The sequence below is a fragment of the Lathyrus oleraceus genome, chromosome 7, assembly GCF_024323335.1.
Source record: "Lathyrus oleraceus cultivar Zhongwan6 chromosome 7, CAAS_Psat_ZW6_1.0, whole genome shotgun sequence".
NCBI lineage: Eukaryota > Viridiplantae > Streptophyta > Magnoliopsida > Fabales > Fabaceae > Lathyrus > Lathyrus oleraceus.
The window spans coordinates 139,967,569-140,111,747 of NC_066585.1; positions in this window are offsets into that span (position 1 = coordinate 139,967,569).

A 144,179-nucleotide genomic window follows, 5' to 3' on the forward strand; every position below is an offset into this window, starting at 1 on the left:
CGATGTCATCATATCGTAGAGTGCATTCATTCTTTAACATGCTTAAAGTATCAATTCAATGTGTCTATGCATATATAAGTATCTCATAGATGTCAGTATTGCACTTGATAATTGTTGGTATCTTAGCTCTATAAGAGATTGGTTTGGATTGACCAAAATACATCTTAAAAACTCATTTTGACCATTTTAAATCTTTGAGTCGACTCATGCTTTGGAGTGGTCAACCCATTTAAGCGTGTCATTTTCTTTATAACTCACGGGTCTGATCAGGTCGACTCATATGTCGACTTATTTTTGGAAAAACAAGATGAGTCGACTCATCACCCTGTTACGGTCAACTCATAACCTGTTTTATTTGAATTGTGTTGCTACGGGTCTGAACAGGTCCAGTCCACAGTGTGAACAAGTCGAGTGGTCGCTGATTTCACTCATTTTTCTGCTGTGTATTTTTGCTAAGAGTCCTGTTGTGTTTTTCACTTGGCCCATACATCATATATATATATATATATATATATATATATATATATATATATATATATATATATATATATATATATATATATATTCTTGAGTCTCATTTTCATCTTTTTAACAAGAAAAGTGAAAGATATACACTAAAGTTCCACATCATCTTCATTTTTCATTGCATGTTTCAACAACTAGACATAACAATTTTTGTTGATCATAGTGCATTGTTATGGTGATAACTTCCAAATAGGATTGTGTATCTTGGTTTGGGTAGAGGTTTTTAGTGGGTTTTTCTTGAATAAAATCTTAGGGTTTTGTCCTCCAAGTTTTGGGTTTTTTGCATAAATCTCTGCTTCATAGATTCAGTCGAGTGAAAGGTTTGAAGAACGGTGGGTTCATTAGAACGAGTAACGGTAAATGGAGGATTATGAGTAAATGTTTGGGTTCAAGCGTGTCGCGATCGAAATCAGCTGAGCTAGAATTTTGGAGAACTTGGTTTTCTTGCAATAATGTAGCTATAATCGAAGGTTTGTTCGGAACGTTTAAAGCACTTGGTTCAACTCGAACCAAGGGGAGAGAAGTGAATAGGATCTACAACAACACTTAGGTTTTCTTGGTGGTGATTATTTATTCTCTTGTATAAACTTTGCAATTGATAATAAATATCTCAATTCTAGTTTTAGAATTGGGGGTATACATACCCGAAGAGGACGAAAGGGGAACTGCCTAAACAAATTTGGTGTTATTCTCTCTTTCTCCAACTCTTTAATTTTTGCATAAATTGAATCTTGTGTGAGACTAATTGGTCACTTCATCTCGCTTAATTGTTGTGCATTAAAGATGTTTGATAAATTATTGCAATCACTTTGGTTGTAACTAAGGAAAATTTTGCACAATCAATTCTTGTGAAATTAAGACTTGGTGTAGTGTGCACACCAAGTGTTTGCTAAAATTAATTTCACACAAGTTTATCAATTTTTTGCTTGTTTTCTCATTGTTTTAATTCATCATTGGTGGTATCTATATCAAGGATTTATGTATTTGATCGATTGATTAAGATTGCTGTTGATTAGCTTTATGTTAGTCATTCCATTAGGTTTCTCACATATCCGATCTTTCCAATAATTGATCGTTTAGACGACCGTGGTCTAGGGAGATTTCTCAACCTTTAAAAACAATTTTAAAAAGCGCCAAATTTTTAAATACTGATCTATTCAACCCCCCATTCTAGATCGGTACTATCGTCTAACAAGTTGTATCAAGAGCACTGGTTCATCTAGTGTTTCACATATAACTTTTTAGAAAATGGATAACGATCCTAAAGAGGCATACAATAGAGCGCCTACTTTCACTGGTGAAAACTACAATTATTGGAAATATTGTATTCATATTCATATCAACTTTGTTGATAGGAAGGTATGGAAACTCATCCAAGATGATCCTATGGAAATAACTGTGACCAATGTGGACGTCGTTGTTATACCTAAACCTGAAGCACAGTGGAATGAAGAGGATGATAAAAAGTACATCTATGATTGGAAAGCCAGGAATATGATCATTACTATCTTAGGTGTTGATGAGTATTATAGAGTTTCCCATTGTATTAGTGCTAAAGCTATGTGGGACTCATTGCAAATTCCCCATGAGGGAACCAATGATGTCAAACTAGCTATGAACACTTTGACTCAAGAATTTGACCTTTTTAATATGAAGGATGGTGAAACCATTTCTGATATGAAAAATCGATTTTCTCATCTGATCAATCAGTTAAATGATCTTGATAAAACTACCTTTAATGATGTTGGTATTAACAAACTCTTAAAACGTCTTAACAGGGAATGGCAACCAAAGGTCACAACGATTAAGGAAGCCAATGATGTAAGAACATTGGATATGACAACATTGTTTGGTAAGCTTTAAGAGCATGAGAAAGATATCATGAACCTTGAGAAACATGAAAAGAGTCAAAAGAAGGAAAAGAAGGAGAAAGCCAAGGACACTGAAAAAAAGTCTATCGCTTTAGAGGCTTCAAGTTCTAAGTCATCCACCTATGATACATGTGAGAGTGAATCAAGTGATGATGATAAAGATTCGAATGAAGTCATGGGGTTGTTTGTGTAGCGGGGTATTCGTTACCTTATGGTTTATTGACTAAACCAAAAGTAAACATACAATTCGAGTCGCCACCGCACTTTTATTTGTCCAAAGGAAAGGCTAAAAAGCGAACAAAAGCCAAGTAAGAAGTTTTATCAAATCAAAAACTAATAAAACTTTCAGAGATCTAGGTCAGGGGGTTGGTTATGAAATGAGAAGGTTTTACGCACTCAAAACATCCTAAGTACTCTAAGGGAACCTCTTTTTGCAAACATATGTTGTAGGTTGGTATTTGTGAAAATATGTGCAAAAGATTGGGGGGATGAGAAAAGAATAGATTATATTTACAAATTTGTTGTTTGAATGGATGAACCCATTCCCTACGTACCATCACAAAGGTAGTATCAAAACCTCGTAGTTCGGGGTAAAAATCTCAAAGATTGGTGAATTGATTTGATCAAAAGCCTTAAGGTCTTTTGTTATCAAAGGGAGAAAACTGAACCTAAACCAACAATCAACCATGTGAGGAGAGCTTCAACATACTAGTGAGGGGTTAACCCTATAATAAGTATGGAAGACTTAATCCAATCACTAAGGATGAGGTGAGATTTACATCAACCACTATGATAACTCAAACCTATGACTAATGTTTATGAAAAGGTTTTAATAAAGGGTGGCCATTGGAACCACAAAAACAACTTGAAGTGAGTTGTATTTACAAGTTAGATTTATTTACAAAATGAAGTCAAAGTTGGATTAAGATTTATTCACAATGAGTATTGATGAAAAGATTTTGAAAAGTCAAAGGCATAATGCCTAGGTTTCTAGTTTGAAAATAATATCAAAGTTAGAAAAGGTTTTGGTTTGGGTTAGAGTGAGGAGAAGAAGAGAAGGGATAGTCCTAAAGCATACAAAGATAAGAGAAAGAGATAAAACCCTTGGAGTTTCTTTTCTTGAAATCATAGAGATGATTCAAGATGCTCCTTTCCTTTGGACTTAGAAAACACAATCAAGCAATCAAATAATTCAGATTCAAGCTCCTAGGATCTCCATTTGGCTTGTCTCTCTTAACTTGGCTACTCATGACAATGGTACTAATTACTATCTCAAGATGGGATGCCTATCACACAAGAGCAAATATCAAAAAGTTCACAACACAATAAGGGGAATGGAAAAAGAAAGAGTTTTGGAAAGGAAGTCCTTTGAAGTCAACTTTGAGATTTAGCATTCTAAAGACATGAGGCCTAATTGCTCTTCAACAGGTTCAACATTCTAAAGACATGAGGCCTAGTTGCTCTTGAACTCCTTTTAGCATAGGTATGTCCTAAGTCTAAGTCCTTTTTCCTTTTTGTATTGGATTCACACAAACAAAGACAAAACAAACACAAGGCCACAATATATTTATATACAATAATGAGCTCAAATGAGCAAAAGGAAAATGGCATAAACATAAAATATATGCTCAAGTGAGCAAAACAAAAAGCAATATGAATAAATGAGCAAGAAGTAAATTACAATAAAGTAAATTGTAAGAAATTAAATGCTCAAATTAAAGTTAGTAATTAGTATGGTTATGCTAGTTTGTCATAAGACAATTTAGCGTTATGTTAAGCAATCATAAGTGGACTAATGTAGTAGTCACACCTATCTGAGGCCGGTCAATAAAACTATAGGCAAATAAACACAAGTTAGAGATCATGACTAGTAAGCCAAGCTCCAAAAAACTTGCCATGCCAAAAGAAAAGAGGAAAGCCTTGTATGGACTTTAGGTTTTTTGCTTGACCAAGAAGAAACCTATCTTGGACACAAAGCAACTCACTTGATCTTGGATCAAGTTGAGTTTGATTTGCATCAAAGAAGGTTAAACCTCTCATTTGTCAAGACCAACCATAAGACATTAACTCATTGGCCAAAAAGAAAAAAAGAAAGAGATGAAGATGAAATGAATGGAAAGAGAATTCAAGTATCAAACACCATTGGTCAAAAGTGAATCAAATCATCATCAACCAATGCTAAACAAAAGAGAAATGAAGATCACAAGTTAACAAGTTAAACATATTTTTTTGGTATTTTTGGAATTAAAATAAATGCAAAAATAAAATGGACAAAATATGGTCAAACTTCAAATTTAATTCAAATCAACTTGAACAAGTCCAATTAAATTCTCATAGGTCTAACATGGTCAAACAAGCTTTGACAAATTTTTTCAATAATTTTTGAAATCAGAAACTATTTTAAACTATTAAAAACAATGAAAAATAACACAAATGAATTAAAATCTTCAAATAAATCTCAAAACAATTAAGAAATTGATGAGACTATTTTTCATTGACTTATCATGATCCATATGTGTTAAGAATTTTTTTTTTGGATTTTTCAAATATCAAAAAGTAATTAAAATGAATTAAAAACTATTAAAAACCAAATAATTCACAAAAAATATTAAATGAAGCCACACAATTAATTAAAAATCAAAATATGAAACTAGATTTTTCAAGAATTTTTTTGGCATTGGTCTCATATATTTGTGACTTCAAATAAAATATTTATGAATTTTTGAAAATAAAAGGAATTATCTGAAAATAAAAGAAAATAAGGAAAATATAAAAAATGCGCAGCCACAGAATTGTCTCATTAATTGACATGGCATTGATCTGAGGGTTCAGAGGCACGGTCACACGAAAGACCAAAGTCAAGCGCGTTACATCTGGATTTAAAATAAGTCAATGCAAGCAAGGGCCAGGATTATAACGTTTCAGCATCATCCAATGGTTCCAAGGCTCCTACGTGGGGATGGTGGTGGAAACCACCATCTTCTCCGGCCAGACAACCAATTCGGGCCACCACGCGCAAGAAATCAAACCTTAATGAAAATGAAAAAGGAAGGTATCAAAATGAAGTTGTGGAGATGTACATCACCCCTGTAACCATGGATCATTCTCAAAGTTCCTATTTAAAGAGAAACATGAGCTTGAAGATCATGGTGCTTGATCTGAAATGGCACGATTTGGAAAATTAAGACCACCACTGGCCTGCCTCATGCATGAGGGCTGCAGAAAACAACACAAACCAAAGGAATTCACATTATATTTCAAGATCTGAATCAAAAAAGTTTGGTGATATACCTCTGAAATGGAGCTTCAAACAACACGAATTGTCCAAGCTCTTGATCCAATTTTGATTTGGAAGTGTGATAGTTGTCGCAACCTGAAAAATACAGTGTGCGAAAAAAACAACCGGCGAACGAGAATGACAGAAGAGTCGCCACCGTGCGTTATTCATCCCAAAGGAGGGAAAGGAAACGCTCGAAGTAAGCCTGAAAAAGGAAAGGACAAGACGGGGTCTCGCAACCAAATCTTGGGTTCGGGAGTCGGTTATGCGAAGGGAAGGTATTAGCACCCCTACGCATCCGTAGTACTCTACGGGATCCACTTTTGTAGTTCTTGTCTAAAGGGTGTGGGTTTACCTAATGCTGTTTGCCAAAAAAAAAGGGTTAAATGAAAATGACTCGCGCGGATGTCGCATCCACTGCATACGTATCTCATCTGAATATGAGAATCAGAGTCTTCGTAGCTCGGCTGACCTATGGGTTGGGGGTAATTGTGCTCGCTAAGACATCGCGTCTTATGCCTACGTATCTCATCTGGAATGAGAATCAGAGCAAGCCGTAGTTCGGCTAACTACAGGGTTATGGATTGGGTTTTGGACGAACAACGTTACTACGCAATCTACCGGATGCTCGACCTTTGGAGACTTACTCGCCTGTAGTAGAAGGAGTAAACGTGTTGCTTTGGGTTTTAGGGTTTGGGATGCTCGAGGGCAAAAAGGCAGTCCTTGACGAAGGAACCGCGCTACCTGCAGGGATATGAATACAAAACACAAAACATGTATCTCAAAGTAAAATGCCACCAAGGGGCTCAAACATTGCCTCCTATCGAGGTCTTCCAGCTAAGAAAGCGATAAAGTATGAGAAAGGGAAAAAATTACCACACGGATAAAGATCCGAAGCTATAGCAGTTAAAGGGGCAAGAAACCCTGAAATATCTCCAGCTGGACCGTCAAAGGAAATCAGTCAACACGAATAATCAGAATAAAACTCCAGGGGGTATCCCACAAATAAAGTGGGAAACCACGCGAGTGTCTCTGCGAAAGCCATGTGAGCCCTCACAAAACTCGACAAAGGGTTAGAGTAGTAGGATGAAATCAAGAGAAAACAATGCCATGGAAACACAAGACAGGTTAGAATAAACAAAATAGGGTAACCCAGAGTTGCCCCTAAATCAAAATGTAACCACATGAATAATTCCATCAAAATTCACAAAAGGCTCACAAAAAGGTATCAAATTCACCCATAATACCTCATACATTTAAAGCATTCAAATAAAAGGCATAAAGATGATGGATATAGGGCAAACCTGATTGGAGAGCTTGATTGAGTTGCGCCCGTGAGGTTTACAAGTTGAGTTCCTTTCAGGGTTTGGAGGTTGCTCTGAACTCTGTTGGCTTTTCTCTCACTATCTTTTCCTCAGGGTTTTGCTTCTCTTCCTTCTTTCTCCAGTGAATCTCCCAGTGTAACTCCAAGTGTCTTTTCCTCTACTGAAACTTCAGTATTTATAGACTGATTTTCGTGGGTAATGGGCTCAAATGAGGGAGACCCAAGTCCAAAATAATTTGTTATATTTTATTTATTTATTTTATTTATTTATTTAATTAATTAATTAATTAATTTTTTTTTTTCGTTTTTTTTTCGTTTTTTTTTTTTTTTTTCGTTTTTTTTTCAGGAAAAATGAAGGGTAAATTTTGGGGTATTACAGCTGCCCCTATTCAATCAACTGGAGACCCGGAAAGAAAATGGCAGTTGCTTTCGTACTTTCGAGGTATCAAGGGATTGAATACAATAAAAGCCCAAAAATTTGCACTGAAGTGAAGTGAAGTAACAATGTCTGTCAGAATCAGCAAAGAGGTGGTCTTGAAAGAAGAATTCGTCTGGTACGGTGAGAGTCAGTTTGAATATCGAAAAAGAATGTTAAACTGGATACCAAAATAAATGGTAACACAGAAATAACCATGGCTTGAATCCCGCTCATCAGTCTGAATACTGGAAAGGATTTCGATCTGAACATCGGAAAATGGGCCTGAATGCCACAAGTCGCATCGACCTGAACGTCGGAACCTTCTTCAATCTGAACATCGGAAAATTGGCCTGAATGCCACTTCGATCTGAATATCGGAAAAACTGGCCTGAATGCCACTTCGATCTGAATATCGGAACACTAGCCTGAATGCCACTTCGATCTGAACATCGGAACACTGGCCTGAATGCCACTTCGGTATGGATACCGGAAAACTGGCTTGAATGCCACTTCGGTCTGGATACCGGAAAACTGGCTTGAATGCCACTTCGGTCTGGATACCGGAAAACTGGCCTGAATGCCATTTCGGTCTGGATACCGGAAAACTGGCTTGAATGCCACTTCGGTCTGGATACCGGAAAACTGGCCTGAATGCCACTTCGGTCTGGATACCGGAAAACTGGCCTAAATGCCACTTCGGTCTGGATACCGGAAAACTGGCCTGAATGCCACTTCGGTCTGGATACCGGAAAACTGGCCTGAATGCCACTTCGGTCTGGATACCGGAAAACTGGCCTGAATGCCACTTTGGTATGGATACCGGGAAACTTCATGTCTGTCAGCATTGGTAGAAATAGGGAATGATAATAGAGGCGGCGCATGGGCCAATGACACTTGCTGGGGATAACAAAGGTAAGTCATGAACAATCTTCAGTCTGAGTACTGGAAACAACTTCTAGCTTATCACTTGGGATACCGAGAATGTTTTATGCTTACATGCGTATGTTTGAATTTTTCAATGGCGTAATGCTCCAGGAAAATAGAAATGCTACGCGATTTGGAAGGATGCAATGCAATATGATTCTACATGCAGGGATGCGAAATGCTGGGTAGAATGCCAAGCCGAGGCAAGGGGATCTGCTGGGGAAATGATTATCATCCTCTGGGCTCTGGCCAGGCTGCTGGAGATACACACCATAATGAACTCTGTGGGGAGATGACTAGCCATGCGGTGTTCTGGCCATACCGAGACTCTGATCGGGGAAAGAATGGCATTGGAAGCCTGCTGCTGAGGAAAGCTACAATGATTCTAGCAACCACGGTTTACGAGAGATGACTCAGCAGGGGGAGCAAACACTGATACGGTACCGAGGTTCTGCTTCAAGGAAAGAAACCATGGATCTGGCATTGGGATTATCGATCTGGCATCGAACTCTAAGGAGCAGCCACTTCTGCTGGGAAGATACAGTCTGGCACTGTCAACTCCGCTGGGGATATATAGTCTGACACTGTCAACTCTACTGGGGAGTGTATGTCTTGAAACAACCGCTTGGGGAAGTACGGTGGTGAGAAACTGCTGGGGATTGAAGAATCCAACACTCTGATCAGCTCTGCAGGGTCAAGACACTGAATTCGTCTGTTGGCGACTTCACTGGGGAAGATATTCACGACCATTTGCAGGAGATTTTAAGGAAATGCCCCGAGGGTATCTGTTCTGAATAGACGATCCAAAGCACTTAAAATTTACAGCAATTTTAAATGTTTATTAAGCATGTACCTGTAAATCCCTTATGTGTCATGATGCAATGTTTATCAAAAATTCGGACGTCATTTTTGCAAACAAAACAGTAAAATGAAAATGAAAACAGAGATATACTGAATAACATGATTTTATTGATTGAATGGCCTCTGAATAGGCATTTACATTAAGAAGCAATCCCTGGAAAGAGGTAATCGCACAATAGATAAAAACAGAAATTAATCTAATGGCAATGTGAAATGGATTTCTATTGGGTTCCAATTCTGCTATGACTTGCTCGTCTTCAAGATCCTCCAGATAATCAGCCTTCTGAAAGAGTGATTGGACTGTTTCCTATCCTTCAAAAATTTCTAGTCATTGGCACGAGATGAGATTTAGAACTACTCAGAACGCAGTCATTCGCTTAATCCCTAACTTTTGCCTGGATCGCCCTTTTCGGGTTTTCAATCCACCGGGATACCCATTTTTGCCTAAGTTGCCTTTTCAGGTTTTCAACTTACCGGGTGTACGATCTTTTCATTTTTAATCCCTAATTTTTGCCCGAACCTTTTCATTTTCTTGGTTCGTCGGGATGCCCATTTTTGCCTGGACTACTCTTTTTACTGTCCAGCGGGTCTATTTTATGCGAAGTATTTTTTAACTGCGTCTGAGTTCACAGGGGAAGTGAAGTTTTCACCATCCATAGTTGCAAGCATTAAAGCCCCACCATCAAAAACCTTGGTGACAATATACGGTCCATCATAGTTAGGAGTCCACTTTCCCCTGTGATCTGTCTGAGGAGGAAGGATCCTTTTCAACACTAAATCTCCGACTTGGAAATAACGAGGATGCACTTTCTGATCAAAGGCTCTCTTCATCCGACTCTGATACAACTGCCCATGACAAATGGCTGCCATTCGCTTCTCTTCGATAAGACTCAACTCATTGAACCTTGTCCGAATCCATTCAGCTTCGTCTAGCTTGATATCCAACAAGACTCTTAGAGAAGGGATCTCCACTTCAACAGGTAGGACTGCTTCCATACCATACACAAGGGAGTAGGGGGTTGCCCCGGTCGATGTACGTACTGAAGTACGGTACCCATGCAAGGCGAAGGGTAGCATCTCATGCCAATCTCTGTACGTGACGACCATCTTCTGCACAATCTTCTTTATGTTCTTATTTGCCGCCTCAACAACGTCGTTCATCTTAGGGCGGTAAGGGGAAGAATTGTGATGCTGAATGTTGAAGTTCTGACACAACTCCTTCATCATTTTGTTGTTGAGACTAGAACCATTATCAGTAATGATTCTTTCGGGAATCCCATAGCGACAAATGATTTCTTTCTTGATGAAACGGGCAACCACATGTCTGGTGACATTCGCGAACGACGCTGCCTCAACCCACTTGGTGAAATAGTCGATGGCAACAAGGATGAAGCGATGCCCATTGGAAGCAGTCGGCTCAATCTTTCCAATCATGTCAATGCCCCACATGGCAAACGGCCACGGCGAAGACATCACATTCAGAGGATTCGGCGGTACATGCACCTTATCAGCATAAATCTGGCACTTATGACACTTCCGAGCATACTTGAAACAATCTGATTCCATGGTCATCCAATAATAACCCGCTCTCAACAATTTCTTAGCCATTGCATGTCCGCCGGCATGAGTACCGAAGGAACCTTCATGAACTTCCTGCATTAACATGTCCGCCTCGTGTCTGTCCACGCATCTGAGCAAAACCATGTCGAAGTTCCTCTTATACAGCACATCGTCTTTGTTCAAGAAGAAACTGCCTGCCAATCTTCTCAAAGTCTTTCTGTCATTGTTGGATGCCCCTGCAGGGTACTCTTGATTCTTCAGAAAGCACTTGATATCGTGATACCAGGGCTTGTCATCGACTACCAGTTCAGCAGCAAACACATACGCGACCCTGTCAAGGCGCATCACATCGATCCTGGGAGCATGGTTCCAACGAATTACCTTGATCATGGAGGATAGAGTAGCAAGTGCGTCTGCCATCTGGTTCTCATCACGAGGTATATGATACAATTTTACCGTTGTGAAGAAAGTCAAAAGTCTTCTCGTGTAATCTCTGTAGGGGACCAGAGTGGGCTGGAGAGTATTCCAATCACCATTCACTTGATTGATCACCAGAGCTGAATCTCCGAAGATGTCCAGAGTCTTGATTCTCAGATCAATGGCTTGCTCAATACCCAAGATACAGGCCTCGTACTCGGCTTCATTATTTGTGCACTCAAAAGTCAAACGAGCGGTGAAAGGCATGTGGGCACCCTTCGGAGTAGTAATGACAACACCAATTCCACTTCCTCTAGCGTTGACAGCCCCATCAAACAACAAAGTCCACTTTTCATTTGGATCAGGTCCCTCCTCAACAACTGGCTCTTCACAGTCTTTCATCTTGAGGAACATGATGTCTTCATCAGGGAATTCAAACTTCATTGGCTCATAATCATCAATCGGTTGCTCGGCAAGGTAGTCTGATAGAATACTCCCTTTGATGGCCTTCTGTGACGTGTACTGAATATCATACTCTGTTAAAATCATTTGCCAACGAGCGACCCTTCCGGTGAGAGCTGGCTTCTCGAATATGTATTTCACTGGATCCATCTTAGAAATCAACAAGGTAGTATGGTTCAACATATACTGTCTCAGTCGGCGAGCAGCCCAGGCCAAAGCACAGCAAGTTTTCTCAGGCTGCGAATATTTGATTTCACAGTCGGTAAACTTTTTGCTAAGGTAGTATATGGCATGCTCTTTTCGACCAGACTCGTCATGCTGTCCCAATACACACCCCATCGAGTTCTCGGTCACTGATAGGTACATTATCAGAGGTCTCCCAGGAACTGGAGGTATAAGGATCGGAGGTTTCTGTAGATACTCTTTTATCTTCTCGAAAGCCCTTTGACAATCTTCATTCCACCTGATAGCCTGATCCTTCCTCAGCAATTTGAAAATTGGCTCACACGTGGTTGTTAGGTGAGAGATGAACCTTGCAATGTAGTTCAACCTCCCTAAGAAACTACGGACTTGCTTCTCTGTTCTTGGCTCAGACATTTCCTGTATTGCTTTTACTTTGTCAAGATCCACCTCAATCCCTTTTCCGCTAACAATAAAACCCAGCAATTTTCCCGATCTCACCCCGAAAGTGCACTTATTCGGATTAAGTCTCAGTTTGAATTTCCTCAAACGCTCAAACAGTTTCTGCAAATTCAACAAATGTTCTTCTTCTGTCTGAGATTTGGCAATCATATCGTCCACATAAACCTCGATTTCATGATGAATCATATCATGGAACAGAGTCACCATTGCTCGCTGATATGTTGCTCCGGCATTTTTCAGACCAAACGGCATCACCTTGTAGCAGAAGGTGCCCCATGGGGTTATGAAAGTTGTCTTTTCCATGTCTTCTGGTGCCATCTTGATTTGGTTATAGCCAGAAAAGCCATCCATGAAGGAGAATACCGAGAACTGAGCTGTATTATCCACCAAAACGTCGATGTGAGGTAATGGGAAATCATCTTTAGGGCTAGCTCTGTTCAGATCCCGGTAGTCGACACACATCCGTACCTTTCCGTCCTTCTTAGGTACTGGGACGATGTTTGCAACCCATGGCGGATAATTGGTGACTGCTAGAAACCCTGCATCCAACTGCTTTTGCACTTCTTCCTTTATCTTGACAGCCATCTCTGGTCTTGTTCTTCTGAGCTTCTGCTTGACCGAAGGACAACCTTCTTTGAGAGGCAAGCGGTGCACCACGATGTCTGTGTCCAGCCCAGGCATGTCCTGATAAGACCAGGCGAAGATGTCAACGTATTCTTGCAGCAATTCAATCAGCCCTTTCTTCACATTGTCTTCTAAAGTAGCCCCTATCTTGATTTCTCTCTTGGTGTCCTCGGTGCCGAGATTAATCACTTCAACAGACTCTTGATGCGGTTGAATGACCATTTCTTCCTGTTTTAATAACCTGGTAAGTTCTTTAGGGAGTTCACAGTCTTCATCACCCTCTTCTTCAGCTTGAAAGATTGGATTTTCAAAGTCGAAGCGAGCCATAGCAGAACCGTTATCAATAGGATCCGGTGTTGTGCATCTGCATGAGTGATGGTATGTGCTTATGAGTGTGAACAAGAAGTGAAAACTAAACAAAACATTGCCATTTTTATTTATTTTGAAAAACTGCAAAAATAGAAAGACAGGGAACGAAATATTTGAATGCAAAAAGACGTCCTTTATTTATGATAAAAAATGCAAGTGTCACATAGGTGGGCCCTACAATGAGTCATTACGCCCTGGGCGGAACGTAAGACTTGGATATGCATGAATAAACAAAGAAAATTACTCTTCAAGAAGAGTGACTTGGATAATCTCTTCAGAAGACCAATTGTTGATGACTTCACCCGGGATCTTCGGACGCACCCAATTGTCAATGTCACAATCACTATCCCCCTCTTCTTCGTTGACTGCAGAGACTTGACCATACTGAATGATGCCAGCACTGGAGAAAGTGATCGGCCCCTGATGAGTCTGAAGTGTTGAAGTTGTAGAAGTTAGAGTTGGCTGATACCCAATCCCGAACTTATCTTCTTTCACTGGTAATTCCAACAGACGCCCCCAACCGGGAGCAACACCTGAATCCACCACGGCCCGTGCCTGCTTAAAGGATGAGATAGAGGCACCCGCTTTAACCTCTTCCACAGACTCTTGGACAGACAAATCTTCAACCTGGAGGATACCTTTGTCGAGCAAGGCCTGGATACCCTGCTGTAGCTTCAAACAACCTCCGCCCTGAGTAGCACAATCCAAACAACCCTTCCCACAACGGGGAAGACATCGGCCTTCAGCAAGCATCCTTTGATATCCAACAATGGAGTCTTCAACTTCAACACATCCTTAATGGACTTGGCTTCTCCCTCTACCAAATTAACGTTCGCACCACCATGCTGGGGCATGGGATTGTTGACGACATTCGGAGCTGGTGCAAGGTCGATGGCCTTTGAATCTATGAGGTCCTGAACTACGTGCTTAAAAGCTTTGCAGTTCTCAATGTCATGGCCAGGTGCCCCAGAGTGGAAGCTACACCTAGCGTTGGCGTCGTAACCCACCGGAAGTCTACCAACAGGAGGAGCCAGAGTGCGCAGTTGCACAAGCTGTAGTTGTTGAAGACTAGAAAGCATCTGAGCGTACGACATTGGAAGGGTGTCGAAACGCCGGTCCATCATCCTTTGCCTCTGTTGATAAGCGGGTCTGTTACCCGGTTGCTGTTGTTGATACTGAGCTGGTTGACATTGTGATTGTTGTTGTTGTAGTGGTGCTGCAGCTGGAATGGTCACCCCTGCGGCAGTACCTGTTATGCAAGACATGCTAATGAATATGCAAATGCAATGACATGTTTATCAATTCCAAAGGTATTCTACCTCCTTGATTCCAGTCTCATATTTGATAAACAGTGTAAGAAAAGACTAAGCCGTTGATGAGAACCAAGAAAATTCCAACTAGAATCAAGTGGAAGATATAAACCTCCTTGAAAAGGATAAACATGTGTTAAATGATATGAATGCAAATGGTGTGATGATGTGAATGCAATGCAATGGCATGCCAATCAGGATTGCTGTATCTGCTTGAACATCTGTCAGGTTGCACTGTCTGGAGAGAAATTAAGAGCACACCAAACAAAGGTCATGGGATGGATCATGTTATCCTTAATATCAACCACCCATTTTGGCGGATTATGGTTTACACCTTATCAACACCCGAGTTTCATTGATATTAAGGATACCTGGTCGGATCAACCATGAATCAAGGGTTTGTCGCAAGTCACGAGCATGGAGTTTAGGTTAAGAACCACCCAAAAGGAGTGTACTAAGGTTTAAACCTGCCAAACATGTTCTACAAAAAGGTTCCCATAGTCATAATCCCATCTTTCGGATATTATTAGAGGAACGACTACTCGTATTCCAACAATATTCTCAAGAGAGACTCTTATGAGTGTAGTATCGCGTAACAATCGTATCAAATCTTACATTTGAACGACTTTCGCACTACGTCCTACGAATAGGCCAAGATGGGTTAGGTAAACTAAGGTCCTTGGCTTCTTAGGTCTATATTGGAACAAGTAATGTCTAACCACAACTTACTTATGTGACATTATTGATCTCAACATGACCTCCACCAAGTGAATGGGCTTGCAAGTCAACTCGCTAAGGAATACTCCACACAAGTTGACAGGACTATGCCATTCTCCTATCTTAAGTGCACTCGAGTTCGGGTATAGAACTCATCTCACAAAGATCACCAAGCAGCCAGCCAACAGAAACAGATACAACAATGATATGTACACAATGTAATAAGGTAAAGCAGGTAAATAAATAACTGTACAAAAGCATGAACACCCAATAAACAAACAAACTACAAAAGCTAGGAGGGACTCGCTTAGGGAAGATGGACCAGCAAGAGGTCAACTTCTTAAAGTCCCCAGCAGAGTCGCCAGCTGTCGCAACCTGAAAAATACAGTGTGCGAAAAAAACAACCGGCGAAAGAGAATGACAGAAGAGTCGCCACCGTGCGTTATTCATCCCAAAGGAGGGAAAGGAAACGCTCGAAGTAAACCTGAAAAAGGAAAGGACAAGACGGGGTCTCGCAACCAAATCTTGGGTTCGGGAGTCGGTTATGCGAAGGGAAGGTATTAGCACCCCTACGCATCCGTAGTACTCTACGGGATCCACTTTTGTAGTTCTTGTCTAAAGGGTGTGGGTTTACCTAATGCTGTTTGCCAAAAAAAAAGGGTTAAATGAAAATGACTCGCGCGGATGTCGCATCCACTACATACGTATCTCATCTGAATATGAGAATCAGAGTCTTCGTAGCTCGGCTGACCTATGGGTTGGGGGTAATTGTGCTCGCTAAGACATCGCGTCTTATGCCTACGTATCTCATCTGGAATGAGAATCAGAGCAAGCCGTAGTTCGGCTAACTACGGGGTTATGGATTGGGTTTTGGACGAACAACATTAATACGCAATCTACCGGATGCTCGACCTTTGGAGACTTACTCGCCTGTAGTAGAAGGAGTAAACGTGTTGCTTTGGGTTTTAGGGTTTGGGATGCTCGAGGGCAAAAAGGCAGTCCTTGACGAAGGAACCGCGCTACCTGCAGGGATATGAATACAAAACACAAAACATGTATCTCAAAGTAAAATGCCACCAAGGGGCTCAAACATTGCCTCCTATCGAGGTCTTCCAGCTAAGAAAGCGATAAAGTATGAGAAAGGGAAAAAATTACCACACGGATAAAGATCCGAAGCTATAGCAGTTAAAGGGGCAAGAAACCCTGAAATATCTCCAGCTGGACCGTCAAAGGAAATCAGTCAACACGAATAATCAGAATAAAACTCCAGGGGGTATCCCACAAATAAAGTGGGAAACCACGCGAGTGTCTCTGCGAAAGCCATGTGAGCCCTCACAAAACTCGACAAAGGGTTAGAGTAGTAGGATGAAATCAAGAGAAAACAATGCCATGGAAACACAAGACAGGTTAGAATAAACAAAATAGGGTAACCCAGAGTTGCCCCTAAATCAAAATGTAACCACATGAATAATTCCATCAAAATTCACAAAAGGCTCACAAAAAGGTATCAAATTCACCCATAATACCTCATACATTTAAAGCATTCAAATAAAAGGCATAAAGATGATGGATATAGGGCAAACCTGATTGGAGAGCTTGATTGAGTTGCGCCCGTGAGGTTTACAAGTTGAGTTCCTTTCAGGGTTTGGAGGTTGCTCTGAACTCTGTTGGCTTTTCTCTCACTATCTTTTCCTCAGGGTTTTGCTTCTCTTCCTTCTTTCTCCAGTGAATCTCCCAGTGTAACTCCAAGTGTAACTCCAAGTGTAACTCCAAGTGTCTTTTCCTCTACTGAAACTTCAGTATTTATAAACTGATTTTCGTGGGTAATGGGCTCAAATGAGGGAGACCCAAGTCCAAAATAATTTGTTATATTTTATTTTTTTATTTTATTTTATTTAATTAATTAATTAATTAATTAAATTATTTATTTATTTTTTTCAGGAAAAATGAAGGGTAAATTTTGGGGTATTACAATAGTGATGCAAGGTCAAGGAATTATGCTTTGAAATTCAAGTAATGATGTTGAAATTCAAGCTCAAAAATGAAATAGAAAAACTGAAATTCCTTTAGGTTAGGGTTTGATTTTCAATTCAGCAGCGTTTCAGATCTCCTTGTGGTTGAAGAAGGAAGCTCAAGTCACAGTCAAAGCATAGATGAATTAGGGTTTCCTTGGGAAACCATCCCCAAGCCCTTTGGGTTATCTTGATCAAATTGGCAAATTGAGATACTTGGGAGACATATATGATGATTAACAACTTTGTGGACCATTGTCATGTTTTTTCTTATCTTCATCTAGCCATCTTCATCTAGCCACACATGCTATGATCCTTGAGGCAATGCAATGAGAAATGATATGATGCCATGAGGGATCTTAGGGTCAAAATTAGGGTCTTACAGATGCCCCTTGTCGCATTACGCGAAAAACCGGCGGGAAAAGAAGAACAACAGAGCCGCCACCATGCGTTATTTATCCCAAAAGAGGGAAAGGAAACGCTCGAAGTAAACCTAGGAAAGAACATGGTCTCGCGACCAAAGAGGATGGGTTCGGGAGTCGGTTATGCGAAGGGAAGGTATTAGCACCCCTACGCATCCGTCGTACTCGACGGGATCCACGCACAAAAGGAAGGAAAAATGGTTGCTAAAAAAACACCGCTCACACACACACAAACTGGCTGAAAGAGACACAAGAAACTGACTGAAACTGACTCGGCAGGATGTCGCATCCTAGGCCTACTTAGTCTATCAGGCATAGACATCAGAGTCGAAGTAGTTCGGACTGGGGAAACGACACATGCTCGCTAGGATATCGCATCCTATGCATACGTATCTTCTCGGACGAGAGAAGAATCAGAGCATTCGTAGCTCGGCTGACACGCACACAAACAAACAAAGGCAAAGGCAAACGTGGAGCCTGAATGCCAATCACTGGACTTACATCAGCATCCGAACCAAAACACACACAAAGAGGCAAACGTGGAGCCCAAACGCCAATCACTGGACTTACATCAGCATCCGAACCAAACACACGCACACTGGAACCTAACTGCCACTCGATGGACTTACATCAGCTTCCAAGCACACAACAACACAACAAGTTAATAGGGAGTCGGGGACTCGAGCCTATAACTGTCAAGCACACACTCAAACAAACAGACAACAAATTGCTAAGGAGTCAGGCACTCGAGCCTAGCAACTGTCAAACAACACACACAAAAAGAAAAAGGGCGCCCGGAGAGATCAGCTCAATCTCCTGCCTACGTACTTCATCTGGTATGAAGATCAGGGCGACGTAGTTCCCCTACGCAGGGATACAGGACTAGCCTAACCAGATAACAGAGGGAGACACAACTAGGGAGACTACGACTCGAGCCTAGATGTTATCATGCAAATCATCCCTAAGTTAAGGTTTCTAGCTAACTGGCACAGGGAGCCAGCCTATCCTAGTCATGACTTGCACAGGAAGCAAGCCACACACACACTTAACTTGCACGGGAAGCAAGCCAAGCAAAACCTAACTTGCACAGGAAGTAAGCCTAAACTAACCCTAACTTGCACAGGAAGCAAGTCAAACAAACATACAAGCACAGATAGCACACACTATACACAAGCAAGTGGCTCAAACAAGGGTTAGGTTTTAGTCGAGGGGTCATATCAACCTCAACAAACAAACCTCTGGAACGGGGTAAATGTGCTTTTAACCTTACCATTGAGGGGCTAAGGTGAAGCAGATGAAAGGTGAGTGAATATAAGACTTCACAGCTCTTATCCCTGGCCTGGGAGAGCTTAAGACAAGAATGTGTGGGTTCAGAAAGTGGGAACCCTTCTACACATTTGATACTGACTCAACTGTGCAATTGCACAAGATCTTGGGTGTTTATCTGTAATGCATCAACACAATGGTGTGAGCAAAACAGATGACACACTGAATAGCAGGGGATAGGTTGCATATCCCTTGGGTTCTGCCAATTGCCTCTTCACTTAGGAGGTCTTTGACTCTATGCAAGGACAAAATTAAACATCCACAAACATTGCCTCTTAAGGAGGACTTCAGACAGTTGCCTGGCCAAGTAACAGGCCAGGTCTTCCAGACTACATGAAGATAGAAAGGTATACCTCAATGCAAATTGCTTATCAAGCAAAGCAAAGCAAAGTTCACAAGGAACTAAAAGCAACTACAGTACCTGAAATCAGTCAAGCACATGTTAGTATGCAACTTCAAAACAAAGCAAAAGAAACAGACATCAACAGTCAGTCAGAAGCAAATGAATGTGCAAGGCACAAGGCTTAAGGCATGTGAGCCAAGCCACCTACAAAACAAACAAGTTAGACATGATATTTAAGCAAGCTCAATCAAAAAGAATTGGTCTCATTGGTCATTTGTTGGTCAACCTGAAAACATGAGCTCAAAGGTGAGTAACAGGACCACTAGGACAAGCCTAGGGTCAAAAGGAATAAAAAAGTCAAAACAGCAAAGGGCAAGCATCCAAAATCATGTTCAAACAATCAAGAAACAAAACCAATTGGGTTCACATTCATATCAATCATCATCATCATTTCATGAACAATTTAGGTCAAAGTATAGCAAACAGAAGCTCATAGGAGTCAACAGAAAGACTTGCATCAAAAGCAATCTTAAACATTTCCAAAAATCACCAAATAAATCATGACCAATCAAAACCCACAGCATGGTAAGCATGTCAAATTTCATCTCATTTGGACAAGTGGAAGGCAGTCAATGAAAATCAGAAAGTCAAAGCAATTTTGAACATGCTCAAAGAAGTCAACCAAACAAGCATCAACTTAGAAAAATCATAAATCAGAGATGGTGTATGATAAATGAATGGGACTAAAACCATGGCAAAGATGAGGGTGTCTAGTTATCTCATGTCAAATTTCATGTCCATCCAATAAAGTATGAGAATTTCACAAATGAAATGGGAACATGTGTCACCAAAAGTCAACATTTGACTAGGCAGGGAAGAAAATCTCAAACAATTAGGAAATGCCACAAATAATTCCAAGAAAATTCACATGTAAACTAGACATACAAGAGTAGGTTCATGAAAAAAATCAGATCAATTGGAGGTCAAGAAGCATGGTAATGAAAATCATGAAGTTGGACATCAATGGTGTGACACAAATTGTCACACCCTAATTCAAAAATCATAACTCACAAACCAGCAATGATAAATTCACAAACTCTACACCAAAATCACCATGAAGGTGTCTAGTTTAAGCACAAAAAATTTGGGAGCCATTGGATACATCCTCATCATTTCACAAAGGTTTTGGCAAAGTGTACAAAATTGGGCACATGAACAAAACCCTAATGCCATTTAAAATTCACTCATCCAAAAATCAGCAAAAATCATGATAAAAAACTAGGGATTATGATGATCATGATGCAAAAAATCCCATGAAATTTGGATTAAAATTGGATGAATTATGATTTTTCAAAGTTTGAGTAATTAAATGAAATAAATATTGAAATGAAAAATGAATTAATTTAGATTTTAAAGGACCGGATGGCAAAAGTGTAATATTGGACTTCATTAAACGGGACGACGTCGTTTAGGGCACGGGAATGAAATGTTCCTATTGGTTGTTGGCGTTACTGGCCATGCACGCGTGAAACAAAACCAGAAAAATTTGGAAATAATTAGGGTTTGGTTACAGCAACAGTACCTTCATCTCCTTCAAATCGTGTTCAACCATTTTTTTCCAGAAATCTCAATTGAGCACACATAAATGATCATCAAGGCATGGCAAACACGAATCCATCATCACTTTTCATTAAAACATCACACAACTCAAGAATCGAGCACAAACAAGTTTCATCACCAAACTTCAAACCAACACATCTTTCAGTAAACTTAATCATTTTCAAAACTAAAACCATCAATGAACTCAACATCAAGAGACCTATCTAAAGCATGCATCTATTTCAAAAAACAAAGAGGTCGAAATTTTACCAAAGTTAATGGACAGTTGTGATTCTGATGTTGTTTGGTCTCCAATGGCTGAAACAGGTGCTCTTTATGCTTCTACAAAGTGGATGGAGGAGTAATCGTGGCTTGAAACAAACTAGTTTAGCTCTGAATCAAATCTGCCATTAAAGGAGTTCTTCCAAAACAGTCCATGAACATGGCTTTACAACTGCAGAATGATGGTTGAAACAGGTTCACAATGTTGTATGGATGTTGTTTTAGGCAAGGCAATGCTCAGTTCTTTGAGAGTTTTTTGACAGATTTTGGAAAAATGCCAAAATGAAGTTTTTGAGAGTGAGTGAAGTTCTGTTGTGTTATGGCTGCTAGTTGGGTTCTCAATTGACAGAAAATGATCATAAAATCTGCTGTTTGATAGTACCAAGCATGGTCCATGAAATGGTGGGATAAATTTGGTGAGAAATGTCCTTTTTTTTCAAGTTTCAAGCAAGTTGGCATGGGTGTATGTACTTGCACGAATTTGACTTTGAACATGCTGCAAATAACATTCCAAGCAAGTTCCAATTGGCCAAAATGATGGAAAAGGTTTATTTTGAAAAGTCAAAATTTCACTTCACTTGAAATTAATTAAGGCAAGTTCAAAAATGCCACTTTGCATGGTGATGTTTTGGTGAATGAAAGTTACATTTTTGGAAAGAGGGGATCAAATGTGACTTGTAGGAAAAAACCCCACCAAAATTGGCCAAATGGTTTGGGAGATATGGCCTTTTGAAGTTCAAGATTTTCTGAAAATGATTCGATCATAACTTGCCAACCATACATGGGAATTGAGTGTTCTTGGACTTTTTGGAAATGGGAGAACAAGATCTTCAACTTTCATGTTGGGAAAAAATTCATTTGAGGCTTGTATCATGATGTAAGTTTGAGGATCAAGACTTTCCATTTTGGGCAGGTTTCAATTACAGGTCCAGTTTCCATTTTTGGAAATTTCTGATCTGGCTTCAAATTCTTCCATGATGGTGTTTGACATGATATATGAGGCCTATTGGGACATGAATAAGCTCTCTCAAACCAAATCCCATCATCAAATCACTGATTAAATGGACAGTTGACCAACAGTTGACTTTTAGGGTTTTTGACTGATTGTGCATTGACTGATGACTTCTGAACATCCAATCCTTGACCTAAACACTTCAAATGGATCCCCAAGTCATGTAAACATGTTGGACCAACCCTAGGGCCTTGGCTCCTTGAGAAATGCACTTGCTTGCTTGACTGACTGATCTCTTGACCAATTTGACCTAATTCTCTTGATTGGCTTGCACTTGAGGCAAATAGGACAATGCAATGTTATGCAGTGGACCATGTTATGCTATGACCTAATATGAGAATGTATGTACAATGATAGGTGCAAATTTGAGGTGTTACAGCTGCCCCTATTCAATCAGCTGGGAACCCGAATGGATGAGAGCAACGGTTGTCAGACTTTCAGGGTAAACAGGGATTGAATACCAAGAACCGTAGAAATTTGCACAATACAGGGATCCACCAATGGAAACGTCCACTGGGATTTGATATTTATTACTGGGTATATATTTTTTTGGTTTTGTTTTCAAAGGGTACGGCCACATCCAGACATCGCAACGACGATGAATGGGAACAACAATCACAACTAGATGCCAACGGACAACGAGGAAAAACTCAACGTTTATCGGGACCAACGGAGAGGTAACCAGACATTAATGAATGACTGGAAGAACTCGACCAGACATCGACGGATGAATGGGAGAAAACTCGACGTTTACGGACATCGAAAGATGATGTTTACAGACACCAAAAAAGACCGACCAGACATTTACTGATGGATGGGAGAAAACTCGACGTTTACAGACATCGAAAGATGATGTTTACAGACACCAAAAAAGATCGACCAGACATTTACAGATGAATGACTAGGAAAAACTCAACGTTTATCGACACCAACGGAGAGGAGGAATGGAGATAATGAACACAACCAAATCATCAACGGATGATCGGGAAAAAACTCAACGTTTATCGACACCAACGGAGAGGAGTAATCTTCACTAGGGAAGGGATAACGATGTTACGAACATCGAAAGATGATGTTTACAGACATCAAAGAAAACCAGACACTTACGCACGACTGGGAATCACCGAAAGATGGTGTTACCGACACCAAGGAAAACAAACACACGCGGGTGCTGACGGGATACTGACATCCACAAGATGACCGGGCAAGGCTGAACACTTGCAGGGGGGTCTCACTGGGGAGAAGCAGGCTTTCCTTTCACCAACGAATGAGGAAATAAACCTCTGTGGGGATATCAATCCTGAGTACTGTCAGGAGCAACTGTAGCAAATGTGCTGTACAGGTTGAACAAAAATCCGCCTCTGCAAGGGATACGGTCTGATTGGGTTAACACACGAATGCATATGTTTGAATTTTTCTATGGCGTAATGCTCCATATTGAATGGGAATGCTACGCAATTTGAGGATGCAATGATCACTAAAATGCAAAAATGCAAAAATGATGAAAAACTCCGGCTGGGGGGCCAAAACTGATCGGGTACTCCAACTCTGCGGGGAGACACTGTAGGGAGAGCAACGACTTCTCACTCATGTTGAAGAATAGCACTGCTGCTGGGGAAAGGTAAACTCCGCTGGGGATATCCTTCAGTCCTCGGATGGGATAAATGCTGGAGATAAATTTCAATGAACCTGCCTCACTCGGGAGGACATCGGCAAGTACAGGCCTGCTGGGGATAGGCAATCTTTAGATCCGTTGGGGAATAGAAGGCACTATCCACAGACGTCTTCGCAGGGGAACATAGCTCTGATAGCTTCCAAACTTGCTTGGGGAAAATATCTGCTGAGGAAGCGTCCTCACAGACGCCAACCTGAAAAACAGCACAACAAAATGCCCCCAGGGGATACATGGACAAGATACGCTCAAGTGTCCTCAATATTCAAAATGATTTTCAAATGTTTCATCTTTCTGCACATTATTGTGTGGCCCTCATGTTCTTATATGCAATGCTTATCAAAAATTCGGACATTTTTGCAAACAAAACAGTAAAAATAAAAACAAAAAGAGCCATTTATCTGAATAACGACTTTTATTGATTGAAAATGTGCCTGAAAAGGCAAATACATGGGGAAGCAATTCCTAGAAAGAGGTAATTGCGCACAAAAGGAAAAATCTATCCTAATGGCAACGTGAACACGGCATCCACTATTTCCCAATTCTGTTATAACTCACAGATCATCAGTTTTCCTCCCAACTCCTTGCTTTCTGAGAAGAATGACTGGACGGATCACATCTTTCGAGATGGCAGACGACAAAGCTTGATGAAGTACAGACAACTCAGACTGTAGTCTTCGCTTTAATCCCTCTTTTGGCTGGATCGCCCTTTCGGGTTTTCAATCCACCGGGATACCCATTTTTGCCTAAGCCGCCCTTGCGGGTTTTCGACTTACCGGGTGTACAAATTCTTTTCATTTTATCCCTAATTTTTGCCCGAACCTTTTCTTTCTGTTTTTTGGTTCGCCGGGATGCCCCTTTTTTGCCTGGACTCTTTTTCTTTTTTTCCAGCGGGTCAATTTATGCGAAGTATTTTTTGACTACATCTGAGTTAACAGGAGACGGAAAATCTTCACCATCCATAGTTGTAAGCATCAAGGCTCCACCGGAGAATACCTTTTTCACAACATATGGACCTTCATAATTAGGAGTCCACTTGCCCCTGTTATCTGCACCGGGAGGGAGGATCCTCTTCAAAACTAGATCACCGATCTGATAGCTTCGAGGACGCACTTTCTGATCAAAGGCTCGCTTCATCCTTCGCTGATACAACTGTCCATGGCATACAGCTGCTAGCCGTCTCTCTCGATAAGGCTCAACTCGTTAAACCTTGTTCGAATCCACTCGGCTTCGTCCAGCTTGACATCCAATAAAACTCTCAGAGAAGGAATCTCCACTTCAACAGGTAGGACAGCTTCCATACCATACACAAGGGAGTAAGGGGTTGCCCCGGTCGACGTACGTACTGAGGTACGGTACCCATGCAAAGCGAAAGGCAGCATCTCATGCCAATCCTTGTACGTAACGACCATCTTCTGCACAATCTTCTTGATATTCTTGTTCGCCGCTTCTACAGCACCATTCATCTTCGGTCTGTAAGGAGAAGAATTGTGATGTTCAATCTTGAAATCTTTACAAAGCTCTTTCATCATCTTGTTATTGAGATTCGAACCATTGTCAGTGATGATTCTCTCAGGAACTCCATAACGACATATGATTTCTTTCTTGATGAACCGGGTAACCACTTGTTTGGTAACGTTAGCATAGGAAGCTGCTTCCACCCATTTGGTGAAATAGTCAATCGCAACCAAGATGAAGCGATGTCCATTCGAAGCAGTAGGCTCAATCTTCCCAATCATATCAATGCCCCACATGGCAAACGGCCAAGGCGAATTCATGACATTCAGAGGGCTTGGTGGTACATGCACCTTATCAGCATAAATTTGACACTTATGGCACTTCCGAGCATACTTGAAACAATCGGATTCCATAGTCATCCAGTAATAACCCGCTCTCAACAATTTCTTAGCCATTGCATGTCCGCCGGCATGAGTACCGAAGGAACCTTCATGAACTTCCTGCATTAACATGTCTGCCTCGGGTCTGTCCACGCATCTGAGCAAGACCATGTCAAAGTTTCTCTTATACAGCACATCATCCTGATTCAAATAGAAGCTTCCAGCTAGCCTTCTCAGGGTTTTCTTGTCATTCTTCGACGCACCTTCAGGATACTCCTGAGTCTTGAGGAAGTTCTTGATGTCATAATACCACGGCTTCTCATCAATCACAACAGACTCGGCTGCAAACACATACGCAGGCCTCTCGAGTCGATTCACCGCAACATGTGGCACATGATTCCACCAATGAACTTTGATCATAGACGACAAAGTTGCCAAAGCATCAGCCATTTGATTCTCATCCCGGGGGACATGATACAACTTCACCTTCTTGAAGAACGTCAGTATTCTTCTGGTGTAATCTCTATACGGAATCAAATGCGGCTGATTCGTATTCCAATCTCCATTGACTTGATTGACCACTAGAGCGGAATCTCCAAATATATCAAGAGTTTTGATCCTCAGATCAATGGCTTCTTCTATCCCCATGATACAAGCCTCATACTCAGCTTCGTTGTTGGTGACGTCAAACGTCAATCTGGCAGAAAAAGGTATATGAGCACCTTTAGGATTGATCAATACTGCCCCAACACCGTTACCATTCATATTCACAGCCCCATCAAACATCAGTGTCCATTTGTCATCCGGATCCGGTCCTTCCTCGACAAGAGGCTCTTCGCAATCTTTCATCTTAAGATACATGATGTCTTCATCAGGGAATTCAAACATCATAGGCTGATAATCTTCAATCGGTTGCTCGGCGAGGTAGTCTGACAGAATACTACCTTTGATGGCCTTTTGTGACGTGTACTGAATATCATATTCTGTTAGAATCATCTGCCAACGAGCAACGCGTCCGGTGAGAGCCGGTTTCTCAAAGATGTACTTCACTGGATCCATCTTAGAAATCAATAAGGTAGTATGGTTCAACATATACTGCCTCAGTCGGCGAGCAGCCCAGGCCAAAGCACAGCAAGTTTTCTCGAGCAGTGAATATCTTGTTTCACAGTCGGTAAACTTTTTGCTAAGGTAGTATATGGCATGCTCTTTTCGACCAGACTCGTCATGCTGTCCCAATACACACCCCATCGAGTTCTCAGTCACTGACAGGTACATTATCAGAGGTCTCCCTGGAACTGGAGGTATAAGGATTGGAGGTTTCTGTAAATACTCCTTTATCTTGTCAAAAGCTTTCTGACAGTCATCATTCCACTTGATCGCCTGATTCTTTCTAAGCAGTTTGAAAATTGGTTCGCACGTGGCTGTTAGATGAGATATGAACCTTGCAATGTAGTTCAATCTCCCTAAAAACCCACGGACTTGCTTCTCCGTTTTCGGTTCAGGCATCTCTTGAATAGCTTTGACTTTTGCTGGATCAACCTCAATCCCTTTCTCACTGACAATGAAGCCTAAAAGCTTCCCTGATCTCACCCCAAACGTACACTTGTTCGGATTCAACCTCAGCTTGAACTTTCTCAACCGGTCAAACAGCTTCTGCAAATTAACCAGGTGCTCCTCTTCTGTCTGCGACTTCGCAATCATATCATCTACGTACACTTCAATTTCTTTGTGCATCATGTCATGAAAAAGAGTCGTCATTGCCCTCTGATAGGTAGCACCAGCATTCTTTAGCCCAAATGGCATCACCTTATAGCAGAACGTGCCCCAAGGTGTAATGAATGTCGTCTTTTCCATGTCCTCTGGCGCCATCTTGATCTGATTATATCCGGAGAAACCATCCATGAAAGAGAATACCGAGGATTGAGCCGTATTATCAACCAATACATCAATGTGAGGTAATGGGAAATCATCTTTCGGACTCGCTCTATTCAAATCCCGGTAATCGACACACATTCTGACTTTACCATCCTTCTTCGGCACAGGAACGATGTTGGCCACCCATGGGGGATAACTTGTAACAGCCAAAAAACCCGCATCCCACTGCTTCTGAACCTCTTCCTTGATCTTAGTTGCCATGTCAGGACTCGTTCTACGAAGCTTCTGCTTGACCGAAGGACATCCTTCTCTAAGAGGTAATCGATGCACCACAATGTCTGTATCTAACCCAGGCATATCTTGATATGACCAGGCGAATATCTCCACATATTCTCTCAGCATCTCAATCAGCCTCCTCTTGACAGAGTCCTCTAAAGCAGCCCCAATCTTGATTTCTCTTTTGGCGTCCTCAGTACCCAAATTAACAACCTCCAACTCCTCCTGATGAGGTTGGATGACCCTTTCCTCCTGCTTCAGCAATCTGACCAATTCTGCAGGGAGTTCACAGTCTTCCTCACTCTCCTCTTCAGCTTGGTAGATGGGATTGTCGAAATCATACTGAGCCATAACAGAACTGTTCATAGTGAATGCCATAAGATCGCTTCTGCATGTTTAATGCTTTGTTTTAGAAAAAGAGTTCAATAAAGTCACAAAAACAAAAACATTGCCATTTTTATTGTTTTTGAAAAAAGATGAAAACAAAAAATAGAAAGACAGGGATCACAAAGTTTGATTTCAAAAAATGTCCTTCATTAATGATAATCATTAAAACATGATGAGGCCCTACAATGAATCACTACGCCTTGGGCAGATCGTAGGATTTTCATGCAAAATGACAAAACAACAGAAAATTACTCTGTCAGAAGAGTAACTTGAACCACTTCTTCAGCCGTCCAGTTGTTGATAGACCCCCCTGGTGCACACGGGCGAACCCAGTTGTCCAGATCACAATCACTGTCACAGTCTTCACTACCGGTTGCAGAGACGTCGCCATGATTCATCAGCCCAGCGCTGGTAAAAGTACTCGGACCCGCTTGACCATTCTGCTCTGCTTGGAGAGGCTCGTAACCAACGCCAAATTTGTCTTCTTTGACAGGCAAATCCACCATCTTGCCCCAGCCTTCAGCTTTGCCAGAATCAACAACCTCCTTAGCCTGCTTGTAAGAAGTAATTGAAGCACCTGGCTTCCTCTGCTCAGCGTACGCCACTTTCTCAAGAGCCACAGTCTCAAACGCCTGGCATAAGGTTTCGTGGATCTCGCCATCCACCTCAACATACTTGAACGAGGATAGATGACTCACCAGAATCTCTTCTTCACCGCACACGGTCACAATCTGACCGTTCCAGACATACTTGAGTTTTTGATGGAGAGTCGACGAGACTGCCCCTGCTGCATGAATCCATGGACGCCCCAATAAACAACTATAGGCGGGCTGGATGTCCATAACATAGAAGATGATATCGAATACCTCAGGACCTATCTTCACAGGCAAGGTAACTTCCCCACACACAGAACGTTTGGAGCCGTCGAAAGCACGAACGATCAGGTCACTGGGAGTAAGCACAAACCCTTCCACATCAATCTTCTTCAGAATCTGCTTAGGCAACACATTCAGCGACGACCCGGTGTCTACCAATACGTGAGACAACACTGCCCCCTTGCACTCCATGGTGATGTGCAAGGCTTTGTTATGGTTCCGCCCTTCAGGCGTTAAGTCCAGGTTGGTGAATCCTACACCATGCCTGGTGCTCACATTGGCCATCACACCCTCCAGTTGATTGACAGAAATCTCCTGAGGCACGTAAGCCAGATTCAACATCTTCAGCAAGGCATTACGGTGTGCCTCAGAGCACAACAACAGTGAAAGTATAGAAATCTTGGACGGAGTTTGATTCAACTGATCTACAATCTTGTAGTCACTCTTCTTGATTATTTTCATAAACTCCTCCACGTCCTTCTCAAATGACCCCTCGGGCGCTTCCTTCTGGACAGGTTCTTCCTCAACCACAGCTTGCTTACCCTTTGCTTTGGCGAGAGCCTCAGCATTATTGTCCCTCAAAGGCTGCGGTGCGAACAGACGACCGCTTCTGGTAAAACCTCCTGGACCCCCTACATTATCCACAGCCGGACCAACAGTTGCAGGAACTCTATTCGGTAAACCAATTGTCACTGGAGCTTGATTCACTGGTCTCGTCTGACTTTCAGCCCTTCTGTTACTGCGGTAAGCATTATCATACTTCCACGGCACGGCTCTACTATTCTCAACAGCCCTTCTTCCAGACGCAACGATAGTAGTTGGAGCACTGATGGTTACAAGCACGGAAATGGTAACTGGGGTACCATTTGTTGCAGGTGCACTAACGACCCTTTGTCCACGTCCTTCAGTTGGTTTAAAGTAAATGGTGATAGTTGACACTGTTCCACGATCTTTTACAGCCCTACTGAATTGCAAACAACCCTCATCCATCATACCCTGGATACCGGCCCTTAACTGGTCGCAACCATTCTCAGATTCTGCACAGCCCAAACAATCCTCATCACAGCCCGAGTAGATACCCCCATTCAGCAGACGGCCCTTCACAACTAGCAGAGAAGTCTGAACATCATCAACATTAACAACCAGATCTTCAGCTTCTTTCCCCTCAATATTGTTCACTCTATGCCCACCATGCTGAGGCATAGGGTTGTTTACGACGTTAGGCACTGGAGCGAAGTTGATCGCCTTGGCATCGATCAAATCTTGGACCTTGTGCTGGAGAGCCCGACACTTCTCAGTATGATGCCCTGGTGCCCCAGAGTGAAAGTCACAACGGACGTTGGCGTCGTACCCAGGAGGCAATACTGTAGGCGGAGCCATTGTACGCAATTCAACCATCCCCAACCTGAGTAGTTCGGGCAGCAGTTCGGCGTACGACATGGGTAGCGAATCAAAACGTCGATCAGGCATCCTCTGTCTGGGCTGATACGGACGCTGCTGTTGTTGTTGTTGTTGTTGCGGTTGTTGAACTCTTTGTTGTTGTTGTTGACGAGGTTGAGGTGCCGGAATGGTTACTGCAGCAACTTGACGGTATTCAATTCTGTTCTGATCTCTGCGGTGTTGAACAACATTAGTTTCACCCTCTCTTCGACGAGGTGCCCCAGCAAACGGCTTCTTAGAAGAAGAGGAACCAACATCTTGGATCTTCCCAGTTTTAATCAAGCTCTCAGTCCTCTCTCCACAAATGACAACATCAGAAAAACTACCGAATGGGCAGCTCCCCATCCGGTCCATAAACACACCCTGAAGAGTACCGATAAACATATCTGTCAACTCCCTCTCCAGCATAGGGGGTTGAACTCTAGCAGCCAGTTCACGCCACCTCTGAGCGTACTCCTTGAAGCTCTCATTGGATTTCTGACAAAGACTCTGCAGCTGAGTCCGGCTCGGTGCCATGTCCATGTTGTGTTTGTATTGCCTCAAAAAGGCCTCACCCAGATCCCTCCAGCATCGGATAGAATCTCTCTTCAATTCCATGTACCAGTCCAAAGAAGCCCCAGATAGACTATCTTGGAAAAAATACATCCACATCTTTTCATCATCGGTATACGCAGAGATTTTTCGATAATAAGCCTGCACATGGGTGCGAGGGCAAGAAGTACCGTTGTATTTATCGAAGGACGGTGCTTTGAACTTGTGGGATTCTCAAACCTTCAACCAATCCCATATTAGTAACATCAAAACCGAGGGAGTTTTGACATTCCATAGCACGGATCTTCTCAGCAAGAGCCTCAACTTTGCGATCTCTCTCATTAACCCTTCCCAGAACGTCTTCGTCTTCACTGAGCAGAGAAAACATATCCTCTTGTCTGTCAACAATCGGAACAGGATTACGGGCCGGGGCACGGACTGCTCTGGCATTAGCGGCATCTGGAACAATAGGTTGACCGTTGATTCGAATACCCCCCAACTCATCACCTGTAGCATAGTTGTTGATGGGTACAGCAGCAGCGACATTGTTATCATTGACCGGGCCTCCCTCTGGCGGAGCATGGTTGACCGGTGGAATTGCAGCCTCTTGTCTCTGAACCATGGCTCGAAGTTCTTCTTGACCTTGTGCAACCCCTTGCATCATATTCATAAACTGGGCCATGTTAGCCTTCATCTCAGCCAACTCTGCTTGAACTTGATCCATACCTCTCTGTTGATTCAGTCTTGTTGAGTAGCGGTGCGGACGTTGATCAGCTATCCTGCCTGAACAGGAACCAAGAGTGAGAAGTCACGACCAAGAACACCTGTTATGCAAAATGATATGAGTATGGTGCTAATGATGCGTATGATGCACATGATATGTTCATTTCTCAGGCATTCAAAGAGCCTGAGTCATCCTCAAAAGATGGCAACCTGCAGCAAGGACAACACAGAAGCACAGAAACAACATATACAAGAGTGATGAGTACAAGGTGAAACCAACAACCCCATATATATGAGTAACAGGATCATACAACAAAGTCGACAAAGAAAATCCAAACAATCGGAGTACAACAATGAATCCCATCCAACAAGCCTGGAGGTGATTCTCAACATACACATCAAAGATACAAGCTAAGACAAACGGCCTCCCGGAATGAGAGTCTTCAAGTACTGACACTGGTCTATCAACAGGTCACATTCTGAACATTCTGGCAAAAGAGTGATCTTCTCCTTCAGTTGTCGTCTAAGCTCTACCACTTCTCCTCCAAGGTGGTACTCTGATGCCTGTCTCAAGCCTACTTCCTTCTTCAACTGGATGTCTTTATCTCTGAGTTGCTTCTCCAAGTCTCTGATCTTCTTCTGATAGCTGGCCTCAACTCTCTGCAGCCTCAAGCATTCCCGATGTTCTGCATCTAACATGCTCTCCATCTCCTCGTAGGATCTCTTCTTGCTTCTCAGTCTGCTAGCATCTTCTTCTCGCACTCCTCTGAGTTGATGAGCCAAGTTCAACTTATCAGCTTTGGCTTTGTACAGCTCCATCTGGGTATCTTGCTCCTTCCTTCTCAAACGGCGATTCTCCATCAAGGCTTGCTTGTAGTGCTCCGCAGGCACACTCTCAGCAAGGATCAAAGGTGGTTGCTCCTACAACGGCTCCATCCTATCGTAGGGTAACAACAAAGTTTCTACTCTCTCCTTGACCCAATCAGTGTAATCGGGCATAGCAATGGCAAACTTCTTCCCTAAGACAAATCCATCCTTCACACCAATAGACTTCCAAGCTCTCCCTATCTGCTCCAATCTGGCCGGGTCACTCTGCTTCTCAAAATACACACTTTCAGCTACCTCAGCCTCAAGTGGTCTTCCCTTCATCACAAACCCCAACTGGCGGAGAGAAAGAACCGGGTTGTAATTGATGCAACCCCTGGTCCCTACAAGTGGCACATTACGGAATCCTCCACAGCTCATAATGACGTTACGCACATCCATCCGGTAAGATTGCCATCTGATATCATAGGAGGTAAGAGACATAACCCTCTGAGTCCACTTATGCGTGCTCTGAGCATCCACAAAAGGTCCACTGACTGGCAGGAGAGACAAGAACCATCTGAGCAAAAGCGGGAGACAACACCTGATAGCCCCACCCTTACCATGCCTACTGTGAATAGCATAGTAAGTGTCAGCTAATAGAGTAGGAACTGGATTTCCTCCAATGAAAATACTGACTGCAGCATAGTCAACAAAATTGGGCATACTCGGAAACAGGACGATCCCATAGATCATGACGGCTAACTGAGCATGAAAGGCTTCCCAACTTCCCTTCTCTACTTCTTCTCTAGCTACCCTCAACAGAAACTTCAAAGGCAATCCTACAACATCCCCACTGGACTTCCAACTATCACTGACTTCCTTGATTCCCAAATGGAGAGCTCTGGCAACAACTCTGAAATCAACCTCCTTGGGCACATCCAAGAAAGGAACCTGATACCGGACCGGGACACTCAGCAGAATGGAGTACTCCTCAAGAGTAGACGCTAACTGATAATCTTGAAAGGTGAAACAATGAAGCTCTGGGTCGTAGAACTGTAGAAGAGTCTGCAACGGCACCGGATCGACTACCATCTTCAACAGGGTCAGAATATCTCCATACTGGTCAACAAACCCCTTCTGGTTACCACTGGTCATAAGGTTGCTCAACTCAATCAGAGACGTCAAAGGTTCACGGTGAAAGCTGTAGGAACAAGTCTTCCGCTTCAACTCTGGGACTGTTGCCATCTCTATCAGTGAACAAGCTCTGGAATGTACCTGAGAAATGATATGCATGCAGGGATTAGTTTTTTTTCTTTTCTTTTCTTTTCTTTTTTTTTTTCTCTTTTTTTTTATTGCGTATTTTTTTTGAAAAATAAATATGCTATGATGCAAATGATGCAGACTGGACTGGTTGGCTGTGTCTCTCAGAACACAGGATCAAAGCTTCGGCTTGAACTCGGAACCACAAATTCATCTGAAACCCAAAGTCATCTGAGACCCCAAACTTCTGAACCAATAGTCACCAACAGGATCACAAGTCACCAACAAGTCACCAACAAGTCACCAACTGTACCTGTAATAATGATCATTCCCTCCCCACTCACGGGTGTCGTCTAGGCCAGGGTAAGGTCGAGAGAAACACAGCATAAATAACCTTTCGCAGAACATCATCATATACACACCCGAAGTATGTAACGATAATGCCCCACCAGGGTCTGAACTGCTCGTGATATCAATGTTCCGCTAAGTGGCGCAATACCACCCGCTTCCCATGAATCACTCTATTCCTAAGTATCCTAGATTTCACTCATGGCCTGGGTATTGGGCCTTTTACCTCATGTAACTCCCACCCCAACAGAGAGAAACAGACAACCAGCCAGCCAGGTGAATAGAGGAATATGAATGCAAACATTAATGCAAACAATAAATGCAAACAATAAATAAATGAATGCAATAAATAACAGCAAAAGCAACCAAACCCTATCCTAGAGAGCGCTAGGAGAGACTCACTTAGGGAAGATGGACCAGCACAGGTCAACTTCTCTAGTCCCCAGCAGAGTCGCCAGCTGTCGCATTACGCGAAAAACCGGCGGGAAAAGAAGAACAACAGAGCCGCCACCGTGCGTTATTTATCCCAAAAGAGGGAAAGGAAACGCTCGAAGTAAACCTAGGAAAGAACATGGTCTCGCGACCAAAGAGGATGGGTTCGGGAGTCGGTTATGCGAAGGGAAGGTATTAGCACCCCTACGCATCCGTCGTACTCGACGGGATCCACGCACAAAAGGAAGGAAAAATGGTTGCTAAAAAAAACACCGCTCACACACACACAAACTGGCTGAAAGAGACACAAGAAACTGACTGAAACTGACTCGGCAGGATGTCGCATCCTGGGCCTACTTAGTCTATCAGGCATAGACATCAGAGTCGAAGTAGTTCGGACTGGGGAAACGACACATGCTCGCTAGGATATCGCATCCTATGCATACGTATCTTCTCGGACGAGAGAAGAATCAGAGCATTCGTAGCTCGGCTGACACGCACACAAACAAACAAAGGCAAAGGCAAACGTGGAGCCTGAATGCCAATCACTGGACTTACATCAGCATCCGAACCAAAACACACACAAAGAGGCAAACGTGGAGCCCAAACGCCAATCACTGGACTTACATCAGCATCCGAACCAAACACACGCACACTGGAACCTAACTGCCACTCGATGGACTTACATCAGCTTCCAAGCACACAACAACACAACAAGTTAATAGGGAGTCGGGGACTCGAGCCTATAACTGTCAAGCACACACTCAAACAAACAGACAACAAATTGCTAAGGAGTCAGGCACTCGAGCCTAGCAACTGTCAAACAACACACAAAAAGAAAAAGGGCGCCCGGAGAGATCAGCTCAATCTCCTGCCTACGTACTTCATCTGGTATGAAGATCAGGGCGACGTAGTTCCCCTACGCAGGGATACAGGACTAGCCTAACCAGATAACAGAGGGAGACACAACTAGGGAGACTACGACTCGAGCCTAGATGTTATCATGCAAATCATCCCTAAGTTAAGGTTTCTAGCTAACTGGCACAGGGAGCCAGCCTATCCTAGTCATGACTTGCACAGGAAGCAAGCCACACACACACTTAACTTGCACGGGAAGCAAGCCAAGCAAAACCTAACTTGCACAGGAAGCAAGCCTAAACTAACCCTAACTTGCACAGGAAGCAAGTCAAACAAACATACAAGCACAGATAGCACACACTATACACAAGCAAGTGGCTCAAACAAGGGTTAGGTTTTAGTCGAGGGGTCATATCAACCTCAACAAACAAACCTCTGGAACGGGGTAAATGTGCTTTTAACCTTACCATTGAGGGGCTAAGGTGAAGCAGATGAAAGGTGAGTGAAGATAAGACTTCACAGCTCTTATCCCTGGCCTGGGAGAGCTTAAGACAAGAATGTGTGGGTTCAGAAAGTGGGAACCCTTCTACACATTTGATACTGACTCAACTGTGCAATTGCACAAGATCTTGGGTGTTTATCTGTAATGCATCAACACAATGGTGTGAGCAAAACAGATGACACACTGAATAGCAGGGGATAGGTTGCATATCCCTTGGGTTCTGCCAATTGCCTCTTCACTTAGGAGGTCTTTGACTCTATGCAAGGACAAAATTAAACATCCACAAACATTGCCTCTTAAGGAGGACTTCAGACAGTTGCCTGGCCAAGTAACAGGCCAGGTCTTCCAGACTACATGAAGATAGAAAGGTATACCTCAATGCAAATTGCTTATCAAGCAAAGCAAAGCAAAGTTCACAAGGAACTAAAAGCAACTACAGTACCTGAAATCAGTCAAGCACATGTTAGTATGCAACTTCAAAACAAAGCAAAAAGAAACAGACATCAACAGTCAGTCAAAAGCAAATGAATGTGCAAGGCACAAGGCTTAAGGCATGTGAGCCAAGCCACCTACAAAACAAACAAGTTAGACATGATATTTAAGCAAGCTCAATCAAAAAGAATTGGTCTCATTGGTCATTTGTTGGTCAACCTGAAAACATGAGCTCAAAGGTGAGTAACAGGACCACTAGGACAAGCCTAGGGTCAAAAGGAATTAAAAAAGTCAAAACAGCAAAGGGCAAGCATCCAAAATCATGTTCAAACAATCAAGAAACAAAACCAATTGGGTTCACATTCATATCAATCATCATCATCATTTCATGAACAATTTAGGTCAAAGTATAGCAAACAGAAGCTCATAGGAGTCAACAGAAAGACTTGCATCAAAAGCAATCTTAAACATTTCCAAAAATCACCAAATAAATCATGACCAATCAAAACCCACAGCATGGTAAGCATGTCAAATTTCATCTCATTTGGACAAGTGGAAGGCAGTCAATGAAAATCAGAAAGTCAAAGCAATTTTGAACATGCTCAAAGAAGTCAACCAAACAAGCATCAACTTAGAAAAATCATAAATCAGAGATGGTGTATGATAAATGAATGGGACTAAAACCATGGCAAAGATGAGGGTGTCTAGTTATCTCATGTCAAATTTCATGTCCATCCAATAAAGTATGAGAATTTCACAAATGAAATGGGAACATGTGTCACCAAAAGTCAACATTTGACTAGGCAGGGAAGAAAATCTCAAACAATTAGGAAATGCCACAAATAATTCCAAGAAAATTCACATGTAAACTAGACATACAAGAGTAGGTTCATGAAAAAAATCAGATCAATTGGAGGTCAAGAAGCATGGTAATGAAAATCATGAAGTTGGACATCAATGGTGTGACACAAATTGTCACACCCTAATTCAAAAAATCATAACTCACAAACCAGCAATGATAAATTCACAAACTCTACACCAAAATCACCATGAAGGTGTCTAGTTTAAGCACAAAAAATTTGGGAGCCATTGGATACATCCTCATCATTTCACAAAGGTTTTGGCAAAGTGTACAAAAATTGGGCACATGAACAAAACCCTAATGCCATTTAAAATTCACTCATCCAAAAAATCAGCAAAAATCATGATAAAAAACTAGGGATTATGATGATCATGATGCAAAAAATCCCATGAAATTTGGATTAAAATTGGATGAATTATGATTTTTCAAAGTTTGAGTAATTAAATGAAATAAATATTGAAATGAAAAATGAATTAATTTAGATTTTAAAGGACCGGATGGCAAAAGTGTAATATTGGACTTCATTAAACGGGACGACGTCGTTTAGGGCACGGGAATGAAATGTTCCTATTGGTTGTTGGCGTTACTGGCCATGCACGCGTGAAACAAAACCAGAAAAATTTGGAAATAAATTAGGGTTTGGTTACAGCAACAGTACCTTCATCTCCTTCAAATCGTGTTCAACCATTTTTTTCCAGAAATCTCAATTGAGCACACATAAATGATCATCAAGGCATGGCAAACACGAATCCATCATCACTTTTCATTAAAACATCACACAACTCAAGAATCGAGCACAAACAAGTTTCATCACCAAACTTCAAACCAACACATCTTTCAGTAAACTTAATCATTTTCAAAACTAAAACCATCAATGAACTCAGCATCAAGAGACCTATCTAAAGCATGCATCTATTTCAAAAAACAAAGAGGTCGAAATTTTACCAAAGTTAATGGACAGTTGTGATTCTGATGTTGTTTGGTCTCCAATGGCTGAAACAGGTGCTCTTTATGCTTCTACAAAGTGGATGGAGGAGTAATCGTGGCTTGAAACAAACTAGTTTAGCTCTGAATCAAATCTGCCATTAAAGGAGTTCTTCCAAAACAGTCCATGAACATGGCTTTACAGCTGCAGAATGATGGTTGAAACAGGTTCACAATGTTGTATGGATGTTGTTTTAGGCAAGGCAATGTTCAGTTCTTTGAGAGTTTTTTGACAGATTTTGGAAAAATGCCAAAATGAAGTTTTTGAGAGTGAGTGAAGTTCTGTTGTGTTATGGCTGCTAGTTGGGTTCTCAATTGACAGAAAATGATCATAAAATCTGCTGTTTGATAGTACCAAGCATGGTCCATGAAATGGTGGGATAGATTTGGTGAGAAATGTCCTTTTTTTTCAAGTTTCAAGCAAGTTGGCATGGGTGTATGTACTTGCACGAATTTGACTTTGAACATGCTGCAAATAACATTCCAAGCAAGTTCCAATTGGCCAAAATGATGGAAAAGGTTTATTTTGAAAAGTCAAAATTTCACTTCACTTGAAATTAATTAAGGCAAGTTCAAAAATGCCACTTTGCATGGTGATGTTTTGGTGAATGAAAGTTACATTTTTGGAAAGAGGGGATCAAATGTGACTTGTAGGAAAAAACCCCACCAAAATTGGCCAAATGGTTTGGGAGATATGGCCTTTTGAAGTTCAAGATTTTCTGAAAATGATTCGATCATAACTTGCCAACCATACATGGGAATTGAGTGTTCTTGGACTTTTTGGAAATGGGAGAACAAGATCTTCAACTTTCATGTTGGGAAAAAATTCATTTGAGGCTTGTATCATGATGTAAGTTTGAGGATCAAGACTTTCCATTTTGGGCAGGTTTCAATTACAGGTCCAGTTTCCATTTTTGGAAATTTCTGATCTGGCTTCAAATTCTTCCATGATGGTGTTTGACATGATATATGAGGCCTATTGGGACATGAATAAGCTCTCTCAAACCAAATCCCATCATCAAATCACTGATTAAATGGACAGTTGACCAACAGTTGACTTTTAGGGTTTCTGACTGATTGTGCATTGACTGATGACTTCTGAACATCCAATCCTTGACCTAAACACTTCAAATGGATCCCTAAGTCATGTAAACATGTTGGACCAACCCTAGGGCCTTGGCTCCTTGAGAAATGCACTTGCTTGCTTGACTGACTGATCTCCTGACCAGTTTGACCTAATTCTCTTGATTGGCTTGCACTTGAGGCAAATAGGACAATGCAATGTTATGCAGTGGACCATGTTATGCTATGACCTAATATGAGAATGTATGTACAATGATAGGTGCAAATTTGAGGTGTTACACCCCTATTTAAGGTCATTCTAACCAGAGATATGAAGGTTAAAATCTTCGTCTCGACGATGTAGAATGGGCTTAAATAATAACAAAGAGACGAATTTTGGTCCCTAAGAGACCTCATGATGCAAATGTATGCATGCAAAATAAAATCTTCATGGTGAATAATTGCCATAAAGGAACAGAAATCAGGAGAAACTGAAAAATCCATAGGAGTAATACACTCACCAGGTAGATAGAGACTCTGGGGGAGATAAGGTAGAAATGCGTGAGCAAGTCACGACATGAAAACTTGCTGGGAAACACGAAGGGATTCCACGAAAATAAATCGATGGAAAGACTCGAGCTGACACAAAGATGCATGTATTGGGGAATATGCCAATACAACAAAACTATCCACAAAGGATACATCGGATAAAAATCCGGACTCAGACGTGGATGTCCACAAAGGACTCAACTGAGAAAGAAACAACGAGATATTATCGGTTACTGGGTAATAAACTCAAAGAGAGACATGTCATCAAAACACCAGTTACTGGGTGAGAAAACAACACGCTCAAGGATAAAGGATATCTAAGACCGGTATAAGGGTGAGAGATATCAATCATCCGAAATACTGAGGAGGATCTAAAAGGCACATCTCAACTAAAGAAATCTGACTCCAGAGGGGAAAAAAAGTCATAATAGGGAGCAGAAGGAAGGAACACCAGGGATACCGGTTACTGGGCATATAATAGGTGACCAACCAGGCGTGAATTGGGAACATATCCAAGACACTCATCATCCGACAGGAGGGCTGAGAAAGCAAACTTGACTTACATGATGGACATTCCATCCCACAAGGAAATACGAATCTCACTCAACTGAGGAAGAAACAGACTTCGACTGAAGAGCGCATGAGATACATTATTTATTACCGTTATAACATAGATAACATACTCGCATGGAAGATTATCCACAACCGGTTACTGGGTTAATGAAGGATAAATCGACCGAAAAGAAAGGACGTCGGGATACCGGTTACTGGGTATAAAATGATGACCAATCAGAGGGAGAAACAATCATTACCAAACAAAGGGTAAATGAAAGATGACTTGCAGGGGATAAATTTCCTGACAAAAGCAATTATCCAAGAGATATATCACCGATTACTAAGTGGTATACTCAAAAACGAAGGAATATCAATACCAGTTACTAGGTAAAGATAACCAACAAAGAGGGGATTACATCTACCGGTTACTGGGTAAAAAACCACGGAAAAAGGACTTACAACTACCGGTTACTGGGTAGAAGGCCCCCGGAAAAAATACTTACAACTACCGATTAATGGGTAGAAGGCCACGAAGTTTGCTGGGGAAAAGGATGAACAATTACTAGTTACTGAGCAATTGAACAACTAAAGCACAGGGAACTGCAGGGTGTAGCGGGGTATTCGTTACCTTATGGTTTATTGACTAAACCAAAAGTAAACATACAATTCGAGTCGCCACCACACTTTTATTTGTCCAAAGGAAAGGCTAAAAAGCGAACAAAAGCCAAGTAAGAAGTTTTATCAAATAAAAAACTAATAAAAATGTCAGAGATCTGGGTAAGGGGGTTGGTTATGAAATGGGAAGGTTTTACGCACCCAAAATATCCTTAGTACTCAAAGGGAACCGTTTTTGCAAATATGTGTTATAGGTTGGTATTTGTGAAAATATGTGCAAAAGATTGGGGGGACGAGAAGAGAATAGATTATATTTACAATTTTGTTGTTTGAATGGATGAACCCATTGCCTACGTACCACCACAAAGGTAGGATCAAAACCTCGTAGTTCGGGGTAGAAATAAAAAAGATTGGTGAATTGATTTGATCAAAAGCCTTAAAGTCTTTTACTATCAAAGGGAGAAAACTCAACCTAAACCAACAATCCACCATGTGAGGAGAGCTTTAACATACTAGTGAGGGGTTAACCCTATAATAAGTATGGAAGACTTATAATCCAATCACTAAGGATAAGGTGAGATTTACATCAACCACTATGATAACTCAAACCTATGGCTAATGTTTATGAAAGGTTTTAACAAAGGTGGCCATTGGAACCACAAAAGCAACTTGAAGTGAGTGGTATTTTCAAGTTAGATTTATTTACAAAATGATGTCAAAGTTGGATTAAGATTCATTCACAATGAGTATTAATGAAAATATTTTGAAAAGTCAAAGGCATAAGGCCTAGGTTTCTAATTTGAAACAAAGTCAAAGTTTGCACAAAAAGAGTTTGGCTTGGGTTAGAGTGAGGAGAAGAAGAGAAGGGCTAGTCCTAAAGCATACAAAGATAAGAGAAAGAGATAAAACCCTTGGAGTTCCTTTTCTTGGAATCATAGAGATGATTCAAGATGCTCCTTTCCTTTGGACTTAGCACACAACAAGCAATCACACAATATTTGGATTCAAGCTCCTAGGATCTCAATTTGGCTTGTCTTTCTTAACTTGGCTACTCATGACAATGGTCCTTCTTACTATCTAAAATTGGCATCCCTATCACACAAGAACAAACATCAAAAAGTTTAACACAATAAAAGGAATGGACAAAGAATGAGTTTTGGAAAGGAAGTCATTTGAAGTCAACTTTGAAATTTAGCATTCTAAAGGCATGAGGCCTAGTTGCTCTTCAACAAATTTAGCATTCTAAAGGCATGAGACCTAGTTTCTCTTGAACTCCTTTAAGCATAGGTAAGTCCTAATTCTAAGTCCTTTCTCCTTTTTGCATTGGGTTCACACAAAACAATAGCAAAACCAACACAAGATAACAATATATTTATATACAATAGTAAGCTCAAATGAGCAAAAGGAAAATGGCATAATCATAAAATATGTGCTCAAGTGAGCAAAGGGAAAAGCAATATGAATAAATAAGTAAGAAGTAAATTGCAAGAAATTAAATGCTCAAATTAAAGTTAGTAATTAGTGAAGTTATGTTACTTTGTCATAAGACAATTTAGCGCTATGTTAAGCAATCGTAAGTGGACTAATGTAGTATTCACACCTATCTGAGGCTGGTCAATAAAATTATGGGCAAATAAACACAAGTTAGAGATCATGACTAGTAAGCCAAGCTCCTACAACTTGCCATGCCAAAAAAAAAGAGGAAAGGCCTTGTATGGACTTTAGGTTTTTTGCTTGACCAAGAAGCATCCTATCTTGGACACAAAGCAACTCACTTGATCTTGGATCAAGTTGAGTTTGATTTGGATCAAAGAAGGTTAAACCTCTCATATGTCAAGACCAACCATAAGACATTAACTCTTTGGCAAAAAATAAAAAGAAAGAGATGAAGATGAAATGAATGGAATGAGAATTCAAAGCTCAAACACATTGGTGAAAAGTGAATCAAATCCTCATCAACCAATTCTAAACAGAATAGAAATGAAGATTACAAGTCAACAAGTCAAACATATTTTTTTGGTATTTTTGAATTAAAATTAAATGCAAAAATAAAATGAACAAAATATGGTCAAACCTTAAATTCAATTCAAATCAACTTCAACAAGTCCAATTAAATTCTCATAGGTCTAACATGGTCAAACAAGTTTTGACAAAAAATTTCAATAATTTTTGAAACCAGAAACTATTTTAAAAAAATTAAAAACAATGAAAAATAACACAAATGAATTAAAATCTCAAATAAATCTCAAATCAATTAAGAAATTGATGAGACTATTTTTCATTGACTTATCATGATCTATATGTGTTAAGAAAATATTTTGGGATTTTTCAGATATCAAAAAATATTTAAAATGAATTAAAAACTATTAAAAACCAAATAATTCACAAAAAATATTAAATTAGGTCACAAAAATAATTAAAAATTAAAATATGAAACTAGATTTTTCAAGGAAAAGTTTGGCATTGGTATCATATTTTTGTGATTTAAAATAAAATATTAATTAATTTTTGAAAATAAAGTACATTAAATGAAATTAAAACAGAAATAAGAAAAAGAGAAAAAACCAGCACGCTTGGATCCTTTCATTAAATGACGTGGCCATGATCTGAGGGTTCAGAGGCGCGGTCATATGGTGGTCCTTGGTCAAGCGCGCAACATTTGGAATTAAAATAAGTCAAAACAATGAAAGGCTGAGATTATAACGTTTAATCAAGATCCAATGGCCTGGAAGCTCCCGCGTGGGGATGGTGGTGGAAACCACCATCTTCTCCGGCCAAACAACCAACTCCGGCCACCACGCGCAGGGATTCAAACTTTAATGAAAATGAACAAGCAAGGTATCAAAATGAAGCTGAGGTGATGTACATCACCCCTGTAACCATGGATCTCCTCAATGTTCCTATTTAAAGAGAAACATGAGCTTGAAGATCATGGTGTTTAATCTGAAATGGCATGATTTATGAAATTAAGACCACCACTGGCCTGCCTCATGCTTGAGGACTTCAAAAAACAGTTCAAACCAAAGCAATTCACATTGTATAGCAAGATCCAGATCAAGAAAGTTTGGTGATATACCTCTGAAATGGAGCTTCAAACAACATAAATTGCCCAAGCTCTTGATCCAAATTTGATCTGGAAATGTAATGATGATGCAAGGCTAAGGAATTAAGACTTGAAGATCAACTAATGATGTTGAAATTCAAGCTTGAAATTGAAAATGAAAACTGAAATTCCTTTAGGTGAGGGTTTGATTTTCAATTCAGCAGTGTTTCAGATCTCCTCCAGGTTGATTTTTGAATGAGCATGAGCATCTATTTATAACTGAACTTGATGCAATGCTTGCTTTCCCTCGTGTGCATGAATTTTGGATCCTCCATGAATGGGCCTGTACAGGCGCATGTGAGGCCCAAAAGTGAATGGAAATGCATGCTGAGATCAAATGCAAGTGAATTGGACGTGTAATTGGAGCTGCATTGGCTTGCACACGAAGTTATGATGTGAATTGCAAAAATGAGCTTAAACATTAAGCTCTTCGAAAACTCCCACATGGGAAATCCAAAAATGGTAATGTGAGTAATGGTTGGAAAGCTCTTGGAATAAGGAACAAAATTTATGTTGGGCAAAAATCCATTTGGAGTTTGGGTAACTGGGTACAAAACATGTCTAGGTTCCCTTTGAATTTTTTTGCCAAAAGCAAGCAACTTCAAGCCCTTCTGTTTCAATGAGGCAAGCCTCAAATGTAAAAACCTCCAACATCAAAGTTGTATATCGTTTCAAGATGATCAATTTAGACTCAAATTTTTCATCATTTAGATTTTTAAGGAGAAAGGTATGGGCACTTTAAGTTGGGCATTTTTCAAATTCACTGACTTGGGTCCAAAGGGACCTATAATGTTTTGTATTATCACATGTGTTTATTTTAGGATTATGAAATTTTGTCCAACTTAACATTTTAAGTAGAAATATTTATTAAGCTTTCCAATGCAATTGGTATCACCTCAAAATCATAAAAATAAGGGAGTTAGGTCTTTGGGAAGTTGACCCAAAATTAGGGTTTCAGTCAAAATGACCTATAATGTTTTGAAATGAACGATGACCTTCCATGTTTCAAATGGATTTTTTATGAACATAAAAGTTGTTCATATGGTTCTTAAGAATATTATTTCTCTTGGGGTCATATTCATTTGACAAACACATCAAAAGTTGTATCTCAGTGATCCTCAGTTTAGTCACATGACTTGACTGGTCAACTTCTCAAGGACCAACTTCAAATCTTGATGAACGAATGATTGAGGATCCTCACATAAGCTCATATATGCATAAAATAATGAATTAAAGAACTTACCTTGATTGTATTTGATCATAGGTTGAGGTTGTTTCATGAGCAAGGCACAGTCAATGCATAGTTGAATTAGGGTTTCCTTGGGAAACAATCCTCAAGACCTTTGGGTTATCTTGATCAAATTGGAAAATTGAGATACTTGGGATACATATATGATGATTAAGAGCTTTGTGGAAATTGTCATGCTTTTTCTCATCTTCATCTAGCCACTTCATTGAGCTTAGGAGCCTCCTAGGGGCATGGGAGCACATGATCACTTGAGCTTCAAAACAAAAGAGTTAGTGACATATTTTTGTGATTTTGGTTAGTAAACAAATAAAAAAAGAAATAGTATACAATACAAGCATGCTTGGTGGTCTCAAACCCCTCACACAAGTCCTAACCCTAGGGTAAAAGAGCCACACATGCTATGATCCTTGAGACAATGCAATGAGATAATGATATGATGCAATGAGGGATCTTAGGGTTAAAATTAGGGTCTTACAGATGCCCCTATTTAAGGTCATTCTAGCCGGAGATATGAAGGTTAAACTCTTCGTCTCGACGAGGTAGAATGGGCTTAAATAATAACAAAGAGAAGAATTTTGGTCCCTAAGAGACCTCATGATGCAAATGTATGTATGCAGAAATAAAATTTTCATGGTGAATAATTGCCACAAAGGAAACGAAATCAGGAGAAACTGAAAAATCCATAGGAGGAACACACTCACTAGGGAGACAGGGACTCTGGGGGAAATAGAGTAAAAACGCATGAGCAGGTCACGATTGAAAACTTTCTGTGAGACACAAAGGGATTCCACGAAAAATAAATCGATGGAAAGACTCGAGATGACGCAAAGATGCATGTATTGAGGAATATGCCAATATAGCAAAACTATCCACAAAGGATACTTCGGATAAAAATCTGGACTCAGACGGGGACGTCCACAAAGGACTCAGTTGAGGAAGAAAACAACGAGATATTACCGGTTACTGGATAATAAACTCAAAGAAGATACATGTTGTCCAATCACCGATTACTGGGTGAGAAAACAACACGCTCAGGGAGAAAGAATATCTAAGACCGGTATAAGGGTGAGAGATATCAATCATCCGAAACGTCTAAGGAGGACCTCAAAGGCACATCTCAACTCAGGAAAATCTGACTCCACAGGGGACAAGAAGTCATAATAGGGAGCAAAAGGAAGGCACACCCGGGATACCGGTTACTGGGAATATATTAGGTGACCAACCAAGCGTGAATTGGGAACAAATCCAAGACACTTATCATCTGAAAGGAGGGATGAAAAAGCAAACTCGACTTACAGGATGGGCAATCGATTCCACAGGGAAATATGAATCTTACTCAACTGGGGAAGAAAAAGACTTCGACTGAAGAGCGCATGAGATATATTATCTATTACCGTCATAACGTAGATAACATACTTGCATGGAAGATTATCCACAACCGATTACTGGGTTATTGAAGGATAAATCGACCGAAAAGAAAGGACATCGGGATACCGACTACTAGGTATAAAATGATGACCAATCAGAAGGAGAAACAATCATTTCCAAACAAAGGGTAAATGAAAGATGAGTCGCAGGGGATAAATTGCCTGACAAAAGCAATTACCCAAGAGATATATCACCGGTTACTGGGCGGTATATCCAAAAATGAAGGAATATCAATACCGAATATTGGATAAAGATAACCAACAAAGAGGGGATTACATCTACCGGTTACTGGGTAGAAAACCACAGAAATAGGACTTACAACTACTGGTTACTGGGTAGAAGGCCACAAAAATCCACTGGAAAAAGATGAACAATCACTGCTTACTGAGCAAATGAACCACTAAACCATAGGGAAACTGCAAGGAATAACAAGAAAGGAGTCAATCTAGGAACAAACTAGAAAGACTAAGTCAAACGAGACTCAACCCAATGAGGATATAACTCAGGGGAGTAATTCCATCGCGATACATAGTTGGGGAGGAAACTGAAGCAAAAATCATCCACGAGGACATAACTCAGTGGGGAATAAAGAAGTAAAGATAGACACTTTCTGCTTACGAGGCTGACTCTAAATGGAGAGATCAGACGCAAACATTTGCTTGGGGAAGAGTGTTTCACCAATAGCAGGAGATAATAAGCAAGGATATATGATAGACATGTCTAACACAAACAGGTTCCAGAGCCACGAACGGACATCCGGTATAACACCTCAAAAGAGAAAGATAAGGCCCCCAAGAGAAATCAATTCTAGTGGGGATGAACTAATACCAGGAGACACAGATCACCGCTGGGGATATGCAAAATCTCAGCTGGGGAACATGCAGAGTCACTGCCTGCGACTGTCGGGGATTTTCCAACAATCTTCAGGAACAGGTGACGGGATATCAATAAGATCTGCCATAGAAGAAACTCTACTGGGGATCTTATCAAGAAATGATGTGAAATTCTGTGGGGAACAACCACCAAACAGATAGACATCAATCAAAACAATCCCTTCTAACTGCTGGAGAGACATCTCTGCTAAGGGGAAGAAGAACAATTTGCTCCGCTGGGGAAGGAAATAACACATCTTCCTCATCATCGTCCAATACTAGAAGAAATCTTCAGACTCGGAGGGGATACAAATTATCATGCTCGGATTAGGCAACTCCACTAGGGATGGACTGTAAGCGACCATATTGGGGATAAACTGCCGACAACCCTGCTGGGGATAAACTGCAAGCATTCCCGAAGGAACTGTCTTGGCCGAGGGAATCGAAAGCGAATCCTTTGTCAACATGCGCCATGCTGGGGATGAAAAGGGAAATAAGCCCTTCACCAACTGCTCTAGACAACTTCCTGCTGAGGAAACAATTTAACTGGAAAGGCAGCTATGCAGGGAACATATGCTTACTCCGCTGGAGACTTCTATTCATACTGGGGAAAGACAAACTTCCTCGTGAATAGATAGCATATAAACTTTTATCAATCTATAAGGGATTTTAGGTCAGTCCACACAAGAGATGACAACCATATAATTGATAAAACATAAATGCTAGTGTCAGACTCTTTGGGGAGTTGGGAAAATATTACTCTTCTCTGCGCTTACTGAGGAGACAACTTGAAAGCTGATGAAGAAGATATAAGAATGCCAGAAATATGAATAAATGTCTTACCTTTTGGAGATCGTACTATCCATGGGAGAGCATTGAAGACATTCCATTTATCCTTTTAGTCATTGTGAATGTTCACTTTGTTTAAAACAGTTTTATAAAAACTTTATCCGTTTAAAACAATGATATTTATCAATTAAAACATGCAAACATTTGTTAAACAGAAACAAATAAGAGTGCCAAGAATGGGATAAAGGGTCAAATTTATTTGATAGAATGGTAGTCTACAAATGGCGAGACTCCATGGATCTTTACAAATTTGAAATTGGTGATATATATTGGAAAAGGGCTAAATTGAACATAATGACCATTTCTCCATCAACTCCGAATCCAATGTATTTGAAGCTTCAGTTGACGATGATTGAGCGAGAATCTTTGACAGAAGACAGCTATAGAACAAAGTCTTGTCGGGATGTAGTTACTTGCCAAATTCCTAATTTTTTCCTAGATTGCCCCAGGGTGAGATACTCAATCTAGCGGGATATATATATATATATATATATATATATATATATATATATATATATATATATATATATATATGTCTCTAACTTTTGCCTAGACCGCCCTTTCGGGTTTTCAATCCATCGAGACACTCATTTTTCCTAAGCCGCCCTTTCGGGTTTTCAACTTAGCGAGCTATTTTGTTTTTATCTTAGGTGAAGTATTTCTTGACTTCATCTGAATTCACAGGACGAGTGAAATCCTCCCCATCCATAGTTGTAAGTAACAAAGCACCGCCTGAAAAGGCTCTCTTGACAACATATGGACCTTCATAGTTTAGAGTCCACTTGCCCCTGGAATCGGGCGTGAAAGACAAGACTTTCTTGAGCATGAGGTCACCTTCTCGGAACACACGAGGTTTGACCTTCTTATCAAAGGCTTTCTTCATCCTTTGTTGATATAACTGATCGTGGCACATGACAGTTAATCTCTTCTGTTCAATCAAATTCAGTTGGTCATAACGACTCTGAACCCATTCAGCCTCAGTCAACTTGGCTTCTATCAAGACTCTCATCGATGGGATCTCAACCTCTACGGGGAGCACAACCTCCATGATATACACAAGAGAGAAATGGGTTGCCCCTGTTGAAGTGAGGACAGATGTACGATAACCATGTAAAGAAAATGGCAACATCTCATGCCAATCTTTGTACGTAACAACCATCTTCTGAATAATCTTCTTGATGTTCTTGTTAGCAGCTTCAACGGCCCCATTCATCTTGGGTCTGTAGGGAGAAGAATTATGGTGCGCAATCTTGAACTCGCTACACTGCTCTTTCATCATCTTGGTTTTTAGGTTAGATCCATTATAAGTAATGATCTTATCTAGCACACCATATCGGCATATGAGTTGATTCTTGATAAACTTCACAACCACCTGCCTGGTCACGTTTGCATACGATGCCTCTTCAACCCATTTAGTGAAGTAATCAATAGCTACAAGAATAAAACGATGTCCGTTCGACGCCTTTGGCTCAATCATACAAATCATGTCAATTCCCCACATGGAGAAAGGCTATGGTGAGGAAATAACATTCAGAAGTGTCGGGGGAATATGAATCTTATCCGCATAGGTTTGACACTTGTGGCATTTCTTCACATATTTGCAGCAGTCAGACTCCATTGTCAGCCAATAGTAGCCTGCTCTCAACATCTTCTTTGCCATAGCGTGTCCATTGGACTGAGTACTAAATGAACCCTCATGGACTTCAGTCATCAACAAGTCTGCTTCGTGTCTATCCATGCATATGAGCAAAACCATGTCAAAATTTCTCTTATAAAGCACATCACCATTAAGGTAGAAACTGCCAGATAATCTCCTCAAAGTCTTCCTGTCTTTAACAGATGCCCCTGGCGGGTAAATTTGACTCTGAAGAAAACATTTGATAACATAATACCATGGCTTATCATCTTTCACTTCTTCAACTACGAACGCATGAGCTGGTCTATCCAAGCGCATCACAGTAATATTGGGGACTTCATTCCAATATTTCACCACAATCATTGAAGCAAGCGTAGCAAGAGCATTTGCCATCCGATTCTCATCTCGAGGAATATGATGGAAGTCAACCTTAGTAAAGAAATTTGAAATCCTCCTCGCATAATCTCTGTATGGGATGAGGCCAGGCTGATTCGTCTCCCATTCACCTTTAATCTGATTAACAACAAGGGCTGAATCACCATAAACATCCAGATGCTTGATCCTAAGATCAATACACTCTTCTAAACCCATAATGCATGCCTCATACTCCATCATATTATTCATGCATTTGAAAGTTAGTCTTGCTGTAAATGGAAAATGTGTGCCCTGAGGAGTAATAATCACTGCCGCAATACCATTTCCATACTGATTAACAACACCATCGAACACCATAACCCATCGGGAACCAGGCTCTGGCCCTTCATCTTCAAATACAGAATCTCCTCATCTGGGAAGTCGTACTGAACAGACTGATAATCTTCAATTGGTTGATGTGCTAAGTGGTCAGCCAAGATACTACCTTTAATAGGTTTTTGAGCTCGATACTCAATATCATACTCAGATAACAACATCTGCCAACAGGAAATCCTCTTAGTTAAAGCAGGCTTCTCAAAGATAAACTTGATTGAATCCATTTTGGATATCAACCAAGTAGTATGATTCAGTATACTGGTGTAAGCGTTTAGCAGCCCAAGCCAAAGCACAACATGTCTTCTCAAGCATTGAATACCGAGACTCACAATCAGTGAACTTCTTACTCAAGTAGTATATTGCGTATTCTTTCTTCCCTGATTCATCTTGCTGACCAAGGACACTGTAGCGGGGTATTCGTTACCTTTAGATTTATTGACTAAATCAAAAGTAAATCATACAATTCGAGTCGCCACCACACTTCTATTTATCCAAAGGAAAGGTTAGAAATCGAACAAAAACCGAGAAGTTTTATCAAATAAAAAACTAATAAAAATGTCAGAGATCTGGGAAAGGGGGTTGGTTATGCAATGGGAAGGTTTTAAGCACCCAAAACATCCTTAGTACTCTAAGGGAGCCCTTTTTGCAAATGTTGTATGGTAGGTTGGTATTTGTGAAAATATTTGTGCAAACATGATTGGGAAGATGAGAAAAGAATATACAAATTATTTACAATTTTGTTGTTTGAATGAACCCATTGCCTACGTACCATCACAAAGGTAGGATTAAAACCTCGTAGTTCAGGGTAAAAATCTCAAAATAAGTTGGTGAATTGATTGGTCAAAAGCCTCAAGGTCTTTTGTTATCAAAGGGAGAAAACTCAACCTAAACCACAATCCACCATGTGAGGAGAGCTTTAACATACTAGTGAGGGATCCACCCTATATTAAGTATGGAAGACTTATAGTCCAATCACTAAGGATAAGGTGAGGTTTACATCAACCACTATGATAACTCAAACCTAATAGATAATGTTTATGAAAAGCTTTGGCAAAGGTGGTCATTGGAACCATAAAAGAATTTGAAGTGAGTTGGATTTACCAATTAGAAGTATTCACAAAAGGAAGTCAAAATTGACTTAAGGTTCAATTCAAAATAAGTGTTTTAAAAAGAGTTCGAAAAATCAAAGGCATAGTGCCTAGCTTTCTAGTTTTAAAAGCAATGTTAATGTTTGCACAAAATAATTTTGGCTTGGGTTAGAGTGGAGAAAAGAAGAGAAGGGCTAGGTCCTAAACATGCAAAGATGAGAGAAGAGAAATAAAACCCTTGGAGTTCCTTTCTTGAGATCATAAAGATGATTCAAGAGCTCCTTTCCTTTGGACTTAGCAAGCAATAAGCAATTAACTCAAGCAATCAAGCAAATATTCAATCAAGCTCCTAGGATCCTCCAATGGGACTTGTCTCTCTTATCTTGGATGCTCATGACAATGGTCCTTCTAATTAGCTCAAGTTTGGGATCCCTACCACACAAGAACAAACAAATCAAAAAGTTCCACAATGCAATAGAAAGAATGGACAAGAGTGAGTTTAGAATAAGGATCCTTTTAATTCATCTTTCAAGATTAAGCATTCTAAAGGCATGAGGCCTAATTGCTCTTCAACATATTTAGCATTCTAAAGGCATGAGGCCTAGTTGCTATTGAAACACCATTTAGCATAGGTAAGGTCCTAATTCTAAGTCCTTTCTCCTTTTTGCATTGCTTCACACAAACAAAACAAAACAAGCACAAGGCAATAGTATATACACAATAATGTGCTCAAGTGAGCAAAAGGCAAATGGCATAAACATAAACATGAGCTCAAGTGAGCAAAGGGCAAAGACAATATGAATTAATGAGCAAGAAATTTAAATTGCATTAAAGTAAATTGCAAGAATTAAATGCTTGAATTAAAAGTTAGTCATTAGTAGTTAGTATTAGTGTGCCATAAGGCAATTTAGCGCTATGTTAAGCAATCATAAGTGGACTAATGTAGTAGTCATACCTATCTGAGGCCGGTCAATAAAACTATAGGCAAATAAACACAAGTTATAGATCATGACTAGTAAGCCAAGCTCCTACAACTTGCCATGCCAAAAGAAAAGAAGAATGACCTTGTATGGATTTTAGGTTCTTTACTTGACCAAGAAGCAACCTATCTTTGACACAAAGCAATTCACTTGATCTTTGATCAAGATGAATTTGATTTGGACCAAAGAAGGTTAAGCCTCTCATATGTCAAGGCTAACCACAAATCATTAACTCATTGGTCAAAAGAAAAAGAAGAAGATGAAGATGGAAATGGAATGTACAAAATTAAAATTCAAAAGACATAACCAAAACACATTGATCAAACATGAATGGAATCAACATCAATCAATGGTAAACAGAAGTAAAATGAAGATTGGAAGTCAAGAAAGGTCAAACATATTTTTGGAATTAAAATAATACATGAAATAAAATGAACAAATAAAGGTCCAACTTCAAATCCAATTCAAATCAACTTGGATAAGTCCAATTGGATCATCATAAGTCTAACATGGTCAAACAAGGTTTGACAAATTTTCTCAACATTTTTTGAAAACGGAAACTAATTTTAAACAATTAAAAATGAAGAAAAAATAACATAATTGGACTAAAATCTCAAATAAGTCTCAAATCAATTAATAAATTGATGAGAATATTTTTCATAGACTCATCATTATCCAAAGATGTTAAGAAAATATTTTTGGCATTTTTGAATATCAAAAAGTATTTTAAATGAATTAAAAACAATCAAAAATGAAATAGTTCAGAAAAAGTATTAAATGGAATCACAAAAATGATTAAAAATCATTTTATGAAACTAGAATTTAAGAGAAATTTTTTGCAATTGGTCCCATATTTTTGTGATTCCAAATAAAGAAGTTATGAATTTTTTAAATAAAATGGAATAAAAGAAATTAAAATAGAAATTAATAAATTGGAAAAAACCACAAGCGTCAGATCCCACTTCATTAATTGATGTGGCTGATCACTTGGCTGGGAAACGCGCGCGCTTGATACACCTTGGTCAACAGCGTGGCGTTCAACATTAAATGAAGTCAAACAAATCAACAACCAAGATTAGATCGTGACCAAAGGATCCAAGGGCCAAGGTTTGGACGCGTGGGGACGGTGGTGGAAACCACCATCTTCTCCGGTGAGAATCCATAATCCGGCCACCAGTTGCAGGTTTTGAAACCTCAACTATAGCACGCGATCCATATACCATTAGAAAGCTAGGGTGATGTACATCACCCCTGTGACCTTAGTTTCTTCTCAAGATTCTTATGGAGGAAGAAATCTGAGGTTGAAAACTGAGGTGTTCAATCTGAAGTTGACTAATTCTCAAAATTAAAACCACCAATCAATTTCCTCTCACATGAGGACTTCAGAGATGCAAACCAAACTAAGCAATGCATAATATTCAAAGAGATTCGAAGGAAAACTGTTGGAGAATAAACCTTTATAGAGAAGCTTTCAATGGCACAATTCAACCAATCCTTTGCTTGCAGGTTGATCTGGATGCTTGGTATGAGAGCTAGGCTTAGGAATTAGTGATGATAATCAACTGATGTTGTTGAAAATCACACTTGAAAAATGAAAGTGAAATTGCAAATTCCTTTGGTGAGAGGGTAGGGAATCAGTTCAGCAGAGTTTCAGGCGCCTTCAGGTTTAGAAATGATCAAGGCAAGGCATTCTATTTATAGCCACAACTGATGCAAAGATGTGAAGAACTCGTGTGTGCATGAACTTGGATCCTCCATGCATGGGCCTGTACAGGCGCATGTGAGGCCCAAAACACATGCAAATGAATGTTGAACACTAATGAATGAAGTTTGGACGTGCGGATAGCAATGTATTAGCTTGTGCATAAAGATTTCACTTGGTTTCCATAAATGATCACAAAACTTCACCTCTTCGAAAATGCCAACTGGAAAATTGAAACATAAGCATGTGGGTAATGGTTGGAAAGGTATTGGCATAAGGAACAAATGTTATGTTGAACAAAAATATATTTGGAGTTTGGAAAACATTGAAAACTGGCCATGAAGTTCAAGGTACAAAACATGTATTTGAAAATTTTGCCAAAAATGACCAACTTCAAGCCCTTCTGTTTTAATGATGCAAGCCTCAAATTACATAACCTTCAACATCAAAGTTGTACATATTTTCAAGACAATAAATTTGGACTTAAATGTTGGATAATTTGGATTTTTTATGAGAAAGTAATGGGTTCTTGAAGTTGGACTTTTTCAAGATTCAATGGCTTTGGTCCAAAGTGACCTATAATGTTTTGTATTATCACATGTGTTTCTTTTAGGATTATGAAATTTTTTCCAACATAAAAATTGAAGTAGACATATTAAACTTTCCAATGAACTTGGTCTAATCTCAAAATCATAAAAAATTAAGGATTTAGGTCCTTGGGAAGTTGACCCAAAATTAGGGTTTCAGTCAAAATGACCTATAATGTTTTGAAATGAATGATGACCTTCCAAGTTTCAATTTAATTTTTGATGAACATGAAAGTTGTTCATATGGTTCTTAAGAACATGTTTTATCTTGGGGTTATCATAATTTGACAAACACATCAAAAGTTAGGTCTTAGTGGATTTCAAAATAGTTAGATGAATTGACTCGTCAACTTCTCAAAGCCAAATGTTCAAATCTTGATGAATAAATGATTGAGTACACTCATATAGGCTCATATATGCATAAAATGATGAATGAAATAACTTCCCTTGATTGTATTTGATCATAGGTTGGGGTTACTTCATGAGCAAGGCATAATCAATGCATAGTTGAATTAGGGTTTCCTTGGGAAACAATCCTCAAGCCCTTTGGTTTATCTTGATCAAATTGACAAAGTGAGATACTTGGGAGGCATATATGATGATTGAGAGCTTTGGGAACCATTGTCATGCTTGCTTTCATCTTCATCTGGCCATATCAATGAGTATAGGGGCCTCCTAGGAGCCTTGGATCACATGACTGCTTAAGCTTCAAAACAAAAGATGTTAGTGACATATTTTTGTGCTTTTGGTTAATAAAAAATAAGAAAAGCAGTAATATACAATTTAAGTATGCTTGGTGGTCTCAAACCAACTCACACAAGTCCCAACCCTAGTGTTGAGGAGCCAAGATGTTATGATCCTTGAGGCAAATGCATTGAGCAATGATATGATGCCATGAGGGATCTTAGGGTCAAAATTAAGGTCTTACAGATGCCTCTATTTAAGGTCATTCTATTCAGAGATATGAAGGTTAAAATCTTCGTCTCGACGAGGTAGAATGGGGTTAAATAATAACAAAGAGACGCATTTTGGTCCCTAAGAGACCTCATGATGCAAATGTATGGATGCTAAAACTCTGTGGGGGTATGTGTCCACAAAGGAAAAATAAATCAGGAGAAACTGAAAATCCACAGGAGTAATACACTCATAAATGGGACAGAGACTCTGGGGGAGTAAAGGATAAAAATGCGTGAGAAGGTCAGGACTTGAAACTTGCTGGGGGACACGAAGGGATTCCATGAAAATAAATCAATGGAAAGACTCGAGATGACGCAAAGATGCATGTATTAGGGAATATGCCAATACAACAAAACTATCCATAAAGGATACTTCGGATAAAAATCCGGACTTAGATGGGGAAGTCTATAAAGGACACAACTGAGGAAACAAAAAAAGTGAGGTATTACCGGCTACTGGGTAATAAACTCCAAGAGAGACATGTGATCAAGACACCAGTATAAGGGTGAGAGAACAACACGCTAGGGGAGAAAGAAATATCTAAGACCGGTATAAGGGTGAGGGATATCAATCATCCCAAAACATCTGAGGAAGACCTAAAAAGGTATATTTCGACTCAGGAAAATCTGACTCCACGGGGGACAAAAAGTCATAATAGGGAGCAGAAGGATGGAACACCAGGGATACCGGCTACTGGGCATATAATAGGTGACCAACCAGGCGTGAATTGAGGAATGTTTCCAAGACACTCATCATCCGAAAGGAGGGCTGAAGAAGCAAACTCGGTTACAGGATGGACATTCGATTCCATAAGGAAATACGAATCTTACTCGACTGGGGAAGAAAAAGACTTAGACGGAAGAGCGCACAAGATACATTATCTATTACAATCAGAACATAGATAACATACTCGCATGGAAGATTATCCACAACGGTTACTGGGTTAATAAAGGATAGATCGACCGAAAAGAAAAGACATCGGGATACCACTTACCGGGCATATAATGATGACCAATCAAGAGGGGGGAGAAACAATCATTACCAAACAAGGGTAAATGAAAGATGACTGGCTGGGGATATATTGACAAAAGCCATGATCCGGGAGATATATCACCGGTTACTGGGTGGTGCAACAAAAAATGAAGGAATATCAATACTGAATATTGGATAAAGATAACCAACAAAGAGGGGATTACATCTACCGGATACTGGGTAGAAAACCAAGGATGAGAGTATCCGTCATTGGTTAGGATGAAGCAAAATCAAGGATTAACTCTAGAAGGGGATAAAATGGGGTTTACAACTACCGATTACTGGGTAGAAAACCACGAAAATAGGACTTATAACTACCGGTTACTGGGTAGAAGGCCACAAAAATCCACTGGGGGGGGGATGAACAATTACTGTTTACTGAGTAATTGGTCATCTGAACCACAGGGATCTGCAGGGGAAAAATAACAATAAAGGAGTCAATCTAGGAACGAACTAGAGAGATGCAATGAAACAAGACTCAACCCAATGAGGACATAACTCAGGGGAGTAATTCCATCCCAATACATATTTTGGGAGGAAACTGAAACAATAATCATCCACGAGGGCATAACTCAGTGGGGGAGTATAGAAGAAAAGGTAGACACTTTCTGCCTATGGGGCTGACTCTATATGGAGAGATCAGACACAAACATCTGCTTGGGGAAGAACATTTCACCAACTAGCAGGAGATAATAAACAAAGCTATATGGCAAAGAATGCAGCATGAATATCTGAATGTTATAATTATGCATGTATATGCGTGGTTTATGTATGATAAATGCTGACAAACAGATAATATCTAACAAAAACAGGTCCCAGAATCAATGGACAGACATCCGGTACAACATCTCAAAAAGAGAAGGCCAGGCCCACGGGAGAAAATCCAATCAGGTGGGGGGAAACAAATACCAGGAAACATCAATCACTGATGAGGATCAAACAGAGTCGCTGCCGGGAACAAAGACTGCTGCTAGGGAAACCAAGCAGGATCGCCAGGGATCAGAGACCGCTGTTGAGGATCAGCCAAAGGTCACAACTACCACAAGTCGGGGATCATCCGACAGTTCGCAGAGATGTGGATAAGATCGGTCATAGAAGAACTCTACTGGGGATCTTATCAAGGAAAGGTATGAAACTCTGTAGGGAACAACCACCGAACATAAATTCCAACCATCAACACATTTCTTCATATCTGTTGCAGAAACAATCTTTGCTGAGGAGAAGGAGACAACTGCTCCACTGGGGGAAGGAAATAAACATCTTCAACACCAGCTCCGCTAGGAGGAAACTATCCAATGAGGAGGAAAGACAAGTATATCATGCTCAGATCAGGCAACTCCACTGGGAAAAGACTGCTGGCGATCATACTGGAGATAACCTGTAGGCGACCCAACTAAGGGGAAGTCTAACGTGAGCAACCCTACTGAGGATAAGTGGTAAGCCAACTTGCTGGGGGATCAAGTGTATACGAATCCGCTAGGGATAAGCTACAAACTAACCTGCTAAAAATTTCCACTCATGCTGGGAATTCCTGCTCACTCTGCGGGAGGTTTCCGATTACAATGATAGCATATCAATTTTTATCACTCTATAAGGGATTTTAGGTCGATCCACACAAGGGACGACAACCATATATTTGATAAAACACATATGCTAGACTCAAAATCTCTGGGGAGTTGAGGATATTAAAAGACCAAGACCAAAACTCCAGACTCTCTGGGGAATTTGGTGGTGTGTCTCCCTTCTCTGCGCTCACTGAGGAGACAAACCTGAAAGATGATGAAAAGGATACAAATCTGCTAGGAATATGACCAAATGTATTACCCTTTTGGAGATCATACTATCCTTGGGAGAACACTGAAGGCATTCCATTTATCCTTTTAGTCATTGTGAATGTTCACTTTGTTTAAAAATAGTTTATAAAAACTTTATTTGTTTAAAACAATGATATTTATTAGTTAAAACATGCAAACATTTGTTAAACAGAAACAAATAAGAGTGCAAAGAACTGGATAAAGGCTCAAGTTTATTTGATGGAGTGGTAGTCTGCAAATGGAAAGACTCCACGGATCTTTACAAATTTGAAATTGGTGATATATATTGGAAAAAGGGCTACATTGAACATAATGACCATTTCTCCAGCAACTCTGAATCTAATGTATTTGAAGCTTCAGTTGACGATGACTGAGCGAGAATCTTTGACAAATGACAGATGTAGGACAAAGTTTTGCCAGGATGCAGTTACTTGCCAAATCCCTAATTTTTGCCTAGATTGCCCCAAGGTGAGGTACTCAATCTAGCGGGATATATATTCATCATTTTTATGTCTCTAACTTTTCCTGGATCGCCCTTTCGGGTTTTCAATCCACCGAGACACTCCTTTTTGCCTAAGCCGCCCTTTCGGGTTCTCAACTTAGCGAGCTATTCTGTTTTTATTTTTTAGGCAAAGTATTTCTTGACTGCATCTGAATTCACAGGATGAGTGAAATCCTCCCCATCCATGGTTGTAAGTATCAAAGCACCGCCGAAAAAGGCTCTCTTAACAACATATGGACCTTCATAGTTTGGAGTCCACTTGCCCCTGGAATCAGGCGCGGAAGACAAGACTTTCTTGAGCACAAGGTCACCTTCTAGAAACACACGAGGCTTGACCTTCTTATCAAAGGCTTTCTTCATCATTTACTGATATAACTGACCATGGCACATGGCAGTCAATCTCTTCTCTTCTATCAAATTCAGTTGGTCGTAACGACTCTAAACCCATTCAGCCTCAGTCAACTTGGCTTCCATCAAGACTCTCATTGATGGGATCTCAACCTCCACGGGGAGCACAACCTCCATGCCATAAACAAGGGAGAAAGGGGTTGCCCTTGTTGAAGTGCGAACAGATGTACGATAGCCATGCAAAGCAAATGGCAGCATCTCATGCCAATTTTTGTACGTAACAACCATCTTCTGGATAATCTTCTTGATGTTCTTATTAGCAGCTTCAACAACCCCATTCATCTTGGGTCTATAAGGAGAATAATTATGATGCGCAATCTTGAACTCGCTACACAGCTCTCTCATTATTTTGTTGTTCAAGTTAGATCCATTATCAGTAATGATCTTGTCTGGCACACCATAACGGCATATGAACTGGTTCTTGATAAACTTCACAACCACCTACTTGGTCACGTTTGCATATGATGCCGTTTCTACCCACTTGGTGAAGTAATCAATAGCTACGAGAATAAAACGGTGACCGTTCAACGCCTTTGGCTCTATCATGCCAATCATGTCAATTCCCCACATGGAGAAAGGCCATGGTGATGAAATAACATTTAGAAGTGTCGGGGGAATATGAATCTTATCCGCATAAATCTGGCACTTATGGCATCTTTTCACATATTTACAGCAGTCAGACTCCATTGTTAGCCAATAGTAGCCTGCTCTCAACTTCTTCTTTGCCATGGCATGTCCATTGAAATGAGTACCAAATGAACCCTCATGGACTTCAGTCATCAACAAGTCTGCTTCGTGACTATCCATGCATCTGAGCAAAACTATGTCAAAATTCCTCTTGTAAAGCACATCACCATTGAGGTAGAAACTGCCAGATAATCTCCTAAAAGTCTTCTTATCTTTAACAGATGCCCCGGGAGGGTAAATTTGACTATGAAGAAAACATTTGATATCATAATACCATGGCTTATCATCTTTCACTTCTTCAATGGTAAATACGTGAGTTGGTTTATCCAAGCGCATCACAGTGATATTAGGGACTTCATTCCATAATTTCACCATAATCATCGAAGCAAGCGTAGCAAGAGCATCTGCCATCCGATTCTTATCTCGAGGAATATGATGGAAGTCAACCTCAGTAAAGAAAGTTGAAATCCTCCTGGCATAATCTCTGTATGGGATGAGGCCAGGCTGATTCGTCTCCCATTCTCCCTTAATCTGATTAACAACAAGGGCCAAATGACCATAAACATCTAGATGCTTGATCCTAAGATCAATACACTATTCCAAACTCATAGTAGAGGCCTCATACTCCGCCATATTATTCGTGCATTTGAAAGTTAGCCTTGCTGTAAAAGGAAAATGTGAGACCTGAGGAGTAATAATCACTGCCCCAATACCATTTCCATATTGATTAACAGCGCCATCGAACACCATGCCCCATCGGGAACCAGGTTCTGGCCCTTCATCGAGCGTAGGCTCATCGCAATCTTTCATCTTCAAATACAAAATCTTCTCATCAGGGAAGTCATACTGAACATACTGATAATCCTCAATTGGTTGATGTGCCAAGTGGTCAGCCAAAATACTACCTTTAATAGCTTTCTGAGCTCGATACACAATGTCATACTCAGACAACAGCATCTGCCAACAGGCAATCCTCCCAGTTAAAGCAGGCTTCTCAAAGATATACTTGATTGGATCCATTTTGGATATCAACCAAGTTGTATGATTCAACATATACTGGCATAAACGCTTAGCGGCCCAAGCCAAAGCATAACATGTCTTTTCAAGCATCGAGTATCGAGACTCACAATCAGTAAACTTCTTACTCAGATAGTATATATCATACTCTTTCTTCCCTGATTCATCTTGCTGACCAAAGACACAACCCATAGAGTCTTCAAGAATTGTCAAATACATAATCAAGGGTCTCCCTTCCACAGGAGAAGACATAATCAGAGGCTCGGACAGATACTCTTTGATACTGTCAAAGGCCTTCTGGCAATCCTCGGTCCAATCATGACGCTGATCTTTCCGGAGGAGCTTGAATATTGGCGCAGATGTGGTAGTCATGTGGGATATAAATCTAGAAATATAATTCAAGCGGCAAAGAAAACCTCGGACTTGCTTCTCAGTTCTGGGCGCAGGCATCTCTTATATTTCTTTGACCTTGGCAGGATCAACTTCAATAAAGCCCAATAACTTGTCGGAACGGACTCCAAATGTACACTTGTTAGGATTCAGGCGGAGTTTATACTTCCTCAAACGTTGAAAGAGCTTCAACAAGTGTTCTACATGTTCAACTTCCGTTTTTGACTTTGCAATCATATCATCGACATATATACCTCGATCTCCTTGTGCATCATATCATGAAACAAGGTAGTCATAGCTCGTTGATACGTGGCTCCGGCGTTCTTCAAACTAAAGAGCATCACTCGATAACAGAATGTTCCCCAAGGTGTGATGAATGTTGTCTTCTCCATATCCTCGGGTGCCATTTTGATTTGGTTATAACGGGAAAATCCGTCCATAAATGAGAAGACATTGAATTTAGCTGTATTATCTACCAACATATCAATGTGTGGTAGAGGAAAATCATCTTTCGGACTAGCTTTATTCAAGTCTCTATAGTCCATGCACATTCATACTTTTCCATCTTTCTTAGGCACAGGCACAATATTGACCACCCATTGAGGATATGTAGAAGTCACCAGAAACCCCGCATCAATTTGCTTCTGAACTTCTTCTTTGATCTTCACTGCCATATCAGGATGAGTTCTTCTGAGCTTCTGATTCACAGGCACGCACTCAGGCTTCAAAGGCAGGAAATGTTGTACGATCTCAGTATCCAGACCAGACATGTCTTCATACGACCAGGCAAAAACGTCGACAAATTCTCGTAGCAACTCAATCAACCCCTTCTTCACGGACTCTTCAAGGAGTGCCCCAATCTTCACTTCACGAACGCAGTCTTCAGACCCCAGGTTGACTATTTCCAGATTCTCAAGATGCGGATGAATCACCTTCTCCTCGTGCTCAAGCAAACGGGTAATCTCATCAGGAATCTCTTCAACCTCATCTTCTTCTGCCTCAAATACAGGGAACTCAAAGTTGGGAGATGGTGTTGGATCATTATGTTCAATGGGTTTGATCAACCTACATAATGATTTTGAGTATAAAAGAGATTTCAGAATTCAAACAAGGCAAATCATTATGCAAATGAAAAGATTGATTTTATTCTCTTTTTAGGGTTTTATGATGATCACCAATTTCATGCAAAAAGCAAAAATAATTTGGAAAAACAAACATTTAACATGTGGTTATTGAATGAATATCATTGTATTAATCAAAATGTGCCAACAATGTCATCACTTCTCCTTTTGGCATGGGAGAAGGGTTTTCAAACAAAATGAACATATTACGTGGACTTGTGGATAACTATTGGAACATCAACAACGACCCAATTATTGCAGATTCCACCAGGTATGACAAAGTTGCCAAGGTCTTCCTCTTCATCATCTTCAACAATGGCAGCAGCCTCCTGATCTTCAACAGTATGGATGAAACCTCCACTCTGGAGCAACCCACGATCATTGGAAACACCAGAAGAGTACCCTATGCCAGCTCGGGATTTGTTATCTTCCATCCTGATCATTTTCCCCAAACCAGTAGTTGTACCATGCTCAATGGCCAACTTTGCATCGTTGTAGGAGACGAATAAAGAAAGTCCTTTCCTCGAAGGCTCAACAATAGATAAGGCTCGGAACGGAGTACCAACCTCATCCTCAACATCAATGTAGGAAAAGGAAGATAAATGACTGCCCAAGAGAGCCTTCTCTCCCCATATCACTACCAACTTCTTGTTCTTCACAAACATCAACTTTTGGTGTAGGGTGGATGTCACGGCGCCTACCTCGTGATTCCATGGTCTGCCAAGTAAACAACTGTAAGATGGATGAATATCCATGACCTGGAAAGTGATCTGGAAATCACTAGGTCCAATCTTGATCGGGAGTTCTAATTCGCCAATCACGGTTTTGCGCGATCCATCAAACGCCTTAACAACCACTCCACTCTGCCTCATGGGAGGCCCCTGATATGAAAGTTTGGCAAGAGTGGATTTTGGCAACATATTAAGCGATGATCCCGTGTCCACCAACACATTGGACAAGGCATCATCCTTACAGTTCATTGAAATGTGTAAGGCCAAATTGTGGTCTTTCCCCTCCTCGGGAAGATCAGCATCACAAAAGCTCAAATTGTTGCAAGCGGTTATGTTTGCAACAATGCTATCAAACTGTTCTATTGTGACATCGTGGTCCACGTATGCCACGTCCAACACCCTCTCTAAAGCTTCACGGTGTGGCTCAGAATTCATCAACAAAGATAAGACAGATATCTTTGATGGAGTTTGCAGCAGCTGATCAACAACATTGTATTCACTCCTTTTGATGAGCCTCAACATCTCATCACCATCCTCTTTTACAACGCCAGACTGGCCAACCGGGATAGGAGCTTTAACAGTTTTATCAACAACAGGGTCAACACCCTTCACAACAGGAGTAGGATTATTTGAAGAAGAAGTCCCCACGGGACCAGCAGGATTAACAACGGTTCTTCTCACATCATCTTCATGGGGTTTCGGCGCCGCCGAGAAAACACGACCACTACGGGTCACACCACTGACGTCAGAAATGCTCACTACGAAAGTTGAGGGAAACGACACCTCCTTTCCATCCTCCAGCATAACTGCATTACATCTGTAGGGAACAACCTTGTCTGATGAATACTGGACAGAACCCGCTAGCTTGATTACAAGAGCTGGTGATACCTTCTTCTTGCTGCCATCATACTTGACAACAACAGGCTCAGGAATTTTAAACACTGGGGTGATAACATCAACTTCCTCTTCATTTCTATTATGAAGTATCTCGATCATCCCTTGATCCAACATCTCTTGGACGTCCTTTCTAACTTATCGGCATCCTCTCTCATTGATAGTGCACACCTGGCACCTATCATGGTCATGCTCATAATGGATGTGTTCACACAACAACTTATGCATCTCGACCAAATATTGCCTTATGTCATCAACATACAGGACTTTATATTTGCCAGGGTATCCCTGGACCATGTTAACTGCAGCTTTCCCATGCTCGGGCAATGGGTTCTTCTTCACATTAGGACCTACGTTCTCAAAAAACAAAATACCACTTCTCACAAGGTCTTACACCTTGGTCTTCAACGGGTAACAATTCTTCGCGTCATGTCCGGGAGCATCAGAATGATATACACAGTGAAGCTCAAGCTTATACCAACACTGAGGATTGGTTGGTACAGCGGGAGGGTCTCGTGGAGTGATCAACTTCCTATCAATCAAGGAAGGAAAGAGCTCAGCGTATGTCATCGGAATCGGGTCAAAAGTTACCCTCTTCCTCTCGTAGTTGCTGGTGCTGGTGTTATTGTTGTTTCGAGGCTGGTAGGCCTGTTGTTGCTGACGATGTTGTTGTTGTTGTTTATGGTGAACTTCTCGAAAAGCAGGTGTTATATGAGCCACCTAGTGTTGGTTGACGACAGAGCGCACGTCTTTCCTTTTCACATAGGACCTTCTTTTAATATGGGAGGACATAACATGTGTCTCTCCCTCCTTCTTCCTAGCAAAGCCCCCATACTTCTTTGTTGAAGAGCTGTCTTCTCTGGATAATCGTCCTTCACAGACCCCTTCTTCCAACCTCATCCCCATGTTCACCATTTCGGTGAAGTCTGAGGGAGCACTGGCGATCATTCTTTCATAGTAGAAAGAGCTCAAAGTCTCCAAAAAGATCTTTGTCATCTCTTTCTCTTCTAGGGGTGGCACTATCTGAGCTGCCAACTCGCGCCATCTCTGGGCGTATTCCTTGAAGGTCTCTTTGTCCTTCTGCGACATCGCCCTCAATTGATCCCTATCTGGGGCCATATCCATATTATATTTATATTGCTTGATGAAGGCCTCGCCAAGATCGTTGGAAGAGCGGATGCTAGCACTCTCCAGCCCCATATACCACCGGAGTGCAGCACCAAACAGGCTATCCTGAAAGTAGTGGATAAGCAGTTGGTCATTACCTGTGTGCGTTGACATCTTGCGAGCATACATCACAAGATGGCTGAGTGGGCATGTGTTTCTCTTGTACTTATCAATGTCAGGTACTTTGAATTTAACAGGGATCTTCACATTGGGCACTAGGCACAACTCAGTAGCACTTTTACCAAAGAGGTCCTTACCCCTCAGAGTCTTCAGTTCCTTGCGCAGCTCAAGGAATTGGTCTTTCATCTCGTCCATCTTTTCATAAACATCCGGACCCTCAGACGGATCAGAGTGATAGATGGTGTCTTCAAATCGGGGAAGGGTGTGCTCAACGGGAGGTGGCACAGATAGGACCGGGCTAGATGCCGACAGAGAAGTGAGAGTAGGAGCAAAACCTTCTGGTACAAAATTAGCAGGCATTCCCCAAGGGAACCCGGCTGACATAGATGGAGCGAAATGGGCTGTTGCAGCAGGCATAATAGAGGTAGAAACCTCCGAAATAACCGTCCTCGTGGGAGGAGTTGCAAGAGTGGGCGAAGTTTGGCTTTGGGAGGCCAGAACTGACTCCATCATGGAAGTCAGCCTAGCGATCTCTTCCTTCAATTCTCGGTTCTCTTGCTCTAAGTGCTCCATTATCCTCGGATGGTTGGCCCTTGTGTTATACCGGTGCGTCAGCTTGTCTTCAAAATAAATGAAGAGCAAAGAGTTAGACCACTGATCAAGAGCTCAGATCAAAACCTGCTTATGCATATGATGCATGCAATGTTTGTGCATATGATTTTTTTTTATCAGAGGAACTTTATAGAGATCTATTTGCAAATATCTGAAAATATTTAACCTTTTAAGACATATGAAATACTTATAGCAACAATATTTGGAAATTTTTTTACACCAATGAAGTAGTACAGTGTTGGTAACTAAATACAATACAAGAGAAAAGGAGAATGAACATCCTATGGAGCCCTAGAAACAATCGTCCAAAGCCTTCGAAATTAGAAGATAAGTTGCACGAAGCCTCCTCACTTCTCTCTCATAAGCTGCTTCCATATCGGCTTTCTCCTTGGAGAGTCGATCATACTTCCTCTTCCAGAACCTAGATGAGTGAGGAAGAAGAGAAGTAACCACATCATCAGGCTCATCAATAACCTGATGCTCTAGAAATTCTATCACTGCATCCTTAACTCTGAGTTGCTGAAGAAGTTCCTCTCGCTCACGAACCCAAGCGTGCGACCGGTCTTCATCTCTTAACTCCTCTACTCCTTGATTAGGGAGGGTTGAAGGCCTAACCATAACCATAGGGGTAGGTCTCGGATAATCATATGGCATGCGGTACTCAAGAGCTCTCTTCCTTACCCAAGCGGTGCAGGGTTCCGAAGCAATACAATTCTTCGGACCAAGCTCTTTCCTTCCTTTCCTATGAACTTTGCTCCAGGCGCGGACCATCCTATCCTTCAAGTTCTGGGGATCTTTACCCTCTTGAAAGAACACACCTTCTAACAAAATGTTATTAGGTTTTTCCTTTAAGGGGAACCCAAACTGACGGTGAGCCAAAACATGGTTGTAGTTAATTCCACCACATGTACCAAGAAGAGGCACATTGGAGAATTCACCACAAGAGTCAATAATATGAACGCCATCATAAACACAATTATACCAAGAGATATCATCATTAGTGAGAGACATAAGTCTCGTGGACCACCGTAGACATCCCTTGTTCTCCTTGAAGGCGAGCGTCTGAGGCAAGTGCGAAATAAACCACTTGTACAACAAAGGCAGACAGCACACAATGGAACCACCACCCTTTTCATTCCTCATATGCAAAGACAAATAAGTGTCACCCAACAGACTCGGAACGGGATTAAGAGAAGAGAAAATCCTAATAGCGTTCACATCCACAAAATTGTCGATATTGGGAAATAACACTTGCCCATAGATGAGAAGTACAAATATGACTTCAAAAGCTTCCTTACTCATGGCCTTCCCAAACGAAGTAGCTTTGGCAATGAGAAAATCAGATGGGAGACCTCAAATTCCACCTTTGGTAGTCATATGAGCAACAATGTCAGACACATCCACATGAAGCATGTTAGCAATCTCTTGAGAAGACAGAACCTTCTCCAAACCACTGAATGACAACTGATTAAGAATAGCTATACCCACATGATAGACATACTCCTCAAGTGTAGGCAGAAGTTGGAAATCCAGAAAAGTGAAGCAACAATACAGAGGATCATAGAACTGCACCAACACACTCATCAGACCTTCATCCACCTCGGTAGAAAAAATAGACAGGAGCTTCCCATAACGAGCTTTGAACTCCAAGGGCTCTAATACATAATATGCCAAACTCCTTAACTCTTTTAAGTCGGGTTGTCTGAAACTGTACTTCTTCGTATTCCTTCTTTGCTTATCCATGTCTAAAAATTTGCGAATATACCTCTTAAGTTCCTTGAAAATTCTTTATTGTTGATGATATGGATGCATATGAATGCATGAATGCATGGATGCAACAATCACACTCAAGGATCAAGCAAGTCACACCATACAAAGGTCACGGGATGACTCAAGTCACCGTCAATATCAATAATCCATTTTGGTGGATTATGGTTTACACCTTATCAACACCCAAGTTCCATTGATATTGAGGATATACGAGAACGGATCAACCGCGAATCAAGGTTTTGTTGTAAGTCACGAGCATGGAGTCTCGGTTAAGAACCACCCAATGGGAGTGTACTATGGTTAAACCTGACAATCATGTTCTAAAAAGGGTCCCCATATTCATCATCTCATCTTTCGGATATTATCGGATAAAACGACTACTCGTATTCCAAAAATATTCTCAAGAGAAACTCTTATGAGTGTAGTATCGCATAACAATCGTATCAAATCTTACATTTGAACGACCTTCGCACTACGTCCTAGAATAGGCCAAGATGGGCTAGGTATCTAAGGTCTTTGGCTTCTAAGGTTTATATTGGAAAGAGTAATGCCTAACCACGACTACTCGTGTGACATTATTGATCCCAATAAGACCTCCCCCAAGTGAATGGACTTGCAAGTTAACTTGCTAAGGAATAACTCTATACAAGTCAACAAGACTATGCCATTCTCCTATCATAAGTGTATTCGAGTTCGGGTATAGAACTCATCTCACAAGAAACCACCAAGCATACAAGCAATGAATATATCAAGCAATTCGTACATTACAATCAATACAGTCATCCCAAATTTGCATAAAAATATGTCACTAAATAAATATAAACATACAACACCTACAAGCAAAAAGTAGGCTACACCCACTAGGAAGCAGATAAGGTCCCCAGCAGAGTCGCCACTTTTCTATAGTGGGGTATTCGTTACCTTATGGTTTATTGACTAAACCAAAAGTAAACATACAATTCGAGTCGCCACCGCACTTTTATCTGTCCAAAGGAAAGACTAAAAAGCGAACAAAAGCCAAGTAAGAAGTTTTATCAAATTAAAAACTAATAAAAATGTCAGAGATCTGGGTAAGGGGGTTGGTTATGAAATGGGAAGGTTTTACGCACCCGAAACATCCTTAGTACTCTAAGGGAACCCTTTTTGCAAATATGTGTTGTAGGTTGGTATTTGTGAAAACATGTGCAAAAGATTGGGGGGACGAGAAGAGAATAGATTAGATTTAGAATTTTGTTGTTTGAATGGATGAACCCATTGCCTACGTACCACCACAAAGGTAGGATCATAACCTTGTAGTCCAGGGTAGAAATCACAAAGATTGGTGAATTGATTTGATCAAAAGCCTTAAGGTCTTTTGCTATCAAAGGGAGAAAACATAACCTAAACCAACAATCCACCATGTGAGGAGAGCTTCAACATACTAGTGAGGGGTTAACCCTATAATAAGTATGGAAGACTTATAATCCAATCACTAAGGATAAGGTGAGATTCACATCAACCACTATGATAACCCTAACCTATGGCTAATGTTTATGAAAGGTTTTAACAAAGGTGGCCATTGGAACCACAAAAGAAACTTGAAGTGAGTGGTATTTACAAGTTAGATTTATTTACAAAATGAAGTAAAATTTGGATTAAGATTCATTCACAATGAGTATTAATGAAAATATTTTGAAAAGTCAAAGGCATAAGGCCTAGGTTTCTAATTTGAAACAAAGTCAAAGTTTGCACAAAAAGAGTTTGGTTTGGGTTAGAGTGAGGAGAAGAAGAGAAGGGCTAGTCCTAAAGCATACAAAGATAAGAGAAAGAGATAAAACCCTTGGAGTTCATTTTCTTGGAATCATAAAGATGATTCAAGATGCTCCTTTCCTTTGGACTTATCACACAACAAGCAATCACACAATATTTGGATTCAAGCTCCTAGGATCTCCTTTCCTTTGGACTTAACTTGGCTACTCATGACAATGGTCCTTCTTACTATCTCAAAATGGCATCCCGATCACACAAGAACAAACATCAAAAAGTTCAACACAATAAGAGGAATGGACAGAGAATGAGTTTTGGAAAGGAAGTCCTTTGAAGTCAACTTTGAAATTTAGCATTCTAAAGGCATGAGGCCTAGTTGCTCTTCAACAAATTTAGCATTCTAAAGGCATGAAGCCTAGTTTCTCTTGAACTCCTTTAAGCATAGGTAAGTCCTAATTCTAAGTCCTTTCTCCTTTTTGCATTGGGTTTACACAAAACAAAAGCAAAACCAACACAAGACAACAATATATTTATATACAATAGTAAGCTCAAAATGAGCAAAAGGAAAATGGCATAATCATAAAATATGTGCTCAAGTGAGAAAAGGGAAAAGCAATATGAATAAATGAGCAAGAAGTAAATTGCATTAAAGTAAATTCCAAGAAATTAAATGCTCAAATTAAATTTAGTAATTAGTGAAGTTATATTAGTTTGTCATAAGACAATTTAGTGCTATGTTAAGCAATCGTAAAAGGACTAATGTAGTAGTCACACCTATCTGAGGCCGGTCAATAAAACTATGGGCAAATAAACACAAGTTAGAGATCATGACTAGTAAGCCAAGCTCCTACAACTTACCATGCCAAAAGAAAAGAGGAAAGGCCTTGTATGGACTTTAGGTTTTTTGCTTGACCAAGAAGCAACCTATCTTGGACACAAAGCAACTCACTTGATCTTGGATCAAGTTGAGTTTGATTTGGATCAAAGAAGGTTAAACCTCTCATATGTCAAGACCAACCATAAGACATTAACTCATTGGCCAAAAATAAAAAGAAAGAGATGAAGATGAAATGAATGGAAAGAGAATTCAAAGGTCAAATACAATTGGTCAAAACTGAATCAAATAATCATCAACCAATGCTAAACAGAAGAGAAATGAAGATTACAAGTCAACAAGTCAAACATATTTTTTTGGTATTTTTGAATTAAAAATAAATGCTAAAATAAAATGAACAAAATACGGTCAAACCTCAAATTCAATTCAAATCAACTTCAACAAGTCCAATTAAATTCTCATAGGTCTAACATGGTCAAACAAGCTTTGACAAAAATTTTCAATAATTTTTGAAACCAGAAACTATTTTAAAACAATTAAAAACAATGAAAAATAACACAAATGAATTAAAATCTAAAATAAATCTCAAATCAATTAAGAAATTGATGAGACTATTTTTCATTGACTTTTCATGATCCATATGTGTTAAGAAAATATTTTTGGATTTTTCAGATATCAAAAAGTATTTAAAATGAATTAAAAACTATTAAAAACCAAATAATTCACAAAAAATATGAAACGAGGTTACAAAAATAATTAAAAATGAAAATATGAAACTAGATTTTTCAAGATTTTTTTTTGGCATTGGTCTCATATTTTTGTGACTTCAAATAAAATATTTATGAATTTTTGAAAATAAAGTGAATTAAATTAAATTAAAACAGAAATAAGAAAAAGAGAAAAAACCAGCGTGCTTGGATCCTTTCATTAAATGACGTGGCCAAGATCCGAGGGTTCAGAGGCGCGGTCATATGGTGATCCTTGGTCAAGCGCGCAACGTTTGGAATTAAAATAAGTCAAAATAATGAAAGGCTGAGTTTATAACGTTTCATCAAGATCCAATGCCCTGGAAGCTCCCACGTGGGGATGGTGGTGGAAACCACCATCTTCTCCGGCCAGACAACCAACTCCGGCCACCACGCGCAGGGATTCAAACTTTAATGAAAATGAACAAGCAAGGTATCAAAATGAAGCTGAGGTGATGAACATCACCCCTATAACCATGGATTCTCCTTAATGTTCCTATTTAAAGAGAAACATGAGCTTGAAGATCATGGTGTTTGATCTGAAATGGCACGATTTATGAAATTAAGACCACCACTGGCCTGCCTCATGCTTGAGGACTTCAGAAAATAGTTCAAACCAAAGCAATTCACATTGTATAGCAAGATCCAGATCAAGAAAGTTTGGTGATATACCTCCGAAATGGAGCTTCAAACAACACGAATTGCCCAAGCTCTTGATCCAAATTTGATCTGGAAATGTAATGATGTTGAAATTCAAGCATGAAATTGAAAATGAAAACTGAAATTCCTTTAGGTGAGGGTTTGGTTTTCAATCCAGCAGCGATTCAGATTTCCTTCAGGTTGATTTTTGAATGAGCATGAGCATCTATTTATAGCTGAACTTGATGTAATGCTTGCTTTCCTTCGTGTGCATGAATTTTGGATCCTTCATGCATGGGCCTGTACAGGCGCATGTGAGGCCCAAGAGTGAATGGAAATGCATGCTGAGATCAAATGCAAGTGAATTGGACGTGTAATTGGAGTTGCACTGGCTTGCACATGAAGTTATGATGTGAATTGCAAAAATGAGCATAAACATTAAGCTCTTCGAAAACTCCCACATGGGAAATCCAAAAATGGTCATGTGAGTAATGGTTGGAAAGCTCTTGGAATAAGGAACAAAAGTTATGTTGGGAAAAAATCCATTTGGGGTTTGGAAATTTATGAAAACTGGCTATGAAGTTTTGGGTACAAAACATGGGTAGGTTCGCTTTGAATTTTTTTGCCAAAAGCAAGCAACTTCAAGCCCTTCTGTTTTAATGATTCAAGCCTCAAATAGAAAACCTCCAACATAAAAGTTGTATATAGTTTCAATATGATCAATTTAGACTCAAATTTTGCATCATTTGGATTTTTAATGAGAAAGTTATGGGCACTTGAAGTTGGGCATTTTTCAAATTCAATGACTTAGGTCCAAAGTGACCTATAATGTTTTGTATTATCATATGTGTTTATTTTAGGATTATGAAATTTTTTCCAACATAAAATTTTAAGTATACATCTTAAGCTTTTCAATTCAATTGGTCTCACCTCAAAATCATAAAAATTAAGGGAGTTAGGTCCTTGGGAATTTGACCCAAAATTAGGGTTTTAGTCAAAATGACCTATAATGTTTTGCAATGAATGATGACCTTCCAAGTTTCAAATTGATTTTTGATGAACATAAAAGTTGTTCATATGCTAATTATGAATATGTTTTGTCTTGGGGTCATCTTTATTTGAGAAACACATCAAATGTTGTATCTCAGTGATCCTCAGTTTAGTCAGATGACTTGACTGGTCAACTTCTTAAGGACCAACTTCAAATCTTGATGGATGAATGATTGAGGATCCTCAAATAAGGTCATATATGCATAAAATAATGAATGAAAGAACTTCCCTTGATTGTAATTGATCATAGGTTGAGGTTGCTTCATGAGCAAGGCACAATCAATGCATAGTTGAATTAGGGTTTTCTTGGGAAACAATCCTCAAGCCCTTTGGGTTATCTTGATAAAATTGGCAAATTGAGATACTTGGGAGACATATATGGTGATTAAGAGCTTTGTGGACCATTTTCATGCTTTTTCTCATCTTCATCTAGCCACTTCATTTAGCTTAGGAGCCTCCTAGGGGCATGGGAGCACATGATCACTTGAGCTTCAAAACAAAAGAGTTAGTGACATATTTGTGTGCTTTTAGTTAGTAAACAAGTAAGAAAAGCAATAATATACAATACAAGCATGCTTGGTAGTCTCAAACCACTCACACAAGTCCCAACCCCAGGGTAAAGGAGCCACACATGCTATGATCCTTGAGGCAATGCAATGAGCAAATGATATGATGCAATTAGGGATATGAGGGTCAAAATTAGGGTCTTACACTGGGGATAACAAGAAAGAAAATCAATCCAGGAACAAACTAGAAAAACACAATCAAACAAGACTCAACCCGATGAGGATATAACTTAGGGGAGCAATTCCATCTCGATACATAACTGGGGCGGAAACTGAACCAAAAATCATCCACGAGGACCTAACTCAGTGGGGAATAAAGAAGGAAAGATAGACACTTTTTGCCTATGGGGATGACTCGATATGGAGAGATCAGACACAAACATCTGCTTGGGGAAGAATATTTCACCAACAACAAGAGATAACAAGCAAAGATATATGGCTAAGAATGCAACATGAATATCTGAATGCTTTGATTATGCATGTATATTCATGGTTTATGTATGATTAATGCTGATAGACAGACATATTTAACACAAACAGGCTCAAAAGCCACGAACGGACATCCGATATAACATCTCAAAAGATAAAGGCCAGCCCCATAAGAGAGCTCAGCTCTGGTGGGGAGGATCTAATACCAGGAGACATAGATCACCGCTGGGGATAAGAAAAGGTCAAAGCTACCAATTATCGGGGATCCTCCATCAGTTCTTGGGAACAGGTAGCTTGATACTAATAAGATCTGTCGTAGGAGAACTCTACTAGGGATCTTATCAAGGGATGATGTGAAATTTTGTGGGGAACAACCACCAAACAGATACCCATCAATCAAACACTCCCTTCTAACTGCTGGAGAGACACCTCTGCTAAGGGGAGAAAGGACAATTTGGCTCCGCTGGGGACGAAAATAACACATCTTCCTCATCGTCGTCCAATACTGGAAGAAATCTTCAGACTCAGAGGGGATACAAATTATTAAGCTCGGATCAGGCAACCCTACTAGGGATGAACTATAGGCGACCATACTAGGGATAAACTGCCAACATTCTCAAAAGAGATACCTTGGCTGAGGGAATCGGAAACAAACCCCACGTGCCAAGCTGGGGATGAAAAGGGAAACAAGCCCTTCACCGACTGCTCTAGACAAATTCTGCTGAGGAAACAACTTATCTGGAAGGGCAACTATGCAGGGAACCTATACTTACCCCGCTGAGGACTTCTACTCATATTGGGGAAAGACAAACTTTCTCGTGAATAGATAGCATATCAACTTTTATCAATCTATAAGGGATTTTAGGTCAGTCCATGCAAGGGATGACAACCATATTAATTGATAAAACACAAATGCTAGTGTCAGACTCTTTGGGAAACTGATAATGTATCACTCTTTTCTGTGCTCGCTGGGGAGTCAATCTTGGAAATTGATGAAGAGGACACAAACATGCCAGAATCATGAACAAATGTCTTACCTTTTGGGAGATCGTACTATCCTTGGGAGAGAACTTGAAGACGTCCCAACTATCCTTTTAGTCATTGTGAATGTTCACTTTGTTTAAAAACAGTTTATAAAAAACTTTATTCGTTTAAAACAATGATATTTATCAATTAAAACATGCAAACATTTGTTAAACAGAAACAAATAAGAGTGCCAAGAATTGAATAAAGGTTTAAATTTATTTGATAGAATGGTGTTCCGCAAATGGCGAGACTCCATGGATCTTTACAAATTTAAAATTGGTGATATATATTGGAAAAAGGGCTACATTGAACATAATGACCATTTCTCCACAAACTCCGACTTCAATGTATTTGAAGCCTTAGTTGATGATGACTGAGCGAGAATCTTTGATAGATGACAACTTGTAGAACAAAGTCTTGTCAGGATGCAGTTACTTTCCAAATCCCCAATTTTTGCCTAGATTGCCCCAGGGTGAGGTACTCAATCTAGCGGGATATATTCATTTTTTCATGTCTCTAACTTTTTCCTAGACCGCCCTTTCAGGTTTTCAATCCACCGAGACGCTCATTTTTGCCCAAGTCGCCCTTTCGGGTTTTCAACTTAGCGAGCTATTCCGTTTTTATTTAAGGCGAAGTATTTCTTGACTGCATTTGAATTCACAGGACGAGTGAAATCCTCCCCCTCCATAGTTGTAAGCAACAAAGCACCGCCTGAAAAGGCTCTCTTAACAACGTATGTACCTTCATAATTTAGAGTCCACTTGCCCTTGGAATCGGCCACGAAAGACAAGACTTTCTTGAGCACAAGGTCACCTTCTCGGAACACGCGAGGCTTGACCTTATTATCAAAGGCTTTCTTCATCCTTTGCTGATACAACAGACCATGACACATGGCAGTTAATCTCTTCTCTTCAATCAAGTTCAATTGGTCATAATGACTTTGAACCCATTCAGCCTCAGTCAACTTGGCTTCCATCAAGACTCTCATTGATGGGATCTCAACCTCCACGGGGAGCATAACTTATATGCCATACACAAGAGAGAATTGGGTTTCCCCTGTTGAAGTGCGGACAGCCGTACGATAGCCATGCAAGGCAAATGACAGCATCTCGTGCCAATCTTTGTACGTAATTGTAGGTGCTTGATTGGCTGCATTATATGGTAAAACACTAGCTGGATTCTAATGTCTTGACTGATGTCATGACAAGGTGTGTATGTGTGACTGCATTGTAGGTTAGAATATCTAACTGTACTCTAATGTCTTGACCGATGTCATGACACACTTGAGTAGTTACTGCAGGATTAGCTAATACAGGATTTATTGAATGTCAAACTGGATGCTGTGACATTTATACCTGTCAGCAGATACTAAGGAATAGAACAACTGGTGTTCTGTTAGAACTTAGTATTTATTTCCAGTCTGGTTATCAAGGAAAGACCAAACCTGGCATAAGGCCTACTGACTGAATGTCAAACTGGATGTTATGACATTCATCATATACTGAACAGTAGACAGAGTGGTGTTCTGCTATACTTCAGCATGTTACTTAGTCTGTTCTTCAAGAGGATAACAGAACTGACTTAAGGCCAGATGTGTAAATGTCAAATTGGATACTTTGACATCTATTAATGTAAGCTGTTACTGTAGTATGGTCATTTTGGTCATATACAGGTCAGCAAAATTGTACAGTCTGTTTTTTGGAAAAACAGACTCAACATATGATCCTTGATGTCAAGCTGAATGTCGTGACATTCATTCCTGACAGCATATGCTATATTGTAGGTTGTTCAGTTTTCTGTTTCAGCTTTTTCTCAGGCTATTCTTCAGGGATTCAACAGCTTAGAGAAAATCCAGGAAATCAACAACCAAGCTACATTTAATGAACCTAACAAATAGCCTATTTGTTAGTAACCTAGATGTTGAATTTATGGGAACTCGCGTGACCTTAAATTCAGGAGAATACAAGTGCAAAAGCCCAGGTACTGCAATATAAAAGGAAGTCGTTCCTTCATTCAATTTTGGGGTTTTTGAGGCGTGAAGATTTAGTGTGTCCATCATACTTCACTGCTGTATTTTTGTCAGTCTTGTATTAGACATATCTTGTAAGCCAAGCCTTTATCACGTTGATGATTGCTTTGGCATAGGGTGTTCATTGAGTTGTAAGTGTTGTGTCGCTCAAAGCTTTTAAGCGTGAGTGCTGTGTATCTTGATTAAAGCTGTTAAGCACAATCAAGAGTTGTTTGAAGTGTGACTTCAAAGTTGTCTTTAATATTGATTAAAGGTAGTAATCACTGAGGTGATTGAGGGGGAGTGAGTAGGAACTCTGATCTTAGAGTAAGATTGAAATTGTATTGGGTAGGTATTAAGTGACAAGTTGTAAACGGGTGAGTTTAGCTTTGAATTAATACTACTGATAGTGGATTTCCTCCCTGGCTTGGTAGCCCCCAGATGTAGGTCATGTTGGACTGAACTGGGTAAACAATTACTTGTGTTATTTACTACACTTACTTTTAAGTTCTGCATAATTCTTGTCTGTGCAGAATTGGATGTCATAACAACCCGTGTGACATCTAAAGCCTGATAACTAGAATTTCAATTGGTATCAGAGCAGGCACCCTGCTTGTGAATTTCTGGGTGAGATCTAGGGAAGTTACTTTCTAGTACCATGGACAAGGATATAGGACACTCAAATAGACCACCCATGTTGGATGGCTCTAATTATGATGACTGGAAGCCTCGTATGATAGCCTTCTTAAGGTCTCTAGATAGCAAAGTCTGGAGAGCTGTCAACAAAGGATGGGAACATCCAACGAAGACAGGTGAAGATGGAGTCAGTGTGCAGATTCCTGAAGAAGAGTGGGACAAGGAGCAAGAGGCATTAGCTCTTGGAAATTCCAAGGCCTTGAATGCATTGTTCAATGGAATCAGTAAGAACATCTTCAGGCTGGTGCACCACTGTGAACTAGCTAAGGAAGTTTGGGATACCCTCAAGGTAACTCATGAAGGTACTTCCAAGGTGAAGATGTCCAAACTTCAGATGCTGACCACCAAGTTTGAAAATCTAAGGATGAAAGAGGATGAGACTATTCATGACTTTCACATGAATATCCTTGAAATTGCAAACACCTCTGGTGGACTAGGTGAGAAAATGGTTGAAGAGAAATTTGTAAGAAAGATTCTCAGGTCCTTGCCTAAGAGATTTGCTATGAAGGTCACAACCATAGAAGAGGCTCAAGATATTTGCAAGATGAAGGTAGATGAGCTCATTGGTTCCCTCCAAACCTTTGAAATGGGCTTATGTGAGGATGCTGACAGGAAGAACAAAAGCATAGCATTCGTATCTAACACTGAAGAGAAGTCAGAAGAAGGAAACAGTGGAGAAAATGGAAGCATCTCTGAAGCCATAGCCATGCTTGGAAGACAGTTCAACAAGTTCATAAAGAAAGTTGATCAACAGGGTAGACCTAATGTCAAGAACATTCCGTCTGACATAAAGAAAAGATCAACTTCTGAAGAAAAGTTTAACCAAGGCAAGGGAATCCAGTGCCATGGATGTGAAGGATATGGTCATATTAAGGCTGAATGCCCTACCTTTCTCAATATGCAAAGGAAAGGGCTATCTGCCACCTGCTCAGAAGAAGACACTGAGAGTGAATCTGAAGGAGAATCTGCTAAACATGTCACAACTCTGACCAGTGTCTGTGCCTCAGAGGATGACTCAAGTGGAGATGAGCTCACCTTGGATGAACTTGCTGCCTCATATAAAGAACTATGTGTTAAAAGTGCATAAGTATGTATCCAAGGAGAAAAGCAGAAGAAATTCATCAAAGAGATAGAAGCTGAGAAACAGGAGCAGCTGAAAGTCATAGAGGGTCTGAAGGGTGAGATTTCTTTGCTAACTTCTAAGCTAGACCAATTGACCAAATCCTTCAAGATGTTGAATAAAGGATCTGACACCTTGGAAGAAATCCTAAAGGTGAGACAGAAGTTAGGATCCATGTCTGGTTTAGGATTCACTAAGAATTCTTCATCTGAACTCAAAACATCTAAGGTTGAAGTTTAGAAATTCAAGCAGAAGTCACATCCAATGTCTCAACATCGGAGAACCAGAATGAGCAATCATCAAAAGAAGAAATTTAAGAGATGGAGATGTCATTACTGTGGTAGATTTGGTCACATAAAACCCTTCTGCTATAGGCTTCATGGTTACCCAAACCAGACCTCGCAAGGTAGGCCTAAGAAGAAGGTGTCTAAGCATAATGTCCCCATTAAGAAACAAACATGGGCGGCTAAGCAGACACCCCTGATCTATCATAAGCAGCAGGCATCTAAGCTTCATTCCTCTCCTGAGAATCAACAATGTGTTGCTAACCTTGCTCACACATCTCCAAGGGCACCTATCAGACAAGACTGGTACCTTGATAGTGGCTGCTCAAGGAATATGACTGGGATGAGCAACCTAGTGGTGAATCTACAACCTCCTACCACCAAGTTTGTGACATTTGGTGATGGAACTAAAGGAGAAGTCAAGGGTGTTGGTAAGCTGGACTGTCCTGAAGCTCCAAAACTGAGTGATGTATTGTTAGTAAAAGGACTGACTGTAAATATCATAAGCATAAGCCAGCTATGTGACCAAGGATGCAAAGTGGAATTTGCTAAGGGAGGATGTGTGGTGTTGAATAGTTGCAATCAGGAAGTGATGAGAGGAGACAGATCCAAAGATAATTGCTATATATGGAAATCTAAAGACTCTCTACTTTGCCAAGTGCCCCTTAACCAAGGGAGATCAGGAAGGGAAGCTGGGACATGGAAGACTTGATCAACTTCATGTAAAAGGAATGAAGAAGAGCACTTCCAAGGGAACTATGAGAGGAGTCCCATATCTGTCTTTAGATAAAAGGACAGACTGTGGAAAATGTCTGATTGAAAGGTATAAGTCATTGGCACCTATTGGTCATCATTCAAATGATATGACAGCAAGGGATAAACAGAGGTGTGTGCTATTGTCGTCTGCAGAAACTAATTACCTAGCGTCTGGTAACAGGTGGTCAACCCTAGTATGGAGGAACCTAATGCAGACTAAGTACAATGTCACCCAGAATGTCATGACATTGTACGCTACTCAGTTTGACAATAGTAAGGGCAAAGAGGGAATGTGTACGTCTGATAACTTATAGCAACTAATGAAGTTAAGTAGCTATTGTTTAGTAAGTCAAATTATTAAACAACTAATAGTGCGCTCTGAGTGGTCAAAAACTAATAGACCTTACTCTTGCATCAAACGCTTCACATTCCGTTGCTTAAACCCTCATTCGTGCAAACCTTCTTCCAAAGAAACGATTCAACTTCCCTCTGAGATATTCAGCATGGCACACCAATCCGATACCACCTCCTACACTACCGTGTCCGATTCACACAACACGGAGTCTGGCAACCCTAATCGGGAGGAAGTTGGTGTCAACGCTGCAACGTCTTCCCATGCAAGAAGACCAAAAGAAACGGTCTCCAGAAACTCCTCAGCTATCGCTCTGGACAAACCTTCCAAGGAAGGATCGAGGTATGTGCATAATGCCATTGCCTCTATTGTCACAAAGATTCTGTCTGGTGATCAGAATGTTCTTGGGGTTTCCGTTCCCTTGAGCACTATCATACCCGATGATGGTGCATGTCATGAAACCGCAATTGTGTTAAGAGAGAATGTGTCTGGACTACTTGAAGAGGGTCCTAAGAATGATAAACATGTGAGCAAAGTGAGAGGTGAGAAGGTCAATGTCACTCAAGCTGTTGAAGCCAACCCTAGAGCTGACACAGTCAAACTGGAAGAGTTCTTTGATAATGAACTGTTGGCCTCAGTCATCCCTAGCATAGCCAAGAGGGTCAGGACTAGGAGAGAGAAAAAGATAGTGGTGCAAAAGTCCCCAACCAAGGAAGTTGATGAGACACCCCCTCCCAAGCAAACAGTCACAGAAAGTGCACGCAAAAGGAAAGGTCATGGACCTGCAAAATCTTGGAGCAAAGAGGTGCCCAAGAAACTGAAGACCAAGGCTATTGTGGTGGAGTCTGACTCGGATGTTCCCTGTGATGTCACAACATCCATGTCCAGGAAGAAGCCAACCTCTAGCAAGTTGGCTGCTAGTGTTCCAGAGGTACCTATAGACAATGTGTCCTTCCACTTTGCCTCTAGTGTGAACAGGTGGAAGTATGTCTACCACAAGAGGCTGGCCTTGGAGAGGGAACTGGCTCAGAACGCCTTGGAGTGCAAGGAAATTATGGACCTCATTAAAGAGGCAGGGCTGATGAGAACTGTGACTCAACTCCCCAAGTGCTATGAGACCTTGGTGAAGGAGTTCATTGTCAATCTGTCTGAGGAGTGTGCTGATGGGAAGTCCAGAGAATTTAGAAAGGTCTATGTGCGTGGCAAGTGTGTGACCTTTTCCCCCTCAGTAATCAATCTGTACTTGGGAAGAGCAGATGAAGTGCAACCAGAGCTTGAAGTGACTGACAACAGAATATGTCAAGTCATCACAGCAAAGCAAGTCCGGAAATGGCCTCTCAAAGGGAAGCTGGTGGCCAGCCAACTCAGTGTGAAGTATGCCATGTTACACAAAGTTGGAGCAGCCAACTGGGTACCCACAAATCACAAGTCAACTGTGTCTGTGATGTTGGGAAAGTTCATCTATGCTATTGGAACCAAGGCAAAGGTGGACTATGGCACCTACATCTTTGATCAGACCATGAAACATGCTGGGAGTTTCAGTGTGAAGGGACTTATAGCCTTTCCATCTCTCATATGTGGTATTGTGCTGAATCAATTCCCACACATCCTGATAGACAATGACTTTGCGAAAAGAAGAGAGAGTCCATTGGCCTTCAGCTACAAACTGTTCCAGGGCAAGCTTGTTCCTGACATTGTCATGACATCGAAAGAAGCATCCAAAGCTGGCCACCAACCAGATAAAGTTGTTGTCATTGCAGTACTCAGAGAGACTTGCAAAGAGCTGAAGGCTAGGAAGCATGCGTTGGAAAAGCTGATCTTTCAATTGGAGACGTGTGCTGAGGATACGGATGAAGCTGCTGGGCAAAGTTCTGAGGATGAGGACGAGGCCAGGTCTGAAGAGGAGGCTGATGATGAGGCTGAGGAATAAATCATTGTTTGTAATTTTGTCATTTTTTCCTGTTTATGGTGTTGGCTTGTAATTTAAAGTGTTGCTTTGGCAACATTGTTGACAAAAAGGGAGAGTAACAGGTGATTCCCCAGGACAACAGAGTTTCGTGTTTCTTAAACAGATATCCATGGCAGACTCTACTTTTCCTCCTGCAGCTGATGTGTGATGAAGTTTTTACTTAACTTCTGTTTGTATGCTGTTTTGTGTGTGGAGTTTTTATTTAACTTCCTTCCCCTGCAGCTGATGTATGATGAAGTTTGTAATTAACTTCTGTCTGTGTGCTGCAATTAGAAGTTTTTATTTAACTTCTGTCTGTGTGCTGTTTTGTGAAGTTTTTATTTAACTTCCATGTGTGTGAGTGTGCTGCCACTCTGAGTGTATTAGCTAGGTTTATTTCCTGCTAGATGTGTGATTCCGCTGCTATGAACTCTGTTATGAGGATCAAAGTGTTTTAGCCAAAAATTTGCCAAAGGGGGAGTTTGTAGGTGCTTGATTGGCTGCATTATATGGTAAAACACTAGCTGGATTCTAATGTCTTGACTGATGTCATGACATGGTGTGTATGTGTGACTGCATTGTAGGTTAGAATATCTAACTGTACTCTGATGTCTTGACCGATGTCATGACACACTTGAGTAGTTACTGCAGGATTAGCTAATACAGGATTTATTGTATGTCAAACTGGATGCTGTGACATTTATACCTGTCTGCAGATACTAAGGAATAGAACAGCTGGTGTTCTGTTAGAACTTAGTATTTATTTCCAGTCTGGTTATCAAGGAAAGACCAGACCGGGCATAAGGCCTACTGACTGAATGTCAAACTGGATGTTATGACATTCATCATATACTGAACAGTAGACAGAGTGGTGTTCTTCTATACTTCAGCATGTTACTTAGTCTGTTCTTCAAGAGGATAACAGAACTGACTTAAGGCCAGATGTGTAAATGTCAAATTGGATACTTTGACATCTATTAATGTAAGTTGTTACTATAGTATCGTCATTTTGGTCATATACAGGTCAGCAAAATTGTACAGTCTGTTTTCTGGAAAAACAGACTCAGCATATGATCCTTGATGTCAAGCTGAATGTCGTGACATTCATTCCTGATAGCATATGCTATATTGTAGGTTGTTCAGTTTTCTGTTTCAGCTTTTTCTCAGGCTATTCTTCAGGGATTCAACAACTTAGAGAAAATCCAGGAAATCAACAACCAAGCTACATTTAATGAACCTAACAAATATCCTATTTGTTAGTAACCTAGATGTTGAATTTATGGGAACTCGCGTGACCTTAAATTCAGGAGAATACAAGTGCAAAAGCCCAGGTACTGCAATATAAAAGGAAGTCGTTCCTTCATTCAGTTTTGGGGTTTTTGAGGCGTGAAGATTTAGTGTGTCCATCATACTTCACTGCTGTATTTTTGTGAGTCTTGTATTAGACATATCTTGTAAGCCGAGCCTTTATCACGTTGATGATTGCTTTGGCATAGGGTGTTCATTGAGTTGTAAGTGTTGTGTCGCTCAAAGCTTTTAAGCGTGAGTGCTGTGTATCTTGATTAAAGCTGTTAAGCACAATCAAGAGTTGTTTGAAGTGTGACTTCAAAGTTGTCTTTAATATTGATTAAAGGTAGTAATCACTGAGGTGATTGAGGGGGAGTGAGTAGGAACTCTGATCTTAGAGTAAGATTGAAATTGCATTGGGTAGGGATTAAGTGACAAGTTGTAAACGGGTGAGTTTAGCTTTGAATTAATACTACTGATAGTGAATTTCCTCCCTGGCTTGGTAGCCCCCAGATGTAGGTCATGTTGGACTGAACTGGGTAAACAATTACTTGTGTTATTTACTGCACTTACTTTTAAGTTCTGCATAATTCTTGTCTGTGCAGAATTGGATGTCATAACAACCCGTGTGACATCTAAAGTCTGATAACTAGAATTTCAGTAACAACCATCTTCTGGATAATCTTCTTAATGCTCTTGTTAGCAGCTTCAATAGCCCCATTCATCTTGGGTCTATAGGGGGAAGAATTATGATGTGCAATCTTAAATTCGCTACACAACTCTTTCATCATCTTGTTGTTCAAGTTAGATCCATTATCAATAATGATCTTGTCTGGCACACCATACCGTCATATGAGTTGATTCTTGATAAAATTCACAACCACCTGCCTGGTCACATTTGAATATGATGCCGCTTCAAACCACTTGGTGAAGTAATCAATAGCTACGAGAATAAAACGGTGACCGTTTGACGCCTTTGGTTCAATCATAACAATCTTGTAATTCCCCACATGGAGAAAGGCCATGGTGAGGAAATAACATTCAGAAGTGTCGGGGGAATATGAATCTTATCCGTATAAATCTGACACTTGTGGCATTTCTTCACATATTTGCAGCAATCAGACTCCATTGTCAGCCAATAGTAGCCTGCTCTCAACATCTTCTTTGCCATGGCATATCCATTGGAATGAGTACCAAATGAACCCTCATGGACTTCAATCATTAACAGGTCTTCTTCGTGTCTATCCACACATCTAAGCAGAACCATGTCAAAATTCCTCTTATAAAGCACATCACCATTAAGGTAGAAACTACCAGACAATCTCCTCAAAGTCTTCTTGTCTTTAACAGATGCCCCAGGCGGGTAAGTCTGACTATGAAGAAAACAATTGATATCATAATACCATGGCTTATCATCTTTCACTTCTTCAACTGCAAACACATGAGCTGGTCTATCCAAGCGCATCACGGTAATATTGGGAACTTCATTCTAATACTTCACCATAATCATTGAAGCAAGCATATCAAGAGCATCTACCATCCGATTCTCATCTCGAGGAATATGATGGAAGTTAACCTTGGTAAAGAAATTTGAAATCCTCCTTGCATAATCTCTGTATAGGATGAGGCCAGGCTGATTCGTCTCCCATTCACCTTTAATCTGATTAACAACAAGGGCCGAATCACCATAAACATCAAGATGTTTGATCCTAAGATCAGTACATTCTTCCAAACGCATAATGCAGGCCTCATACTCCGCCATATTATTCGTGCATTTGAAAGTTAATCTGGCTGTAAAAGGAAAATGTGTGCCTTGAGGAGTAATAATCACTGCCCCAATACCATTTCCATACTGATTAACAACACCATCGAACATCATACCCCATCAGGAACCAGACTCTGGTCCTTCACTGAGCGTAGGCTCATCACAATCTTTCATTTTCAAATACAGAATCTCCTCATCAGGGAAGTCGTACTGCACAGATTGGTAATCTTCAATTGGTTGATGTGCCAAGTGGTTAGCCAAGATACTACCTTTAATAGCTTTTTGAGCTCGATACTCAATATCATACTCAGATAACAACATCTGCCAACGGGCAATTCTCCCAATTAATGCAGGCTTCTCAAAGATATACTTGATTGGATCCATTTTGGATATCAACCAAGTGGTATGATTCAACATATACTGGCGTAAACGCTTAGAGGCCCAAGCCAAAGCACAACATGTCTTCTCAAGAGTTGAGTACCGAGACTCAAAATCAGTGAACTTTTTACTCAAGTAGTATATATCATATTCTTTCTTCCCTGATTCATCTTGCTGACCAAGTACACAACCCATGGAATCATCAAGCACAGTCAAGTACATAATTAAGGGTCTCCCTTCAACTGGCGGAGACAGAATCGGAGGCTCAGATATATACTCTTTGATACTGTCGAAAGCTTTCTGGAAATCCTCGGTCCAATCATGACGCTCATCTTTCCAGAGGAGCTTGAATATAGGCGCACATGTGGCAGTCATGTGGGATATAAATCTAGAAATGTAATTCAAGTGGCCAAGTAAACCTCGGACTTGCTTCTCAATTTTGGGCGCAGGTGTAAGACCCTAATTTTGACCCTAAGATCCCTCATGGCATCATATCATTGCTTATTGCATTTTTCCTCAAGGATCATAACATCTTGGCTCCTTACCCTAGGGTTGGGACTTGTGTGAGGTGGTTTGAGACCACCAAGCATGATTGAATTGTATATTATTGCTTTTCTTATTTGGTTTACTAACCAAAAGCACAAAAATATGTCACTAACCTTGTTTGTTTTGAAGCTTTAGCAATCATGTGATCCAAGGCTCCTAGGAGGCCCCTATACTCAAAGAAATGGCTAGATGAAGATGAAAGCAAGCATGGAAATGGTTCACAAAGCTCTCAATCATCATATATGTCTCCCAAGTATCTCAATTTTTCAATTTGATCAAGATAAACCAAAGGGCTTGAGGATTGTTTCCCAAGGAAACCGTAATTCAGCTGTGCATTGAATGTGCCTTGCTCATGAAGAAACCTCAACTTATGATCAAATTCAATCAAGGGAAGTTCTTTAATTCATAATTTTATGCATATAAGAGCTTATGTGAGGCTCCTCAATCATTCATTCATCAAGGTTTGAGGTTTGGACTTGAGAAGTTGATCAGTCAATTCATTTGACTATTTTGAAATCCACTGAGACCTAACATTTGATGTGTTTGTTAAATTAAGATGAACCCAAGAGAAAAAATGTTCTTAAGCACCATATGAACGACTTTCATGTTCATTAAAAATCCATTTGAAACTTGGAGGGTCATCATTCATTTCAAAACATTATAGGTCATTTTGACTGAAACCCTAATTTTGGGTCAACTTCCCAGGGACCTAACTCCTTCATTTTTTATTATTTTGAGGTGAGACAAAGTGAATTGAAAAGTTTAAGATGTCTACTTCTGTTGTTATGTTGGACAAAATTTCATAATCCTAAAATAAGTACATGTGATAATACAAAACATTATAGGTCACTTTGGACCAAAGCCATGGAATCTTGAAAAAGTCCAACTTCAAGTGGCCATAACTTTCTTATCAAAAATCCAAATGATGCAAAATTTAAGTCCAAATTGATTTTATTGAAAAGATATACAACTTTGATGTTGGAGGTGTTTAAAATTGAGGCTTGCATCATTGAAACAGAAGGGCTTGAAGTTGGTCATTTTTGGCAAATTTTTCAAATACATGTTTTGTTCCTTGAACTTCATGGCTAGTTTTCATAAATTTCCAAACTCCAAATGGATTTTTGTTTAACATAGCTTTTGTTCCTTATGTCAAGACCTTTCCAACCATTATTTACATGCTTATGTTTGGATTTTCGAAGAGGAGAACAATTATGATCAATTATGCATTTCATGTTAAATCTTCATACACAAGCATATGCCTTGCAAACTACACGTCCAAACCATTTCATAATCATTTCAGCTTGCATTTTCAATTGATTTTGGGCCTCACATGTGCCTGTACAGGCCCATGCATGGAGGACCCAATTTCATGCACACGAGTTTGCTCACACTTTGCATCAGCTGTGGCTATAAATAGAATGCATTGCTTCATTGAATTGGTAACCTGAAGGCGCCTAAATCCCTGTTGAATTCATTTCCCAACCTCTCACCAAAGGAATTTGAGATTTCACTTTCATTTTTCAAGTGTGATTTTCAACAACATCAGTTTATTCTCATCACTAATTCCTAAGCCTAGCTCTCATACCAAGCACCAGGATCAAGCTGCAAGCAAAGGATTGGTTGAATTGTGCTCATAAAAGCTGCTCTACAAAGGTTTATACCTCAACTGTTTTGCTTCGAGTCTCACTGAATATTGTGCATTGCTTGTGTTGGTTTGAATTTATGAAGTCCTCATGTGAGAGGCAAGCCAATGGTGGCTTTAATTTTGTGAATTGTTGAACTTCAGATTGAACACCTAAGTTTTCAACCTCAGATTTCTTCTTCTATAAGGATCTTTAGTGAAAACTAAGGTTACATGGGTGATGTACATCACCCTAGCTTTAATTTGGTGTATGGATCGTGAGTTTTGGTTGAGGTTGTAAAACTTGCAATTGGTGGCCGAATTATTGAGCTCGTCGGAGAAGATGGTGGTTTCCACCACCGTCCCTTACGTGGAAGCTTCATGTCCATTGGATCCATTAACTATGATCTAATCTTGGCCACGTGTTTTGTTTACTTTTTTTAATTCAGTGTGTGGTGATATTGACCAAGGAACACAATGCGCGTGCGTCTCATGGCCTTTTGATCAACCACGTCAATTAATGAGCTCTGATCAGACGCCTGTGGTTTTTTCTAATTTCTTAATTTCTTTTAATCCGTTTATTTTCAAAAATTCATAACTTCTTTATTTGGAATCACAAAAATATGGGACCAATTGCAAATTTTTTCTCTTAAATTCTAGTTTCATAAAATGATTTTTAATTATTTTTGTGATTTCATTTATTATTTTTTGTGAATCATTTCATTTCTGATTGTTTTTAATTCATTTAAAATACCATTTGATATTCAAAAATGCCAAAAATATTTTCCTAACATGTATGAGAGATGATAAGTCTATGAAAAATATTCTCATCAATTTCTTAATTGATTTGAGATTTATTTGAGATTTTAGTTCATATATGTTATTTTTCTCCATTTTTAATTGTTTAAAATTAGTTTCTATTTTCAAAAAATGTTGAGAAAATTTGTCAAACCTTGTTTGACCATGTTAGGCTTATGATGATCCAATTGGACTTATCCAAGTTGATTTGAATTAGATTTGAAGTTTGACCTTTATTTGTTTATTTTATTTTATGCATTATTTTAATTTCAAAAAAATACCAAAAATATGTATGACCTTTCTTAACTTCCAATCCTCATTTCACTTTTGTTTACCTTTGATTGATATTGATTCCATTCATGTTTGATCAATGTGTTTTGGTTATGTCATTTGAATTTCCATTTTGTACATTCCATTTCCATCTTCATTTTCTTCTTTTTCTTTTGACCAATGAGTTAATGATTTATGGTTAGCCTTGAAATATGAGAGGCTTAACCTTCTTTGATCCAAATAAAATTCATTTTGATCAAAGATCAAGTGAATTGCTTTGTGTCCAAGATAGGTTTCTTCTTAGTCAAGCAAAGAACCTGAAATCCATACAAGGTCATTCTTCTTTTCTTTTGGCATGGTAAGTTGTAGGAGCTTGGCTTACTAGTCATGATCTCTAACTTGTGTTTGTTTGCCTATAGTTTTATTGACCGATCTCAGATAGGTGTGACTACTACATTAGTCCACTTACGATTTCTTAACATAACGCTAAATTGCCTTATGGCACACTAACACTAACTACTAATTACTAATTTTTAATTCAAGCATTTAATTCTTGCAATTTACTTTAATGCAATTTAATTTCTTACTCATTTATTCATATTGTCTTTTTCCATTTGCTCATTTGAGGTCATGTTTATGCTTATGCCATTTGCCTTTTGCTCACTTGAGCACATTATTGTGTAAATATACTATTTGTCTTGTGCTTGTTTTGTCTTTGTTTGTGTGAACCCAATGCAAAAAGGAGAAATGACTTAGATTTAGGACTTCACCTATGCTTAATGGAGTTTCAAGAGCAACTAGGCCTCATGCCTTTAGAATGCTAAATATGTTGAAGAGCAACTAGGCCTCATGCCTTTAGAATGCTTAAATCTTGAAGTTGACTTGAAAGGACCCTTAATATAAACTCTCTTTGTCCATTCCTTTTATTGCATTGTGAACTTTTTAATTGTTTGCTCTTGTGTGATAGGGATTACAAACTTGAGCTAATTAGAAGGACCATTGTCATGAGCATTCAAGATAAGAGAGACAAGTCCAATTGGAAGATCCTAGGAGCTTGATTGAATATTTGGTTGATTGCTTGAATTAATTGCTAAGTCCAAAGGAAAGGAGCATCTTGGATTATCTTTATGATCTCAAGAAAGGGACTCCAAGGGTTGTATCTCTTCTCTCATCTTTGCATGTTTAGGATTATCCCTTCTCTTCGTCTCTCCATTCTAACAAAAGCCAAACTCATTTTGGTGCAAACATTGACATTGTTTTCAAAATTAGAAACCTAGGCATTATGCCTTTGATTTTTTCAAACTCTTTTCCTTAATACTTATTTTGAATTGGAGCTTAAGTCAACTTTGACTTCATTTTGTGAATACTTCTAACTTGTAAATACAACTCACTCAATTTGTTTTTTTGGTTCCAATGACCACTTTTGTTAAAACCTTTTTTCATAAACATTAGCCATAGATTTGAGTTATCATAGTGGTTGATGTAAACCTCACCTCATCCTTAATGATTGGACTATAAGTCTTCCGTACTTATTATAGGGTGGATCCCTCACTAGTATGTTGAAGCTATCCTCATATGGTGGATTGTTGGTTTAGGTTGAGCTTTCTCCCTTTGATAACAAAAGACCTTGAGGCTTCAAATCAATTCACCAACTTATTTTGAGATTTTTACCCCGAACTAGGAGGTTTTGATCCTACCTTTGTGATGGTACTTAGGCAATGGGTTTATCCATTCAAACAAAAAAATTGTAAATATAATCTATTCTTTTCTCATCCCTCCAATCTTTTGCACATATTTTCACAAATACCTACCTATAACACACATTTGCAAAAAGAGGTTCCCTTAGAGTACTAAGGATGTTTTGGGTGCGTAAAACCTTCCCATTGCATAACCAACCTCTTTACCCAGATCTCTGACATTTTTATAAGTTTTTGATTTGATAAAACTTCTCGATTTGTGTTTGCTTTCTAACCTTTTCTTTGGATAAATAGAAGTACGGTGGCGACTCGAATTGTATGATTTACTTTTGATTCAGTCAATAAGTCTAAAGGTAACGAATACCCTGCTACAGCAGGTATCTCTTGTATTGCTTTGACCTTGGCAAGATCAACCTCAATACCTCTCTCGCTGACAATAAAACCCAACAACTTGTCTGAACGGACTCCAAATGTACACTTGTTCGGATTCAGGCGAAGTTTGTACTTCCTTAAACGCTGAAAAAGCTTCAAGAAGTGTTCTACATGTTCAACTTCCATTTTCAACTTCGCAATCATATCATCGACATACACCTCAATATCCTTGTGCATCATATCATGAAACAACATAGTCATAGCGCGTTGTTACATGGCTCCGGCGTTCTTCAAACCGAAGGGCATCACTCGATAACAGAATGTTCCCCAAGGTGTGATGAATGTTGTCTTCTCCATATCCTTGAGTGTCATTTTAATCTGATTATAACCGGAAAATCCGTCCATAAATGAAAAGACATTGAATTTAGTTGTATTGTCTACCAACATATCAATGTGTGGTAGAGGAAAATCATCTTTCGGACTAGCTTTATTCAAGTCACGGTAATCTACACACATTCGGACTTTTCCATCTTTGTTAGGCACAGGCACAATATTGGCCACCCATTGAGGATATGTAGAAGTCACCAGAAAACTTGCATCAATTTTCTTCTGAACTTCTTCTTTAATCTTCATTGCCATACCAGGATGGGTTCTTCTGAGCTTCTGCTTCACAGGCACACACTCAGGCTTCAATGGCAAGAAATGTTGCACGATATCAGTATCTAGACCAGGCATGTTTTCATACGACCAGGAAAAGACGTCGACATATTCTCGTAGCAACTCAATCAACCCCTTCTTCACGGACTCTTCAAGGAGTGCCCCAATCTTCACTTCACGAACGCAGTCTTCAGACCCCAGGTTGACTATTTCCAGATTCTCAAGATGCGGATGAATGACCTTCTCCTCGTGCTCAAGCAGACGGGTAATCTCATCAGGAATCTCTTCAACCTCATCTTCTTCTGCCTCAAATACAGGGAACTCAAAGTTGGGAGATGGTGTTGGATCATTATGTTCAATGGGTTTGATCAACCTACATAATGATTTTGAGTATAAAAGAGATTTCAGAATTCAAACAAGGAAAATCATTATGCAAATGAAAAGATTGATTTTATTCTCTTTTTAGGATTTTATTCTCTTCTTCCTCTTCGACAATGGCAGCAGCCTCCTGATATTCAACAGTGTGGATGAAAACTCCACTCTGGAACAACCCACACTCATTGGAAACACCAGAAGAGTACCTTATGCCAGCTCGGGACTTGTTATCTTCCAACTTGATCATTTGCCCCAAACCAGTAGTTGCGCCATGCTCAATGGCCAACTTTGCATCGTTGTAGGAGACAAATGAAGAAAGTCCTTTCCTCAAAGGCTCAGTAATAGACAAGGCTTGGAATGGAGTCCCAACCTCATCCTCGCTATCAATATAGGAGAAGGAAGATAAATGACTAACCAAGAGAGCCTTCTCTCACACTATCACCACCAACTTCTTTTTCTTTACAAACTCCAATTTTTTGGTGTAGAATGGATGTCACGGCGCCTGCCTTGTGAATCCATGGTCTGTCAAGTAAACAGCTGTAAGACGAATGAATATCCATGACTTGAAAAGTGATTTGGAAGTCACTAGGTCCAATCTTGATCGGGAGTTCTAATTCGCCGATCACAGTTTTGCGCGATCCATCGAACGTCTTCACAACCACTCCACTCTGCCTCATGGGAGGCCCCTGATAAGAAAGCTTGTCCATAGTGGATTTTGGCAACACATTAAGCGATGGTCCTGTGTCTACCAACACATTGGACAAGGAATCATCCTTACAGTTCATTGAAATGTGCAAAGCCAAATTGTGGTCTTTTCCCTCGTCGGGAAGATCAGCATCACAGAAGCTCAAGTTGTTGCATGCGGTTATGTTTGCAACTATACTATCAAACTTCTCTATTGTGATATCGTGGTCCACGTATGCCACGTCCAACACCCTCTGCAAAGCTTCACGGTGTGGCTCAGAATTCATCAACAAAGATAAGACAGATATCTTTGATGGAGTTTGTAGCAACTGATCAACAACATTGTATTCACTCCTTTTGATGAGCCTCAACATCTCATCACCATCCTCTTTCATAATGCCAGACTCGCCAACCGGGATAGGAGTGTTATTATTCTTGGCAACAACAGGGTCAACACCCTTCACAATAGGATTATTTGAAGAAGAAGTCTCCACGGGACCAGTAGGACTAACAACAATTCTCTTCACGACATCTTCATGGAGTTTCAGCGTAGTCGAGAAAACACGACCACTACGGGTCACACCACTAACGTCTGAGATACTTACAATAGAGGTTGAGGGCAACGACACCTCCTCCCCATCTTCTAACATAACTGTGTTACATCGATAGGGGACAACTTTGTCTGATGAATATGGGATAGGACCCGCTGGCTTGATCACAAGAGCTGGTGACACCTTCTTCTTGCTGCCATCATACTTGATGAAAACAGGCTCAGGAATTCTGAATACAGGGGAGATAACATTAACTTCGTCCTTGTTATGATTCTGAAGTATTTCAATCATCCCTTGATCAATCATCTCTTAGATGTCCTTTCTAACTTGTCGGCATCCTCTCTCATTGATAGTGCACACCTTGCACCTATCACGGTCATGCTCGTAATGATTGTGTTCACACAACAACTTATACATCTTGACCAAAGATTGCCTTATGTCATTAACATAAAGGACTTTATATTTTCCAGGGCACCCCTGGACCATGTTAATAGCTGATTTCCCATGCTCGGGCAATGGGTTCTTCTTAACATTAGGACCTACGTCCTCAAAAAACAATATACCACTTCTCACAAGGTCTTGCACCTTGGTCTTCAATGGGTAACCGTTCTCCACGTCATGTCCGGGAGCACCGAAATGATATACACAGTGAAGGTCAGGCTTATACAACCACTGAGGATTGGTTGGTACACCGGGAGGGTCTCGTGGAGTTATCAGCTTTCTATCAATCAAAGAAGGATAGAGCTCAGCATAAGTCACCGGAATCGGGTCAAAAGTTACCCTCTTCCTCTCGTAGTTGCTGGTGCTGGTGTTATTATTGTTACAAGGCTGGTAGGCCTGTTGTTGTTGACGATGTTGTTGTTGTTGTTGTTGATGATGATGATGATGATGAATTTCTCGAAAAGCAAGTGCTATATGAGCCACCTGGTGTTGGTTAATGGCAGGACGCACATTCTTCCTCTTCACAGAGGGTCTCCTTTTAATATGGGAGGGCACATCATGAGTCTCTCTCTCTCCTTTTTCCTTGCAAAGCCTCCATACTTCTTTGCTGAGGAGCTTCCATCTTTAGATAAACGTCCTTCACGGACCCCTTCTTCCAATCTCATCCCCATATTCACCATTTCGGTGAAGTCTGAGGGAGCACTGACAATCATTCTTTCATAATAGAAAGAGCCCAAAGTCTTCAAAAAGATATTTGTCATCTTCTTCTCTACTAGGGGTGGCACTATCTGAGTTGCCAACTCTCGCCATCTCTGGGCGTACTCCTTAAAGGTCTCGTTGTCCTTCTGAGACATCGCCCTTAGTTGGTCCCTATCCGGAGCCATATCCATATTATATTTATATTGCTTTACAAAAGCCTCTCCAAGATCGTTGAAAGAGAGGATGCTTGCACTCTCCAGCCCCATATACCACCTGAGCGCAGCACCAGACAGGCTATCCTAAAAGTAGTGGATAATCAGTTGGTCGTTATCGGTCTGTGGGGACATCTTGCGAGCATACATCACAAGATGGCTGAGCGGGCATGTGTTTCCCTTATATTTCTCAAAGTTAGATACTTTGAATTTAATAGGGATCTTCACGTTGGGCACTAGGCACAACTCAACAACACTTTTACCAAAGAGGTCCTTACCCCTCAGAGTCTTCAGTTCCTTGCGCTGCTCAAGGAATTGGTCTTTCATTTCTTCCATCTTCTCATATACATCCGGGCCCTCAAATGGCTCGGAATGATAGATGGTGTCTTCAACACGGGGTAAGGTATGCACAAAGGGAGGTGGCACAGATAGGACCGGGCTAGATGCCGGCAAAGAAGCGAGAGTAGGAGCAAAACCCTTTGGCACAAAATTAGCAGGCATTCCCATAGGGAACCCGGATGGCATGGTTGGAGCGAAATGGACTGTTGCAGCAGGCACAGTAGAAGCAGCTATCTCTGATATGACAGTCCTCGCGGGCTGAGTTGCAGGAGTTGGCGAAGCTTGGCTCTGGGTGGCCAGCACTGACTTCATCATGGCAGTCAACCTAGCAATCTCTTCCTTCAATACCCGGTTCTCTTGCTCTAAATGCTCCATTATCCTTGGATGATTGGCTCTTGTGTTATACCGGTGTGTCAGCTTATCTTCAAAATAAATGAAGAGCAAATAGTTAGACCACTGATCAAGAGCTCAGAACAAAACCTGCTTATGCACATGATGCATGCAATGTTTGTGCATATGGTTTGTTTTTAATCAGAGGAACTTTATAGAGATCCATTTGCAAATATTTTTGAAAATATTAATCCTTTAAGCCATATACGGAATACTCATAGCAATAATATTTGGAAACTTTTTACACCAATGAAGTAGTACAGTTTTGGTAACCAAATACAATACAAGAGAAAAGGAGAATGACCATCCTATGGAGCCCTAGAAACAATCGTTCAAAGCCTTCGAGATCGGTCGATAAGCTACACGAAGTCTCTTCACCTCTCTCTCATAAGCTGCTTCCATGTCGACTTTCTCCTTGGAGAGCCGATCATACTTCCTCTTCCAAAACCTGGATGAGTAAGGAAGAAGAGAAGTAACCACATCATCAGGCTCATCAATAACTTGATGCTCTAGAAATTCTATCACTGCATCCTTATCTCTGAGCTGCTGAAGTAGTTCCTCACACTCACGAACCCAAGCACGTGACCGGTCCTTATCTCTCAACTCCTCTACTCCTTGATTAGGGAGGGTTGAAGGACAACCATAACTATAGGGGTAGGTCTCAGATAATCGTATGGCATGCGATACTCAAGAGCTCTCTTCCTCACCCAAGCAGTGTAGGGTTCCAAAGCAATATAATTCTTCAGACCAAGCTCCTTCCTCCCCTTCCTATGCACTTTGCACCAGGCGCGGACCATCCTATCCTTCAAGTTCCGGGGATCTTTACCCTCTTGAAAGAACACACCTTCCAACAAAATGTTGTTAGGTTTATCCTTTAAGGGGAACCCAAGCTGACGGCGGGCTAAAACAGGGCTGTAGTTAATTCTACCACATGTACCAAGAAGAGGCACATCGGAGAACTCACCACAAGAATGAATAATCTGAACGCCATCATACACATGATTATACCAAGAGATATCATAATTAGTGAGAGACATAAGTCTCGCGGACCACCGTAGACATCCCTTGTTCTCCTTGAAGGCGAGCGTCTGAGGCAAGTGCGAAGTAAATCACTTGTACAATAGAGGAAGACAACACACAATGGGTCCACCACCCTTTGAATTCCTCATATGCAAAGAGAAATAAGTATCACCCAACAGAGTCGAAATAGGATTAAGAGAGGAGAAAATCCTAATAGCGTTTACATCCACAAAATTGTCGATGTTGGGAAATAACACTAGCCCATAGATGAGGAGTACAAACAAGGCTTCAAAAGCTTCCTTACTCATGGCCTTCCCAAACAAAGTAGCTTTGGCAATCAGAAAATCAGATGGGAGACCTTGAATTCCACCTTTGTAGTCATATTAGCAATCTCTTGAGAAGACGGAACCCTCTCCAAACCACTGAACAGCAACTGATCCAAGATAGGTATACCCACATGATACCCATACTTCTCAAGTGTAAGCAAAAGCTGGAAATTCGAAAAAGTGAAGCACCGATATAGAGGATCGTAGAACTGCACCAACACACTCATCAGGCCTTCATCCACATTGGTAGAAAGAATAGACAGGAGCTTCCCATAACGAGCTTTGAACTCCAAGGGCTCTAGTACATAAGATGCCAAACTCCTTAACTCTTTCAAGTCGGGTTGTCTGAAACTGTACTTCTTCGTATTCCTTCTTTGCTTATCCATGTCTAAAAATTTGCAAATAAACCTCTTAAGTTTCTTGAAAATTCTTTATTGTTGATGGCATGAATGTGAATGAATGCATGGATGCAACAAACACACTCAAGGATCAAGCAAGTCACACCATACAAAGGTCACGAGAAGGCTCCAGTCGTCATCAATATCAATCATCCATTTTGGTGGATTGTGGTTTACACCTTATCAACACCCAAGTTCCATTGATATTGCGGATATACGAGAACGGATCAACCGCGAATAAAGGGTTTGTTGTAAGTCACGAGCATGGAGTCTCGGTTAAGAACCACCCAATGGGAGTGTACTATGGTTAAACATGACAATCATGTTCTAAAAAGGTCCCCACAATCATCATCTCATCTTTCGGATATTATCGGATAAAATGACTACTCGTATTCTAAAAATACTCTCAAGAGAGACTTTTATGAGTGTAGTATCTCATAACAATCATATCAAATCTTACACTTGAACCACCTTCACACTACGTCCTAAATTAGGCCAAGATGGGCTAGGTATCTAAGGTCCTTGGCTTCTAAGGTTTATATTGGAAAGAGTAATGCCTTACCACGACTACTCGTGTGACATTATTGATCCCAACAAGACCTCCACCAAGTGAATGGGCTTTCAAGTCAACTTGCTAAGGAATAACTCCACACAAGTCAACAAGACTATGCCATTCTCATATCATAAGTGCACTCGAGTTCGGGTATAGAATTCATCTCACAAGAAACCACCAAGCATACAAGCAATTAATATATCAAGCAATTCATACATTACAAACAATACAGTCATCCCAAATTTGCACAAAAAATATGTCACAAATAAATATAAACATACAACACACATAAGCAAAAAGTAGGCTAAACCCACTAGGAAAGATCTCCCCAGCAGAGTCACCACTTTTCTGTAGCGGGGTATTCGTTACCTTATGGTTTATTGACTAAACCAAAAGTAAACATACAATTCGAGTCGCCACCGCACTTTTATTTGTCCAAAGGAAAGGCTAAAAAGCGAACAAAAGCCATGTAAGAAGTTTCATCAAATCAAAAACTAATAAAAATGTCAGAGATCTAGGTAAGGGGGTTGGTTATGAAATGGGAAGGTTTTACGCACCAAAAACATCATTAGTACTCTAAGGGAACCTCGTTTTGCAAACATATGTTGTAGGTTGGTATTTGTGAAAATATGTGCAAAAGATTGGGGGGATGAGAAAAGAATAGATTATATTTTCAAATTTGTTGTTTGAATGGATGAACCTATTGCCTACGTACCATCACAAAGTTAGGATCAAAACCTCTTAGTTCGGGGTAAAAATCTCAAAGATTGGTGAATTGATTTGATCAAAAGCCTTAAGGTCTTTTGTTATCAAAGGGAGAAAACTCAACCTAAACCAACAATCCACCATGTGAGGAGAGCTTCAACATACTAGTGAGGGGTTAACCCTATAATAAGTATGGAAGACTTATAATCCAATCACTAAGGATGAGGTGAGATTTACATCAACCACTATGATAACTCAAACCCATGACTAATGTTTATCAAAAGGTTTTAATAAAGGGTGGCCAATTGAACCACAAAAACAACTTGAAGTGAGTTGTATTTACAAGTTAGATTTATTTACAAAATGAAGTCAAAGTTGGATTAAGATTTATTCACAATGAGTATTGATGAAAAGATTTTGAAAAGTCAAAGGTATAATGCTTAGGTTTCTTGTTTGAAAACAATGTCAAAGTTAGAAAAGGTTTTAGCTTGGGTTAGAGTGAGGAGAAGAAGAGAAGGGCTAGTCCTAAACCATACAACGATAAGAGAAAGAGATAAAACCCTTGGAGTTCCTTTTCTTGAAATCATAGAGATGATTCAAGATGCTCCTTTACTTTGGACTTAGCAAACACAATCAAGCAATCAAACAATTCAGATTCAAGCTCCTAGGATCTCCATTTGGCTTGTCTCTCTTAACTTGGCTACTCATGACAATGGTCCTTCTTACTATCTTAAGATGGGATCCCCATCATACAAGAGCAAACATAAAAAAGTTTACAACATAATAAGGTGAATGGACAAAGAAAGAGTTTTGGAAAGGAATTCCTTTGAAGTCAACTTTGAGATTTAGCATTCTAAAGGCATGAGGCCTAGTTGCTCTTCAACATGTTTAGCATTCTAAAGGCATGAGGCCTAGTTTCTCTTGAACTCCTTTTAGCATAGGTATGTCTTAAGTCTAAGTCCTTTTTCCTTTTTGTATTGGATTCACACAAACAAAGACAAAACAAACACAAGGCCACAATATATTTATATACAATAATGAGCTCAAATGAGCAAAAGGAAAATGGCATAAACATAAAATATATGCTCAAGTGAGCAAAATGAAAAGCAATATGAATAAATGAGCAATAAGTAAATTGCAATAAAGTAAATTGCAAGAAATTAAATACTCAAATTAAAGTTAGTAATTAGTATGGTTATGTTAGTTTGTCATAAGACAATTTAGCGCTATGTTAAGCAATCGTAAGTGGACTAATGTAGTAGTCACACCTATCTGAGGCCGGTCAATAAAACTATAGGCAAATAAACACAAGTTAGAGATCATGACTAGTAAGCCAAGCTCCAAAAAACTTGCCATGCCAAAAGAAAAGAGGAAGGCCTTGTATGGACTTTAGGTTTTTTGCTTGACTAAGAAGCAACCTATCTTGGACACAAAGCAACTCACTTGGTCTTGGATCAAGTTGAGTTTGATTTGGATTAAAGAAGGTTAAACCTTTCATATGTCAAGACCAACCATAAGACATTAACTCATTGGCCAAAAAGAAAAAAAGAAAGGGATAAAGATGAAATGAATGGAAAGAGAATTCAAGTATCAAACACCATTTGTCAAAAGTGAATCAAATCATCATCAACCAATGCTAAACAGAAGAGAAATGATGATCACAAGTTAACAAGTCAAACATATTTTTTTGGTATTTTTTGGAATTAAAATAAATGCAAAAATAATATGGACAAAATATGGTCAAACCTCAAATTTAATTCAAATCAACTTGAACAAGTCCAATTAAATTCTCATAGGTCTAACATGGTCAAATAAGCTTTGACAAATTTTTTCAATAATTTTTGAAATCAGAAACTATTTCAAACTATTAAAAACAATGAAAAATAACACAAATGAATTAAAATCTTCAAATAAATCTCAAATCAATTAAGAAATTGATGAGACTATTTTTCATTGACTTATCATGATCCATATGTGTTAAGAAAATATTTTTGGATTTTTCAAATATCAAAAAGTAATTAAAATGAATTAAAAACTATTAAAAAACAAATAATTCACAAAAAGTATTAAATGAAGCCACATAATTAATTAAGAATCAAAATATGAAACTAGATTTTTCAAGAATTTTTTTGGCATTGGTCTCATATTTTCGTGACTTCAAATCAAATATTTATGAACTTTTAAAATAAAATAATTATCTGAAAATAAAAGAAAATAAGGAAAATATCAAAAATGCGCAGCCACAGGATTGTCTCATTAATTGACATGGCATTGATATAAGGGTTCAGAGGCACGGTCACACGAAAGACCAAAGTCAAGCACGTTACATCTGGATTTAAATAAGTCAATGCAAGCAAGGGCCAGGATTATAACGTTTCAGCATCATCCAATGGTTCCAAGGCTCCCACGTGGGGATGGTGGTGGACACCACCATCTTCTCCGGCCAGACAACCAATTCCGGCCACCACGCGCAGGAAATCAAACCTTAATGAAAATGAAAAAGGAAGGTATCAAAATGAAGCTGAGGTGATGTACATCACCCCTGTAACCATGGATCATTCTCAAAGTTCCTATTTAAAGAGAAACATGAGCTTGAAGATCATGGTGCTTGATCTGAAATGGCACGATTTACAAAATTAAGACCACCACTGGCCTGCCTCATGCATGAGGGCTTCAGAAAATAGCACAAACCAAAGGAATTCACATTATATTTCAAGATCTGAATCAAAAAAGTTTGGTGATATACCTCTGAAATGGAGCTTCAAACAACATGAATTGTCCAAGCTCTTGATCCAATTTTGATCTGGAAGTGTGATAGTGATGCAAGGTCAAGGAATTATGCTTTGAAATTCAACTAATGATGTTGAAATTCAAGCTTGAAAATGAAATAGAAAAATTGAAATTCCTTTAGGTGAGGGTTTGGTTTTCAATTCAGCAGCGTTTAAGATCTCCTTGTGGTTGAAGAATGAAGCTCAAGGCACAGTCAAAGCACAGTTGAATTAGGGTTTCCTTGGGAAACAATCTGTAGCGGGGTATTCGGTACCTTTAGATTTATTGACTAAATCAAAATTAAACCATACAAGTCGAGTCGCCACCACACTTTTATTTATCCAAAGGAAAGGTTAGAAAGCGAACAAAAACCGAGAAGTTTTATCGAATCAAAAACTAATAAAAATGTCAGAGATCGGGGTAAGGGGGTTGGTTATGCAATGGGAAGGTGTTAAGCACCCAAAACATCCTAGGTACTCATAGGGATCCCTTTTCACACTTGTTGTAAGGTTGGTATTTTTGTGAAAATTTGTTTGTGCAAACATGATTGGGGAGATGTGAAGAGAATATACAAGTCATTTACAATTTGTGTTTGAATGGATAAACCCATTGCCTACGTACCATCTTAAAAAAAGATTAGGATCAAAACCTCGTAGTTCGGGGTAAAAATCTCAAAACAAGTTGGTGAATTGATTGGTCCAAAAGCCTTAAGGTCTTTTGTTATCAAAGGGAGAAAACTCAACCTAAAACCACAAATCCACCATGTGAGGATAGCTTCAACATGCTAGTGATGGGTTAACCCTATAATAAGCATGGAAGACTCATTGTCCATCACTAAGGATATAGGTGAGTATTATATCTACCTCTAGGAGAACTCAAAACTAATAGCTAATAGTTATGAAAAGTTTTAATAAGAGGTGGCCATTGAAACCACAAAAACATTTGAATGGGTTATATTTACCAATGAAAACTATTTACAAAATATGGTCAAAGTTGACTTAAAGATTCAATTCAAAATAAGTGTTACGAAAAGAAAATTTGAAAATCAAAAGCAGAATGCTTAGGTTTCTAATGTTTGAAAACAAGTGTTAATGTTTGCACAAAAGTTTTGGCTTGGGTTAGAGTGGAGGGAAGAAGAAGAATGGCTAAAGTCCTAATCATACAAGAGATGAAGGGAAAGAAATAAGACCACAAATGGAGTTCCCTTCTTGAGATCATATTGATGATCCAAGTAGCTCCCCTCCTTTGGAATAAGCAAGCAAGTAAGTGTAAACTCAAGCAATCAATCAATCAAGCAAGCTCTCAGAAGATCCTCCAATGGATCTTAGATCTCTCTCTTTAGAAACTCATGACAATGGTTCTTCACTTAAGCTCAATGTTGGAATCCCTAGCACAAGAACACACACATCACAAAGTTCTATTAAACAAACAAAGAATGGACAAGAAAAAGTTTAGAAATTGGTCCTTTTCAAAGTCCTCTTCAACATTTATAGCATTCTAAAGACCCAATGCCTAGATGCTCTTTGACTTTTATAGCACTCTAAAGGCCCAATTCCTAGTTGCTCTTTGACTCCAATTTTGCATAGGGAAAGTCCTAAAGTCTAAGTCCTTTTTGTACATTTTGGCATTTGGTTCACAACAATCAAACAAAACACAAGCACAAAAGTATATACACAATTATGTGCTCAAGTGAGCAAAAGGAAAATTGAATTAACATAAACATGTGCTCAAATGAGCAAAGGGAAAAAAGCATATGAATAATATGTACAAGAATAATAAATTGCATAAATGTAAAGTGCAAGAATTAAATGTTAATGCTTAATGGTTAGTATTAGTGTGCCATAAGGCAATTTAGCGTTATGTTAAGCAATCGTAATTCGACTTATGTAGAAGTTACAACTATCTGAGGCCGATCAATAATAATGTAGGCAACAACATAAGTTAGAGATCTTGATTAGTGAATCAAGCTCCTACAACTTGCCATGCCAAAAAGAAGAAGAGAAATGATCTTGTATTGATTTAGGTTCTTTGCTTGATTAGTAAGCAACCTATCCTTAATGCAAAGCCATTCACTTGATCTATGATCAAGTTGAATTAGATTTGAATCAAGGAAGGTTAAACCTCACATGTATCGAGGCTAACCACCAATCTTTAACTCATTGATCAAAAAAAGAAAAAGAAGAAGAAGAAGATGAATATTAAAGTGCATTAATGGAAATGGAATGAAATAATCAACAAGCATTGACCAAAGATAGAGGAGATCAAGGTCAAACAATAGTAAACAGAAGCAAAGTGAATATTAGAAGTCAAGAAACAAATAAAATATTTTTGGTATCGACTCCTTAGAATAGGCTTAAATAACAACATATAGAAACAAATTTTGGTCCCTAAGAGACCTCATGATGCATATGATATGAATGTAAAAGCAAATTCTTTGTGGGGAAATATTGCCACAGAGGAGAAGGAATCAGAGCCACCGAAAGTACACAGGAATCAGAACTCACTAGGGAAGACAGAGACTCTGGGGGGATAAAAGGGTTATACGTAGGCCAGGCTACGACTTAAAACTGCTGGGAGACTAAAGGAATTTCATGAAAATGGAAGGACTCAGTCGGGGAACAAAACATCTGCAGGGGAAACAAATAGATCAAGATAAATCTGGCATACTTGAATCATGTAGGAAAAATGATTCCACTAAGGAAATGCACACTCAACTCAACTGGGGAAGAAATAAACTTTAACACAGGAGGAGCAGAAATCTATTATCCACCATCGGTTACTAAGTAAGGAGATAATAAAGATCTAACAGAGAGAACATTCGTCATCAGTTAGGATGAACATATCAAGGATGACTCACTAGGAACCACCAGGAGGAAGTATTCATTACCGGTTACTGGGTAAGAATAAACTTGCTGGGGGAAAACTGTACGAAATAGGATTTACAACTACCAATTACTGGGAAGAAGACCAAAGATGAGAGCATCCGTCACCGGTTAAAGTGAACATTTCAAGGATAGACTCAAAGGAAAGAAAATTTGTCATCGGTTAAGATGAACATATCAAGGATAGACTTGCCTGAAGATGTTTAAGGAGGATATCCAGCATCGGTTAGGATGAACATATCAAGGATAAACCCACTAAACAAAAAGTAGGAATTACATCTATCGAATACTGGATAGAAAACCAACAAAGAGAAAATCCATCATCAGTTAGGATGAATATATCAAGGATAGACTTTGCGAGGAGAGAAATAGGGATTACATCTATCAGTTACTGGATAGAATACCATCAAAGAGAATATCCGTCACCGGTTAAAGTGAACATATCAAGGATATACTCTGCAAATGGGAGAAAAGCAGGATTTACAACTACCAGTTACTGGGTAGAAGACTACAAAGAGAAGGAAGTTAGTCATCGGTTAGGATGAACATATCAAGGATTAACCCTCAAGGGAACAAAACAGGGATTACAACTACCTTTTTACTGGGTAGAATACCAAAGGTGATAGCATCCATCATCGGTTAGGATGAACATATCAAGGATAAACTCAAAAATGGGAAGAAAATATCTGTCATCGGTTAGGATGAACATATCAAGGATATACTTCTTGGGGAATCACAAAAATGAATCCACTAGGGACTCCATCGAGGAGAATACAAGGGTACATTTTCCGAGTATTGGGCAAGAAGTAGAAAACTGAAAACTAAGAAGGATATTACCAATTACTGGGTAATAAACTCTTAGGGGACCCAAAACATCTATCTAGGTAAGAGCTAGAAAGAAACGATCAATCAAGACTCAACCCAATGAGGATATAACTCAAGGGGAGTGGTTCCATCCAAATAATCAACTGGGGAGGAAACTAAAGCAATAATCATGCACGAGGAAATAACTCAGTGGGGAAAAGAGAAAAGTTAAAGTCTTTCTGCTTAAGGTGCTGACACTCTACAATTGAGGGAGGACAAACACCAAACTCATATGGGGATAAAGTATCGTCATAATAGAGAATAATAATCACAGGAATGAATCAACCACTATGAACATGTAATTATGCAATCATGAAATTATATGTGTATATATGTATATGTATATGATGATTATGCTGACACAACGATCGCAAAGGATACAAAGGTGTCACAATTTTGATTCATCGATACAATTCTCGGTCAATCCACAAGAGAGGGAGACAAATGTCGAAGAAAAGAGAGATCAACATCCCAAAGGCTCAAACCTAGCTGGGGAAGGAGGAGATCTGCTGAATAAATGTTATCGAGTTTGCGAGGAATTTTAGGTCAACACCATATCAAATGGGAGACAACCCTGCAGAGGAACAAGCGCGAAAAGCTACTCAGAAACCAGGTGGAAACTTTGACTAGGAGAGAATCTGATGGTGATTGGTGAGGAAACCAAAACTCTATCGTAACCATACGAACTGCGGAGGACACCTCCCTTACTCTGCTGGTGATAAAAATTGGTTGGGTAACAAACAAAAAACTCCGTTGGGGAAATGAACTAACCAACTCGACTTGGGGATTATGAAGAATCAATTGCTTGGAGAGACCCATCAGTGTTCCACACTTAGGGCTTACTGCTTTCGAACTGCTATTGACATTCCTAATTATTGCTTTAAAGTTCATGATTTTATATGTTTAAGAAAACAATTTTGATTTTAAAATTTTAATTTCGAAAATGATCATAATAAAATTTAAAACTATTTGGCTGAAATAAACAAGAGTGGAAACAATTGGATAAAAGCTCAACTTTATTTAAGGGAATGGTAGTCCGTAAATGACTAGACTCCATAGAGTTTTACAAAGTTGAAAATGGTAATTTATATGGAAAAGGGTTACATTGAATATAAATGATCACTAATCCTTCTACCAACTCTTGACATCCACTGTGCTTTTGGCCGCTACTGGGGATGATGATTCACCGTCGACCGCTGTGCTCAACAAAGTTTCCTACTACTGAAAATCAGTAGGATGCAGTTACTTTCCATAATCCCTATTTTTTCATAAATTGCCCCAAGGTGGGGTACTCAATTTATCGGGGTGATTCTTTCTGTTTTATGTCTCTAACTTTTGCCTGGACCTCCCTTTCGAGTTTTCAATCCACCGAGACGCTCATTTTTTGCCTAAGCCGCCCTTTCGGGTTTTCAACTTAGCGAGTTGTTCTTTTCTTTTTTTAGGCAAAGTATTTCTTGACTGTATTTGTGTTCACAGGACGAATCAACTCTTTACCATCCATAGTTGTAAGAATCAAAGCACCACCTGAAAAGGCTCTCTTAACAACATATGGGCCTTCATAATTAGGAGTCGATTCTCCCTTAGAGTCTGGTTTGAACGATAAAATCTTCTTGAGCACAAGCTCACATTCTCTTAATACACGAGGTCTGACCTTCTTATCAAAAGCTTTCTTCATCCTCTGCTGATATAACCGACCATGACACATGGCAGTCAATCTCTTCTCTTCAATTAAATTAAACTAATCATACCTGGTTTGACACCATTCAGCCTCAGTCAACTTGGCTTCCATGAGCACAAGCAACGAAGGAATCTCAACCTCTACGGGGAGCACTGCTTCCATACCATATACTAGAGAGAAAGGGGTTTCCCCTGTTGAAGTGCGGATGGATGTACGATAACCGTGTAAAGCAAACGGGAGCATCTCATGCCAATCCTTATACGTCACTACCATCTTCTGAATGATCTTCTTGATGTTCTTGTTTGCAGCTTCAACAACCCCATTCATCTTAGGTCTATAGGGAGAAGAATTATGATATGTAATCTTGAAGTCTTTACAAAGAGCTTCCATCATATTATTATTCAAGTTTGATCCATTATCAGTAATGATCTTACTTGGCACACCATATCGACATATAATCTGATTCTTGATAAACCTTATAACCACTTGCTTGGTTACATTTGCATACGATGCCGCTTCAACCCATTTTGTGAAGTAGGCAATTTTCCACTAGAATGAAACGATGTCCATTTGACGCTTTGGGCTCAATCATGCCAATCATATCAATTCCCCACATGGATAAGGGCCATGGGAAGGAAATGACGTTCAATAGTGTCAGAGGAACATGAATCTTATCTGCATATATTTGACACTTGTGGCATTTCTTCACAAACTTGCAACAGTTAGATTCCATTGTCAGCCAATAGTAACCTGCTCGCAACATCTTCTTTTCCATCGCATGTCTATTAGAATGAGTACCAAAGGAACCTTCATGGACTTCAGTCATCAATAGGTCTACTTCACGCATCTGAGAAGAACCATATCAAAGTTTCTCTTATACAGCACATCACCATTCACGTAAAAGTTGCCAGCTAATCTTCTCAAATTCTTCTTATCTTTCAAAGATGCCCCAGGTGGGTAAATCTGACTTTGGAGGAAACACTTGATGCATAATACCCCGACTTTTCGTCTTTGACCTCTTCAACAACAAACACATGAGCTGTAGCAACAGGCATGGTAGAGGTAGCCACCTCTGAAGTAATGATCCTCTGAGGAGGAGGAGTTGTGGGTATTGGAGAAGACTGGCTATGTGCGGCTAGAACTGACTCCATCATGGCAGTCAGGCAGGCGATCTCGTCCTTTAGCTCTCTATTCTCTTGCTCAAGATGTTCCATGATTCTGGAGTGATTGGCGCGAGTCTTATATCGACGAGTCAGCTTGGCTGGAGCACAGAAGAAACAACAATGAGACATCTGGCGACAAAGAAACCTGCTTATACAAATGATGCATGAAATGCAATACTTGTTTATTCATTTTTTATTATTTTAAGGAACTTACTATATTATTTTCAAATATATATATATATACATATATATATATATATATATATATATATATATATATATATATATATATATATATATATATATATATATATATATATATATATATATATATATATATATATAACAACAATTGCAATAATTTGATATGACCAAAAATCTCTTTTCATTTATATAATTGGAAGGATTACACTGAGTACAAATTCAGAAATCAAATGAAAAATACAAGAGAAAAGGAGATTAGTCATCCAAAGGATCCCTACACTACGCCAAAAATGACTTTTAACAGCGCATCTTAGACAGCGCTTTTAAAAGAAAGCGCTGTCTAAGGTTAAAATTAAAAACAAACACGGAAAATGTTCCAAGAAAATAATAAAAGCGCTGTCTAATGGGGGGTCTTAGACAGCGCTTTCTAAAAGCCCTGTCTAAGACCCCCCCTTAGACAGCGCTTTTAGAAAGCGCTTATAAATATAGACTTTAGACAGCGCTTTTGGTAAAGCGCTGTCTAAAGTCTTTAAATTAAAAAAAAAAATTAAAACCAAAAGCGCTGTCTAAGGGGGGGTTTAGAAAGCGCTTTTGGAAAGCGCTGTCTTAGGCATACCTTAGAAATCGCTTTCCACAAAAGCGCTGTCTAAGGTCTTATTAAAATAAAATTTCAGACCACAAAAGCGCTTTCGTTCTCTGTTCTTTTGTTTTCCCTCTTCTTCACTCACCTCAAAAACTTACGCCATTTCCTCTTCCCCTCAATCTCCATCAGCCGTAACCTTCTTCTCAACTCACACAATAACCCTACCTTCTCACTCTCGGCGGCCGTGCTCACGTATTTCTCTCTGGAAACAAACCCTAAATAACTTTGGTACCGGCGGTGCTCACGTATTTCTTCTCACTATACCGGCAGCGAAACAAACCCTTCCTTCTCACTGTACCGGCGGTGCTCACGTACTTCTCACCATAACCACACCTTGGTAAGTCTCTTTCTCAAACCCTAAATAACTTTGGTACCACATGCATGTTGAAGTAGAGGTAATGACTACATTGTATTCATTCTTGCATATGTGAATGTTTATGGTTTGTGAGTGATATTTGATTTTATATAATGTGTTATAGATGAACATTATGTGTGAAAACTCTTGCCCCATTTTATATTTTTCTGTATTTTTCTGTATCACCAATGTGCAAGATCTTGTGTTTTTGGTAAAGAATATCAATATTCAAATTCTGCACTGTACAAATCATCTCATATATAGTACACTGTTCTTTACTAAATAGGAATGAATTAAAAACCACTCTTTTGTACATGCTGAAATGAAGGCACACCATAAGAAAATCGATGACAGTGAATAATCCCATTTCTTATCAAATACAGAAAAGCAGTTTTGTAGAAGTTTAGTATAAGTCCTTGGAAGAAGCAAGATAAGTACTAAATAATCAATTACATAACATAATTCCAGGAGACAAGCCAGCAAATAATAATTTAAAAGTACTGACTAAGCGGTTAAATCAGGTATAGCATAAAAAGGGAACCAGGATCATTGTGGTAAACTCAGTCATATAAAATGACCCAAATTTTGAGATTTTGAAGTTTATTCTGGTGCCTTAGGGTTGAATGTTGGTTTTGAAGTTGAATCAGTTAGTGTTTAGGGAATTAAAGTGTTAGTTTGAAATGTTAGTTAAGTTAGTAAGTTAGTGAAAAGTAGTTAGTTGGTTAATGATAATATGATTGTTAGTTGAGTTGATTCGATAGTTAGCTATGAAACTGTTAATTATGTGTCAGAGACTGTTAGAGATTAATTAGAACAGTTTTGTTAGAGGGACTGTTATGAAATTTGAAATGTGATTCAGTTAGTTATTTAGGAAAGTTGGTTAGTCATGTTTGAATTGGCAAATAAAGTTAGTAAGTTAGTTAATATTGAATGGACAAGGTTTATTAGTGTATTTTGAAATCAGTTATTGAAATGCTAATAGGAGTTAAAGTAGTAGTTAGTGTATCAATTTAGTAACTCATGCTAGTCTGAAAAGAACAAGCTACAAAGTTTGGTGACAGGTGAATACTAGTTAGGATGTTAAATGGATTTTGGTGAATGTATTTTGAAATCAATTTGAATGTTCATTGAAACTACTATGGAATAATAGTTTTGACCAGTTGAATGTTCAAAGATACTACCTTAGTTATGTATTTTCGTCTGGATTAATTGTTTACTTTAATAAGTAGGAAAACCATGGATAAAACATGGATCTGTGCCGATCGAATGACCAAAGAGTACGAGAGTGGGGTTTTGGAATTCGTTAAGTATGCTGTTCAACACGCTGAAAACCCCAGACGAATGCATTGTCCTTGCTTGCGTTGTTGTTATATCGGTAAGGTTGACGCACATGGATTGAAATCGCATTTGCTGAGGCATGGAATTGATCAAAGTTATCAGTGTTGGATATTTCATGGTGAGAAAATTAACGAGAATGTTGAATCGAGTGGAAAAAGTAATACGACCTATGCTTCATACGACAAAGACACGGAAACATACGATTGTGATCGAGTTGAAGAGATTGTAAAAGCACTGGAAGAAGATCTTCATGATTGTCCTGAAATGTTTGAGAGGATGGTAAGCGATGCAGAGAAACCGTTGTACAAAGGTTGCACTAAATTCTCAAGACTTTCTGCGGTATTAAAGTTGTACAACTTAAAGGCGGGCAATGGATGGTCGGATAAAAGTTTCACAGAGTTGTTGGCCCTTATGAGAGAAATGCTACCGGATGATAATGTTCTTCCTAATCGAACCTATGAGGCAAAAAAAATGTTGTGCTCTATTGGCATGAGCTATGATAAGATACATGCTTGTCCTAACGATTGCATTTTGTTTCGTAACGAATATGCAATGTTAACTGAGTGCCCTAAATGCGGTTTGTCTCGATATAAGAAAAGATTATCTCCCGCAAAAGTCTTATGGTATTTTCCGATAATTCCGAGATTTAGGCGCATGTTTCGTAGTGAAACCGATGCAAGACATCTTACTTGGCATGCAGATGAAAGAATTATTGATGGAATGTATCGGCATCCGGCTGATTCACCACAGTGGTCGAAGATTGATAATGATTATCCTGAGTTTGGATCAGAAGCAAGAAACCTTCGATTGGCATTATCTACTGATGGAATGAACCCACATGGTCTTCAAAGTATCTCACATACCACATGGCCTGTGATTCTTATGATTTATAACCTACCTCCGTGGCTATGTATGAAGCGTAAGTACATGATGTTATCTATGTTAATCTCTGGGCCTAAACAACCAGGGAATGACATAGACGTATACTTGACACCTCTGATCGAAGATTTAAAGATTTTGTGGGAGAACGGTGTGGAGGTTTATGATGGATATAGGAAAGAAAGTTTCAATTTGAGGGCGATGTTGTTTGGCACAATTAATGATTTTCCAGCATACGGGAATCTATCTGGGTATAACATTAAAGGTCAACGTGCGTGTCCTGTTTGTGAAGACGGAACCGATACGATTCGATTGGAACTTTGCCAGAAGAATGTGTTTCTCGGTCATCGTAGATTCTTACATTCTAAACATCACTACCATGGGTGGAGAAAAGCATTCAATGGAGACACCGAACATCGTAAAGCTCCACCCGCATTGTCAGGTGAACAAGTTTTTGAAAAGGTGAAAGATGTGCGTACTGAGTTTGGCAAGCCTTTTGCACATAAGATTGTGAAAGGTGGGTGGAAGAAAAGGTCGATATTTTTTGAATTGCCATATTGGAAGTCTTTGTACGTGAGACATTTTCTCGATGTTATGCATATTGAAAAAAACGTATTTGAAAGTGTTATCGGTACATTACTCAATATAAAAGGCAAGTCTAAGGATGGCCTTAAAGCAAGGGAGGACATGTTAAAAATGGGAATGAGAACTGAATTAGCACCCGTGAAGAAAGGAAGACGAACATATCTACCACCTGCTGCTTTTACTTTATCTAGAAAGGAGAAAAAAAATTTGTGTAAGTCTCTGAGTGAAGTTAAGGTTCTAGAAGGATACTCATCTGATATCAGAAGACTTGTTTCTATGAAAGACCTCAAGTTGAAGAATTTGAAGACACATGATTGCCATGTTATAATGGAACATTTTCTACCGATAGGTATACGTTCTATTTTTCCAGAAAAAGTAAGAAGTGCCATAACTAAATTGTGTTTTTTCTTTAGGTCAATTTGTAGTAAGGTGATCGATCCCGAGATCTTACCAACACTACAAAAAGAGATTGAAATTACCTTGTGTGAGCTTGAAATGTATTTTCCTCCGTCAGAAGATCTGGCTGCAGGTGCGTACTTCCTTCGAATGCGTCGAATCTCGGTCTCAAAATAAGCCTTCATCTGAGTCTTCTCGAGGACAAGCTGATCAATAATCTACTTCCAACAAACAGAAGGCTGAGGTATGATATAAGGTGAAACCTCCGGCTCTCTCTGTCTCTTTGTCACTCGGTCTTCAAGTAGCTCAATAAGTGCATCTTTCTCCTTAGACTCCAACTGCAACTCCTCATGCTTTTTGCTCAAAGCACAAAAACGCTCTTCCCACATATCCTTTTCTTACTTCATATTGGCGAGTGCGTCTTCCAACTCCTCTACATATTGGTTAGAGAGAGTTAATGGCTCAACCACAACCATAGGCATAGGTCTCTCACAAGGATAAGGCATCTTCAATTCCATAGCTCTCTTATCCACCCAAAGAGTGTAAGCTTCCAAAGCTACACAATTGCGTGGACCAAGCTCAGACCTTCCTTTCCTATGCATATTATGCCAAGCATGCACAATCTTCTGCTTCAAATGTTAGGGATCTTTACCCTCTTGATAGAAAAGACCTTCTAACAAAGTGTTATTAGGTTTGTCTCTCAAGGGGAACCCAAGTTGACGACGAGCCAAGGTAGGGTTGTCGTTAATTCCTCCTTGTATACCAATGAGAGGCACATTAGAGAATTCACCATAATAATCAATAATCTCCAAACTGCTCAAAGAGGGATCATACCAAACTATATCATCATTAGTGAGAGACATAAGTCTCTGAGACCACCGTAGACATTGTTTGTTCTCCACAAAAGCAGGAGTCTGAGGCAAGTGTGAAATAAACCACTTGTATAGAAGAGGAATGCAACAGACAATAGTTCCACCACCCTTAGAATTCCTTAGATGCAAAGATAAGTACATATCACCTAACAGAGTAGGCACAGGATTCCCAATCAAGAAAATTCTAATGGCGTTAACATCAACAAAACCGTCAATGTTAGGGAACAAAGCTAATCCATAGATGAGCAACACAAAGATAGCTTCAAATGCGTCCACACTACCGGCTTGAGCAAAAGCAGTAGCTTCCTTGATGAGGAAATCAGATAGCAACCTAAACAATCCTCCTTTCTTCATGCAATGAGCCTCTATCTCAGACTTCTTCAAGTGAAGAGCTTCAACAATAATATGAGATGGGAATCTCTTCCAACCTACTAAATGACACTCTACTAGAAATGGTTATCCCCAAGAGATGGGCACACTCCTCCAACATAGGCACAAGCTGATAATCCGGAAAAGTGAAGCAACGGTAGAGAGGGTCATAAACTGAACCAACACACTCAGAAGTCCTTCAACCACATCAGCAGACAAGATAGATACAAGCTTCCCATAACGTTGTTTGAAGTCCAAGGGATCTAATAAAAAAGATGTTAGCTTCCTTAAAATTTTCAAGTCGGGACATCTGAAACTGTACTTCTTAGTGTTCCTTCGTCCATAATCCATGGTGTGAAAATATTTGCAAATACTACCTCAGTTCCTTGAAATTTTCGTGTGATGAATTCTATGATGCGCATGAATGCATGAATGCAACAATCACAAATAAGGGATCACACACAAGGCAAACAAACAAAGGTTAAGGGATGAATCCAGTCATTGTCAAGCTCAATAATCCATTTTGGTGGATTATGATTTTCACCTTATCAACACCCAAGTTCCATTGATATTGACAAGACTTGATTGGATCAACCAAGAAACAAGAGTTTGTGAATCACGAGCATGGAGTCCGGGTAAGAACCATCCCAAAGGAGTGAACTAAGGATAAAACATGTAGATAATGTTCTAAAAAGTTCCCAGAGTCTTAATTCCATCTATCGAATATTACAGGTTAAGATGGCTGACTCACCAACCCATAATATTCTCAAGAGAAACTCGTCCGAGTGTAGTATCGCGTAACAACTGTTATCAAGTCTACACTTGAACAGTCTCCACACTACGTCCTAAATAGGCCAAGAGGGGGTAAATGTTCTACGGTCCTTAGCTTCTCGGACCCAAATTAGAGATATTAATGCCTAACCACAAATACATGTGTGACATTTCCAAATCCAAAAGAGTCTCCACTGAGCAGATGGATCTCAAGCCAACTTGTTAAGGACTACTCCACACAATTCGAACATGACTATACGATCCCCCTATCTTAATTGCACTCATGTTCGGGTTAGAGTATATCTCACCACTCAGAGATCACCAAGCACAACAAGTAGATTATTTCATACAAACAAATATACATACACCACATATATACAATTATATACACACAAAAAAGTAGGCTAAGCCCATTGGAGACTACTCCCCAGCAGAGTCGCCAATTAATTTCTATAGCGATAAATTCATGATCATCAAGCTATGGGTATGCAAGACATCAAATAACAAGAGTCGCCACCGCGCTTTTATTTTTTCCAAGGGGAAAGGCAAAAGTACGAACAAAACCCAAAAATAAGAAGTTTTCAAATCAAAACAAATAAAATGCCAAAGATTCCAGGTAAGGGGGTTGGTTACACAGAGGGAAGGTGTTAACACCCAAAGTGTCTTTGGTACTCCTAGGGAGCCCTTTCTTGTGTGCATATGTATTTTGTACAAAGTGATGTTTACAAACAAATAGAATGGCGGGATGAGAAAAGAATTCACTAATTATATTTTTGTGTTTGACAAGACCTTCTGACTTGTGCCTACGTACCAACATAAAAATGAGGGATCAAAACCTCGTAGTTCGTGATACAAATTTCAAAGTGGATGCATTGCTTTTAATCAAAAATCAAGTTTGAAAGGCACAAGGGCCTAGAAAATGGTTTGAATGAGTTAGTGCTTTTTGGATGTTTTTGAAATTTTAAAGTCAATTATAATTAAGTTTATTTACAAGTTTTATTTAAGAAAAGAAGTTTGAAAATGCAATGGCATAAGGTCAAAGTTTCTAATTTGTAAAGGGTCTAAGTTTAGGGAAAAAACAAGTACATACAAAGAAGTTTTTAAAAGGAGGGAGAGATTTTGAAGTTAAAGAGATGAGGAGGAGATGAAGAGACTAATCCTAAGCATAAATTTAAAAGTTAATAGTTGAAAAGATCTGACCAATGGGCTGCAATCCAATAGAAAAGAATGTCATATAGAAACACCAAATTCCCTTAGACATTAGAATTAAGCAACAAACAATGCACACAATTTTAACTTGAAGAGCAAGGCGTCAAATAAAGATAGTCACATCCAAGCTTTAGCAACTCCATGATTTCCTTCATATTTTCCCATGTAATTGATGAATTCCATAAGTCACAGGTTTAAAATAACAACTTCACAATGATCATGTTGTAGATGAACACAAAAGGATCTTCAATGATGTATCAGATTAAGTTTCAGATTACAAGCACTTGGTTACATGAAAGTTGGCATTGGCCAAGTCCTTTGCATAGGGAGTGTTGCCTAAATTCTAAGTCCAATTGTCTCAGATCAAACCAACGGTCTGTAGTACCTCAAATTTGCACCCTACCTTTTGTGCATACATTTTCATTTATAGGTCATTAGCATAACAAAGTCCATTGCATAGCATTGCATAGCCATTTGCCCAAGTGCAAGTCCAGCTGACAAATTAGGTCAAACTGGTCAGGAGATCAGGTCAAACAAGCAAGCTTGTGTAATTTCCATTGAGACAAAGCCCTAGGGTTGATTTATCAAGTTCATATGGTCTAAGGATCATTTTGAAGTGATTTGGCCAAAGATTGGATGCTCAGAAGTCATCAGTCAAGCTGAATTTCAGCTGAAACCATAAAAAGTCAACTGTGCCTGATTTTAGGGATTTGAAGGCGTGAGATGGTTTGAAAGGCTTCATTCATGTCCATACAAGTCTCATTTGACTTATCAAAGATCAAGGTTGAAGAAAATAAAGTCAGATCAAAAGTTTCCTAAAATGGCAGGTGACCTGTAATTTCAACTGCCCAAAATGGAAAGTTTTGCTCCTCAAAATTACTTCATCATACAAGCTTCAAATGGAATTTTGTCCAACATGAAAGTTGAAGATCTTGATCTCACCTTTCCAAAAAGTCGAAGAACATGAAATTCCCATGTGTGGTTGGCAAGATATGGTCCAATCATTTTCAGAAAATGCCTAAATTCAAAGTGCCATAACTTTCACATGGAAAGGCCAATTTGGGTGATCTTTCTTTGAGCAAACCACATTTGACATGAACTTTCATGATGTATCATTACATTTCATCAAAAATCATCATAGCAAAATGGCATTTTTCAAGTGGACAAATTTGCATTTTTGGTGTGAAATGGTGATTTTCAAAATTACAAGCCATATGCACTTGGGACCAATTGCTACACATCATGAATGTCATTTAGAACTTGCTTGAACTGATTTTTGACTGATACATTGGCTGAATATGGAAAGGGCATTTTGGCCAAAATCATGAAAATGTGCATTACACTAATCACTTCCATTTTGCCTAATTGAGATTAATTTTTGGATTAACCTGAAGTATAAAAGCCTAATTGTAACAGAAACAGATAATTACATTTCATTCTTTTAGATCTAAATAGAAAATCATCACAATTCTCTCAAATTTTCTTCAAGCTTTCACACACTTTTTCACCAATTTCATCGAATCTCATCATTGTTTGGCATTGTTCTTGCTTGCATCTTCATTTGCAGAGGAAATTGTGCAGCTGTTTCATGAAATCGTGGCCAAAGCTAGAAGAAATCACAATTGTCCAAGCTAACTCAAGTTCATGACAGTTTGAGAATTCTTCTACCTGGAGCATTGCTGAGCTACAACAGGCGTTCTAATCACCTTCTACATCATCAAGCATCAACTGTTTCATCATTTGGCAACCTGAAAGTCACGAATTCACCAACTGCATCATCACAAGGTCAGATCTCGATTTCAATATTTCTCAAAATTGTGATATGATTTGTATAGATCTTTGATCATAGAGTGTAGTGCAAGTTGTAGAATTGAAAACCATTAAGATTTGAGAGAGAAATCGTGAATTGAATTTGTGATGTGAAACCTTTTCTTGCTCGATCCGTTCAGTATGTTAGGAATTAAGAAATTTCATGTGGATATTGTGATTGTGCTAGCTTAGGCGGTTCCAACGGTATACGATTTGCTCATTTTGGTGAAAGATTGTTCATGTTGATTTTCTGGAATTTTCTTGATGAACATGAGGAAGAACAGCTCCAAGCGCGTGTTTGATCTGCATTGGCCTGGCTTCGTTTCAAAATTATTGTTTCCCGCGGATCCCAGCGAATCACGCGTTGCCACCACTTTTAATTAAACTTTGCGTTTTGGTCCTGGCCAGGCGTATTTACGGATATGCCACTGAGCGCAATTAAAATCATTTTCATGTTTAAATAAAAATTTCATTTCATCAATAAACTTCAAAAAATCATAATTAAATCATGGATAATCCAAATTGGATGGGGATTTTTGTGTTGATCTCTAAATTTTCTCTAGTGTTTTTTAGGTATGATAGTCAAAGTTGTGCCTGGTGAATTTTTTGACTTTGTCTAATGCCTTTGATATGTGTGCTTCATGTGCATGTTTTGCCATTTCATTCATGAAATTTTGATGCCTTATCCAAAATGTGTGAAATTTCACATGCATGTTCTTGACTCTTTCCTGGTGATTTTGATGTATAGTTTTCTAATTTTGAGTTTCTGGTTAGAGAGATATGATGTGATCAAGTTGAGTGTGACAATGTGTGTCACACTATGTTATTTCAACTTCATGAATTTTGTTTCCCTGCTTGTGCTTTGCCATGTGCTCCCAATTTTTGCATGTGATCACTTGTGTATATCTAGTTTTGCCATGATTTTGTGTAGGATTTGTTGAGCCATTTTCTATTTGATTGGTATTTTTGTTTGCTGTTTAGTCATTTTAGGGTTTTTCTTGAGTGATTAACTTACATGCTTTGTGAAATTCTTATACTTTATCATATGAAGATGAAATTTGGTGGAGTGGTTATTAACATGTCTAACTTCATGTTGGCTTTGGTCCCATTCATTTCTCATTTTGTTTTCACAGTTTTACACTTGCTTGAAGTTGATGTACACTTTGTGACCTAGTTTGGATTGATTTTTGCATGTCCTGACTTCTTGAATTTAATTTCCCTACTTCCTCTTGTCCAAATAGCATGAAATTTGATATGAAGCTCATTAAATGTGTTCTGTTTAGACTTGAATTTTTGTGGAATTTATTGAGCTGTTTTTGGTATTTGTTTGATTGTGATCATTCTGTTTGCTCATATGTGGTTCACACTGGCCTAGTTTGACTTAAATTGTGCATGAAAGGAATTTGGTCCATAGTTTTGATGTGAGGCCAATGGGATTCTCTTCTTAATTGATTTATCTTGGTTTTGATAATTTTTCACTTGCTGTTTTGGATTTTTCATCTCCTTTTGACCCTAGTCTTGGACTAGTGGTTTGTCATCTCACTTTTGAGTTGTGTTTCAGGTTAATAGCACAAATGGCCTATGCTTGATGATGTGCCTCCATTGGACTTGATTTGTGACTTGTGTATAGCTAATTTTGACTTTGTTTTGCAGGGTTTGATACTTGAGTTTGAGCCTTAATGGCTTGCACCTTTGTGCATTGGCTTGTATTTGTCTGTGTATAGTTAATTGTGAACCATTTGCTGTTTAGTTCTGTGATTGGTATACTGATTGTATTTGATTGATTTCAGGTACATTAGTTGCTAATATTGCTTTGCTTTGCTTGATAAGCAATTGGCATTGAGGTATAACATTCTTGTCTCCATGTAGTCTGGAAGACCTGGCCTGTTACTTGGCCAGGCACCTGTCTGAAGTGCTCCTTAAGAGGCGATGTTTGTGCTTGTTTACTTATTGTCCCCAAGCAGGTAAAGACCTCTATGAGGCAATTGGCGGATAAGAGAGATATGCAATCTATCTCCCGCTCTTCTGTTGAGTCATCCCTCTGCTCACACCACTGTGTTGATGCATTGGGATACAAACCCAAGATCTTGTACAGTGTACAGTTGTGTCAGTGTCTTAAGTGTAGAAGGGTTCCCACATTCTGAACCCACGCTCTTTTGTCTGAAGCTCTCCCTGACCGGGGATAAGAGCTGTGAAGTCTCATCTTCACTCACCTTTCATCTGCTTCACCTTGGCTCTCAATGTCAAGGTTAAGAGCAAAACTCACCCTGTACAGTTGGCTTGCTCTTGCAGCCCCACCCTTGTTTGAGCCTCACTTGTGTGCATATAGTGTGTGCTATTTGTGATTGTTTGCTATTGCTTGTGCTTTAGGATAGGCTTGCTTCCTATGCAAGTTAGCTAGAAACCTTAACTTAGGGATGAATTTGCATGATAACATCTAGGCTCGAGTCGTAGTCTCCCTAGTTGTGTCTCCCTCTGTTATTTGGTTAGGCTAGCCCTGTATCCCTTCGTAGGGGAACTACGTCGCCCTGATCCTCATACCAGATGAGGTACGTAGGCAGGAGATGAGCAGATCTCTCCGGGCGCCTGTGTCTTTGTTTTGTCTTGTTGTGTGCTTGGAAGCTGATGTAAGTCCATCGAGTGGCATTCGGGTTCCAGTGTGCGTGTGTTTGGTTCGGAAGCTGATGTAAGTCCAGCGATTGGCAATCGGGTTCCATGTTTGCCCGTGTTTGCATGGTTTTGTGTGCGTGTTAGCCGAGCTACGAATGCTCTGATTCTCCTTCGTCTAAAGGAGATACGTATGCATAGGATGCGACATTCTAGCGAGCATGTGTCGTTTCCCCAGTTCGAACTACTTTGACTCTGATGTCTATGCCTGATAGACTAAGTAGGCCCAGGATGCGATATCCTGCCGAGTCAGTCTTGTTTGTTTTCTTGTGTCTCTTCCAGCCAGTGTGTGTGTGTTTAAGCAGTGTTTTAGCAACCATTTTCCTTCCTTTTATGCGTGGATCCCGTCGAGTACGACAGATGCGTAGGGGTGCTAATACCTTCCCTTCGCATAACCGACTCCCGATCCCATTCTCTTTGGTCGCGAGACCATGCTTTTCCCAGGTTTACTCTGAGCGTTTCCTTTCCCTCTTTTGGGATAAATAACGCACGGTGGCGGCTCTGTTGTTCTTGTTTTCCCGCCGGTTTTTCGCGTAATGCGACAACTGGCGACTCTGCTGGGGACCATACAAGGATGTTGACCTGTGCTGGTCCATCTTCCCTAAGCGAGTCTCTCCTAGCGCTCTCTAGGTTAGGGCTTTGGTTGCTTTTTGCTGTGTTATTTATTGCATTCATTGTTTATTGTTTGCATTTATTGTTTGCATTAATGTTTGCATTCATTCATATTCATCTGCTGGTTGTGCTGTGTCTCTCTGTTTGGGGTGGGAGTTACTCGAGGTAAAAGGCCCAATACCCAGGCTATGAGTGAAATCTAGGAAACCTAGGAATAGAGTGATTCATGGGAAGCGGGTGGTGTACGCCACTTAGCGGAACATTGATATCACGAGCAGTTCAGACTCTGATGGGGTATTATCGGTGCATACATCTGGTGTGCACAGGATGATATTCTTGAAAGGGTTGTTTATCCTGCGTTTCTCTCGACCTTACCCTGGCCTAGATGACACCCGTGAGTGGGGAGGGAATGATCACTTTAACAGGTACAGATGGTGACTGTTGGTGACTGTTGGTGACTGTTGGTGACTGATGGTGACTTGATGGTGACTCAGGGTTCTGTTGGTGACTCAGTTTCTTAGATTGGGTTCAGATGACAGTTGATCAGTTGACTTTGGGTTTCAGATGATGGTGATCAGAGCTCGAGCCGAAGTTTGATCCTGTGTTCAGAGATGCACAGCTTGCCAGCCGTGTCTGCATCATGTGCATCATAGCATATTTATTTTTCAAAAGAAATGCAATAAAAAGAAAAAAAAGAGAAAGAAAGAAAAAACTAATCCCTGCATGCATATCATTTCTCAGGTACATTCCAGGGCTTTGTTCACTGATAGAGATGGCAACAGTCCCAGAGCCGAAGCGGAAGACTTGTTCCTACATTTTCCACCGTGAGCATCTGACGTCTCTGATTGAGTTGAGTAGCCTTGTGACCAGGGATCATCAGAAGGGGTTCAGTGACCAGTATGGGGATCTGTTGACTTTGTTAAAGATGGTAGTCGACCCGGTGCCGTTGCAGACTCTCCTACAGTTCTATGACCCGGAGCTGAGATGCTTCACTTTCCAGGACTATCAGTTGGCGCCTACTCTCGAGGAGTACTCCATTCTGTTCAGCATCAGATTCCTTTCTTGGACGTACCAAAGGAAGTTGACTTCAGGGTTATTGCTAGGGCTCTTCATCTGAGTATTAGTTAGATCAGTGATAGTTGGAAGACCAGTGGGGATACAGTTGGGCTGCCTTTGAAGTTTCTGCTGAGAGTTGCTAGAGGAGAAGCAGAGAAGGGGAATTGGGAAGCCTTTCATGCTCAGCTTGCTGTTATGATCTATGGGATCGTCCTGTTTCCGAGTATGCCCAATTTTGTTGACTATGTTGCAGTTAGTATCTTCATTGGAGGGAATCCGGTTCCTACTCTGTTAGCTGACACTTACTATGCCATCCACAGTAGGCATGGTAAGGGTGGAGCTATCAGATGTTGTCTCCCACTCTTGCTCAGGTGGTTTATGTCTCTCCTGCCAGTCAGCGGACCGTTTGTTGACGCTCAGAGCACTTATAGGTGGACTTAGAGGGTGTTGTCTCTTACTTCATATGATATCAGATGGCAGTCTTACCGGATGGACGTGCGGGATGTTATTATGAGTTGTGGAGAATTCCGGAACGTGCCACTTGTAGGGACCAGGGGTTGCATCAATTACAACCCAGTTCTTTCTCTTCGCCAGTTAGGGTTCGTGATGAGTGGAAGGCCACTTGAAGCTGAGATCGCTGAGAGTGTGTATTTTGAGAAGCGAAGCAACCCTGCTAGATTGGAGCAGATTGGGAGAGCTTGGAAGTCTATTGGTGTCAGAGATGGATCCGTCTTAGGGAAGAAGTTTGCCATTGCTATGCCTGATTACACCGATTGGGTGAAGAAGAGAGTGGAAACTTTGTTGTTTCCCTATGATAGGATGAATCCGTTGTAAGTGCAACCACCCTTGATTCTTGCTGAAATTGTGCCTGTTGAGCAGTACAAGCAAGCCCTGATGGAGAATCGCCGTCTGAAGGAGAAAGAGCAAGATGCCCAGATGGAGTTGTATCAAGCCAAAGCTGATCGGCTGAGTTTGACTCATCAACTCAGAGATGTCCAGAATGCAGATATTGGTGGAGTAAGGAGCAAGAAGAGATCTTATGCAGAGATGGAGACCTTGCTAGATGCAGAACACAGAGAGTGTTTGAGATTGCAGAGAGCTGAAGCCAGTTATCTGAAGAAGATCAGAGACTTGGAGAAGCAACTCAGAGACAAAGATATCCAGTTGAAGAAGGAAGTCGACCAGAGACTTGCATCAGAAAACCACCTTGGAGGAGAGGTGTTAGAGCTCAGAAGACAGTTGAAGGAGAAGATCACTCCCTTGCCAGAATGTTTAGAGTGTGAACTGTTGATAGACCAGTGTCACTACTTGAAGACGCTCATTCCTGGAAGTCATTTGTCTTAGCTTGTACTTTTCTGATGTTTATGTTGAGAATCACCCCCAAGCTTGTTGGGTGGGATTCCTTTGTTGTACTTTGTTGGATGTTTGGATCTTTGTTGTATGATCCTGTTGCTCATTTATAGATGAGATTTTTGTTTCACTCTGTACTCAGTGCCCTTTTGTATGCTGTTTCTGTATCTCCTGTGTTGTTTTGGTTGCAGGTTGCCATCTTTCGAAGATGAATCAGGCTCTTTGAATGCCTGAGAAATGAACATTTCATGTGCATCATATGCATTAGCATCATACTCATAACATTTGCATAACAGGTGTTCTTGTGCCGACTTCTCACTCTGGTTCCTGTGTCAGGCAGGATAGCTGATCAGAGACCGCATCGGTATTCTACCAGACTTAATCAGCGCATGAGCATGGATCAGGTTCAGAATGAATTAGCTGAGATGAGGGCGAACATGGCCCAATTTATGACGATGATGCAAGGGGTTGCTCAGGGTCAGGAGGAGCTCCGTGCTTTGGTTCAGAGACAAGAGACGGTTATTCAGGCGTCTAACCGTGGTTCACCTGTTGGTCCACCTGTTCATGAGACCGTTAATGTTGCTGCTGCTCCCGTTTATGGCTATGCTACGGGAGATGAACTCAGGGTAATAAGAGTGGATGGACAGCCTCTTGCTGCAGAGGTCAATGTCAGAGCTACCCAGGTTCCGGTGCGTCATCCAGCTCCTATTGTCGACAGACAAGAGGACATGTTCACAATGCTGAGTGAAGATGATGGTGATGTTGTCAGAAGGGAGGATAGGGATCGTAAGGTTGATGCCCTGGCTGAAAAAATAAGAGCGATGGAATTCCAGAACTCTCTTGGGTTCGATGTCACAAATTTGGGGTTGGTTGAAGGTCTGAGAATTCCCCACAAATTCAAAGCGCCCACCTTTGACAAGTACAACGGTACTTCTTGCCCTCGCACTCATGTGCAGGCATATTATCGGAAGATCTCGGCATATACAGATGACGAGAAGATGTGGATGTACTTTTTCCAAGATAGCCTATCTGGGGCATCTTTGGATTGGTACATGGAGCTCAAAAGAGATTTTATCCGATGTTGGAGGGATCTAGGAGAAGCTTTTCTCAGACAATACAAGCACAACATGGATATGGCACCTAGCCGGACTCAGCTGCAGAGTCTATGCCAGAAAAATAATGAAAGCTTCAAAGAGTACGCCCAGAGGTGGCGTGAACTTGCTGCTAGAGTTCAACCCCCTATGCTGGAAAGGGAGTTGACTGATATGTTCATCGGCACACTTCAAGGGGTATTCATGGACCGGATGGGGAGTTGCCCATTTGGAAGTTTCTCCGATGTTGTGATCTGTGGTGAGAGGACGGAGAGTTTGATCAAAGCTGGGAAGATCAACGATGCTAGTTCCTCGTCTGCCAAGAAACCTTTCTCTGGGGCACCTCGCCGTAGAGAAGGTGAAACCAATGCTGTTCAACACCGCCGAGGTCAGAACAGAAATCAAAATCAGTACAGACAGGTTGCTGCAGTGACCATTCCTGCACCTCAACAACGTCAACCTCCGCAACAACCGAGACAACAACAGCAACAACAACAGCAACGCCCTTATCAGCCGAGGCAGAGGCTGCATCCTGATAGACGTTTTGATCCCTTGCCCATGACCTACGCTGAGCTACTGCCTGAGTTGCTCAGACTAGGTTTTGTGGAATTGAGGACCATGGCTCCGCCAACAGTTTTGCCCCCGGGGTATGATGCTAATGTCTGGTGCGATTTCCACTCTGGTGCACCGGGGCATAATATTGAGAAGTGTCGGGCTTTCCAGCATAAAGTCCAGGATTTGATCGATGCTAAGACGATCAACTTCGCCCCTGTGCCAAATGTTGTTAACAACCCTATGTCTGCGCATGGTGCTCATAGGGTGAACTGTATTGAAGGGGTCGAATCTGAAGATCTGGTGGTCAGCATTGAAGATATTCAGACTTCTTTACTGGTTATCAAAGGTCGTCTGTTGAGTGGTGGTGTTCATCCGGGCTGTGGTGAAGACTGCTTGGGCTGTGCAGAGTCTGATAATGGGTGTGATCTGTTGAGGGCTGGTGTTCAGAGTCTGATTGATGAGGGTTGTGTGCAACCTGGCCGGGCTGATAACAGAAATCGTGGGGCAGTGTCTACTGTCACAATATTTTTTAAACCGGCTGAAGGACGTGTGCCTACAACAAGTGGTAATCCAGTTACCATTTCTGCACCAGTTTCTGGCAACACTCCAACAACAATTGTTGCTCCGGTCAGAAGGGCTGTGAATAGTAATGCTGTGCCTTGGAAGTACGACAATGCCTACCGAAGCAACAGGAGGGCCGAGAATAGGGTCAAACCTTCGAATCAAGCGCCCGTGACTATTAATGTGCCTGTCAGTAAAGCTCCTGCGGTTGTGAGTCCTGCTGTAGACAATGTGGGTGGTCCAGGAGGCTTTACTCGTAGTGGTCGGCTGTTTGCACCTCAATCATTGAGGGATGCCAATGCTGAGGCATCTATTAGAGCTAAGGGCAAACAGGCCGTGGTTGACGAAGTGCCTGCTCAAACGAATGTGCCTGGTGGCTCGTTTGAGAAGGACGTGGAGGAGTTCATGCGCATCATTAAGAAGAGTGATTACAAGATTGTGGATCAACTCAATCAAACTCCCTCCAAAATCTCTATTCTGTCTCTGTTGCTGTGCTCTGAGGCACATCGAGACGCCTTGCTGAAAATGTTGAATATGGCGTATGTACCTCAGGAGATTTCAGTCAACCAGCTTGAGGGTGTAATTGCTAACGTGAGTACCCGACATGGTGTGGGGTTTACAGATCTTGATCTGACGCCCGAGGGGCGGAATCATAACAAAGCCTTGCACATTACTATGGAGTGCAAGGGGGCTGTGTTATCTCACGTGCTGGTGGACACGGGTTCTTCGTTGAATGTGCTGCCGAAACAAATCTTGAAGAAGATACCTGTTGAAGGGGTTGTGTTGACGCCTAGTGACCTAATTGTTCGTGCTTTTGATGGATCCAAACGTTCTGTGTTTGGAGAAGTCACTTTGCCCATAAAGATAGGTCCTGAGGAGTTTGACATTGTCTTATATGTCATGGACATCCAGCCTGCGTACAGTTGTCTTCTGGGACGTCCATGGATACATGCAGCAGGGGCAGTCTCGTCGACTCTCCATCAGAAGCTCAAGTACGTCTGGAACGGTCAGATTGTGACCGTGTGCGGTGAAGAGGACATCTTGGTGAGTCATTTGTCCTCGTTCAAGTACGTCGAGGTGGATGGTGAGATCTAGGAGACTTTGTGCCAGACGTTCGAGACCGTGGCTCTTGAGAAGGTGGCCTACGCGGAGCAGAGGAAGCCAGGTGCTTCAATTACTTCTTACAAGCAAGCTAAGGAGGTGGTTGACTCCGGTAGAGCTGAAGGCTGGGGCAAGATGGTGGACTTGCCTGTCAAAGAAGACAAATTTGGCATTGGTTATGAGCCTCTCCGAGGAGAGCAGGGTGCAGCAGGTCCTAGTACCTTTACCAGCGCAGGGCTGATGAACCACGGTGACGTCTTCGCAGCTGATGTTGAAGACAGTGACAGTGACATTGATCTCGACTGCTGGGTTCGCCCGAGTGCACCAGGGGAAGTGATCAACAACTGGACTGCGGAGGATATAGTCCAAGTTACTCTTCAGACAGAGTAATTTTCTTTTGTTTTTCATTCTGCACAAAACCCTACGTTCTGCCCAAGACGTAGTGGTTCATTGTAGGGCCTCATGTTTTCAATGATTATCATTAATAAAGGACGTTTTGCAAACAATTTTGTGATCCCTGTCTTTCTATTTTTGTTTTTTCATTTTTCAAAAAAATAAAAATGGCAATGTTTTTGTTTTTGTGACTTTATTGAAATCTTTTTCTAAAACAAAGCATTAAAACATGCAGAAGTGATCTTATGGCATCCACTATGAACAAATCTGTTATGGCTCAGTATGATTTCGACAATCCCATCTACCAAGCTGAAGAGGAGAGTGAGGAAGACTGCGAACTCCCGAAAGAATTGGCTAGATTGTTGAAGCAAGAGGAAAGGGTCATCCAACCTCATCAGGAGGAGTTGGAGATTGTTAATCTTGGTACTGAGGATGCCAGAAGAGATATTAAGATCGGGGCCGCTTTGAAGCCAGAGGTCAAGAGCAGGTTGATCGAGATGCTGAGAGAGTATGTGGAGATATTCGCCTGGTCTTATCAAGATATGCCTGGGCTGAATACTGATATTGTGGTTCATAGGCTACCTCTCAGAGACGATTGTCCTTCGGTCAAGCAGAAGCTTCGTAGAACGAGTCCTGATATTGCAGTGAAAATCAAGGAAGAGGTTCAGAAGCAGTTCGATGCGGGTTTCTTGTCAGTAACAACTTACCCACCGTGGGTAGCCAACATTGTTCCCGTGCCGAAGAAGGATGGCAAAGTCAGAATGTGTGTCGATTACCGGGATCTGAACAGAGCGAGTCCGAAAGATGATTTCCCATTACCTCAAATCGATGTATTGGTGGATAATACGGCTCAATCCTCGGTGTTCTCTTTCATGGATGGTTTCTCGGGCTATAATCAGATTAAGATGGCGCCAGAGGACATGGAAAAGATGACATTCATTACACCTTGGGGCATATTCTGCTATAAGGTGATGCCATTTGGGCTGAAGAATGTCGGTGCTACCTATCAAAGGGCAATGACGACTCTCTTTCATGACATGATGCACAAAGAGATTGAAGTGTACGTGGATGATATGATTGCGAAGTCGCAGACAGAAGAGGAGCACCTGGTTAATCTGCAGAAGTTGTTTGACAGATTGGTCAAGTTCAAACTGAGGCTGAATCCAAACAAGTGTACGTTTGGTGTGAGATCCGGGAAGCTGTTAGGCTTCATTGTCAGTGAGAAAGGGATTGAGGTTGATCCAGCAAAAGTCAAAGCTATTCAGGAAATGCCTGAACCGAAAACTGAAAAGCAGGTTCGTGGGTTTTTAGGGAGATTGAACTACATTGCTAGATTTGTATCTCACCTAACTACCACGTGTGAACCAATATTCATATTGTTGAGAAAGAATCAGGAAATCAAGTGGAATGATGATTGTCAGAAAGCTTTTGACAAGATAAAAGAGTATTTACAGAAACCTCCAATCCTGATCCCTCCAGTTCCAGGGAGACCATTGATAATGTACCTGTCAGTTACCGAGAATTCAATGGGGTGTGTATTGGGACAGCATGACGAGTCTGGTCGAAAAGAGCATGCCATATACTACCTTAGCAAAAAGTTTACCGACTGTGAAATCAGATATTCATAGCTTGAGAAAACTTGCTGTGCTTTGGCCTGGGCTGCTCGCCGACTGAGGCAGTATATGCTGAACCATACTACCTTATTCATTTCTAAGATGGATCCAGTGAAATACATCTTTGAGAAGCCAGCTCTCACCGGACGTGTTGCCCGTTGGCAGATGATTTTAACAGAGTATGATATCCAGTACACGTCGCAGAAGGCTATCAAAGGTAGTGTTTTGTCAGACTATCTCGCCGAACAACCGATTGATGACTATCAGCCTATGATGTTTGAATTCCCTGATGAAGACATCATGTATCTTAAGATGAAAGATTGTGAAGAACCTCTTGTCGAGGAAGGACCGGATCCTGATGACAAGTGGACACTGATGTTTGATGGGGCTGTGAATGTGAATGGTAATGGTGTTGGTGCAGTGCTGATCAATCCGAAAGGTGCTCATATACCCTTTTCTGCAAGGTTGACTTTTGACGTCACCAACAACGAAGCTGAGTATGAGGCTTGTATCATGGGGATAGAAGAAGCCATTGATCTGAGGATTAAAACGCTTGACATTTATGGAGATTCCGTTTTAGTGATTAATCAGGTCAATGGAGATTGGAATACGAACCAGCCGCATTTGATTCCGTATAGAGATTACACCAGAAGAATACTGACGTTCTTCAAGAAGGTGAAGTTGTATCATGTCCCGCGGGATGAGAATCAGATGGCTGATGCCTTGGCTACTTTATCTTCCATGATAAAAGTTCATTGGTGGAATCATGTGCCACATGTTGCGGTGAATCGACTCGAGAGGCCTGCGTATGTGTTTGCAGCCGAGTCTGTGGTGGTTGATGAGAAGCCGTGGTACTATGATATCAAGAACTTCCTCAAGACTCAGGAGTATCCTGAAGGTGCGTCGAAGAATGACAAGAAGACCCTGAGAAGGCTAGCTGGAAGCTTTTACTTGAATCAGGATGATGTGCTGTATAAGAGGAACTTTGACATGGTCTTGCTCAGATGCGTGGATAGACACGAAGCAGACATGTTGATGCAAGAAGTGCATGAAGGTTCATTTGGTACCCATGCTGGTGGTCATGCAATGTCAAAGAAACTGTTGAGAGCCGGTTATTACTGGATGACTATGGAATCCGATTGTTTCAAGTATGCTCGGAAGTGCCATAAGTGTCAAATTTATGCTGATAAGGTGCATGTACCACCAAGCCCGTTGAATGTCATGAATTCGCCTTGGCCGTTTGCCATGTGGGGCATTGACATGATTGGGAAGATTGAGCCTATTGCTTCGAATGGACATCGTTTCATCTTGGTTGCGATTGATTACTTCACCAAGTGGGTGGAAGCAGCCTCCTATGCTAACGTTACCAAACAAGTGGTTGCCCGGTTCATCAAGAAGGAAATCATCTGTCGTTATGGAGTTCCTGAGAGAATCATCACTGACAATGGTTCGAATCTCAATAACAAGATGATGAAAGAGCTTTGCAGAGATTTCAAGATTGAACATCACAATTCTTCTCCTTACAGACCAAAGATGAATAGTGTTGTAGAGGCGGCTAACAAGAATATCAAGAAGATTGTGCAGAAGATGGTCGTAACGTACAAGGATTGGCATGAGATGCTGCCTTTCGCTTTGCATGGGTACCGTACCTCAGTGCGTATGTCGACCGGGCAACCCCGTACTCCCTTGTGTATGGTATGGAAGCGGTCCTACCAGTTGAAGTGGAGATCCCTTCTCTGAGGGTATTATTGGATGTCAAGCTGGACGAGGCCGAGTGGATTCGGACAAGGTTTAACGAGTTAAGCCTTATCGAAGAGAGACGGCTAGCGGCTGTGTGCCATGGGCAGTTATATCAGAGAAGGATGAAGCGAGCCTTTGATCAGAAAGTGCGTCCTCGGAGCTATCAGATCGGTGATTTAGTTCTGAAGAGGATCCTTCCTCCCGGTACAGATAACAGGGGCAAGTGGACTCCTAATTACGAAGGTCCGTATGTTGTGAAGAAGGTCTTCTCCGGTGGAGCCTTGATGCTTACAACTATGGATGGTGAAGATTTCCCGTCCCCTGTTAACTCAGATGTAGTCAAAAAATACTTCGCATAAATTGACCCGCTGGACAAAAAGAATAAAAGAGTCCAGGCAAAAAAGGGCATCCCGGCGAACCAAAAAAACAGAAAGAAAAGGTTCGGGCAAAAATTAGGGATAAAATGAAAAGAATTTGTACACCCGGTAAGTCAAAAACCCGCAAGGGCGGCTTAGGCAAAAATGGGTATCCCGGTGGATTGAAAACCCGAAAGGGCGATCCAGCCAAAAGAGGGATTAAAGCGAAGACTACAGTCTGAGTTATCTGTACTTCATCACGCTTCGTCATATGCCATCTCGAAAGATGTGATCGGTCCAATCATTCTTCTCAGAAAGCAAGGAGTTGGGAGGAAAACTGATGATCTGTGAGTTATAACAAGATTGGAAATAGTGGATCCCGTGTTCACATTGCCATTAGGATAGATTTTTTCCTTTTGTGCGCAATTGCCTCTTTCTAGGAATTGCTTCCCAATTGTATTCGCCTTTTCAGGCGCATTTTCAATCAATAAAAGTCGGTATTCAGATAAATTGCTCTCTTGTTTTTATTTTACTGTTTTGTTTGCAAAGACGTCCGAATTTTTGATAAACATTGCATATAAAAACATGAAGGCTTAACAATAAATTGCAGAAAGATAAAACATTTGAAAATCATTTTGAATGTTGAGGACACTTGAGCGTATCTTGTCCATGTATCCCTGGGGCATGTTGTTTTGCAGGTCATTATCTGTGAGCATTCCCCAGCCGATATTTTCTCTCCAAGCAAATATTGAGAGCTATCAGAGTCTATTATCTCCCCCAGCAGTCGGGTTTGAAATAGTATTGCCATCCCCAGCATGGTCGTGAGCGTTTGTTTCCCAGCAGGGTTGTGAATGTTTCTCCCCAGCACAGAGCCTGGCATATTGTGTTACCACCAGAGTTTTGCTTTTCCTCAGCAGAGAAGTGTTTCATCCCCAACAGAGGTTTTCCCCAGCTAGTCCCCGAGTGGAGCGGGTTTCAACGAAATATTTCTCCAGCAGAGTTCATCCTACCAGCGGATTGGACGAGTTTTCGAAGCAGATTGATGTTTGCATCCCCAGCCGAGTCTATTCTACCTGTGGATTGCGTGGGTCGCCCCCAGTGGAGTAGCAATTATGCCCCAAAGCTATCCCTAACTGAGGTTTGGTTGAGTCTCCCCCAGTGAAGTCGCCTTATCATTCCCCGGTAAAGTCGTCTTGTTACTCCCCGGCGAGTAGTTTCACCAGAGAGTTGCCTGGTTTGCTTTCCCCAGTGGAACAATATCGATTAATCCCCGAAGATTTGCCTGGTTTGTTCCCTAGCGGAGTATTTGTTTGCTTCCCGAGCGGAGTGGGTCCTGTGAAGGATGTTCCCCAGCGGAGTCTATCCTTTCCCCGGCAGCAGTTTTGTTTTTCCAGCATGAGTGAGAAGTCGGTGCTTCCTCGGCAAAGCATTCCCCGATAAAGTTCTCCCCGCAGAGTATTCTCCAAGCAGAGTATCCCCACAGAGTTGGAGTATCTGTTGTTTTGGCTCCCCAGCCGGGGTTCATTTTGCATCTTGCATGTAGTGATCATTACATCCGCAAAATCGCGTAGCATTTCCATTCAAGATGGAGCATTACGCCATAGAAAAATTCAAACATATGCGTTCATGTGTTCGAAACCCCATCAGAAGGTATCCTCGGCAGAGACAGATTTTGGTTCAACATCTGTACAGCACAATTGCTACAGTTGCTTCGGTCAACGTTTGGTGTTGACGATCCCCACAGAGGTTTATTTCCTCATCCGTTGGTGAAAGGAAGATTGATTCTCCCCAGTGAGACTCCTGCAAGTGTTTAGCCTTGCCCAGATGTGTAGATGTCAGTATCCCGTCAGCACCCGCGTGTGTTGTTTCTTTGGTGTCGGTAAACACCATCTTTCGGTGCTTTCCCAGTCATGCGTAAGTGTCTGGTCTTCTTTGGTGGCGGTAAACACCGTTTTTCGGTGCTTTCCCAGTCATGCGTAAGTTTCTGGTTTTCTTTTGATGTCGGTAAACATCATCTTTCGATGTTCGTAACGTCGTCCTCCTTCCCTAGTGAAGTAGCTATACTCCTCTCCGTTGGTGTCGATAAACGTCGAGTTTTTCCTATGCGTCCGTTGACGTATAGTTGATATCTTTCCCCACAGGGTCGTCCCCAGAAGAATCCTCCTCTCCGTTGGTGTCGATAAACGTCGAGTTTTTCCTAGTTATCCGTTGATAACTAGGTATATCTCCTTTTCAATTCATCCGTCGTCCGTCGATGTCTGGTTACCTCTCCGTTGGTTTCGATAAACGTCGAGTTTTTCCTAGTTATCCGTTGATATCTAGATGATTCCCCTCAGAGTTCCTCCTCTCCGTTGGTGTCGATAAACGTCGAGTTTTTCCTAGTCGTCCGATGGTGTCTAGTTGTACCCTTCCCCATGCGGATTTACCTCTCCGTTGGTTTCGATAAACGTCGAGTTTTTCTCATTCGTCCGTTGACGTCTGATTGTACATCCTATTCTCCAGTCATTCATTAATGTCTGGTTGATTCCCAGCCAGAATCCCCAGTAGACGTCCTATTCGGTTTCTGATTGTGGTGCCTTTCCCTCATGAAGTGGCTTTCTCCTTCTCCGTTGGTGTCGATAAACATCGAGCTTCTCCCTTTCGTCCTATGACGTCTGGTCGAGTCTTCCCAGTTCATCCGTCGTCCGTTGATGTCTGGTCTCCTCCTCTCCGTTGGTGTCGATAAACGTCGAGTTTTTCCTAGTTATCCGTTGATAACTAGTTATATCTCCTTCCCAGTTCATCCGTCGTCCGTTGATGTCTGGTTACCTCTCCGTTGGTCTTGGTAAACGTCGAGTTTTTCCTGGTCGTCCCCAGTAGAGTTGACATACCTCTCTGTTGGTCTTGGTAAACGTTGAGTTTTTCCTAGTTGCCCGTTGGCATCTAGTTGAGATGATTTCTGATCCCATTCATCGTGTGTCGATGTTTGGATATGGTTGTACCTCTGAAAAGAAAGAAAACAAAAAAATTCCCATTAGTGTGCAAATTTCTACGGTTCTTGGTATTCAATCCCTGTTTACCCTGAAAGTCTGACAGTCGTTGCTCTCATCCCTTCGGGTTCCCAGTTGATTGAATAGGGGCAGCTGTAGTACCTCAAATTTGCACCCTACCTTTTGTGCATACATTTTCATTTATAGGTCATTAGCATAACAAAGTCCATTGCATAGCATTGCATAGCCATTTGCCCAAGTGCAAGTCCAGCTGACAAATTAGGTCAAACTGGTCAGGAGATCAGGTCAAACAAGCAAGCTTGTGTAATTTCCATTGAGACAAAGCCCTAGGGTTGATTTATCAAGTTCATATGGTCTAAGGATCATTTTGAAGTGATTTGGCCAAAGATTGGATGCTCATAAAAAGTCTTCAACTGAAACCATAAAAAGTCAACTGTGGTCAACTGTGCCTGATTTTAGGGATTTGAAGGCGTGAGATGGTTTGAAAGGCTTCATTCATGTCCATACAAGTCTCATTTGACTTATCAAAGATCAAGGTTGAAGAAAATAAAGTCAGATCAAAAGTTTCCTAAAATGGCAGGTGACCTGTAATTTCAACTGCCCAAAATGGAAAGTTTTGCTCCTCAAAATTACTTCATCATACAAGCTTCAAATGGAATTTTGTCCAACATGAAAGTTGAAGATCTTGATCTCACCTTTCCAAAAAGTCCAAGAACATGAAATTCCCATGTGTGGTTTGCAAGATATGGTCCAATCATTTTCAGAAAATGCCTAAATTCAAAGTGCCATAACTTTCACATGGAAAGGCCAATTTGGGTGATCTTTCTTTGAGCAAACCACATTTGACATGAACTTTCATGATGCATCATTACATTTCATCAAAAATCATCATAGCAAAATGGCATTTTTCAAGTGGACTAATTTGCATTTTTGGTGTGAAATGGTGATTTTCAAAATTACAAGCCATATGCACTTGGGACCAATTGCTACACATCATGAATGTCATTTAGAACTTGCCTGAACTGATTTTTGACTGATACATTGGCTGAATATGGAAAGGGCATTTTGGCCAAAATCATGAAAATGTGCATTACACTAATCACTTCCATTTTGCCTAATTGAGATTAATTTTTGGATTAACCTGAAGTATAAAAGCCTAATTGTAACAAAAACAGATAATTACATTTCATTCTTTCAGATCTAAACAGAAAATCATCACAATTCTCTCAAATTTTCTTCAAGCTTTCACACACTTTTTCACCAATTTCATCGAATCTCATCATTGTTTGGCATTGTTCTTGCTTGCATCTTCATTTGCAGAGGAAATTGTGCAGCTGTTTCATGAAATCGTGGCCAAAGCTAGAAGAAATCACAACTGTTCAAGCTAACTCAAGTTCATGACAGTTTGAGAATTCTTCTACCTGGAGCATTGCTGAGCTACAACACGCGTTCTAATCACCTTCTACATCATCAAGCATCAGCTGTTTCATCGTTTGGCAACCTGAAAGTCACGAATTCACCAACTGCATCATCACAAGGTCAGATCTCGATTTCAATATTTCTCAAAACTGTGATATGATTTGTATAGATCTTTGATCATAGAGTGTAGTGCAAGTTGTAGAATTGAAAACCATTAAGATTTGAGAGAGAAAACGTGAATTGAATTTGTGATGTGAAACCTTTTCTTGCTCGATCCATTCAGTATGTTAGGAATTAAGAAATTTCATGTGGATATTGTGATTGTGCTAGCTTAGGTGGTTCCAACGGTATACGATTTGCTCATTTTGGTGAAAGATTGTTCATGTTGATTTTCTGGAATTTTCTTGATGAACATGAGGAAGAACAGCTCCAAGCGCGTGTTTGATCTGCATTGGCCTGGCTTCGTTTCAAAATTATTGTTTCCCGCGGATCCCAGCGAATCACGCGTTGCCACCACTTTTAATTAAACTCTGCGTTTTGGTCCTGGCCAAGCGTATTTACGGATATGCCACTGAGCGCAATTAAAATCATTTTCATGTTTAAATAAAAATTTCATTTCATCAATAAACTTCAAAAAATCATAATTAAATCATGGATAATCCAAATTGGATGGGGATTTTTGTGTTGATCTCCAAATTTTCTCTAGTGTTTTTTAGGTATGATAATCAAAGTTGTGCCTGGTGAATTTTTTGACTTTGTCTAATGCCTTTGATATGTGTGCTTCATGTGCATGTTTTTCCATTTCATTCATGAAATCTTGATGCCTTATCCAAAATGTGTGAAATTTCACATGCATGTTCTTGACTCTTTCCTGGTGATTTTGATATATAGTTTGCTAATTTTGAGTTTCTGGTTAGAGAGATATGATGTGATCAAGTTGAGTGTGACAATGTGTGTCACACTATGTTATTTCAACTTCATGAATTTTGTTTCCCTGCTTGTGCTTTGCCATGTGCTCCCAATTTTTGCATGTCATCACTTGTGTATATCTAGTTTTGCCATGATTTTGTGTAGGATTTGTTGAGCCATTTTCTATTTGATTGGTATTTTTGTTTGCTGTTTAGTCATTTTAGGGTTTTTCTTGAGTGATTAACTTACATGCTTTGTGAAATTCTCATACTTTATCATATGAAGATGAAATTTGGTGGAGTGGTTATTAACATGTCTAACTTCATGTTGGCTTTGGTCCCATTCATTTCTAATTTTGTTTTCACTGTTTTACACTTGCTTGAAGTTGATGTACACTTTGTGACCTAGTTTGGATTGATTTTTGCATGTCCTGACTTCTTGAATTTAATTTCCCTACTTCCTCTTATCCAAATAGCATGAAATTTGATATGAAGCTCATTAAATGTGTTTTTGGTATTTGTTTGATTGTGATCATTCTGTTTGCTCATATGTGGTTCACACTTGCCTAGTTTGACTTAAATTGTGCATGAAAGGAATTTGGTGCATAGTTTTGATGTGAGGCCAATTGGATTCTCTTCTTAATTGATTTATCTTGGTTTTGATCATTTTTCACTTGCTGTTTTGGATTTTTCATCTCCTTTTGACCCTAGTCTTGGACTAGTGGTTTGTGATCTCACTTTTGAGTTGTGTTTCAGGTTAATAGCACAAATGGCCTATGCTTGATGATGTGCCTCCATTGGACTTGATTTGTGACTTGTGTATAGATAATTTTGACTTTGTTTTGCAGGGTTTGATACTTGAGTTTGAGCCTTAATGGCTTGCACCTTTGTGCATTGGCTTGTATTTGTCTGTGTATAGTTAATTGTGAACCATTTGCTGTTTAGTTCTGTGATTGGTATACTGATTGTATTTGATTGATTTCAGGTACATTAGTTGCTAATATTGCTTTGCTTTGCTTGATAAGCAATTGGCATTGAGGTATAACATTCTTGTCTCCATGTAGTCTGGAAGACCTGGCCTGTTACTTGGCCAGGCACCTGTCTGAAGTCCTCCTTAAGAGGCGATGTTTGTGCTTGTTTACTTATTGTCCCCAAGCAGGTAAAGACCTCTATGAGGCAATTGGCGGATAAGAGAGATATGCAATCTATCTCCCGCTCTTCTGTTGAGTCATCCCTCTGCTCACACCACTGTGTTGATGCATTGGGATACAAACCCAAGATCTTGTACAGTGTACAGTTGTGTCAGTGTCTTGAGTGTAGAAGGGTTCCCACATTCTGAACCCACGCTCTTTTGTCTGAAGCTCTCCCTGACCGGGGATAAGAGCTGTGAAGTCTCATATTCACTCACCTTTCATCTGCTTCACCTTGGCTCTCAATGTCAAGGTTAAGAGCAAAACTCACCCTATACAGTTGGCTTGCTCTTGCAGCCCCACCCTTGTTTGAGCCTCACTTGTGTGCATATAGTGTGTGCTGTTTGTGATTGTTTGCTATTGCTTGTGCTTTAGGATAGGCTTGCTTCCTGTGCAAGTTAGCTAGAAACCTTAACTTAGGGATGAATTTGCATGATAACATCTAGGCTCAAGTCGTAGTCTCCCTAGTTGTGTCTCCCTCTGTTATCTGGTTAGGCTATCCCTGTATCCCTTCGTAGGGGAACTACGTCGCCCTGATCCTCATACCAGATGAGGTACGTAGGCAGGAGATGAGCAGATCTCTCCGGGCGCCTGTGTCTTTGTTTTGTCTTGTTGTGTGCTTGGAAGCTGATGTAAGTCCATCGAGTGGCATTCGGGTTCCAGTGTGCGTGTGTTTGGTTCAGAAGCTGATGTAAGTCCAGCGATTGGCAATCGGGTTCCATGTTTGCCCGTGTTTGCATGGTTTTGTGTGCGTGTTAGCCGAGCTACGAATGCTCTGATTCTCCTTCGTCCAAAGGAGATACGTATGCATAGGATGCGACATTCTAGCGAGCATGTGTCGTTTCCCCAGTTCGAACTACTTTGACTCTGATGTCTATGCCTGATAGACTAAGTAGGCCCAGGATGCGATATCCTGCCGAGTCAGTCTTGTTTGTTTTCTTGTGTCTCTTCCAGCCAGTGTGTGTGTGTTTAAGCAGTGTTTTAGCAACCATTTTCCTTCCTTTTGTGCGTGGATCCCGTCGAGTACGACGGATGCGTAGGGGTGCTAATACCTTCCCTTCGCATAACCGACTCCCGATCCCATTCTCTTTGGTCGCGAGACCATGCTTTTCCCAAGTTTACTCTAAGCGTTTCCTTTCCCTCTTTTGGGATAAATAACGCACGGTGGCGGCTCTGTTGTTCTTGTTTTCCCGCCAGTTTTTCGCGTAATGCGACACGGTCCACACAAGAAGTTTTTTAGGGATTTTGTTCTTATTATGTACATTAATGGCCAAAGACCACACAAACAAACACAATATACACAAGCAAAATATATCACAAAATATGGTCCAAATGGACAAATTGAAAATGACATTAACATAAACAATTAGAATAGAATGAATAATGGCAAATGAATAAGGCTTAAAGATAAAGTGCATTAAAATTAAAAGACTTGAAATTAAATGTTAGTTGTTAATGATTTAGAAGTTAGTATTGCTTTTGCTTTTTTTGTTTAAGTCATTCTTTAGAGAACACTCAACCCACTTATCACAAGCATGGATCGTTGAACTAAGACCTATTCCAAAGGAAGGAAAAAAGGCCAAGTTTCCACACAATACGATGAAGGAGGGGAGACTTACAATCTCACTGACTAGAATGTTATGCCTTTTCTGTCAAAATTTTAGCGCTATGTTAAGCAATCATAATTGGACTTATGTACAAGTCACAACTATTTGAGGTCAGGCAATAAAATTTTGGTGATAATGCATGTTAGAGTCATAATATATTGGACTATGCTCATGAAACATACCACACACAAAAAGAATATGCAAAAAAAAGGTGGCCTAATCTCATTCACACTTATGTTGATTTTGCACTCAACTAGCCTTAGGACCTTGAGATATCATAGGACCATGGAATGAATGCACAAAGAAGGGGAATAAGATGAAGAGGGAGGGGAATAGATCAAAACTCAAATTGGACAAAGGAGGTCTTTTACCAAATTAAGATCATTCATTCATTTTGGGAGATGGAATGTACATTCCATCAATCCCCTAAATCCAATGATCTTAACCTAACAAAGTCAAATCAACCTTGACCAAGGCCCAACAACACAAGTCAAACTTATACAAGCAATCAAAATGGCTCAACACAATTATTTGACATTTGTTCAATTTAAAAATACTAAAAATAATGCATTAAAGTAAATATGGTTTGTCAAATTCCTAAAATCTCATCAAAACACCAAAGAAATGGCAATGAGATTTATCATAGGTCAAACAAGGTCAAAGGACCTTGGAGAAAAATTCTCAGAATTTTTGAAGACTTAAAAGTATTTTTAAACAATTCAAAATATTCACAAAATCAATTAAATCATGAAAAGTATTAATAATGATCCAAAAAATAATTTTAATTCAAAATATGAATTAATGAAAATAAAACAAATTAAATGAAATTCAAATAATCAGAAAAAAAATGTGGACCACTTAATCTCCCTCATTAATTGAGGTGGCAGATCAAGTGGTCATCAACGCGCTTTCCACCAAGGACTTAAGTCAATGCGCCATAGGAATGGTAATAAAAACCAATGGATGAGATTAAAACATTTTAAAATAAGATGAATGGCCTATAACCTGTCCAGCACACCACCAGCGCTGGAACTCTGGACACCTTCTCAGGCGAGGCTCACCGTACTAGTCCAGTCATCACCATCACATAAATGAAAAAGGAGGATATGATCTGAAAGAAAAAATGGCGTAGAGCACGAATCTGACCTCAGTTTTAACTAACTCCACATATATAGAAAGATATGAGGTGTTGAATTTTGAGGTGTATCAACTGAGTTGCTTCGACTTGACCTCAAAGCAACTCAATCTTCTTGCCTACATTGGTAGGACTTCAGACAACCAAAGATCTAAGAGAATTTATGAGAATTGAGTGAGAATCGAAGAGAAGAAGATTTCTGAAAAAATACCTTCAATGCTGTGCAAAACTGGATCTTGCTTGCTTCAAACTTGACACTATCACACTCGAGAAGCTTGCAGAAGTTGGTTGGAAGTGGAACAAAGTTTTGGATCCTGGAGTTTTTGAATATCCAAACAGTGAGATTTAAACTTAATTTTCAAGTTGAAGATTCTCAGGTTTTCCTTTGAATTGTGAGGGTTTGAAAAGAGGGGGCAAAGCTGGCGCGCAAGGTCTGTTTGAAATGAGCTCAGAGGCCATGTATTTATAGCATTTGGGATTGATAATTGCACACTTGAAATTTTGCTAAATTTGGCAATGTCATGCACAAGCTTGCATGGGTGTGTACAGACCCATGAAGTAATCGATTTTGATCCAATTCCAACTGTACTGAAGTTCAAAGGATGCTTGAATGGCAAGGCAATGCAATGTGATGTTTTGGACATTTGATTTTTCCACTTGATGCAGACCTGTTAAGACCATGCGCAGCCCTAGCAAACCTCATCTAAAATGCATGAACAAGGACTCTCTGGAAAGCTTAGATCAAGGGGAACAACTTTTATATTGGACACTTCTTAATTTGGAACTTGGATCATGGTGAATTTTGAGGTGGAAGTTTAGAAATTTCAATATGTTGAAATTTTTTCTAAGTGTTAAGTCATATGTCTCAATATTCCACCTTACTTAACTTTTCATGTGAGATCCAAATGAAAAAAGTGTCTTCATCAAAGTTGTAGATATTTAAAATACCTTCAAAATGGTAACCAATTTCATGTCATTTGGCTCTAGAATGATAGAGTTATGCATTTTTGAAGTTGAGGAAAATCACTTTTTCAATGGTATAGGGCAAAAATGACCTATAATGTATCCTCATATCACATGCTAATAAAAGTTGAATTAGCTCTCACTCAAAACATAAAAGCTAAACTAGATATCTTGAATTCTATTTTGAAACTTGGAAATCTTTCATCTCATAAAAATTGAGCATGTTATGGTCTTGGGAAGTTGACTTTCAAATTAGGGTTTAGACAAAATGACCTATAATGTTTCAACATAGAAAATGATTTTCCAAACGAAACTAGCTCTAGGTCTCAACATGAAAGTTGTTTGGATTGGAATTTAGATTAACTTTTATCTTGTAATAATTTTCATATGGTGAAAATTATAGGAGATGGGGTCTAGGGAGACCTAGTTTAATCAGATGAATTCATCTGGCCAACCACCATCAACCAACTTACTAACCTCTAATTATATTGAATTTTTAGGCTCATGGTAGATCATATATGCATAAGATGATGAAATTTGAAGTGTCCCTTGAGAAACTTGATCAATTGGTGAGGAAGCTTGTTGAAGAAGTTACTCAAGATACCCAGATGAACTAGGGTTTCCAAGGCAAACCAACCCCAAACTCTTGAAGAATAATTGATCAAAGTAACCTATAAAGATCATGGGACTCATATATGATGCTTAGAGACATTATGGATCCATCCTTGTTTGTGATTTTATCCACGAGGGTCTTAAACCCTAGATATGAGCTTGCTAGATCAATTGGGATCATACCCTACCTACAAAAGAGTCAGGCAAATGCAAAGACATATTTTTAGTATTTTTATTTGTAAAAATGATAATATACAAGTATGATACAATAACATGGTGCTTGGTTACCTCTCCCAAAACAAACCCAATGAAAAGGGGTAAGGAGGATCCAAGGTATGATCCCAATGCTAATGCATATGATGAAGTTGCATGAGGGATCTTAGGGTCAAAATTGGGGTCTTACATAAATAACAAGTGCATTTCCTGTTTAAACAAGCTTAAGGCTTGATATTCTTCATCAACACCTTCCCCAAGCTTTGCTAGACCAATTCAAACCCCCACTGCCATAGAATTTTTGAAGGTTTCTTTTGAAATCGAGCTTGAACTTCATCTTCTGTTTGGAAGTTCAAACACCAGATATTCACTTCCCTTTTCATCTCATTTGGTTTATGTAAGCAAGAGGAGGAGAAAGCAATCAAATCCAGATCAAGATCAAGTGGAATTAGATAAACTCGAAGGTGATTTTTTAGAAACTTCTTCTCTTCGATTCTCTCTCAATTCTTCACCATTCTTCTTGATTTTTGGTTGTCCCAAGTCCTATCAATGTAGGCAAGAGGATTGAGTTTCTCTGAGGTCAAATCGAAGCATCTCAGTTCATGATCCTCAAAATTCAAATCCATGTATCTTTTTATATACTTGGAATTGGACAAAATTGAGGCCAGATTCGAGCTTCTGAGCATTTTTTCTTTAAATCCATGTCTTGCCTTTTCATTTTGGTGATGGTTGATGGTGGACCAGTATGGTGAGGTCCATCGGAGAAGAAGACTGAAGCTCTGGCTCCGGTGACGTGTTGTCATGCATCTCAACCATATGATCCAGTTCAAATGTTTTAATCTTGTGTGTTGTTTTTGATTACCGTGTGTGTTGTTCAGTTGAGCAGGGAACATGTGGAATGCGCGCTTATCACCATCTGATCTGCCACCTCAATTAATGAGGGAGATCAGATGGTTCTCATTTTTTTGAATTTCTGATTATTTCATTTAATTGCTTATTTTTAATTAATTCATATTAATTTCATTATTAATCCAAAAAATATGGGATTTTCACCAAAAAAATTCAAACATTTTTCTCTTTCATTTTCTGAATTAAAATTAATTTTTGGGATTAGTTTTGATATTTTTCATTATTTAATTGTTTTTGTGCATATTTTTAATTGTTTAAAAATACTTCTGACTTTTCAAAAATAATGATTTTTTTTGTCCAAGGTCCTTTGACCTTGTTTGACCTATGATAAATCTCCTGGCCATTTATTTGGTGTTTTGAAGAGGTTTTAGGTTTTTGATCAAATATAATTTAATTTAAGTGCATTTTAATTTGATTTTTAACTGTTTAATTGTGTAGAAATTATGTTGGGCCATTTTTATTGACTTGTGAAGTTTGATTATGTGTTTTGGACTTGGTCAAGGTTGATTTGATTTTTGTTGGATTAAAATCATTGGATTTAGAGGATTGATGAAATGTACATTTCATCTCCCAAAATGAATGAATGATTTTAATTTGATAAAAGTCCTCCCATTATCAATTTGTGTTTGTCTCATTTTCCATCCCTCTTCGTCTTTAATCCCTTTCTATTCTATCCATTTCATTGACCTATGATATCTCTATATCCTAAGGTTAATTGGTTCATGATCCAATACAAGTATGGATGAGATTAGGTCCATCCTTTGATTATTTTCTTTTTGTGTATGATATGTTTTAGGAGTATGGTCCATTATACCATATCTCTAACATGCATTAACACCAAAATATCTATTGCCCGACCTCAGATAGTTGTGACTTCTATATAAGTCCAATTACGATTGCTTAACATAGCGCTAAATTTTGACCCAAACGCATAACATTCTAGTAAGTGAGATTGTAAGTCTCCCCACATTCATGGTATTGTGTGGACACTTGGCCTTTTTTCCTTCCTTTGGAAGATGTCTTCGTTCAAGGATCCATGCTTGTGAATAGAGGGTTGAGTGTTCTTCAAAGAATGACTTAAACAATTGAAAATCAAAACTCCACTAACATCTAATCAACTAAAATTTGACTAAATTTTATTATAATTTCTTTTTAATTTCAAGTCATTTACTTTATGCAATTCAAATTTAAGCCATTTTACATATCATTTAACTTGTTTATGTTAATGCCATTTTCACTTTGCTCACTTGAGCCATATATTGTGATTGTATATAATTGTTTGTGTATCTTGTTTGTCTTTGTGGTCTTAAGACCTTAAAATACTTAATAGACAACAAAAAACCTGAAAAAATGTTTGTGTGGATTGTTGGATTTGATCTGAGCTTTGGACTTAGAATTAGGCAACATTCCATATGCAAAAG